General features: G+C 43.5%; 1 protein-coding gene and 2 non-coding genes across 3 annotated transcripts; 1 reads left to right on the top strand and 2 right to left on the bottom strand.

Moving 5' to 3' along the window:
• Positions 1-6,259: 6,259 nt before the first annotated feature.
• LOC124550680 (cytochrome P450 4C1-like) lies at positions 6,260-115,502 on the top strand. The gene is made up of 6 exons (XM_047125405.1): positions 6,260-6,459; positions 11,618-11,828; positions 24,143-24,373; positions 75,641-75,898; positions 86,406-86,615; positions 115,035-115,502. Exons 1-6 carry the CDS (start codon positions 6,260-6,262, stop codon positions 115,500-115,502), a joined length of 1,578 nt encoding a protein of 525 aa, XP_046981361.1.
• On the bottom strand, positions 67,607-67,681 carry Trnas-cga. Its single transcript has one exon. It is a non-coding gene; the product is annotated as a tRNA-Ser (tRNA).
• Positions 115,503-143,527: 28,025 nt separating the features above from the next.
• On the bottom strand, positions 143,528-143,668 carry LOC124551479. The gene has a single exon (XR_006967848.1). It is a non-coding gene; the product is annotated as a U4 spliceosomal RNA (small nuclear RNA).
• Positions 143,669-144,179: the final 511 nt, after the last annotated feature.

Consider the following 144,179-nt stretch of genomic DNA (forward strand, 5'->3'; position numbering starts at 1 on the left):
ATACATCTAAGTCATTAATATTAACTACAGCAATGCAAAAATAACCATACACCGAAGAAACATTTTAAGGAACATTTCAGAGCCATATTAACAGTATTAGTTACGAAAGTAAAAAAAAATCATCATACAGTAAAAGTATATTAATTACTCAAACATTTGACAAAAGTTGTTACAGTCTTAATAAAAGAGAAACGCACCAAAAAACTTTAACAATTAAATTTTGATTATTTGTTTTTGCAAGGCAAACTGTCGTGACATTTTGAGTTACAAAGGTTTCCTTTTTTCCTGCAAAACTACCTTTTTGATATACATGCCTTCTTACACACACAGTGAACAAATTCTTTTCCTGATCCTGAGTCTGCCATCTTGGCAGCAGTTCTTAATGATACCTTTGTCTCTGGCACGTCTTCCAGCTGCAAGAATTTCTCTTTGGACACGTCGAATTCGGATCTGGAAAAGAACTTTTGATAAGCTTGTTTGAAAGGCGATTAGGTACTTAATACATATTGTGAAAAATATTACCATGTAATTATTAAAACTTAAAATATTAATTAATTATTTGAATAGTTGGCAACATTTTCATAGCATTAAATCAATGAAGTAATAAATATGTCTGACATTTGCCCTTAATTATTGAAATCAGTTCAACAATATATACCTGCAATACAATTTGTCGAGTACTCCATATTTCGTTCCAATCTTGTGCAAGCCCTATTCATCTTTCTGAAGCCCAACTCCAATAATATTGGGGAGATCTGCTTTTGCTCTGTCGATAACAGGAATCGGTATAATTATATTGTCACTGATTTCTACAGTGGTGAGTATTAAATATGAAGCCATCTTCATTCTTTTGGCCTGTTTCGTCAGGTTCTCATAACCCTTTTCTCTAACGATTCGTATTTCAAAGCGTTCTTACTAGTTGGAACTAGTTAATACTGATAGCCTTAGTTACAACTACAATTTACTACTGGTCAAAAGCGAAAGTCAGTTAAAACTAGTTTTAACTAGTCAAAACCGTTTTGAAGAAGTGGCTCGGTAAAAACTAGTTTTAGCTAGTAAGAATGCTTTCTAACTAAAAACTTTTGACAAAGCAGGTAAGAAAGTCAGGAACCTACTTGTGGTGTTCAGCTAAAACTGTTCATAATCGAGTGTATATAAAACTATATGGTTGCATTGCTAGTTCTCTCAGTGCTGCAGATTTTGAGATTACTTTCACTTAATTTTCAGTGATTCAATTTTCATTAACATGTAACTAAAAATTTTGAAGAAGGTAGCCACCGAGCGACATAAGAAGCTCAAAGCTTGCGTCCACCTTGATTCCAAGTAGAAAGTTCAAAATTAAGTGTAATAAAGTTAATCTATTTCAGTAACGACTAAATAATTTCTGAAACAATACAGTTAAATTGCTCCTTCAGATCTGGCGATTATAAATCTTCACAGAATTAGCATCTTTTCCAGATGGTTTGTCGTATGGTAAGATTATACCAGTCTACAATCCGTTCGCTATTGTGGTGAAGATAAAATTACATTGTAGGCAGTGTAGTGTATTCAGTGGAATATACAGGGTGACGCAGAATAACGGGAATGTTTGAAATGAGTAGTTGCAGCCATGGGCAGGTGGCAGCACTGCGCGTTCGTTACAGTTAGCGAGTAAACAGTCCGCCATTTCAGTAATCATGGATCAGTGGAACGGACAACAGCTTGCATTAGCCACAAAAATGTTTTATAAAAACAATGATAGTTTGGTAGCGGCGCAGAGGGAGTTTCGACGTTTTTATAATTTAGGACGTCATGATGCCGTTCCGTCGAAACACTCGATAAAATGTTGGATTAATAACTTTGAAGAGACTGGACCTGCCCTCAAGAAGAAACCAACAGACGACCAAGAAGTCTGCGTTCCCCAGGGAACATTGATGTTGTATGAGAGTCGGTCTTATGGAGCCCATGACGTTCAATTCGTAAGCGAGCAGCAGTAGTTGGACTGTTCCGGGTGAGTATTCGCATTATTCTTCATCTCGATTTAAAATTTCATCCGTACAAACAACACATGGTGCAACAATTGAAGATCAACGATTACCAGTTACGATTAGGATTCTGTCAACAAATGATAACGAAAATAAACAATGACGATGAATTTGTAAACAAGTTGTGGGTGTCAGATGAGGCACGTTTTCATCTCACAGGTTATGTGAATAAACAGAACTACCATTACTGGACAAATACAAATTCTAATGACTTTCATGAGCGCCGTTTACACGATAGTAAAGTGACAATATGGTGTGGTGTTTCATCACATGGGATTTTTTCGCAAATGAACAGGGAAACACAATAAATGTCACTGCCGATCGTTACGTGGAGATGTTACGAACTTTCATTACAACTGCATTTTACAACTTCCCAAACGTTCAAGAAGCCTGGTTTCAACAGGACGGAGCGACATGACACACTGCACGGCAATCAATGGCATGTGTGCGAGAATTGTTTGGCAACCGTATGATCTCACGATTCGGTAACATTCCCTGGCCCCTAGATCGCCAGATTTATCCGTTTGTCATTTTTTTCTTGTGGGGCTATCTCGAGAGCAAAGTCTACACGACTCGACCAGGAACCCTTAATGAGTTATAACAGAGAATTTGGAATGCAATTCACAGTATCCCAGTGGAGATGTAGCGGTCAATGAGGAATCTCAACAGTAGATTTCACGAATGCATTCGTACAGAAGGACGTCATCTAAAGGACGATAAAGGATGATAAATGTCATCGATGTTTCGTAAATGGCAAAGTTGTAAGGTTTCAATTACTATGAACGCAACTTCTTTCCTTCATCACTTCTAGTTTTATTGGATTGTGGAAATGTTGCCGTTTTTCTGTGTCGCCCTGTACCTTATTGTGAGCCGAAATTATTTCCAAATCGAGTGGAGAGAGATTCAAGAGAAAATTGGTTGCCAAAAATTAACAATATGTCATTGTGTTATACATGGTCAAATTAGTAATTAAATACTGTTAAAATCAGTAAAAATAGCAACAGTTATACAGTGCAGATTAAATGCTCTTCTCAGTGAACACGAGGAATTAGTTTTATGGGAAAAGAGAAAGAGTATCCAGTGAGGCCGTTTTTTGCGACGAAACACGAGACAACAAAACATTAAAAGGTTCGACTGTTCCTATCAGTTACACGTGGAATCGGCAGGTTCGGTTATAAACACGGTGTTCCACATTGCACTACAGTACTTCTGGTATGAGGAGCTTGTGAATATGACATCTGGACTCAGTTGTTAATTGTTGAAGGTAGATTGAATAATCTTCATTACGTTATACGAATGGTTAAGCCAGTTGTCGTACCCTTCATGATGAAGGTGTCGGTGTTTTCCAATAAGATAATAAATGGTCCCTCACTGCTGTTCGCACCACAAGTGGCTTGAGGAATGCACAGGTCCTTCATTGGCCTGCCAGGTGACTTGATACGTTACCCATCTGTTACGTCAGGGATGTGATGGAGTGACATATACTTTTGTAACAACCTCCAGCTAGCCATTTTCTTGAACTGACCCAACAAACTTTTCAGGCGTGGCAAGAAATTTTACGGTGCGACATTCATAAGTTGTTTGTTCCCATGCTACAACGAATACAAGCGTATCATCGTGTCTATGTGAGTCACACCTCATAACGATATTGAAGATGGACATCAGTTTCCAATAGAGCGAAAGCTTAATCATTTAATACCCATTGTGATGAATGTCTCCACAAAGACTGATAAGTATCAGTTATCTTTTAAGTTATCTTATGGTAGTTTATCGAGAGTTAATTTAGCCTCTGACTACCATTGATATTTTAAGGCATTTTTATGATCCAGCCACATTAATGTGACCACCTGCGTAAATAACCACCTTTTACAGCAAAGTAAAAGAGTCGGTGAGGTTCTGGAAGGTACAGACAGGGATGTGGAGCAATCCAGACTCCAGTGCTGTGGCGAACTGCTCTAGGTTTCAAGGGTGAGGATATACGGCGCAAACTGTCCGATCCAGGTGGTCCCACATATTGTCGATTGGGTTTAAATCCAGGGAGTTTCATGGCCACAGGAGTAAGTTAAACTCATCTTTCTCCACTTCGAACCACTCACGTACACTACAAGCTGTGTAACAGACTGCATTGTCCTGCTGGTAGATGCCATCGTGCCGAGGAAAAACGAACTGCGTGTTTGGGTAGTACGATCCCAAAAAATACATAATTGCTTGTTTTGAACCATTTTGCCTTCCAGAATGATGAGATCACCCCGGGAATGCCACGAAAATATTCATCTGACCATAACACTCCCTTCTCGGGCCTGGACCCTTCCGACCATTGTTGTAGGACCGTACATGCCAACAGGCATCCGGCGATGTAGCATAAAGCGTCATTCATCTGAAAAGATCATCTGTCGTCACTTAGTGGACGTCCAGTTGCATTATTTCTGTGCGAATTCCAGCGCTGATGAACAGCAGTCAGCATGGGTGCATGAACCATGCATCAGATACGGTGGTCCATACGCACCAACATTTGCTGAACGCTTGTTGAGGAGACACCGTTGGATACAAATTCGCCTGTACACATCTCTGCAGCCACTGATCATCTATGGCGCGTGGTTAACCACTGTTGCCTCGGCACCAGTATTGGGTAGCACCATTTTACCATGCATGGTATACTTTAACCACAGTGTCATGTGAACAGTTAACATTTCAGAAATGCTTGCGCCCTTGACCTGAAACCAATGGTCATGCCCATTTGGACATCACATAAATCGCTCCACTTCTGCATTGCGACAACGACTGCACCGTTTTCCCGCGTCTCCCCGAAACGTTTTGTATAGCCACCACCGCCAGTGCTGCCACCTGTCGTCTGGGAGTGGTCACTGCACGTTGACATCGAACATAGATGGTGATCATATTGATGTGTCTTGACCATTTATAACAGTGATTTTATTAATTTCAGTGTTCACTCTGCCACGGAAAAAATTGTTTTTGCAATAGTGTGATATTTATTGCCCAAGCTCAAACACAACAACTGATCCCTTCCTGTGATAGTTTGGAAGCAATTTAGATGCATAATTTCTGCCTGAATTTGATCATGAACCACGTAAATTTACATTAGTCCTCCTAATACGTCCTCTCGTTCATCTAGTTCAAATATTCCACTGTTTTCCTTTACATCACATGATATATTCTCTCAGTAAAGCCACTACGAATTTCACTTCGGTCTAGTTGTCTACAGCAAGCCCACTGGGATGAAATAAGGTATAAAATGCAGGCTGCAGTTACAAAATTCGAATAACATAAAACGGAAGACATTTGGAAAGAGTGTGAGACAGAATTTTAGCCTATCCCCCACGTTATTCAATTTGTGCGTTGAGCATGCTGTAAAAGAATCCAAGGACAAATTTTGAAATGTGATTAAATGTCAGAGAGAAGCAGTAAAAACTCTTGAAGTTTGATGATGACGTGGTAATTGTGTTAGAAACTCCCGAAGGACTCGGCAAATCAGCTGATCAGAATTGATAGAACCCCAAAAACAGCTTATAAAACGAATATCAACAAAAGGAAAGTAGAGTAATGGAATGTAGGCGAATCAGATCAGGTGGTGAGGTGGGGATTACATTCAGAGATCAGAGTCCAGGTTTAAAAGACGACTATCTGGAGCAAAATAACTAAAGATAGAAACAATGGAGAATATAAAATGCAGACCGCCAACTGGAAAACTGTTTTCTTACAAATGAAACGATGAATATACTATCATCTAATTTAAAAGTAAGTGTTAGGAAGTAGTTTCCCAAAAGTATTTAGTCTGGAGTATAGTTTTATACGTAAGTGAAAGATGGATCATAGAAAATGCAGACAACAAGAGAACAGACGCTACTGAAAGGTGGTGAGACACCAGCAGCACTCCACAGTCTGGTTGGAGTAACGACTTAAGCCTCAGCACCTGAAGAACGGGGCCAGGGTCGGTAGTCAAAACATTGTGGATAAAAACGGAATCAACAGCTCGACTGAACACTTGATACCACACCGTTAAACAAACAAAAACGTTTCGTCGCCTGGCGTTACTGGCCCGGGCGATTCTGGAAGCCTTATCTCTTGTCTGATAGGGACGTGAGGTGATTTCAGGAAAGCAGAGAACAGGGGGACTCATAACAATGCCCTGAGAAGCCGTGGAGGTATCCTGCCAGCCGCCGTGTACATAAGCGGCGGAGAGCGCTCAGTGGGCAGGTGTGTGTTTCCCCGTGAGGATGGCGGTGCTGTGGTGGCTTCTGCAGCTGTTGGCAGCCCTGGTGGCCGGGCTGTGGTGGGCGTGGCTGCGGCGGCCGCGGTGCGACGCGCCGGGGGATCCCCCAGTCCCTCTGTTGGGGAACCTCATGCAGCTGGGGAACCCCAGGACCAGCTTCCGCACACTCTGTCGCATGCATGCCGTTCACGGGTCCACTTTCTGGTAAGCACATATGGGAACACAGTATCGAATCGAGAGTAAAATACTTTTACTCACGATTACTATCATAAGAAAAATATCACAAAAGTATCGAACAAACACTAAGGAGACCTAGAAATATCGATACTTACCTCTGACAAAAATGTTAGACTAGATGCTCTCTATTGGCTTCACGTTTTAAACAGAATAATGAAGCATTAAATCAAGCAATTTTTTGTTTTCATTTCAGGTTGCAGTTCTTAAAAGAAACTGGAACTTGAGACATTAAATTTCATAACAAATGATTAAAAAATGTGTTAATAGCCCCCTAAAGTTTCTAGCCTTTTTCTATGTACTTCAAAACTAACATTTTGTCCAGTTGTTTCGCAGATAATGTGTTAAATGACTTTGAGAATGTCGTACCTACAAGTAAAACGTTGGAGGGCACTGATATCGCTGGAATTGTCATGTACTTAATTGTGGATTATAGAACTGAGGAAAGAAAAACTTGGTGTCTTAAAAGATTAGCCCACATTGGTGACATACTGTTTATGTTTCCAAATAAAGGATCAATTCAGATTTTGGTCAGAAAGAGCAGATTCAAAATCAGCTAACATCCTATGATGACACTATTGAGAAAGCAGTAGTGACTTTCAATAAAAATATACTTGCACCACTGGCTCACCTACAAGCAAGGCACAGTGGCATATGCATGAGGTCATCATGCCCCGCATCCCCCCCCCCCAATTCCCTCCTCCCCCCACCTTCTTGGGAATAGTCCAGTCAGAGAATTTATATGCCAAGATAGAAATATTTAGAGTTCCCAATCGTAGTCCAGTATTTTACCACGATTAAAAATGAAACAGGCAATCAGTATGTACTCCACAGTTGCCATCTTGTTCTCTGTACCCCACTTACAAGGAACAATTTTGGTCTCAAACGGTCGGAACAGCACGAAACCATGCTTAGAATAACACTCGATCATAAAAACAACTGTGTCTGTGTCTTTTCGATGCAAAACCTTGCATTCTACGGTAAGTGCCATTTTAATAGAGAGAACAAAGTAACAACATACCAGTATCACGACGCCAGTGTATAATTACATTTTCAGTCAACAGTGCCAAAAACCCCTCTGCTTTAAGTATTTATAACATCGCCAAACATAAGTATCCCACACACATGATAGTGCTCATATTAGTTCTCATAGTGCAGATGGGGGCTTCATTGAAGTGGTTAAAAGAAAGTGGAACAAAACAATGTGCACACCTCCCTAAAGACAGGTTTTTATATTCAAAATCACTTTCGCATTCAAGCAGTCCAATATCAGAAACCACAGTAATTATATTTTCATACAATAATATGAGTGTGTTAATGTCATAACCCGACTTCCTCCAAACATATTGCAACATTGGCGAATATTTTGGTGCAGAAAATTGATTGTAAATCACAGGGTGAAGTTTGATGATAACGATCATGTATTTTCACTTGGGGTGTGGCACATTGTACTCATACAAAATCAGCACTCTTTCTGATACAGAGATTATATTTCCCTCCACAAAAAGAAATCCATAGTAGCCTGTAAACTTCTATAAAAACCATTATTCATCACGCAGCAGTTTGAAAATCGCGAGCGCCAAAGCATTCACGGACTCCTTAGGGAAAAACGTATCACCTGTGAGATTTCTGTCACATGTGAAAGTTTTTCTATCTCCTCAAAACACTTTTATATGTACTTAGCGTTACACTCTTTACATATTTCCCTATCTGTGGCACATATCGTCTGTAGAATGGTTCTGCATTAGTCTCTGCTTTGCTACTAAGGGTCGTTCCAGAAATGTTGCGACAGACTTCGAGGTGCTGTAGAGGATATATACACTCCTGGAAATTGAAATAAGAACACCGTGAATTCATTGTCCCAGGAAGGGGAAACTTTATTGACACATTCCTGGGGTCAGATACATCACATGATCACACTGACAGAACCACAGGCACATAGACACAGGCAACAGAGCATGCACAATGTCGGCACTAGTACGGTGTATATCCACCTTTCGCAGCAATGCAGGCTGCTATTCTCCCATGGAGACGATCGTAGAGATGCTGGATGTAGTCCTGTGGAACGGCTTGCCATGCCATTTCCACCTGGCGCCTCAGTTGGACCAGCGTTCGTGCTGGACGTGCAGACCGCGTGAGACGACGCTTCATCCAGTCCCAAACATGCTCAATGGGGGACAGATCCGGAGATCTTGCTGGCCAGGGTAGTTGACTTACACCTTCTAGAGCACGTTGGGTGGCACGGGATACATGCGGACGTGCATTGTCCTGTTGGAACAGCAAGTTCCCTTGCCGGTCTAGGAATGGTAGAACGATGGGTTCGATGAGGGTTTGGATGTACCGTGCACTATTCAGTGTCCCCTCGACGATCACCAGTGGTGTACGGCCAGTGTAGGAGATCGCTCCCCACACCATGATGCCGGGTGTTGGCCCTGTGTGCCTCGGTCGTATGCAGTCCTGATTGTGGTGCTCACCTGCACGGCGCCAAACACGTATACGACCATCATTGGCACCAAGGCAGAAGCGACTCTCATCAGGAACAACAGTGTCCCTAATTTGCTGGGAAGTGGCGGTGCGGTCCCCTACGGCACTGCGTAGGATCCTACGGTCTTGGCGTGCATCCGTGCGTCGCTGCGGTCCGGTCCCAGGTCGACGGGCACGTGCACCTTCCGCCGACCACTGGCGACAACATCGATGTACTGTGGAGACCTCACGCCCCACGTGTTGAGCAATTCGGCGGTACGTCCAGCCGGCCTCCCGCATGCCCACTATACGCCCTCGCTCAAAGTCCGTCAACTGCACATACGGTTCACGTCCACGCTGTCGCGGCATGCTACCAGTGTTAAAGACTGCGATGGAGCTCCGTATGCCACGGCAAACTGGCTGACACTGACGGCGGCGGTGCACAAATGCTGCGCAGCTAGCGCCATTCGACGGCCAACACCGCGGTTCCTGGTGTGTCCGCTGTGCCGTGCGTGTGATCATTGCTTGTACAGCCCTCTCGCAGTGTCCGGAGCAAGTATGGTGGGTCTGACACACCGGTGTCAATGTGTTCTTTTTTCCATTTCCAGGAGTGTATATCTTGAGTAACAAATCGAGGGTAGGAACCCGGAGACGTTATCCAACGACGCTGTGGAGCGTCGAAGCAATAGGCGCTAGCACCTGCAAGTAGGCCACACCATCGGCAGCAAACGTGATTGTGTACACTGACAGACCAAAGATGGAACGTCTCGCAACGCACGATCGACAGTGCAGCTTAGACAGACGTTGCTTCCTATGAAAGTGATGCTCTATTGTCTCGATGGACCCTTCTAAAATCTCAGGAGAAAAATAAACTGCAGATGGAAACCCATGTCCAAAATCGTCATCCACCGAGGCAACAGAGCATGGCATTCACAGGAGACGAGACATGTCTACACTGCACTAGCTCCATCTTCTCCACTGCGGATCGTGGCAATCAGTCACGATCACTGAATAACAAACGACACTGCAAGATGTTCCACCTACAGTCCGTCAGCGTACAGTCACGTTTGCTGCCGAAGGGGTGACCTAGAGCAGGCACCAGCGCCTATAACGTTGATGCTCCACAGTGTCGTTGGAGGGCGTTTCTGGACATGCTTCCTATCCTCCATTCGTTGTTCACGACACTCTATACAACCTCTCGAAGTTTGTCTTAACATTTCTGGGACACCCTGTAGACTTACTGCGTTACGTTGCCTGCAACACAACAAGGTGTCATTCAGTCTCCCTGTGGGGAATTGTCATATACGAGGTGGTTCTGAATGTTTGCATCATTTGATCACGTCATGGGGAATAAATTCCGCTAGGGGTAACATTTCTTAACGCTTTCCAGGAATTTAAATGGTGCTTAATAATTGAAACAGTTACTTGAGAGAAAGTGAATTTGTTAGCCAAGATCCCTAGTAAACAGCCTTCATCGTCGATTACGGTTTTGGTAAGCATGGTTACCATCTTCAGATCTCGATAAAAGGTTATTACATGTCTCCCATACCAGCTGTACAAGTACTCTTCCTGAAATATTGACAGGTATGTGAAGGACAAGATGAAAGATGCATCGGCAAGTCGAGGCTAAAACTACAGTACACAGTGTAATTCACCGAATGCTCGTGTGCCATAGCGCAGCCTACTATGTATTTCATTGCAGCCAGGGCACTCCTAGACTGACAGGTGGTGACCAATTCTGGCCAGTAGATTGGCAATAGCCCCCAACAGGTGTAGCTAGTGTATTCATGTGCTTCTTACTAAAATTGTTTATGTATTTCATTTACAGCATGTCTTCCAGTTATGTGTCGATAAAAGAATCCATAAGCACCTTTTGTAAAATTATTGCAAAATAGTTATTGAAACAGAAGCTAAAAATTATTCGTATTATGTTCACTTGCACTAGTGCGCCTATGTAGAACTTGCTTTAAACTCTGTCAATTTCCATAACCTGGTGCACGATAAATTTTGTAATTTACAAAACTCTGTGGACATAATTGTAAAATTACTAAAATTTAAAAAAAAATCTGGACATAAATTTACAGGGTTTGCTTCCACTGTGTCATTTGGATAGCAGTCCAATGCTGATGAGAACCTACGTAATTACTGAGTATGATTTTCAAGTCCGAAATGTAGAGAAGCAAAATCTTTCACAGTAGCACTTGCAAGTGGAACTGTGAAATAAATAATTTCTACTGTCAACGACTACATGACTGTGAACCCCGACCATGAGAAGTTAACCCTAAGAATGAGCGTCTCTAAGTGGAGAAAGATTTTTAGAAGGGAATCACAAACTTTTATTTTGATCGGCTCAGGTTCTTTGACGTAGGATTGTAGGCAACAAACATAGCATATAGGTGCAGCCGAATACCTACACCTTGGCACCTCCCAGGGGCGTAACCAATACAAATGGACACCTAACGTCGCTGCGAAGTGACAGCCAAAATTTTGTCTCTAACGTAAGTTGTTTCCAATGGCGTGACCAATCAGTTCTAGATGTTCCATGCAAAGACTTTGAAAAAGGATGATAAATCCACAACCGCAGTGCCCTCTTAAGGAAACTACACTAGACGAACTAACCGTGGGGAGCCCCCTCCAGTGCTGGTGATGTGTGTCTGGTGTGCAGCATCTACGTGGGCCCCATCCTGTACGTGGTCGTCGCAGAACCCCGCGATGCCGAGCTGCTGCTCGGCTCCACCAAGATAGTCGACCGCACCCGCGACTCCCCCTACCTGCACAACATGGTCAGCGTCTTCTTTGGCGACGGACTCTTCAGCAAGAGAGGCGACCAGTGGCGGGCTCACCGCAAGATAATTTCGCCCACATTCCACCTGCAGGTCAGCACACCTACAGTGTCTTCAAAACTACTTTAGCATTGACAACTATGAAGCATGTGGTGGAGAAAGGCTCAAAGGCATTCAGAAAATCCCGCAGGACTGGCTCAACAGTCACAGCAACCATCTGGGGTTCCCAAGTTTTTAAGGCTCCCACTTGCTTCATCCTCCAGTTTCTGGCTGCTTGCTGTCATCCAGTTGGATCATCCATTGTATGAGGGGCGTTCAGTAAATAATGCAGTACATTTTTTTCTGATAGCAGGTTGGTTTTATTCAGAATTCCAATACATCATATTACACTACTGGCCATTAAAATTGCTACACCACGAAGATGACGTGCTACAGACGTGAAATTTAACCGACAGGAAGAAGATGCTGCGATACGCAAATGATTAGCTTTTCAGAGCACTCACACAAGGTTGGCGCCGGTGGCGGCACCTACAACGTGCTGACATTGTCCAACCGATTTCTCATACACAAACAGCAGTTGACTGGCGTTGCCTGGTGAAACGTTGTTGTGATGCCTATCACGAGAGCGGTTTATCGTATCGCGACATTGCTGCTCGCGTTGGTCGAAAACCAATGACTGTTAGCAGAATATGGAATCGGTGGGTTCAGGAGGGTAATACGGAACGCCGTGCTGGATCCCAACGGCCTCGTATCACTGGCAGTCGAGATGACAGGCATCATATCCGCATGGCTGTAACGGATCGTGCAGCCACGTCTCGATCCCTGAGACAACAGATGCGAACGTTTGCAAGACAACAATCACCTGCACGAACAGTTCGACGACGTTTGCAGGAGCATGGACTATCAGCTCGGACACCAGGGCTGCGGTTACCCTTGACGCTGCATCACAGACAGGAGCGCCTGCGATGGTGTACTCAACGATGAACCTGGATGCACGAATGGCAAAACGTCATTTTTTCGGATGGATCCAAGTTCTGTTTACAGTATCATGATGGTCGCATCCGTGTTTGGCGACATCACGGTGAACGCACATTGAAAGCGTGTATTCGTCATCGCCATACTGGCGAATCACCCGGTGTGATGGGATGGCGTGCCATTGGCTACAAATCTCGGTCACCTCTTGTTCGCATAGACAGCACTTTGAACACTGGACGTTACATTTCAGATGTGTTACGACCCGTGGCTCTACCCTTCATTCGATCCCTGCGAAACCCTACATTTGAGCAGGATAATGTACGACCGCATGTGGCAGGTCCTGTACGGGTCTTTCTGGATACAGAAAGTGTTCGACTGCTGCCCTGGTCAGCACATTCTTTGGATATCTCACCAATTGAAAACGTCTGGTCAATGTTGGTCGCGCAACTGGCTCGTCACAACATGCCAGTCACTACTCTTGAACTGTGGTATCGTGTTGAAGCTGCATGGGCAGCTGTACCTGTACACGCCATCCAAGCTCTGTTTGACTCAATGCCCAGGCGTATCAAGGCCGTTATTTCGGCCAGAAGTGGTTATTCTGGGTACTGATATCTCAGGATCTATGCACCCAAATTACGTGAAAATGAATCACATGTAAGTTCTAGTATAAAATATTTGTCCAATGAATACCCGTTTATCATCTGCATATCTTTCTGGTGTAGCAATTTTAATGGCCAGTAGTGTATTCCCCACTCTTTTGGTTCCAATATGCTGTTTTCAAACATAGTCTCGGTTCAAAGCGATAGCCTTACGGCACCTTAGTGGGATGCACCGTACGCCCGAATTGTACCATTGTAGTGACCGACGCCGGAACCAACGTCTTACTGCTTCACTAACCTCCCCACCATTCACGTACTGCTTCCTGAGGCGTGCACTGGGCCAAACAGACGGAAATCGGTGGTGCTTCAGGCTGTATGGTGGATGAGGAAAAAGAGTCTGAAGAAGTTTGTGAGCTTTTCTCGGGTGTGCACACATGTGTGAAACCTCGCCTTGTCATGGAAAAGTTCGTTTGCATTTTTGTGGTGACGAACGCACTGAAGTCTTTTTTTTCGATCTCCTGAGGGTAGCACAATGCATTTCAGAGTTTATGGTTGCACCATGAGGGAGAACCCTTTCAGAGTCCCTGAAGACTGTCGCCATGGCTTTACCAGCTGTGGGTGCGGCTTTAGACTTTTTCTTCAGAGGAGAGGTAGTGTGGCGCCACTCCACAGATTGCCGTTTTGTTTCCGGCTCGAAGTGATAAACCCATTTTTCGTCGTCTCTGACGATGCTCGACAAAAGCTGTCACCATTAGCCCCACAACGCCCAAGTAGTTCCGCTCAGGTGGTCCTTCGTTTCTATTAATGGTGTTCTGTTAGGCACTGAGGAACCCAGTGGCCTCACACCTTTGAGTATCCCATCTGGTGGACGAGTGTGTCAGCATTACCTACAGAGACATCCCGCTGAGCTGCGAGGTATTTGATTCTAGGCCGCCGGTCACCTCACATGAGAGTGTCCGCACGTTCGACCATTGCAGGAATCACAAATGTGTGCGGCTGGCCAGCACGCGGGAGGTCGGATAGGTCTGCGCGACCAGGCGCCTCGCCCAACGACCCACCGTGCTTTTGTTCACTGCCAGGTATCTGTAGACATTCTGCAAGCGTTCATGTCTATCTGCGACGCTGTGGTCTTCCGCCAAAAGAAACACTCTACTTGGAACGCACCTGCGTCGAGGACGCCATTTTGAAGACCACATAGAGCGCCGCCACCTATGGGAAATCCATGAAAGTATAGGAGCTGAGGCGGGAATATCCACGATTTCCCACAACAAATTCCGTACTTATTCAACTGAAATTGGTTGAGAATTGCTTCAAAATGTTCAAATGTGTGTGGAATCTTATGGGACTTAACTGGTAAGGTCATCAGTCCCTAAGCTTACACACAGCCTAAATTATCCTAAGGACAAACACACACACCCATGCCCGAGATAGGACTCGAACCTCCGCCGGGACCAACCGCACAGTCCATGACTGCAGCGCCCTAGACCGCTCGGTTTGAGAATTGTTTGCTGAACGCCTCTCGTACGTTATAGTTTTCATTGTTTCTATTTCGTACTGTTTCAGGGTTAACATTATTCCTGTTATTATTATTCTCTGTTGTGTGAATGTGTCCAGTCTCTGCTGACCAGGGTATTACTGCACGATGTCAGCTTACAGAAACGACCTCCGCGCTACTCGCCCACACTGTCGACAACACATCTTGTTAATACTTCCAACCAACATCTTGTTGACAAGACGCCTACCGTGGCAAAATGAAGCGACATGATTACTTCGCCATCCAAACATCAGAGTCACTGGGAAATTTAAAGAGGTGCAGCCTCTTCATCTCAAAGCAGCCTTTGCAACTGATGTTCAAAATGGTTCAAAAAAATGGCTCTGAGTACTATGGGACTTAACATCTGAGGTCATCAGTCCCTAGAACTTAGAACTACTTAAATCTAGCTAACCTAAGGATATCACACACATCCATGCCCGAGGCAGGATTCGAACCTGCGACCGTAGCGGTCGCGCGGTTCCAGACGGAAGCGCCTAGAACCGCTCGGACACACCGGCCGGCCAAAATGGTTCAAATGGCTTTGAGCACTATGGGACTTAACATCTAAGGTCATCAGTCCCCTAGAACTACTTAAATCTAACTAACCTAAGGATATCACACACATCCATGCCAGAGGCAGGATTCGAACCTGCGACCGTAGCAGTCAAGCGGTTCCTGACTGAAGCGCCTAGAACCGCTCGGCCACAACGGCCGGCGCAACTGATGTCCTCAGTTATTTGGCAGATGTATTCCAGTCTCTGTCTTCCTCTAGAGATTTTTAGCCTCTACTGCCTCTGGTACCATGAAAGTTATTCCCTGAGGTCTTAACACATGTCTTATCATTCTGTCCCTTCTCCTTGTCAATGTTTTCCACATATTCCTTTCCTCTCCTATTCTGGGTTGATTCTTCTCATTCCTTGCCATATCACTCCACCTAATATTCAACATTCTTCTGTGGTATCACATTTCAGATTCTTCCATTCTGTTCCTGTTTTCCCACAGTCCATGTTCCACTACCATATAATACTGTGCTCCAAACGTAAATTCTCAGAAATGTATTCCTCATATTAATGCCTGTGTTTGATACTGGCAGATTTCTCTTGGCCACGAATTGCCTTCTTGCCAGTGCTAGTCTGCATTTGATGTCCTCCTTGCTACATTCATCATGTATTATTTTCCTGCCTAAGTACCAGAATTTGTTAACTTCGTCTACTCCATGGTTCTCAGTTCTGATGTTAAGTTCTACTTATTGTTACCTTCATTTTTCTTCGGCTTACTCTCGGTCCTTATGCTGTACTAATTAGAATGTTCATTCCATTCAACAGATCATGTAATTTTCTTCCCTTAAACTCAAGATAGCAGTGTCATCAGCGAATCTTATCACTGACATCCTTTCACTTTGAAATTTAATCCCCCTCTTGAACCTTTGTTTTAATTCCGTCATTGCTTCTTCCATATATAGACTGAACTGTAGGGATGAAAGGTTAAATTCCTGTCTTACAGTTTTTTTAATCCAAGCACTTCTTTCGTGGTATTCCAGTCTTGTTGTTCCCTCTTTGTTCTTGTATATATTGTATACCAGCCGCCTTTCCCTTTAGTTTACTCATATTTTTCTCAGAATTTTGAACATCTTGCACCATTTGACATTGATAAACGCTTTTTCCAGGTCGACAGATCCTAGTAACGTGTCTTGATTTTTCTTCAGTCTTGCTTCCATTGTCAACCGCAACGTCAGAACTGCCTCTCTGGCGCCTTTACCTTTCCTAAACCCAAAATGATCGTCATCTAACAAATCTAGAATTTTATTTTAGTTTCCGCTCTTCTGTATATTATTTTTGTCAGCAGCATACCCTATCGACTCCTGTTTCTTCGTCCATCACGTCATCAGAGATTTCCTCCCCCTCACAGAAGCCTCTTTCCACCACTCCGCTCTTTCCTCTGCGTTTAACAGCGGAATCTCATTGCATTCTTCCAGTTGCTAGCCTTGCTTTTAATTTCAATGAAGGTTGTTCTGACTTTTCTGTATGCTAAGTCAGTGCTTCGAACAATCATTTCTTTTTCGATTTCCTCACTTTTTTCACTTTCTGTTTGTTCCGTTCCTAAGTGACTTGTATTTATGTATTCCTGAATTTCCATAAACATTTTTGTACTTCCTTTGTCGATGAACCGAAGTGGTTTTTCTATTACCCATGGTTTCTTCGCAGTTACTTTCCTTTTACCTAAGTTCCTTTTTTCCAAGTTCTGTGGCTGCCCCTTTTAGAAAAGTTCATTCCTCTTCAATGAATTGCTTACTGAGCTATTCATTATCGCAGTATATTTTGCATCAGAGAACATCAGGCGTATTTCTCCTTTTCCTAATATTTTCGTGTCCTACTTCTTCGCGCATTGGCTGTTGCTGACTATTCTCTTCAACTTCTGCCTCCTCTTCGTTGTTGTGGTTTACAGTTCGAAGACTGGTCTGATGCAGCTCTCCATGCTACTCTACTCTGCGTGAGCCTCTTTATCTCCGAATAACCACTGCTAGTTACATCCTTCCGAATCTGCTTGCTGTATTCATCTCTTGGTCTCCCTCTGCGATTTTTACCCTCCACACTTCCCTCCTATACTAGACTGGTGATCCCTTGATGCTTCAGAACGTGTCCTACCAGCCGATCCCTTCTTCCGGTGAGGCTGTGCCATAAATTTCTCCCCCCCCTCCCCAATCCTGTTCACTACTTCATCGATAATTACCTGATCTACCAGCCTAATCTTCAACATTCCTCTGTAGAACCGCATTTTTAAGCTTCTAGTCTCTTCTTGTGTAAACTGTCTATCGTCCACGTATCACTTCTGTACATGGCTACAGTCCATGCAAATACTTTCAGAGGAGACGCCCTGGCACCTAAATCTATACACATCAAAAAAGTTTGCATCATCCCGGTTCCCAGAACTTCTGAAGATAGACGTAGACTGAGGATATTTTATCACAGACACAGTCCCTCTCACTATTCAGAGACGTCACTAAGCAGGCCCAAAGATGTAAACAACCATGCATAAGCAGCGCCTGTTAGACGGACGGGGTCTGGCAGCCTATCAGTTCCAGTCATTCCACCAGGAAGGAGGTACACACCTCGTGTTGTCTGTACATCAACCATGCCTAGACGGTCAATACCGCGGTTCGATCGCGTCCGCATTGTTACTCTCTGCCAGGAAGGGCTCTCAAAAAGGGTAGTGTCCAGACTTCTCGGAGTGAACCACAGCGATGTTGTTCGGACATGGAGGAGATACAGAGAGACAGGAACTGTCGATGACATGCCTCGCTCAGGCCACCCAAGTGCTACTACTGCAGTGGATGACCGCTACCTATGGATTATGGTTCGGATGAAACCTGACAGCAGCGTCACCATGTTGAATAATGCCTTTCGTGCAGCCACAGGACGACGTGTTACGACTCAAACTGTGCGCAGTAGGCTGCATGATGCGCAACTCCACCTCCGACGTCCATGGTGAGGTCTATCTTTGCAACCACGTCACCATGCAGCGCGGTACAGATGGGCCCAACAACATGCCGAATGGACCGCTCAGGACTGGCATCAAGTTCTCTTCACCGATGAGTGTCGCATATGCCTCCAACCAGACAATCCTCAGAAACGTGTCTAGAGGCTACCCGGTCAGGCTGAACGCCTTAGACAGACCGTCCAGCGAGTGCAGCAAGGTGGAGGTTCCCTGCTGTTTTGGGGTGGCATTATGTGGGGCCGACGTACGCCGCTGATGGTCATGGAAGGCGCCGTAATGGCTGTACGATACGTGAATGCCATCCTCCGACCCACAGTGCAACCATACCGGCAGCATACTGGCGAGGCATTCGTCTTCATGGACGACAGTTCGCGCCTACATCGTGCACATCTTGTGAATGAGTTCCTTTAAGATAGCGACATCGCTCGACTAGAGTGGCCAGCATGTTCTACATACATGAACCCTATAGACAATGCCTGGGATTAAAGAGGTTTTTTTACGGACGAAGTGACCCACCAACCACTCTGAGGGATCTACGCCTAATCGCCGTTGAGGAGTGGTACAATCTGCACCAACAGTGCCTTGATGAACTTGTGCCTAGTGTGCCACAACGAATACAGGCATGCATCAATGCAAGAGGACGTGCTACAGGGTATTAGAGGTACCGGTGTGTACAGCACTCTGGACCAACATCTCTGAAGGTCTCGCTGTATGGTGGTGCAACATGAAATGTGTGGTTTTCATGAGCAATAAAAAGCGCAGAAATAGTATTTATGTTGATCGCTATTCCAATTTTCTGTACAGGTTCCGGAGCTCTCGGATCTGAGGTGGTGCAGAACTTTTTTTGATGTGTGTATATTCAATGTTAACAACTGTCTGTTCTTCAGAAACGCTTTTCTTGCCATTGCCAGTCTACACTTTATATCCTCTCTACTTCGGCGAGCATTAGTTATTTTGATGCTCACATAACAACTTGAGGTGTTTCATTTCTTAATCTAATGCCCTCAGCAGCATCTGATTTGATTCGACTACATTCCATTATGCCTGTTTTGCTTGTGAAATGTTCATCTTTTATATGCCTTTCTAGATATTTTCCATTCCGCTCAACTGCTCTTCCAAGCCTACTCTTCATCATTACTAAATTGGAATCTAAGTCTATATCTGCTCCTGGGTACGCATTACAATCCAACATCTGATTTCGGAATCTCTGCCTGACCATTTTTCCAAGTGTACCTACTCCTCCTGCGAATCTTGAACTACGAGCTGAAATTTATTGCACAACTCAAGTAGTCTTTCTCCTCTCCCATTCCTTCTACTCAGCCCATATTCTCCCGTAACCGCTTGTCCTACTCCTTCTTCTACAATCACATTCCAGTCCTAAATGACTATTAGGTTCTCATCTCCCTGTACATACTGAAACACCCGTTCAGTATCCTCACATACTTTCTCTTGTGGTTGCGAAGTTGTCATGTACACCTGAACTACTGTTGTCTGTGTTGGTTTGCTTCCGATTTTGCTTAAAGGGATGCCTCTAAGATAGATGTGAGTGAACACCACACGTAATTTTAATTATTGTACAATTTATATATTTTGCCCAGTGAGGAGTTACTTCATATTATTACCACATAATATACAGGGTGGTCCATTGACCGTGATCGGGCCAAATATCTCACGAAATAAGCATCAAACGAAAAAACTACAAAGAACGAAACTCGTCTAGCTTGAAGGGGGAAACCAGATGGCTCTATGGTTGGCCCGCTAGATGGCGCTGCCATAGGTCAAACGGATATCAACTGCGTTTTTTTAAATAGGAACCCCCATTTTTATTAGATATTCGTGTAGTACCTAAAGAAATATGAATGTTTTAGTTGGACCACTTTTTTAGCTTTGTGATAGATGGCGCTGTAACAGACACGAACATATGGCTCACAATTTTAGGCGAACAGTTGGTACCAGGTAGGTTTTTTAAATTAAAATACAGAACTTAGGTACGTATGAACATTTTATTTCGGTTGTTCCAATGTGATACGTGTACCTTTGCGAACTTATCATTTCTGAGAACGCATACTGTTACAGCGTGATTACCTGTAAATACCACATTAATGCAATAATGATGTCCGTCAACCCCAATGCATTTGGGAATACGCGTAACGACATTCCTCTCAACGGCGAGTAGTTCGCCTTCCTTAATGTTCGCACACGCACTTAAAATGCGCTGACGCATGTTGTCAGGCGTTGTCGGTGGATCACGATAGCAAATATCCTTCAACTTTCCCCACCGAAAGGAATCCGGGGATGTCAGATCCGGTGAACGTGTGGGCCACGGTATGGTGCTTCAACGACCAATCCACCTGTCATGAAATACGCTATTCAATACCGCTTCAACCGCACGCGAGCTATCTGCCGGACATCCACCATGTTGGAAGTACATCGCCATTCTGTCATGCGGTGAAACATCTTCTACTAACATCGGTAGAACATTACATAGGAAATCAGCATACATTGCACCATTTAGACTGCCATCGATAAAATGGGAGCCAATTATCCTTCTTCTCATAATGCCGCACCATACATTAACCCGCCAAGGTCGCTGATGTTCCACTTGTCGCAGGCATCGTGGATTTTCCGATGCCCCATAGTGCATATTATGCCGGTTTGCGTTGCCGCTGTTGGTAAATGACGCTTCGTCGCTAAATAGAACGCGTGCAAAAAAAATCTGTCATCGTCCCGTAATTTCTCTTGTGCCCAGTGGCACAACTGTACACGACGTTCAAAGTCGTCGCCATGCAATGCCTGGTGCATAGAAATGTGGTACGGGTGCAACCGATGTTGATGTAGCATTCTCAGCACCGACATTTTTGAGATTCCCGATTCTCGCGCAATTTGTCTGCTGCTGATGTGCGGATTAGCCGCGACAGCAGCTAAAACACCTATTTGGTCATCATAATTTGTTGCAGGTCGTGGTTGACATTTCACATGTGGCTGAACACTTCCTGTTTCCTTAAATAACGTAACTATCCGGCGAACGGTCCGGACACTTGGATGATGTCGTCCAGGATACCGAGCAGCATACATAGCACACGCCCGTTGGGCATTTTGATCACAATAGCCATACATGAACACGGTTACGTGATACCACGCACTTATACGATTGTCACTATTACAGCGCCATCTATCACAAAGTGAAAAAAGTGGTCTATTTAAAACATTCATATTTCTTTACGTACTACACGAATATGTAATAAAAATGTGGGTTCGTATTTAAGAAAGCGCAGTTAATATCCGTTTGACCTATGGCAGCACCATCTAGCTGGCCAACCATAGCGCCATCTGTGGTGTCACCGCCAGACACCATACTTGCTAGGTGGTAGCCTTTAAATCGGCCGCGGTCAGTTAGTATACATCGGTCCCGCGTGTCGCCACTATCAGTGATTGCAGACCGAGCGCCGCCACACGGCAGGTCTAGTCTAGAGAGACTCCCTAGCTCTCGCTCCAGTTGTATAGCCGACTTTGCTAGCGATGGTTCACTGTTTACAGACGCTCTCATTTGCCGTGGCGAAAGTTTAGCATAGCCTTCAGCTACGTCATTCGCTACGACCTAGCAAGGCGCCATATTCAGTTACTATATGTCTTCTGAACAGATAATATAGTGAATCATGTACCGTCAAGAGCGACGTTCCTCATTAATGGATTAAAGTTGAGTATCAAACAAAATATGTCCGATTTCTGAACTCTCATTCCTTGTCATGTTCCAGACCTCACGTCAGTATAGTTCTTCCCTCCTCACTCCATCCTGCGTGAGCTAAAACGCGTGCATTTCGGCCTCCTCTACTAACACGGTGTTGGCTCTTCAGCCAACCCCAACACCATCTGGTTTCCTTCTTCAGGCTAGACGAGTTTCGTTCTTTGTAGTTTTTTCGTTTGATGCTTATTTCGTGAGATATTTGGAGATCTTTGGAGAAAAGAGAACCACTTGTATGAATATCAAGAGCTCAGATGGAAACCCAGTTCTAAGCAAAGAAGGGAAAGCAGAAAGGTGGAAGGAGCATATAGAGGGTCTATACAAGGGCGATGTACTTGAGGACAATGTTATGGAAATGGAAGAGGATGTAGATGAATATGAAATTGGAGATACGATACTGCGTGAAGAGTTTGACATAGCACTGAAAGACCTGAGTCGAAACAAGACCCCGGGAGTAGACAACATTCCATTAGAACTACTGATGGCCTCGGGAGAGCCAGTCCTGACAAAACTCTACCATCTGGTGAGCAAGATGTATGAGACAGGCGAAATACCCTCAGACTTCAAGAAGAATATAATAATTCCAACCCATCGAGAGCGCAGGTGTTGACAGATGTGAAAATTACCGAACTATCAGTTTAATAAGTCACAGCTGCAAAATACTAACGCGAATTCTTTACAGACGAATGGAGAAACTGGTAGAAGCTGACGTCGGGGAAGATCAGTTTGGATTCCGTAAAAATGTTGGAACACGTGAGGCAATACTGACCCTACGACTTATCTTAGAAGAAAGATTAAGAAAAGGCAAACCTACGTTTCTAGCATTTGTAGACTTAGAGAAAGCTTTTGACAATGTTGACTGGAATGCTCTCTTTCAAATTCTGAAGGTGGCAGGGGTAAAATACAGGGAGCGAAAGGCTATTCACAATTTGTACAGAAAGCAGATGTCAGTTATAAGAGTCGAGGGGTTTGAAAGGGAAGCAGTGGTTGGGAAGGGAGTGAGACAGGGTTGTAGCCTATCCCCGATGTTATTCAATCTGTGTATTGAGCAAGCAGTAAAGGAAACAAAAGAAAAATTCGGAGTAGGTATTAAAACTCATGGAGAAGAAATAAAAACTTTCAGGTTTGCCGATGACATTGTAATTCTATCAGAGACAGCAAAGGACTTGGAGGAGCAGTTGAACGGAATGGACAGTGTCTTGAAAGGAGGATATAAGATGAAAATCAACAAAAGCAAAACGAGGATAATGGAATGTAGTCGAATTAAGTCGGGTGATGCTGAGGGAATTAGATTAGGAAATGAGACACTTAAAGTAGTAAAGGAGTTTTGCTATTTGGGGAGCAAAATAACTGATGATGGTCGAAGTAGAGAGGATATAAAATGTAGACTGGCAATGGCAATGAAAGCGTTTCTGAAGAAGAGAAATTTGTTAACATCAAGTATTGATTTAAGTGTCAGGAAGTCGTTTCTGAAAGTATTTGTATGGAGTGTAGCCATGTATGGAAGTGAAACACGGACGATAAATAATTGGGACAAGAAGAGAATAGAAGCTATCGAAATGTGGTGCTGCAGAAGAATGCTGAAGATTAGATGGGTAGATCACATAGCTAATGATGGAGTATTGAATAGAATTGGGGAGAATAGGAGTATGTGGCACAACTTGACAAAAAGAAGGGACCGTTTAGTAGGACATGTTCTGAGGCATCAAGGGATCACAAATTTAGCATTGGCAGGCAGGGTGGAGGGTAAAAATCGTAGTGGGAGACCAAGAGATGAATACACTAAGCAGATTTAGAAGGATGTGAGTTGCAGTAGGTACTGGGAGATGAAGAAGCTTGCAGGATAGGGTAGCATGGAAGCTGCATCAAACCAGTCTCAGGACTGAAGACTATAACAACAACAACACTATCAATGGACCACCCTGTATAAGTGAATAAAAAAATATGAAATCGCTGACTTCTGTACCCACGATGATGACAATTCTTATGGCAAGAGTAGCAAAAGCGAAACGATTTAACGTATTATAGGGTTTAAAGTTTTATCAATATGCACCTGCTGCAGATTCTGGAGCAGTTCTTGGAGGTTTTTAACGCGGGCGCTGAGGTTCTGACGAAACGCCTGGCCGCGACGTGTGGGCAGGAGGTGGACCTGTTCCCCATGGTGTCCCTAACCACGCTGGAGATGATCGTGGAGACCGCCATGGGCAGCACGAGTGCTGACGACGGGGCAGACGGGGGCCCGACCAACAGGGACTTCGTGGCGGCCTTGTCTGAAGCTGTCCGCCTTATGCAGGTACGTTTATTTACCTAGTCGTTAACTTTACAGTGTGATCCATCACCTTGGTAACTATGGTGGGCCGTTAGCTAGTGAAAACTAGTAACAACCCGCAGAAACAGAGTTTACATCTACTTCTACATCTACAGGGTGTTACAAAAAGGTATGGCCAAACTTTCAGGAAACATTCCTCACATACAAAGAAAGAAAATATGTTATGTGGACGCGTGTCCGGAAACGCTTACTTTCCATGTTAGAGCTCATTTTATTACTTCTCTTCAAATCACATTAATCATGGAATGGAAACACACAGCAACAGAACGTACCAGCGTGACTTCAAACACTTTGTTACGGGAAATGTTCAAAATGTTCTCCGTTAGCGAAGATACGTGCATCCACCCTCCGTCGCATGGAATCCCTGATGCGCTGATGCAGCCCTGGAGAATGACGTATTGTATCACAGCCGTCCACAATACGAGCACGAAGAGTCTCTACATTTGGTACCGGGTTTGCGTAGACGAGAGCTTTCAAATGCCCCCGTAAATGAAAGTCAAGAGGGTTGAGGTCAGGAGAGCGTGGAGGCCACGGGATTGGTCCGCCTCTACCAATCCATCGGTCACCGAATCTGTTGTAGAGAAGCGTACGAACACTTCGACTGAAATGTGCAGGAGCTCCATCGCGCACGAACCACATGTTGTGTCGTACTTGTAAAGGCACATGTTCTAGCAGCACAGGTAGAGTATCCCGTATGAAATCATGATAACGTGCTCCATTGAGCGTAGGTGGAAGAACATGGCGCCAAATCAAGAAATCACCAACAATGCCTGCCCAAACGTTCACAGAAAATCTATGTTGATGACGTGACTGCACAATTGCGTGCGGATTCTCGTCAGCCCACACACGTTGGTTGTGAAAATTTACAATTTGATCATGTTGGAATGAAGCCTCATCCGTAAAGAGAACATTTGTACTGAAACGAGGATTGACACGTTGTTCGATGAACCATTCGCAGAAGTGTACCCGTGGAGGCCAATCAGCTGCTGATAGTGCCTGCACCGCTTTACATGGTACGGAAACAACTGGTTCTCCCGTAGCACTCTCCATACAGTGACGTGGTCAACGTTACCTTGTACAGCAGCAACTTCTTTGACGCTGACATTAGGGTTATCGTCAACTGCACGAAGAACTGCCTCGTCCATTGCAGGTGTCCTCGTCGTTCTAGGTCTTCCCCAGTCGTGAGTCATAGGCTGGAATGTTCCGTGCTCCCTAAGACGCCGATCAATTGCTTCGAACGTCTTCCTGTCGGAACACCTTCGTTCTGGAAATCTGTCTCGATACAAACGTACCGCGCCACGGCTATTGCCCCGTGCTAATCCATACATCAAATGGGCATCTGCCAACTTCGCATTTGTAAACATTGCACTGACTGCAAAACCACGTTCGTGATGAACACTAACCTGTTGATGCTACGTTCTGACGTGCTTGATGCTAGTACTGTAGAGCAATGAGTCGCATGTCAACACAAGGACCGAAGTCAACATTACCTTCCTTCAACTGGGCCAACTGGCGGTGAATCGAGGAAGTACAGTAGATACTGTCGAAACTAAAATGAGCTCTAACATGGAAATTAAGCGTTTCCGGACACATGTCCACATAACATCTTTTTTTATTTGTGTGTGAGGAATGTTTCCTGAAAGTTTGGCCGTACCTTTTTGTAACACCCTGTATATGCAGATAGATAGTTAGATATTCAGCGATCACAGGCCCTGCAGACCACGCGCTGCTTCCACAAACTGCCTCCATTCCTTCCTGTTTTGTGCCCGGTTCCTCCAGGTGTCTTCAATTCTCAGGACTGCTAGGTCCTTCGCCAGGCCGTCCATCCATCGCTGCCTTGATTGTCCAGTGGGGCGTTTGGTGTTTGGTTTCCCCTCTAGTGCGCCACCTTTGCCTGCCTTCCATCCGGCATACAGGTTACATGGCCTACCCATTGTATTCTTTTGCTCTTTATCTTCTCTAGCATAGTTGGTTGTCGCATCAGAAGGTAGATTTCCTCGTTTTTCCTCTTCCTCCAGTCTCCGTTATCTAAAACTGGTCCCCATATCTTCTTCATTACTCTTCTTTCAAATATTAATAGTTTTTCCTTTCCTAGCTTAGTTTTGCTCATGTATTACTGCTGGTCATATCACTGTGTTGTAGATTTTCATCTTAGTGATCTCTGAGATCGATTTAGAACGGAGCGTCGCTCTGATTGATTCCGTTCATTTCATTCCCACTGATATTCTTTCCTTGATGTCCATTTTTATGTTGCTGTCCGTGGTAAACCAAGATTCCAAGTATTGGAACTGGTGTACTCTCTTGAACCTTTTGCCATCTATCTCAAGAAATTCTTCCTGCTCTTGTCTTCTTCCTAATTGCATGAAGTCTATTTTGCCTCGATTCGCCTTGAGCCAAACCTTCTGTGTATAATTGTCGATTTTCTGGTACATACCTTTCAACTCGTGCTTTGATTCACTTAGTAGTACTATGTCATCTGCATATGCGAGACAATTGAAGTTACCGTCCATCTCTACACCGCCTCGGGTCAGTTGCCTTACAAGAGCCACTGCCGATCCCAAGTCCGGATAAAGGAGGAGGGTTGGGCTTTGGGCTAACAACCCAATCGTGTAAAAAACTCTTTGTTACGAAACACAAACTTGCCTCGGATGTGGATGGATACATCTTCATACAGGGTGACAGTTATTAGACTACATGAAAAAAACGCAAATTAGTTACATACTACGGCGTGCACACACTTTATTCAACATGTAAACATCACTACAGACATTCGGATTTAGGCTGTGACATGCTAGATATGCTTGCCGTCATTGGCGATGATGTGGCGCAGACGAACAGCGAAATTCTGCATGACCCGCTGCAGTGTCGGAACATCGATGCTGACCATGACCTCTTGAATGGCTGGTAATTTTTTCATAATCCGGGGCCAAAGGCATAATATATTTCTTTAAAGTCAGTACCTCCATTAAACTGTTGTTTATTTACAGTGTTACATTTGCACTTACACAATCATGTTTTCGGCTTCAAAGTGCTATTATCAAGTGCTTTCTGAAAGCAGGTCAGACAACAACAGTGAAATACATAACAAGTGAAATAATGGTATAACAATCCATATTTGTAATGCTTACTTACAAGTGTTATAAATTGCTGGGATGGCATACCATCGTATTAAAATACACTATTAGACACACTGTCTAAGAGTCGATGTTCCTGGCAGAGCCTACTGCTTTGTTTCATTACTGTGTACACCGTCTTGACTGAATGACAATTGGCTAAGTGTCAAATTGTCTTGGTCAAAGAAATTCCTGTTACAAGCAGGTGACCTTTTTTAGTCTTTGGACTCAGTGTCCGGTAGGATAGGAAAGGTTAGGAGCAATTTATGTTCTTTGGTACTTGTTACGTCTTTGCAGTACCTGTTTATCTTAGTATATAATGAAGTTGCCTGCTCATAAACATAAACAGCAACAAACCTCTCGATAATATTCGCTGCATCCATAGATATAGAGGTTCAGCTAGTCATTTATTTTGTTTAAAGTACATTTTAGTAGGTAAATGTACAGATTTGTAAGTGAAATTAACACATGCCCAACTCTAAGTTGAGTAATTTTGCCTCAATTCAGAATTAATACAATACAGTGAAATTAATTATTCATTCACTCATTAATTATCCAGTGTGGTTTGAAGCGATATTTATGATATCATGATTGTCTAAGTGTAAGTGTAACACTGTAAATAAACAACAGTGTAATGGCGGTACTGACTTTAAAGAAAGTCGTGAATGGTTGTTTTCAGATCAGCAGTGGCTTTGGGTTATCGCTTACACTTTGTCCTTAATATAGCCCCACAGAGAGGACTCGCATGTGTTCAGATCCGGAGAATATGGTGGACAATCGAGGCCCATGGCTCTGTGCACCCCAGAACCAAAATGCGGTCCCCAAAATGCTCCTGCTGGACATCAAACACTCTCCTGCTTCGATGGGGTGGAACTCCGTCTTGCGTGAACCACATCAGGGGCACTTTGGGTAATGGGCACGAAAGCACCTTCCAAAACCTTGAACTAGTCACCGGTAGTCACCGTGCCATCAAGGAATATCGCACCAATTATTCCGTGACTGGACATTACACACCATACAGTCACCTGTTAAGGGTGAAGAGGTTTCTCGATCGCGAAATGCGGATTCTCGGCCCTCCAAATGCGCCAATTTTGCTTATCGACGAACTCATCCAAATGAAAGTGGGCTTCGTCGCTCAACCAAACCATACATGCGCATACTAATTCCCATCATGCCCCGCGGCCAACCGCGCAGTTTAAACGTCCTAATGCAGATCGTTCACAAGTTATGACGATTTTATTTTGTTCATAGTTCAATAATTGCCCTCTGTAGATGCTCTGCAAGCCACTGTACGGTGCGTCGCGAAGGGCACCCTGTACCACTACTGGTGATTTCCTTTCCTGTTCCGCGCACAAATCCAGAGAGGGGAAAATGGTTGTCTATATGCGTCCGCATGAGCCTGCGTCTTACCTTCGCGGTCCTTACCCACAATCTATGTTGGCGGCAGTAGGAATGTTTGACAGACGGCTTCAAAAGCCGGTTCTCTAAATTTTCTCAGTAGTGTTTCTTGAAAAGAACGTTGCCTTCCTTCCATGGATTCCATTGAGTTTCCGAAGCATCTCTTTATCACTTACGTGCTGTCCGAACCTACGGGTAACAAGTCTAGCAGCCCACCTCTGAATTGCTTGGATGTTTTCCTGGTACGGATCCCAAACACTCGAGCCGTACTCAAGAACAGGTCGCACCAGCGTCCTATATGCGGTCTCCTTTACAGGTGAACCACACTTTCCTAAAATTCTCCCAATAAACCGAAGTCGGCCATTCACCTTTCCTACCACAGTTCTCACACGCTCGTTCCATTTCACATCGCTCTGCAACGTTACGCCCAGATATTTAAACGACTTGATTGTGTCATGTAGGACACTAACAATACTGTATCAGAACATTACAGGTTTGATATTCCTACCAACGCACGTTAATTTACATTATTCCACATTCAAAGCTAGTTGCCGTTCATCAAACTAGAAATTTTGTCTGTAACAGTGGTTCCCAACAGGTGGTCCGCGGACCCCTAGCCGTCCGCGAGCTATACCAGAGGCGTCCGCAAGATGCTGCGTACTCAGAAGAAGTCTAGGGTTCGGTCCCGGGCTGTACATACATTTTTACTGACTCAGTTACAATCTGTATACTAAGTTTTATGTATACTGTTTGCACTGCATCGCTAGGTATATTTTCAGGGTCTTGCCAAAGAACTTGATCTTCACACCTATCCCAGTATAACACACACATTTAATTCCTAATAAATTTCAATGAGCGATGAAAGTTTACAGATATTTGATGTTGCGAACGTAATTCATCAACGGTCAATGTTAAGGCCAAGCGTTTCAGTTACTCTAAATCAGTGGTTCCCAACAGGTGGTCCGAGGAACCCCAGAGGTCCGCGAGCTATATCAGAATGCTATTAGAATAAAAAATGTATTAAATATATTTCGTATGATAACAGATTTTTTTGGCCGCTTCCTGCATGAGCAGAGCTTTAGCGAACGCTAACTTCTGCGTCTAGCGTCTTCCTAGAGCCAACGGTGATAAAATTACAGACTTCTGGGCATCAGCACCCAAGTGCTACAAGAAACTTGAAGATAAGGCAATGAAAAAGATCCTTCCATTTGCAACCACATATCGGTGTGAGCAAACATTTTCTCCCACGTGTTTCGTGAAAAACAAATATAGGAATCGTCTCGACATGAGGTCGGATTTCAGAGCGAAAGTTTCAAGTTTGGAACCTAATATTTCAGTAATAATGGATTCAAAGGTCAGATTGAACTCATCTCATTAAGAACTGAAAATTAAAACTAACTGTATACTGATGGAGTACTCTGTTGTAACTGTATTTTTTCACGTAAATAATACCTTGTATGAAATTTATGTTTTCTTATTTTTCACACATGTCTTCTCAATGCAATCTCAAGTGTAGTACACATAAAAGACCAATACACTCAGTTTTAATTTTTTCCTGTCATTTTCAGCTCATACTCAATTTTTATTTTTTAGGGAGTTTGTTATGCTAATAATAATCAAAAATTTAACAATAACAATGACGGTTAAATTGAAAAAGTTTTAAGCTCAATATTTTTTCAATAATGTATATGTCAATGTTTTTTTTCTAAATACCAAAAACTGAAAACGTATAAAAAGACTCTTAATTTGGCTTTTTTAGGTACTTGATACTGTGATATGACAAGGTACCAATCATGCTCGATTGGGGGGGGGGGGGGGGTGGGGGGTCCTCGAGAAAATTTTGTTGGGAACCCCTGGTCTAAGTAAAGCGGAAATTTGTGATAAGTTCTATGGTGTGTGTGCGTGTGTGTGTGTTGGGGCTCGCGCTCAACATTGATGTCATCAGCGCCCTGACACACATTGTTGTTGTTGTGGTCTTCAGTCCTGAGACTGGTTTGATGCAGCTCTCCATGCTACTCTATCCTGTGCAAGCTTCTTCATCTCCCAGTACCTACTGCAACCTACATCCTTCTGAATCTGCTTAGAGTATTGATCTCTTGGTCTCCCTCTACGATTTTTACCCTCCACGCTGCCCTCCAATGCTAAATTTGTGATCCCTTGATGCCTCAAAACATGTCCTACCAACCAATCCCTTCTTCTAGTCAAGTTGTGCCACAAACTTCTCTTCTCCCCAATCCTATTCAATACCTCCTCATTAGTTACGTGATCTACCCACCTTATCTTCAGCATTCTTCTGTAGCACCACATTTGGGAAGCTTCTATTCTCTTCTTGTCCAAACTGGTTATCGTCCATGTTTCACTTCCATACATGGCTACACTCCATACAAATACTTTCAGAAACGACTTCCTGACACTTAAATCTATACTCGATGTTAACAAATTTCTCTTCTTCAGAAACGATTTCCTTGCCATTGCCAGTCTACATTTTATATCCTCTCTACTTCGACCATCATCAGTTATTTTACTCCCTAAATAGCAAAACTCCTTTACTACTTTAAGTGTCTCATTTCCTAATCTAATCCCCTCAGCATCACCCGATTTAATTTGACTACATTCCATTATCTTCGTTTTGCTTTTGTTGATGTTCATCTTATATCCCCCTTTCAAGACACTGTCCATTCCGTTCAACTGCTCTTCCAAGTCCTTTGCTGTCTCTGACAGAATTACAATGTCATCGGCGAACCTCAAAGAACCAAGACACACATTAAAGAAAACGAATGTGAACAAATTCAGTAAAATGGAAGCATACACGCAAAGAAAGCGGGGGAAGATGAGAAATTCTGTATAAGAAAATGAAACGTAAGGGGAACGAGAAAGGAGCGTCATGGATGCCACAGGAAATTGCCACTGGCTGGCCACTTACGTAAAATATGGGGAAGCCAGTCACCCAGTGAACAAACTAAGACCCTAAAATCTTCGTAAAAGCGTTGGACAAGTCACAGAACTTTAAAACTTTAACCACATTCGTTTGAGTATGTCCTAAAAGAGATGACAGACCCGCCGGCAAGTCAGCAGCGGCCCGCTGGTCAGAAAATAAAACGCAATCCAATAAAACGGGGCGCACAGTGACCTGGACGCCACAAGTACCACACGTTGGGGGGTCCTCTCGCCGGAGGAGGAGACCAAACTGCTGAGGTCATCGGTCCCTAAGCTTACACACTACTTAATCTAACTTCAACTAACTTACTCTAAGGACAGCACACACACCCATGCCCGAGGGAGGACTCGAACCTCCGACGGGAGGAGGAGCCGCGCATACCGTGGCAAGACGCCTGAGACCGCGCGGCTACCCCGCGCGGCCCTAAGTCATCTTGTATCTTGCTACACTCAACTTCGACACCTTACCCTACACCACAGCATGATCATCAAACAACCACAGATTGCTGCCCACACTGTCCGCCAAATCATTTACGTACATAGAGAACAACGACGGTCTTGTCACGCTACCCTGGGGCGCTCCTGATGTTACCCCTGTCTCCGATGAACACTCGCCGTCGTGGACAACATACTGGCTTCTATTACTTAAGAAGTCTTCGAGGCACTGACATATCAGTGGACTTATTCCACATGCTTGTACCTTTACTAACAGCCTGCAATGGGGCACTGTGTCAAACGCTTTCCGGAAATCTAAAAATATGCCCTTCATTCATTGTTCGCAGTATATCGTGTGAGAGAAGCGCAAGTTGAAAGCGATGCTTTCTAAAACCATGCTGATTCGTGGACATAAGCTTCTCAGTCCCAAGAAAATTTATTATATTCAAACTGAATATGTCCAAGGATTCTCCAGCAAATCGATGTTAGGTATATTTGTCTGTAATTTTGGGGATTCGTTCTTTTGCCCTTCTTGTACACACGAGTCAACTGCGCGTTTTTCCAGTCGCTTAGGGCTTTGCGCTGAGCGAGAGATTCAAGATAAATGCAGGCTGTGTAAAGCCGTCGGCACACGGACCGTACTGTCGAACGTTAACGTTGAGCGTGCCAAGTTCAACGTGCTGCTGAACGTTCAGGAACGATGCGACTTGCGCATACGGTACGTGGGCCACAACGTGGTACACGCGATCGCAACGCACTCCAGCGGCTGTTGAGGGATGTTTCTAGTTCCTAAATCACACTGTTTACTTGAAGGGAGCGAGTAATATTCCCATGTTAGCTCTATTAAAACGCACATTTCCTCCATTGTCCACGAAAAGGAAAGTATCATCTCGAATCAATAAGGACAGAGGCTTGTAAAAGTTCCATTACAAACAGTGCATTACAAATTTGGAATACTTCTCCGCATAAGATAAACATTATTTCATCATTCCCACATTTTAGTTAAACCCCAAGGTCAGTCTTACTTGATCACTGTTCCTGCTAAGTAGCAGAATCGTTGCAACATGTGAATTACGAAGCGTAAAAGAGAAAGGACCAAAATATCTTTATACAAGTAGCGCAAGCTGTCCTGTAGATTAAGCCAATCGAACAAAGTCACCCCTCAAAGAAAGGTGAACTTATATTTACATAACATCAAATATTATAGTGTATACTTATATTAAACTAATAATAAAGTATCAGAACCAAATAAAAACGCGAATGTTAGGGAAAAAAAATAGAACTGTTGCGACGCGAAACACAGCTCCAGCACTTAACTCACTAGAGAATAGTGACGTTCCCCATTACGCTAAACCAACAACACAACATATATAACTAATCATAGCATGTTACGCCTTGCTGAAAACCTTAATGGTAGATATGTTATGAATTGAAATTTAATTATAACAAATTGTACCAAGAACAATGCGTTTTGGGTGGATCTTCAGTGTGTCGCTGCATTCAAATAGCCTACTCTCATAACACGCAAGTTACAATAGTTCTTTTGCCACGAATATGATGTGTCTCATTATTTTATTGGAACGAATCCACAGTTAACAACGGGTTTTCCAGTGATTCTCAATTTTCTGGTGCTCAGAAACGGCATATATACATATAGGCTTGAAATGAATGCCAATATGGCGCCTCACAACTCTGTGCAGGGAGAGGGCGTGCGTGTGACGTAGGCGGCGTTGTGCCATCTCATTGGTCAACGCTCAGACGCACTCTCAGAATATCTGACATGTCAGATACTGCTCTGCACGTTCGGAAAGACTCCCGACGTCAGAAACTCGGCACACTCAACACTCAACTTTCGGATGCAAGGTCCGTGTGCCGACGGCTTAAGGGGCCAATGCGGAGATTAGTATTTGAAAAACCGAATTTGCATTCCATCTGAAACTGGCGACTCATTTGCTTTCAGATCTTTCAATTGTTTCTCTATGCCTGGGATACTTATTACTACATCGTCCATACGCGAGTCTGTCCGATGGTCCTATGACGCTATGTCTGCACGATTCTCCTGCGTGAACGATTTCTTGAACGTGAAAATAAAACTTCGGCTTTCGTTTCGCTAACTTCAATTGGCACGCCAGACTAGACAATGTGTAACTTGATGGACCAAATTTTTCTCGTGTTCTCAGCCACATCTCTTGTAAAGGTATCACGATGGGAGTTTTCGTATGCTTTGCACATAGATCTTTTCATACACAGGAGAATCTCTACTGACTTTTGCCTGTCGTAATTTGCGCGTTCTCTTCTGAACCGAGAGTGCAACAGATTTTGCTTCCTCAGCATTTCCAAACATCATTGCTAAACCACAGCCGGTCTTTCCATTCTTAATGCAGTTATCAGGCACATACTTGTCCATAGTACGACTTACAATTTGTTTAAACTTTGTCCATAATTCCTCTATGTCCATCACAGAGGAACTAATTATTGCAATTCATTGTCTAAGTGAGATAAATGGAAATGTCGTGTGGCTAGGGCCTCCCGTCGGGTAGACCGTTCGCCTGGTGCAGGTCTTTCGATTTGACGCCACTTCGGCGACCTGCGCGTCGATGGGGATGAAATGATGATGATTAGGACAACGCAACACCCAGTCCCTGAGCGGAGAAAATCTCCGACCCAGCCGGGAATCGAACCCGGGCCCTTAAGATTGACAGTCTGTCACGCTGACCACTCAGCTACCGGGGCGGACTCTAAGTGAGATGATAACAACGGGTTGTCTACTTTTTCTAGCAGAAACACTCTCCTAGCCTTCTTGTGTGATTAGTTAACTTTAGTAGCCATAATCGTTATCATGACATGATGATCACTAATCCCCGTCCCTATATTGATGCCATCGATAAGGTCCAGCCTAACTGTAGCTACCAGGTCTAATACATTACCATTGAATTGGGCTGCTAAACGAGCTGCTCAAGACAATTTTAGGAAAACATGTTTAGAAGTAATGCACACTATGCAATGAATCCATAGATGTCCCGGCCTACATATGCTCCGGAGGTTAAACTCGTCTCCAGCTACACTCATGCTCATAAATCCAGGATAATTGCAGAATGTGGTGCCACACAACGTGGCACTACGCAAAACTGGCGCTAATAGCATAGGCACATATGGAACACACACGACACAGATAGGTAAGTCCACGGTACTGGTGATAAGTTGAGAAAACCGTCCCGAAACACAGGTACTACAAAACGCCACTGTTTCCTGCGCATGGACCCCGACATCAATATGGGATATGATCACCATGCACACTCGCACAGGCCGCACAACGGGTTGGCATACTCTGAATCACGTGGTCGAGCAGCTGCTGGGGTATAGCCTCCCATTCTTGCACCAGTGCCTGTCGGAGCTCCTGAAGTGTCGTAGGGTTTTGAAGACGTGCAGCGATACGTCGACCGAGAGCATCCCAGACGTGTTCGATGGGGTATAGGTCTGGAGAACAGGCAGGCCACTCCATTCGCCTGATATCTTCAAGGTACTCCTCCACTATGGCAGCTCGGTGGGGCCGTGCGTTATCATCTGTCAGGAGGAAGGTCCACTGCACCCCTGAAAAGGCGGACATACTGGTGCCAAATGACGTCCCGATGCACCTGACCTGTTAAAGTTCCAAAGGCATGCAGGGGTGTACGTGCACCAATCATAATCCCGTCTCACAACATCAAACCACGACCTCCATACAGGTCCCTTTCAAGGACATTAAGGGGTTCGTATCTGGTTCCTAGTTCACGCCAGATGAAAACCCTGCGAGAATCACTGTTCAGACTATACCTGGACTCGTCCGTGAACATAACCTGGGACCACTGTTCCAATGACCATGTACGGTGTTCTTGACACCAGGCTTTACGGGCTCTCCTGTGACCAAGGGTCAGTGGAATGCACCTTGCATGTCTCCGAGCGAATAAACCATGTCTGCTCAGTCGTCTGTAGACTGTGTGTCTGGAGACAACTGTTCCAGTGGCTGTGGTAAGGTCTCGAGCAAGGCTACCTACAGTACTCCGTGGCCGTCTGCGGGCACTGGCGGTGAGATATCGGTCTTCTTGTGGTGTTGTATACTGTGCACGTCCCGTACTGTAGCGCCCGGCCACAGTCTGGAACCACGCGACCGCTTCGGTCGCATGTTCGGATTCTGCCTCGGGCATGGATGTGTGTGATGTCCTTAGGTTAGTTAAGTAGTTCTAAGTTCTAGGGGGCTGATGACCTCAGAAGTTAAGTCCCATAATGCTCAGAGCCATTTGAACCATTTTTTGTAGCGCCTGGACACGTTTCCTGTCTCCTGGAATCGTTGCCATAATCTTGAGACCACACTTTATGGCACACGGAGGGCCCATGCTACCCCCTGCTGTGATTGACCAGCCTCCAGTCGCCCTAGTTTCTACGCCTCATAACGTGATCAATATGTGTTATTTGAGTCATTTTCAACTCACAGTCACCGGTAGCAATTCTGTAAACGTCTGCACACATACCCGCTGCACCGTACTCTGACATGCACCGACACACCCCTACGTATGTGGACTGCTGCCAGCGCCACCGTGCGACGACCGCAGGTCAAATGCAGCGCATGGTCATACCCCGAGGTGATTTAAACCCGCAAACCGCCCACCAGAGCGTTGTTTCCCCATGTATCAGCAGTATCCTTAATTTATGGGCGTGAGTGTAGATATGACACTGACAGGTGACAAGTACGTAAGCATAATGTCTGATCACCTGCATGCATTCATGTCCATTGTGCATTTCGACGGACTTTGGCATTTCCAGCAGGACAATGGGGCACCCCACAAGTCCAGAATTTCTACAGAGTGGCTCCAGGAACACTGTTCCGAGCTTAAACACTTGCACTAGCCACCAAACGCCCCACACATGAACGTTATTTAGCACGTCTAGGATGCCGTGCAACGTGGCGTTCCGAAGAGACCTCCACCCCCTCGTGCTCTTGCGGATTTATGGACAGCCCTGCAGGACTCATGGTGTCAATTCCCTCCAGCACTGCTCCAGACATTAGTCGAGTCCATGCCACGTCGTGTAGCGGCACTTCTGCGTGCTTGTGGTGGTCCTACACGATATTAGGCAAGCGTACCAGCTTCTTTGGCTCTTCAGTGTAATTGTGAGGGTACTATCCGTCACCACGCGCGCTACGTTTGAAACTCCCGCTGCCGAAGAGCGCGTCTTCAGAGCAAACAGCCCGTAGCGATTAGTGGCGCTGACGCGCCAACTGGAATAGGTTGACGGAGTTGGGATAATTATGGTTTCGTTAATGTGGGGGTGACAAGACATCTACTGGAACGTTGCTAAATACCTCCTCCGACAACTGTCTACACCCCACTGATCATAAAAATATGTTAGATCTAATGGCAACAAGCAGACCTGATCTCTTTGAGGAAGTCCACATCGAAATTAGTGTCAGTAACAATGAAGTATCTGTAGCAACAATAAATATCAAGATACACGGGCGACTGAAACAAGTAGAAAGATTTACACATGGTGTTTCCGCAATAGCGTGCAAAAATGTAACAGGACATATACACTACCGGCCATTACAATTGCTACACCTAGAAGAAATGCAGATGATAAACGGGTATTCACGGGACAAATATATTATACTAGAACTGACATGTGATTACATTTTCACGCAATGTGGGTGCATAAATCCTGCGAAATCAGTACACAGAACAACCACCTCTGGCGTAATAACGGCCTTGATGTGCCTGGGCATTGAGTCAAAAAGAGCTTGAATGACGTGTACAGGTACAGCTGCCCATGCAGCTTCAACACGATACCACAGTTCATCAAGAGTAGTGACTGGCGTATCGTGACGAGCCAGTTGCTCGACCACGATTGAGCAGACGTTTTCAATTGGTGAGAGATCTGGAGAATGTGCTGGCCAGGACAGCAGTCGAACGTTTTCTGTATCCAGAAAGGCCCGTACAGGACCTGCAACATGCGGTCGTGGATTATCCTGCTGAAATGTAGGGTTTCGCAGGCATCGAATGAAGGATAGAACCACGGCTCGTAACACGTCTGAAATGTAACGTCCACTGTTCAAAGTGCCGTCAATGCGAACAATAGATGACCGAGACGTGTAACCAATGGCACCCCTTACCATCACGCTGGGTGATACGCCGGTATGGCGATGACGAATACACGCTTCCAATGTGCATTCACCGCGATGTCACTAAACACGGACGCGACCGTCATGATGCTGTAAACAGAACCTGGATTCATCCGAAAGAATGACGTTTTGCCATTCGTGAACCACGTTCGTTGTTGAGTACAGCATCGCAGCGCTTCTGTCTGTGATGCAGCGTCAAGGGTAACTGCAGCCATGGTCTCCGAGCTGATAGTCCATGCTGCTGCAAACGTCGTCGAACTGTTCGTGCAGGTGGTTGTTGTCTTGAAACCGTCCCCATCTCGTAACTCAGGGATCGAGACGTGGCTGCACGATCCGTTACGGCCATGCTGATAAGATGTCTGTCATCTCGACTGCTAGTGATACGAGGCCGTTGGGATCCAGCACGGCGTTCCGTATTACCCTCCTGAACCCACCGATTCCATATTCTGCTAACCGTTGGGATCCAGCACGGCGTTCCGTATTACCCTCCTCAACTCACCGATTCCATATTCTGCTAACAGTCATTGGATCTCGACCAATGCGAGTAGCAATGTCGCTATACGATTAACCGCAATCGTGATAGGCTACAATCCGACCTCTATCAAAGTCAGAAACGTGATGGTACGCATTTCTGCTCCTTACACGAGGCATCACAACAACGTTTCAGCAGGAAATGCCGGTCAACTGCTATTTGTGTATGAGAAATCGGTTGGAAACTTTCCTCATGTCAGCACATTGTAGGTGTCGCCACCGGCGCCAACCTTGTGTGAATGAAAAGCTAATCATTTGCACATCACAGCATCTTCTTCCTCTCGGTTAAATTTCGCGTCTGTAGCACGTCACCTTCGTTGTGTAGCAATTTTAATGGCCAGCAGTGTATGTTAGATCTAATGCCAACAAACAGACCTGATCACTTTGAGAACGTTCACATTGAAATTGGTGTCAGCGACAATGAGGTAGATACAGCAACAATAAACACCAAGATACAAAGGGCAACTGGAACAAGTAGAAAGATTTACACAGGGTGTTTCCGTAAGAGCGTGCAAAATTGTGACGGGACATTGAGAACGCTCCACTGAATAATTCAGGTAGGGAACCTGGGGTCGGATAAAGCAGCTTAAAATATGGAAGCAAACTTGTCTACCGCTTTGTCTGGCACTGCTGTTTTCCAGCTTATTTACAACTAACATGCCTACTATTATCACGTAATGTGCTGTTTATTTACATGTACATCCTTTATTTCGTGCAAGGAAACAAGGTGGACGAGCCTGATTACTAGGTAGCATGAGGCGGGTTTTGTTTGTTTTACTCGTCCATAAGGTGGCTCTGTTGTATCGTATTTACATTGTCCGATGAAAGAATGTGCTATGAATCAACGACAGACCCATTCATTACTCGGCGCTGTTCAGAGACGTACAGTACGATACAATGGAGCAGTACCAGTACAGTTTCGCTGGACTGACATGCACCTTATGTACTGGGAAGTACGTGGCAATGTTCTCGCTGCTGAAATGATGCGCACGGAACGATTCCTAACAGGCATCATGCGACACGACGATTTTTTATTATTCTCTAATACGGGAGACTGGTTCATTGGAGAGAAGAAACGAGGGACCTGGCAACATGAGGACCACAGCAGCGATCCTTGTCAGGGTGCGTCAAAATCTTCTTCGCCTGTGTCCTGTTTGCATTGAGGCTGATGGCCGTCAGTTTCAGCACATTTGGTAAGATACGGTTGAAATGGTACGTTCGTTGTATTAGTGATAGTATTTGCAGTTGACTGTAACTAATGTCAATAAAAAGTACATAGTAATGTGATTTTCTACATATATTCCGCTAGCCACCAAGCGGTGTGTGGCGGAGGGCACAATTCGCGTCAAAGTCATAACCCCCTCCTGTTCCACTCGCGGATCGCGCGAGGGAAAAACGACTGTCTGAACGCCTCAGTACGACCCCTAATTTCACTTATCTTTGAATGGTGATCGTTGCGTGATTTGAAAGTTGGTGGTAATAATATATGCTCTACATCCCCGGCGAAGATCGGATTTCGGAATTTAGTGAGCAGTCTCTTCCGTTTAGCGCGTCGTCTATCTGCAAGTGTGTCCCACTTCAAACTTTCTATGAGATTTGTAACGCTCTCGCGATGGCTAAATGTACCAGTCACGAATCTTGTCGCTCTTCTTTGGACCTTCTCAGTTTCTTGAATCAGACCCAACTGGTAAGTGTCCCGTACAGACGAACAATACTGTAAGACTGGACGAACTAACGTATTGTACGCAATTTCCTTTGTTGAAGGACTGCATCGCTTCAGGATTTACCACTAAAGCGCTTGCCCGTTATTTGTGTGATCTGATCATTCCATTTGAGATCATTTCGTATAGTCACACCCAGCTACTTGACGTATGTTACCGCTTCCAAAGACTGGGCATTTATTTTGTACTCGTACATTAATGGTGATTTTATTCCTATCTCCTTAAGCTGGCTTCTGCGATCCCAGATTCCCTACCTTAAATTGTTCAGTGGAGCATCCTCTATGTCCTGTTAAATTTTTGCACGCTCTTAAGAAAACGTGCTGTATATTCTGCAAATTATACAGAGAAACAGTAGGGTCATACCTCAATGAGGAACTTGAAACATTCAGCTCAGGACAGGAGCATGGAGAGAAACTATAGCTCAAGTTTAAAAGTATAGTTGACCATGCACTGGAAAGACACAGAGTCATTTCGAAAACACTTTGCCACCCTATCTCCCCCTCCGCACCCTTTAGCTTTTCCTCCTTGCACTTTCACTCTGTAACGTCTCTAAAAATGTTATTGTTAATGACAAAATGATTGAAATGCCTCTGAGCACTATGGGACTTAACATCTTTGGTCATCAGTCTCCTAAACTTAGAACTACTTAAACCTAACTAACCTAAGGACATCACACACATCCATGTCCGAGGCAGGATTCGAACCTGCGACCGTAGCAGCCGCGTGATACCGGACTGAAGCTCCTATAACCGCTCGACCACAGCGGTCGGCTGTTACAATGTTTTATTTATTATTACTATTGGTTATTATTTAGCTTTTTAGGTTTACCGTAGTTAAAGTTCGTTAATAGAAATTGCGGATGATGTATTTTCGTTAGGTTCGAGCCTATACAGGGTGATTTTTTCCACCGTGAACAAGCTCCAGGGATTGATTGATGAGAGGATACGGAACAAAAAAAGGTCTAATGACTTATGTCCGAAAATGCATGGTTTCTATGCTAGAGATCATTCACTCAATCATACAGTGTTACAGAGACTGCTGTCCAATACTCACTGTGCCATGCAGTCACGGTTACAGTATGTGCTGAAAATGGTTTCCATTTGGCTCAACACATCCGTGTACGCTCTGTAGCATGCTCTATGTCACACGTTCACATCGGCCAGGCTGCATCCGAGCTGTGTCAAAGGCAGCACGAACACGCTGCTCCAGCGTCTCCATATCTGGGATGGGCTCTGCATACACGATACTTTTGAGATGGCCCCATAACCATAAATCGCACGGATTGAGATCCGTGAACGAGCAGGCCACGCTATTGGACCCCCTTGTCCGATCTATCGACCAGGGAAGACACGATTGAGATGCGTCGGACGTTAACAGTGAAGTGGGCTAGAGCAACATCACGTAGTAGCCACATAACCGTTCGAATCATCAATGGAACTTCATCCAGCAGTTCAAAGTCACCCCCAAGGAACGCCGAATAATTCTGGCCTGTTAGGCGACGTGGAAGGAAGACTGGTCCAAATTATCCAGGCTCACACATTCCGGCCGGCCGCGGTGGTCTAGCGGTTCTGGCGCTGCAGTCAGGAACCGCGGGACTGCTACGGTCCCAGGTTCGAATCCTGCCTCGGGCATGGGTGTGTGTGATATCCTTAGGTTAGTTAGGTTTAAGTAGTTCTAAGTTCTAGGGGACTTATGACCTAAGATGTTGAGTCCCATTGTGCTCAGAGCCATTTGAACCAACCACACATTCCGACTGCACCGATGCTGATGATCCGCTGTTACCGTACCATGGGGGTCCTGCGTACTATTCCACAGATAACTTTTATGAAAGCTGAAGATGCCACTGCACGTAAAGGTTGCCGCATCTGTGAGTAGGATTGATAACACAGATCCCGGGATCGTGACTGCCTGGTAAAGAAACCAGTGACAAAACTGCTCCCGATGTGGAAAGCCTGTCGCTGCTAAGCCCTTCAGGCGCTGTAAGTGATAAGGCTAGTAACAACTGTCATGGAGAATGTTAGAGACGGTGGTCTGACTTACCCTGTACTGGAGGGCCAACTGCCTGGTACTGACACAGCGGTCGCCTTCCACAGTCCCCAAGCCTGGTGTCCAAACATTTCGGGTTCGTCCTTCATGAGTTCCCGCTCCTGAAACGACCTTGTCTCAGACGAACGGCGAAACACTGTTGCAGACATACACTCCTGGAAATTGAAATAAGAGCACCGTGAATTCATTGTCCCAGGAAGGGGAAACTTTATTGACACATTCCTGGGGTCAGATACATCACATGATCACACTGACAGAACCACAGGCACATAGACACAGGCAACAGAGCATGCACAATGTCGGCACTAGTACAGTGTATATCCACCTTTCGCAGCAATGCAGGCTGCTATTCTCCCATGGAGACGATCGTAGAGATGCTGGATGTAGTCCTGTGGAACGGCTTGCCATACCATTTCCACCTGGCGCCTCAGTTGGACCGGCGTTCGTGCTGGACGTGCAGACCGCGTGGGACGACGCTTCATCCAGTCCCAAACATGCTCAATGGGGGACAGATCCGGAGATCTTGCTGGCCAGGGTAGTTGACTTACACCTTCTAGAGCACGTTGGGTGGCACGGGATACATGCGGACGTGCATTGTCCTGTTGGAACAGCAAGTTCCCTTGCCGGTCTAGGAATGGTAGAACGATGGGTTCGATGACGGTTTGGATGTACCGTGCACTATTCAGTGTCCCCTCGACGATCACCAGTGGTGTACGGCCAGTGTAGGAGATCGCTCCCCACACCATGATGCCGGGTGTTGGCCCTGTGTGCCTCGGTCGTATGCAGTCCTGATTGTGGTGCTCACCTGCACGGCGCCAATCACGCATACGACCATCATTGGCACCAAGGCAGAAGCGACTCTCATCGCTGAAGACGACACGTCTCCATTCGTCCCTCCATTCACGCCTGTCGCGACACCACTGGAGGCGGGCTGCGCGATGTTGGGGCGTGAGCGGAAGACGGCCTAAGGGTGTGCGGGACCGTAGCCCAGCTTCATGGAGACGGTTGCGAATGGTCCTCGCCGATACCCCAGGAGCAACAGTGTCCCTAATTTGCTGGGAAGTGGCGGTGCGGTCCCCTACGGCACTGCGTAGGATCCTACGGTTTTGGCGTGCATCCGTGCGTCGCTGCGGTCTGGTCCCAGGTCGACGGGCACGTGCACCTTCCGCCGACCACTGGCGACAACATCGATGTACTGTGGAGACCTCACGCCCCACGTGTTGAGCAATTCGGCGGTACGTCCACCCGGCCTCCCGCATGCCCACTATACGCCCTCACTCAAAGTCCGTCAACTGCACATACGGTTCACGTCCACGCTGTCGCGGCATGCTACCAGTGTTAAAGACTGCGATGGAGCTCCGTATGCCACGGCAAACTGGCTGACACTGACGGCGGCGGTGCACAAATGCTGCGCAGCTAGCGCCATTCGACGGCCAACACCGCGGTTCCTGGTGTGTCCGCTGTGCCGTGCGTGTGATCATTGCTTGTACAGCCCTCTCGCAGTGTCCGGAGCAAGTATGGTGGGTCTGACGCACCGGTGTCAGTGTGTTCTTTTTTCCATTTCCAGGAGTGTAGAATGCTGTGGTTGTTGTCGGCGGGGATAGGTATCCCGATACAACCTTGCTGACCGCCACACATTGCCATTTGCCTTTCCGTTAGTAAACACCATGTCGGCAAGCTCTTGGTGCGAATACGGAACCATTGTTTACGATGCTGTATCGCATCCACTACGAGGTGAGACAGCAAGAGAAGTGAATCGGACACAACATTACCAATGACAATGGCAGGAGAGGGCGCTAGGGCATGATGTATGAGGAACAGTACCACCCTCTGGGAGGAAACCATCTGTACTATAACTGTCGCACTATGGTTCAGCACTTGTTAGAATGCAGTCTCTGTAACACAGTACGAAAAAATGGTTCAAATGGCTCTGAGCACTATGGGACTCAACTGCTGAGGTCATTAGTCCCCTAGAACTTAGAACTAGTTAAACCTAACTAACCTAAGGACATCACAAACATCCATGCCCGAGGCAGGATTCGAACCTGCGACCGTAGCGGTCTTGCGGTTCCAGACTGTAGCGCCTTTAACCGCACGTCCACTTCGGCCGGCAACACAGTACGATTGAATGATGGTCTCTAGCAGGGAAACCATGCATTTCCGGACATGAGTTCATTAGACCTATTTTGTTCGATATCATCTCATTGCTCAATCCCTACAGTTCTTACACGTGCAAAAAAATAACCATGCATACTTATCGTGTCGTCAACTAACTTCCCACAGGATTATTTCAGTGAGTCTTGCAATGAAGTACCGCAATTAGTAGCACTTCCTGCCTTAGCTAGCATGAGAGCATGATTTTCAATTCAAAGTGTAACACACATCTGTGGTTTGCCCTAACACATTACGATGTGAACAGACATTATAACACAAAATTGTGTGTGAAGTCTCTCACTGAAATAAAATAGCAAACTGTTTGAATTAACTTCAGTTCAGATTTAGTTGATCTCATGCTATTGAACTGAGAAAATAATAGATATGGTTCTTCCTTACACGTAGCCGCACCAGTAACACAAAGAACATTTAAAGTCCACTTACTTGGAAAAAAAAACACAGTACATTGGTAGCGCCAGTTCGCTTAATCCTGTGAAAGGAAGTATTAGGATTTGTTGCGCTGATATGAGCGCTGCTGGAAAGGAAAGATTTAAATTCAATTTTTACTCTTAATGGTGGCGGTCTGGTCGATCAATTGTTTTGCCTCGGCTTGCTAAGAATGCTGAAATAATGCAGATATTTGACACACGGCACACAGAACTATGGAATAAAGGCATGAAACAACCGGTTTTAAACAGTGATCTATTTTAACAGTTAACCCATTATATACACTCCTGGAAATGGAAAAAAGAACACATTGACACCGGTGTGTCAGACCCACCATACTTGCTCCGGACACTGCGAGAGGGCTGTACAAGCAATGATCACACGCACGGCACAGCGGACACACCAGGAACCGTGGTGTTGGCCGTCGAATGGCGCTAGCTGCGCAGCATTTGTGCACCGCCGCCGTCAGTGTCAGCCAGTTTGCCGTGGCATACGGAGCTCCATCACAGTCTTTAACACTGGTAGCATGCCGCGACAGCGTGGACGTGAACCGTATGTGCAGTTGACGGACTTTGAGCGAGGGCGTATAGTGGGCATGCAGGAGGCCGGGTGGATGTACCGCCGAATTGCTCAACACGTGGGGCGTGAGGTCTCCACAGTACATCGATGTTGTCGCCAGTGGTCGGCGGAAGGTGCACGTGCCCGTCGACCTGGGACCGGACCGCAGCGACGCACGGAGCACGCCAAGACCGTAGGATCCTACGCAGTGCCGTAGCGGACCGCACCGCCACTTCCCAGCAAATTAGACACTGTTGCTCCTGGGGTATCGGCGAGGACCATTCGCAACCGTCTCCATGAAGCTGGGCTACGGTCCCGCACACCGTTAGGCCGTCTTCCGCTCACGCCCCAACATCGTGCAGCCCGCCTCCAGTGGTGTCGCGACAGGCGTGAATGGAGGGACGAATGGAGACGTGTCGTCTTCAGCGATGAGAGTCGCTTCTGCCTTGGTGCCAATGATGGTCGTATGCGTGTTTGGCGACGTGCAGGTGAGCACCACAATCAGGACTGCATACGACCGAGGCACACAGGGCCAACACCCGGCATTATGGTGTGGGGAGCGATCTCCTACACTGGCCGTACACCACTGGTGATCGTCGAGGGGACACTGAATAGTGCACGGTACATCCAAACCATCATCGAACCCATCGTTCTACCATTCCTAGACCGGCAAGGGAACTTGCTGTTCCAACAGGACAATGCACGTCCGCATGTATCCCGTGCCACCCAACGTGCTCTAGAAGGTGTAAGTCAACTACCCTGGCCAGCAAGATCTCCGGATCTGTCCCCCATTGAGCATGTTTGGGACTGGATGAAGCGTCGTCCCACGCGGTCTGCACGTCCAGCACGAACGCTGGTCCAACTGAGGCACCAGGTGGAAATGGTATGGCAAGCCGTTCCACAGGACTACATCCAGCATCTCTACGATCGTCTCCATGGGAGAATAGCAGCCTGCATTGCTGCGAAAGGTGGATATACACTGTACTAGTGCCGACATTGTGCATGCTCTGTTGCCTGTGTCTATGTGCCTGTGGTTCTGTCAGTGTGATCATGTGATGTATCTGACCCCAGGAATGTGTCAATAAAGTTTCCCCTTCCTGGGACAATGAATTCACGGTGTTCTTATTTCAATTTCCAGGAGTGTATAGGGTTATAGGCCTGATATGGCTAGGTGAGCTGTTATCACATCTACGAGAACAATAGAGGCGATGAACAAGGGAAGGGGAGCGAACGTTGTCTCCTCTATGTACAGAAAAGTCACAGAGAATGATTTTCATTAACACAATTACCATAACACGTCTATAAGACGCATATAACCTGTGATTCAGTATATCAATAAGTTTTACAAAATTAATTATTATTGGTAATAAGTTTGCCAATATGTACACATGACGTGTTCTGCTAATTTGATACAGTCTCATACATATTTCATCGAAATGTATTTTATGATAACATATTGCAGAGTTAATACACTGTCAGAATGGAACAGTTATGCACTTTTTAATAAAGCTATCATACACTAAATTCCTAATCTTGACTGTTCATCTATAGTAGAAAGAGTTTCTACCAAAAAGTTTTTCAAACTCTGTTTAAACTGTGCTTTATCTGAAACCAAGTTCTTAATGGTTGCTGGCTGTTTGTTGAAAATGTGGTTCGTGAGTACAGGATCCCTTTTTGGACCAAGGTAAATGATTGTAGGTGTTTATACAGATTGTTATTATTCCTGGTATTGATACTGTGCATTGAGCTATTGGCCAGAAATAGAGACATATTATTTGCAATATATATATATATATATATATATATATATATATATATATATATATATATATATATATATATATATATATTGAGAGAGAGAGAGAGAGAAGCAGTGATCAGAATACCCAGTTCCTTCAATAGGTTTCTACATGATATTCTTGAATTTACACCACAAATTAGTCTTGTTATCTGCTTTTGCACTCTAAAACTTTTGCTCAGTTTGACTAGTTAGCCCAAAATGTGATACCATATGATATAACAGAATGGAAGTAAACAAAGTATGCAAGTTTTTATATTTATATCTCATCCATCTGACATTATTCACATTGCAAATACAAACTTGTTTAGGCACTTCAGCAATTCCATGGTATGCCCTTCCCAACTGAATTTGTTGTCAAGGTGTAATCCCAGAAATTTAGCACTGTCAACTTTTTCTATCTCCTTGCCTTGATATGTTATACACATGCTACAAGGAAATTTCTTACATGTTCTGAACTCCAAATAGTGGGTGTTTCCAATATTTAACAACAGTGAATTAGCTTTAAACCACTTATTAATGTCAGCAAAAATTTGATTAGCATCCATTTATAAATCTTTACTTGACTTGCTGTTTATTGCAATGTTTGTATCATCTGCAAACAGAACAAACTTAGCATCTGGCAATGTAACAGGCAACTGATTATTAATGTATACAAGAAAAAGCAATGGACCCAGGATGGAACCTTGAGGAACACTACATGTAATTAATTCCCAATCAGATGAAGAGTCATTTCTTACTTCATAAATGTTTTGCAACGACTGTTTTTTCCTGTTAGTTAGATAATACTCGAACTGCAGCACTGCCACTGACACCACAGTATTCTAATTTACTTAAGAGAGTGCTGTCATTCACACAGTCAAAAGCATTTGATAGGTCACAGAAAATGCCAGTAGCCTCTAATTTGGTATCTAATGAGTTCAGTACATTCTCACCATATGTGTAAATAGCCTTCTCTATACTGGAACCCTTAAGTAATCCACACTGTGAGCTGGGCAATACATTATTTGCAGTCAGATTTTTAAGAAGACACCTGCACATAACCTTTTCAAAGATTTTTGAAAAAGCCAGCAAAAGTGAAATTGTTCAGTAGTTTTATGCTATTTCTTTAACCCCCTTCTTGTAAAGAGGCTTAATTTCAACATGTTTTAGCCAGTCTGGAAATATTCTGATGATAAGAGATTGATTACACAAGTAACTTAAGATAGAACTCAACTCACATAAACATTCTTCTATTAACTTCGTTGTTATGTTATTGTAACTACTATAATACTTCGATTTTAAGCATTTTGTTTCGGTTGCTACTTCTTTGGGAGAAGTGAGTGCCATTTCCATTTTACTGAAGTTAGTTTTAGAGGCTGGTCCCAGACATTCCATTGCACTTTTTACTGAACCTGATAACTTCAAGCTGACAGTAACAGAACCAAAGTACTTATTTAAGAGGTTTTTACCACTAAATACACCGTTATTAATGCACCATTTATTATTAAAGCTATCTTTTCCACTTCCTTTCTGGCCCCACCTATCTCTGTCTTCACTATATCCCATATAGCTTTTATTCTGTTGGCTGATGTAATTTTCTTTTCTGATAATAAAGCTGCTTAGATTGCTGAATTACTTGCTTCAGTTATTTTGCAGTATTTTTGTAACAAATTATGAGCTGCTTCTAGATCGGAGATATAGTTTCTGTTTTGTCCCACATGATGTCTTTATTTCTTGTGTTTGCTTTGAAATATCTTTATGGGAAAACAGTTTTCAAATGTGGAAGCAACTTTGTTAATGAAGGCTTTGTAGTTTCCATTTGATCAGAAATATTGTAAACATCTATCCAGCTCATGTCTTTGAGCAATCTCCTAAAATTCTCAATTTTTGAGTGATTTCTTCTTCTTCTTCGTTTCACCCAACTTTGGGGTACGTTGAATCAATCACTTCTGTGTGTTCTGTGCCTTTCTTTTCGCCCAGTACTGCTTCATTCTTTCTGATCTTGCTTTTCTTTCCTCATCAGAGATGACAATCGTTCTTTTCTTTCTATTTTGGAGCTGGAATCCCTCTTTTCTGTCTTTGCTTATCATTTTTGCGGTCCTGTCTGTGAGCATTTTTTCTGTGATGTGTAGTTCTCTTAAGTCTTTCTCTGTTTGGATAAACCAATTTGGTTTGGATTTTTTATTCCTGAATTAGTCAAACATTCTTTTTGTAAGTCTATTTGGGTTCATTCTGAGAATGTGCCCATAAAACTCAATTCTTGTTTTCCTCATTGTATCCGAAAGTTTTTCTGTGGTTTTGTAGAGTGTTTCATTTTTGGTATGAATTAGTTTGTCGTTATGAAATTTGGGGCCTAAAATTTTTCTCAATATTTTTCTTTCTTTGATCTCTAGCCTTTCAATTGGGCCATGGTTAGTGATAGATAATGTCTCAGCTGCATATAGTGCTTCTGGTTTAATGACAGTGTTGTAATGTTTTATTTTTGAATTCCATGAGAGGGACTTTTTATTATAAGTATTTTTAGTAAGCTGAAAGGCTAGTTCAACTTTGTTTCTTCTTAATTCTATTGCTTTTTTCTCAAGGGCGTTCCAGCTAATCCATTCACCAAGATATTTGAATTCTTTAACAATTTCGATCTTTTGGTCTCTTACTTTAAGATATTTCATTGGCTTTTTTATATTTGTGATTATTTTGGTTTTTTCAAAAGAAATTTTAAGGCCTATTTTCTCTGCTTGTTTCTGTAATTTGAGGATCTGTTCTTTGGCTTCTTCCCATGTTTCAGCTAGTAGGGCCATATCATCTGCAAATGCTAGGCAATTAACCTTGATGCCTTTGTTTTTTGTTCCTAGTCGGATTCCACTATTGATTTTCTTGTTCCATTCTCTTACTATTTTTTCTAGGGCACAGTTAAATAACAATGGAGAGAGTCCATCACCTTGTCGTTCTCCAGATTTTATCTCAAATAGGTCTGAGAGTTCTCCCATAAATTTAATTTTGGAGTATATGTTGGTGATGGTTTCTCTAATTAGGTTTGTAGTTTTATTGTCTAGGTTCAATTCTTTTAATATGGAGATTAGAGATTCCCTGTCTATGGAGTCGTACGCCTTTTGAAAGTCAATGAATGTGATGACATACGCTTTTGCTCTCGATTTTTGGTAGGCCATAAGATTTTTGAGGTTTAGAATTTGTTCTGGGCAGGATCTTCCCTTCCTGAAGCCTGCCTGGTATTCTCCAAGTTGACAATCTAGCTGGGGTTCTGCTCTGTTCAAAAGGACTTTAGACAGTATTTTGTATGTTACGTCAAGGAGTGAAATCCCTCTGTAATTGTTGGGGTCTGTTCTGGATCCCCTCTTATTAATTGGGTGAATGAGGGCCATCTTCCATTCATCCGGAATTCTTTCTGTTTTCCATATTTCTTCAAATATGTTTTGCAGAGATTCTATTGCATTTCTATTGACATTTTTCCACAGTTCAGCTGTAATTTGGTTCTCTCCCGAAGCCTTATAGTTTTTGAGATTCAAAATGATTGATTGTAGTTCCTCGACGGTGGGTGGTTCTGAGTTAGGACTTGTTGAAGTTGAGTTGCTGAAATCCATTTTTTCAATTGGTTCTTTACAGTTGAGAAGGTTTCTGAAATATTCCCTCAAAATTTTGCAATTATCCCTGTTGTTGTGTGCAATATTACCATTTTTATCTTATAATTGGAGTGTCGGTGGGCTGTACTTGGTTATTTTTTGTTTAAAAGTTCTGTAAAAGCTCCTAGTCTTGTTTTTGTTGAAGTCTTCGTTGATCTGCAAAAGGAGTTGATTTTCTTGTGCTTTTTTAATTCTTTTGAGGTTTTTACTCACTAGTTTTCTTACACTCAGGAAATTTTGCCTATTATATTAATTTTTCTGAGATTGCATCTGTTGCCATGCTTTCTTTTTTTGCTCAATAAGTTTGTCACATTCCTCTGTCCACCATGCGTGTTTTTTGATTTTGGTTATAGGTGCTATTTGTTCAGCTTTGGTTAGTAGGCTTTCCTTCATTTGATCCCAATTTTGGTTCCTTATATCTTGAGTCGCGAGGGGAAACTCTTTCGAATTCATTATCTTTTCTGGATCGTATCTTCTGCTTTTGGGTTTACTGTTTCTATCTTTCCTTTTGGGGATAATTTTGAGTTTTATTTTAGAAAGATAGTGATCAGAATCCAAGTTTGCTCCTCTGAGTACTTTGACATTTTGTATTTCTGTATGGTGTTTCCATTTTATCGCCACATGATCAAGTTGAAATTCACCCAAGTGTGGGTTTGGTGAGGTCCATGTCTTCTGTTTTCTGGGCAGTCTCTTAAAGGCTGTGGATTTCAGGATCAAGCCATGTGCTTGGCAGAGTTCTACTAATCTGACTCCATTTTGGTTAGTTCTATTGTGCGCTGGGTAGTTTCCAACAATATTTTTGTATTTCTTCTCTTTTCCTACTTGAGCATTGAAGTCCCCCGTAAGTATGATGTTGTGTTTGTCTGGGATCTTTTGCACCACGTCATCTAGTTGTTCCCAAAAACGTTCCACCTTTTCCTTATTTTTCCTATTGTCTTCATTTATGGGGGCATTTGCATTCACAATTGTGTATACTCTATTAGCAGATTTAAAAGTGAGTGTGGAGAGTCTTTCCGATTGTGATTGAAAGCTGATAATGGAGTCTAAAATACTTTTATCTATTATAAAGCCCGTTCCGAGGTGGGGTGTGTTTCTCATTATTCTTTTGCCTACCTTTCCTTTGTATATTCTGAAACCTCCGGAATCAAAATTGTTTTCATCTATGTATCGAGTTTCTTGTAGTGATGTTATGAGTATTCTATGATGTTTGAGGGTATCTGTAAGATGTTTTAATTTTCCTGTTTTTAAAAGAGAGTTTACATTGAAAGTAGCTATGTAACTTGTTTTTTTACATTTCAATTTGCTTGATGTCTTATCATGTCCCGATTCATCTCTGTGCAATGCTGCAGACTCCCCAGAATCCGATAGTCTGCTTGCGCACCTTGGTGCGGTGGATTGTCCACCTGGGGTAATTTGTTTCACATTACACTCTTCCATGATTGATAGTATTATGTAAGGGGTGACTCTTCGAGCCACAAATTTACAACCACGGTTGTTAGCCCTGGAGGTTTTTCCCAGCCGCCCCTAACCTGGGGAACAGACGCTGACCAAAGACCGCCCAATGTGAGACAGTCGCCTTTGGATTTCTGGTCCTGTGTTGGTCCACGGGTGGTATTTTGTTTCCCACCTACCCTACATATCTGTAGAGCTTTCCCCTATCCGCCACCTGGGGACGCGCCCGGTAGGGGAACAGGTTCCCCCTCGGGTTTGAGTGATTTATTACACATTTAACATAATATGCTGCACATAGCCCATTTACAGTTGGTTTTGTGATACAATTTTTCTTCTTTACTTGTCAACAAAAGTATTATCAATAGCAGTCTCAGTGCATTTACATACCCTAGTGGTGAAATTCACAGTAGAAATTAAGCATAATAACTGTGTTACTGACTGCAATGTTGTTCACTGACAGAACTTTTCAATATATCTACGTTAAAATCACTGTCAACCATTTATTCCTTGTTTTTTTACTGTGGGATGGGAGAAAAGAGCTTCTACATTTTTATGAAAAGGCTAAAGTTTCCTGAAGGAGCTCTGCATTACTTTCTATTGTAAAGGGCTTATTAAGAAATACTACTTCTACTGCACAAGCTTCTAAGTGCTTCTCTGAGCAAAATTTATTCATATCAGTATTCCTGAAATTAAAGCAGTTACTGAAAAATGTAGCAATTCCCCCTTTCTCCATATTTTCTCTACAGAAGTAAGAAGCTAACTTAAATCCTGAAACACTTAACATACCTAAACCAGTGGTCACTGATGTTCAGAGAGGCAGATTATATCAACTGGTTTGATTATTCAGCGCTAATAAGCAACTCATTAAGCTTACCTCTCAGTCCTCAGATATTCTGATGCAATAAGGATAACTGATTTGGTGCACTGGCTGAACTAAAATTGGATGAAAATCATTTTTCTGTCAATTTCTGAACATCTACAGTTTCAGTTAGTGGCTGTTTGTATGAATAGTGTATATTAAAATTTGCTTTCTGGCTACCTGTTTTATCAATGTGAATGACATTTCAACCTGTCTCTGAACGTTTTTTATTTCTGCCCTCCCTACCTTGAAAAACTGCTGTTTTGTCACTTTTAACCTCTGGTACGGTACCAAATGTGATAGTGCCCTCGCCATTATTTGTTATTAGCCCAGAAAGTTTCCCTTCTCTTTCCTGTTGAGTTTAAGGCTATACCTAGCATAGTCAACTGACTGATAGGGTCAACAGGAACCACACCAATATGAGATTCCATACCTGATCCAAGCAGCTGTTCCGACTCTAAATTAACTCTCCTAACAGAACAGTTTAAATAAAGCCGATCATGGCGCCTCAGAAAAGATACAAGCCCAACACCAGTACGTCTCGTTGCTGTAGCTCTTCTTACTGGGTCACACTCAACAGAATAATTAGGGTTCCTGTATATGCTGTTGCCTGCCCCACCCACTATTACCACAGTGTATTCCTTTGGGAAGTGAAGTGAACCTACATCCTCTATCATCTGACCCAGACTTACACTAGGTCCAAGAAAAATTGTGACCTTGTCGCCTGATCCTAGTTCATCCTGCAACAATTGGCCACATCTACCTTGTGAACTACCTAACAACAGAACTTCCTTTATCTTCACAACTTTTTCTGACTTCTTACTTCTCAAACACTTTTTGAAAGTTTGTTGTGTCCTGTCCACTTCTACATCTACTGGTGGTTCATCAGTTTTCAACTGTGACAGCATATCAAATCCGTTTTCCACATTAACAACAAAACTGTCTGAGAAAGTCTTATTCCTATTTCTGCTATAACCTACTGTTAGTTCCCAACTCTTCTTTACATTCTCCCCCCTTAACCCTTTCAGATCTTGTTTTGCCTTATCTAGTTCCATCTCAAGGGCAGCAGTCTTTTCCTCTTGTTCCTCTACCTTCCTATCTCTACAGAAATTCATAGAAAGCCTTGCATAGTATGACCAAAAATTCGCCCTTTTTGTAAGTGATACAAATGCAAGACTAAAACGAAACACCAGTCCTTTATTCAAGAGGCAGCCAATAAAATATTTGAAAACATTAAGAGGTGGTACTAGTCAAATGGATTATCACTAAACTTTGGCAACATTGATTATGTAGAACCCAGTAATTCTTATACAGCCCAGCTAGCTACACTGAAAATAAAACACAAAAAGTAGAAAGCTTGGAGTTTCTGGGTCTGCAGATAGATTACATCTGTATGTGGTAAACACATGCTTCAGACTTAACCAAGTACTTTACTTCAGTTACATTTGCAGGGCGTATGATTATTGCTATGGGTAATTTAAAAGTAAAGAAATTAGTTCATCTAGCATATTTACCTTCACTGATGAATTACTTATTATTTAGGGAATATCAACTAACAGGAATAGTATATCCAGAATATAGGAATGCCTTACCGGAACTATAACTAGTGTTGGTTCTAGAACATCATACAGAGAGCTTTTCTTAAAACTCGCTTCTTTCACTTTTTTTTACATTAACATACTTTCTTATTATCAATATTTCTCTTTCCTAAAAACATATTGCAAAGCACTGATGTAACACAATCTCTAGACAGCATGGAAGGCGTTTAATATTAGCACTGAAAGGGATCAGATACATGAGGACACTTATTCAATAACTGGCCATTATATTAAATGTCTTGTGGGTTACATATTATTGATTGAATTAAAGATCTTCTAGTTGCACAACTCCATCTACACCATTGAAGAGTATCTTGACAAAAAAAAAAAAAAATCAGTATCAATGTTTTAGTGAAATTACAATGAAATGAACATCCTTAGCTGCTTACAGGCGTTGACATACGTCAACGGGAACAGATGAAAATGTGTGCCCCGACCGGGACTAGAACCCGGGAGCTCCTACTTACATGGCAGACACTCTATCCATCTCAGCCACCGAGGACACAGAGGATAGCGCGACTGCAGGGATTTATCTCTGGCACGCCTCCCGCGAAACCCACAGATGGATAGAGAGTCTGTCATGTAAGCAGGAGATCCTGGGTTCGCGTCCCGGTCGGGGCACACATTTTCACCTGCCCCGTTGACGTATGTCAACGCCTGTAAGCAGCTAAGGGTGTTCATTTCATTGTAATTTCATTCTAACGAGCTGCATGGTCACCGATGGTATCTGTTCTTTCGGACATGTTTTAGGTTATAATCTGTAATAATCAATGTAATAAAATGTTAGATCAGTCTGCAGTATTGGTGAGGATCCTACATGCTCTCATATCGTATCCAGCCTGTTAATAAATTAGTTATTCAAAAGCAACCTTTAACTGTGAAAAAGGTAACTAGCTTACAGTAACGTTTGATACAGCTCTGAATGCAGAATATCTTCGTGTTTCAATTACAAATGATCAATGTGGTTACCTCTGTAACACGACAAATGTAGTATCTGTAATCAGTTTCCTGTCATATTCTATGAAGCAAGTCTTGGTGTATCGTGGAAACTGCGTGTGTTATCTGTTGTTGCAGCTTGTTGCCATTTTCCAGAAGCAGAGGGACAAACACTTACATCTTTAATGTAACCCATAGACAGAAGTCCATTGGGGTTAAATCAGTTGATCGTGTTGGCCAGAATATTGTTTCATAATATCCAGCTTGTTGCCATTTTCCAGAAGCGGAGGGACAAACACTTACATCTTTAATGTAACCCATAGACAGAAGTCCATTGGGGTTAAATCAGTTGATCGTGTTGGCCAGAATATTGTTTCATAATATCCAGTCCAAGTCGGCACATTCCTATGGAGATGGGAACAACCTCACGACGATAATATGGTGTGTCCATTCTGCTGGAAAATAAATTCTGTGCCCATATCCTGTTGTACCTGAGGCATTAGACAATGTTCAAGCAAGTCCGGTTATGATAGACCTGTTACGGTTGACTCGGCAAAAATTAAATAATCGTATATCTTGTTGCAGCTTTCACCACAAAAATAAATATCATAGGCGAGTCCTATACTGTTCAACTACATCATGTGGTTTCCACTCACTCTATATTCGGACGATATACTGGTTCACTTTACTGGACGTATGGAAAGTGGCTTTGTCACCGAACATCATTGTATTCAGAAAATAATATTTAGTCTGCATTTTCGTATACATTTCTACACAAAACTCATCTTTTATTTTTTTCTGACTTTCTCTTAAAACTTGCAACAGTTTCAGTTTGTAGGATTTAAATGACAGGCAATTCCGTTATACCTTCCGCACTCTAACACAAACGAATTTCAGTTCTAAACTGGCATGCACATGCACATGCACATGAAAAACGGATATTCATTGGACAAATATATTATACTAGAACTGACATGTGATTACATTTTCATAGTTCCTGAGAAATCAGTACCGAGAACAACCACCTCTAGCCGTAATAACGGCCTTGATACGCCTGGGCATTGAGTCAAACAGAGCTTGGATGCCGTGTACAGGTACAGCTGCCCATGCAGCTTCAACAAGATACCACTGTTCATCAAGAGTAGTGAGTGACGTATTGTGACGAGCCAGTTGTTCGGCCACAATTGACCAGACGTCTTCAATTGGTGAGAGATCTGGAGAATGTGCTGGCCATGGCAGCAGTCGAATATTTTCTGTATCCAGAAAGGCCCGTACAGGACCTGCAACATGTGGTCGTGCATTATCCTGCTGAAATGTAGGGTTCCGCAGGATCGAATGAAGGGTAGAGCCACGGATCGTAACACATCTGAAATGTAACGTCCACTGTTCAAAGTTCCGTCAATGCGAACACGAGGTGACCGAGACGTGTAACCAATGGCACCCCATACCATCACACCGGGTGATACGCCAGTATGGCGATGACGAATACACGCTTCCAACGTGCGTTCACCGCGATGTCGCCAAAAACGGATGCGACCATAATGATGCTGTAAGCAGAACCTAGATTCATCCGAAAAAATGACATTTTGCCATTCGTGCTCCCAGGTTCGTCGTTGAGTACACCATCGCAGGCGCTCCTGTCTGTGATGCAGCGTCAAGGGTACCCGCAGCCATGGTATCCGAGCTGATATTCCATGCTGCTGCAAACGTCATCGAACTGTTCGTGCAGATTGTTGTTGTCTTACAAACGTCCCCATGTGTTGGCTCAGGGATCGAGTCGTGGCTGCACGATCCATTACAGCCATGTGGATAAGATGCCTGTCAGCTCGACTACTAGTGATACGAGGCCGTTGGGATCCAGCACGGCGTTCCGTATATTACCCTCCTAAACCCACCAATTCCATATTCTGCTAACAGTCATTGGATCCCGACCAACGCGAGCAGCAATGTCGCGATACGATATACAGCAATCGCGATAGGCTAGAGTCCGACCTTTATCGAAGTCGGAAACGTGATGGTACGAATTTCTCCTCCTTACACGAGGCATCACAACAACGTTTCACCAGGCAACGCCGGTCAACTGCTGTTTGTGTATGAGAAATCGGTTGGAAGCTTTCATCATGTCAACACGTTGTAGGTGTCGCCACCAGCGCCAACCTTGTGTGAATGCTCTGAGAAGCTAATCATTTGCACATCACAGCATCTTCTTCCTGTCGGTTAAATTTCGCGTCTGTAGCACGCCATCTTCGTGGTGTAGCAATTTTAATGGCCAGTAGTGTATATTACATCACTGCAGCCACCCCTGGGCTAGCTGCACCCAGCTTTTTGGAGTAGACGTTACCCACTGACAATGCTTTTCTGGAATGGCGATTGTTGCCTTGTGAGAGCGCTTGGCGTGGCAACACTATAGCGAACGGACAACTAAGGTATTGAGTGGGCATTGTGCGATGGCGCTCACTAATATGTTTTGGGGCCAATTATCCATGGCGCGTTCTGACTGTTATGGTTTCTGTGTGACGTGATTAATGTCCTATTGAGGCATGTGGGATCTTACTACAACTGAGAGCACTTAAACTGGTTTTGGAATAAGTTATCTCTTTGGTAATAAGTCGTATTCTGTGTGATCTACTATTAATCTCCTTACTCTGGAGGCAGAAAAAAAGAAAACAAACGCAGGAAATCTTTATTTCCATATTTTCCAGCAAACTAACACACAAGCATGACACATGCGCAAATAAAGTTTTTTGATGATTTACTAAGTCATTAATGGCGGTCCTCAATTGTAGACCTCAGGTCTCACTTATCGTGAAAATGTATTAGTATCTACTTCGTACTTTCTTTCTCTTTCCTTAAAAGAATCATTTTATTCAGAGGTATATATTATATTTCAAAACAGTTAAATTTATATGCTAATATGCACAGGAAATAAGATTTTTAATGTCAATATTTTTAAAATACGTAATTTGCAGTACAGGTTTATGTTGATGCTCTAAAACAACTTCATAGATGCAAGAAAATAATAATCATACAATAATTTTTGGCAAGTAATGATTTGCTACTCTAAGTAATTAAATTTTTACAGTACGTTTAATGATAAGCTCTAGAGCTAATATTTTTCTCAATTCATAAGTACATTTCACATTTGACGCCAATATGTCTCACCTTGGAATTACACCACTTTTCCTGCATTTCGAGGCTTTCATTGCTTCAACAAGTTTTTTTTAGTGGGCCAACACTGTGAACCTAACTTCTGAAACTGATTGCAGCTCAGCTCTTCAAGGGTTTTTATTCATATTTTGTACATCATCCACGTCTTCAATGTCGGAGGAATTCACTGTATAAGAACTTTCTCTTCTCTTTGTTACTGGCATGACATCTTAACGATCTTATTGTTTACCAGTCAGTTTCATCAAGCTATGCAGGACAGTCTTCATCAAAAATGAGAATTTGTCATCTTCCCACTCAGATAATTACGTACTGCTGTCATTAAGAAGAGCTTCTAATTACTCATAGGTTAACATTTCATGCATTGCGGTAGAGTGTAGAAATACCGATTATTTCGGTATTCCATTATTGAAGACCAAATTGAAACCTGAGGTTCACGAACGACGACCTCCAGAAAATGGACTATTTCATAATAACGAACAAAATTTATATAAATCTGAACTAATACTGGACGTCTAGAATAGTTAACGATCGTTATGCAAAATATTTAGGTACAATAATTATGTATATAGTTTCCAGTTTGTAGAAGTAACCACTTCCAGCGTACGACCAGCTGTAAACTAATACACGAATCGTTTCTTGCGAAATGCTCCGCCGTGGTTTTAAAACTAAGAACAAGAAAGTCCACACTCGCAGACCATTGGTCTATAAACGAAGAAAAAAATATTGAACGAAGGTCCACATGTGTGAAACAAGGGAACGAAGAGGCTGACTGTTATCAATCAAGCCTTTCACTGTCCGCTTCCTAAAAGTTAACAGCAAAAGAAAACATATAATTACATTATTAAGACAAAGAGGAGAGAGGCAGCATCGTCTAATATAGCATACGAACCAGTCGTTTTATACATTGTACTAAATAAAATGTAGTCTCTTGTCTACTCTCCACAACCCAGAGACCATTCTCTGAGGGAACAATGGAACAGAATTGAAGCTCGGATGAAACGAATTCATGACTGACAGATTGCAGGGGCAGGAGACAGTGTTGCCAACGTGCCACCACATCCACTTGACAAGGATCTTCATCTACCTACATGACAGGTAACACAGTGTGAGAACTACGGTTACCCGGCGATTGTCCACTACCACTGGAGCCACTGAAAAATCAGTTACAAACTTTGCACAACCAAAGGACAGCACCACAAAAAATTAGTACACACTTTTAGTGGTTTAAAATTCACTCAACATTTATTGTTGCAACACTGCGTATGGAGTACATGAAACGATTGCATTTACAGATCAATAGCACAGGCAGTTTTGAAGTATCGACCCATGTTGAAACACCCATATTACGAGGATAAGTCAATTATGATCCGCAATTTAGTTACATTTTTGCTTTTTTGGTAGTACTGTCGTTTTACGTTGATGACTCATGATTTGTTTATTTGTTGTTATTTCTTTGCAATTTTCAAGCTGCTAGATTAGTTTCGTTATCGCTGCCGTGCTGTGAATCACGGCTGCTCCGCTGTCTATTTGCACCAAAGAAGAGCAACGTTCCGTGATCCGTTTTTTGTGGTCGGAAGGCGTATCAGGGGCCGAAATTCATCGAAGACTTTCGGTACAGTGCGGGAACAGTGTTTGACACTACCGAGTGTCTACGAATGGACTGAAAAATTCCGAAACAGTCGCACAAGTGTTACGCACGATGTAGGAGCCGGACGACCGTTTACCGCCACAAATGAAGAAACCATTGAGCGTTCACGTGAAATGATTCTCCTTAGACAGACGATTAAGTATTGACGAATTTCAAATTGGCTCTGAGCACTCTGGGACTTAACTTCTGAGGTCATCAGTCCCCTAGAACTGAAAACTACTTAAACCTAACTAAACTAAGGACATCACACACATCCATGCTCGAGGCGGGATACGAACCTGCAACCGTAGCGGTCGCGCGGTTCCAGACTGAAGCGCCTAGAACAGCATGGCCACACCGGCCGGCATTGACGAAGTGGCACACCGTCTGCAAATTAGTCACGGTTCTGCCTACGAAACCATCCACAACAGCCTTGTCTTCCATAAAGTTTGTGCAAGATGAGTCCCAAAACAACTCACACAGATGCATAAACAAACGCGCTTGGACATCTGCAAAAAACATTTGGATCGCTATGGTAACGAGTGGGACAACTTCTCAGACGGGATCATTACTGGTGAAGAAACATGGATCCATCATTACGAGCCGGAGAGTAAACGGCAGAGTATGGGATCAAAAAATCCAAATTCGCCGTGCAAGATAAAGTTCAAGACCCTACCGTCCGCAGGAAAACTGACGCTTGCGGGTTTTTGGGACGCACAAGGTCCAATACTGGAACATTATGGGGAAAGGGGCACAACAACAAACAGTGTACGTTACAGTGAGACCCTTACTGCCAGGCTAAAGCCTGCAATTCGAAGCGGACGCCGAGGATTGCTGTCAATAGGTGTTGTGTTGTTGCACGACAATGCCCGTCCGCATACTGCTGCCCACAATGCTGAAAGGCTCCAGAAACTCAGATTAGAAGTACTGGATCATCCTTCATATAGTCGCGAATTTGCCTCTTCTGACAATCCTTGTTTGGTCGATTCAGAAAGGCATTAAGGGGCCCGTCGGTTTGCTTCGGACGAAGCAATGAAAGAAGCGGTGCATTCCCGGCTCGCAGCTCAACCGAGAACCCTCTTTTATGAGGGCATCAGGAAACTTGTACAACGATGGACCAAGTGCTTTGTAACGCAAGGAGACTATGTCGAAAAGCGATGTTCTTGTAAGTTTCGTATTTGATTACAATAAGATTTTATAACTGTATATTGAGCAAACAGTAAAGGAAACAAAAGAAAAGTTCGGAGTAGGAATTAAAATCCATGGAGAAGAAATAAAACCTTTGAGGTTCGCCGATGACATTGTAATTCTGACACAGACAGCAAAGGACTTGGAAGAGCAGTTGAACGGAATGGACAGTGTCTTGAAAGGAGGGTATAAGACGAACATCAACAAAAGCAAAACGAGGATAATGGAATGTAGTCAAATTAAGTCGGGTGATGCTGAGGGAACTAGATTAGGAAATGAAACACTTAAAGTAGTAAAGGAGTTTCGCTATTTGGGGAGGAAAATAACATTTATACTCCGCAAGCCATCCAACGGTGTGTAGAGGAGGGCACTTTACGTGCCACTGTCATTACCTCCCTTTTCTGTTCCAGTCGCGTATGGTTCGCGGGAAGAACGACTGCCGGAAAGCCTCAGTGCGCGCTCGAATCTCTCTAATTTTACATTCGTGATCTCCTCGGGAGGTATAAGTAGGGGGAAGCAATATATTCGATACCTCATCCAGAAACGCACCCTCTGGAAACCTGGACAGCAAGCTACACCGCGATGCAGAGGGCCTCTCTTGCAGAGTCTGCCACTTGAGTTTGCTGAACATCTCCGTAACGCTATCATGCTTACCAAATAATCCTGTGACAAAACGCGCCGCTCTTCTTTGGATCTTCTCTATCTCTTCTGTCAACCCGACCTGGTACGGATCCCACACTGATTAGCAATACTCAAGTATAGGCCGAACTAGTGTTTTGTAAGCCACCTACTTTGTTGATGGACTACATTTTCTAAGGACTCTCCCAATGACTCTCAACCTGGCACCCGCCTTACCACCAATTAATTTTATATGATCATTCCACTTGAAATCGTTTCGTACACATACTCCCAGATATTTTACAGAAGTAACTACTACCAGTGTTTGTTCCACTATGATCATACAATCCGCTATGATCATACAATAAAGGATCCTTTCTTCTCTGTATTCGCAATACTTTACATTTGTCTATGTTGGGGGTCAGTTGCCACTCCCTGCACCAAGTGCCTATCCGCTGCATATCTTCCTACATTTCGCTACAATTTTCTAATGCTGCAACTTCTCTGTATTCTACAGCATCATCCGCGAAAAGCAGCATGGAACTTCCGACACTATCTACTAGGTCATTTATACATATTGTGAAAAGCAGCGGTTCCATAACACTCCCCTGTGGCACGCCAGAGGTTACCTTAACGTCTGTAGACGTCTCTCCATTGCGAACAACATGCTGTGTTCTGTTTGCTAAAAACTCTTCAGTCCAGCCACGCAGCTGGTCTGATATTTCGTAGGCTCTTACTTTGTTTATCAGGCGACAGTGCAGAACTGTATCGAACGCCTTCCGGAATACAAGGAAAACGGCATCTACCTGGGAGCCGGTATCTAATACTTTCTGGGTCTCATGAACAAATAAAGCGAGTTGGGTCTCACATGACCGCTGTTTCCGGAATCCACGTTGATTCCTGCTGAGTAGATTCTGGGTTTCCAGAAATGACATGATACGCGAGCAAAAAACGTGTTCTGAAATTCTACAACAGATCGATGTCAGAGATATAGGTCTGTAGTTTTGCGCATCTGCTCGACGACCCTTCTTGAAAACTGGAACTACGTTGTACGCGTAAACGACGAACACTTGTGTGCAGGCAGAATCTGCTTTCATCACTGAAGACCATGCGGAGGTTCGAGTCCTCCCTCGGGCATGGGTGTGTGTGTTTGTCCTTAGGATAATTTAGGTTAAGTAGTGTGTAAGCTTAGGGACTGATGACCTTAGCGGTTAAGTCCCATAAGATTTCACACGCACACTGAAGACCACAGCGCGTCATTCCATCTTCCACTTCAATGATGTTGCATGAGTGGAAGATGGGTTAGAGGTTTGGGTGACCGGTTTGCACCAGTTCGCGTTGAGACTTCTGTGCTCACAAGCCCTCTTATCTGTGCTTTGGTAGCTATACGATCTGCCACTGCTGCCCTTATAATACGACGATCCTGGCTGCATGGGCGTCCAATCTTGTCTACATGTGTGAGAAGGTTTTAATGACCAGTGATACCAGCATCGCTGTAGAACTGACACAACACATTATACTTTGGTGGCAATTCTCTGAAAGTACCAGCCCACCTCTCGGAAGGCCACGATTTGACCGCTTCCATACCCACTCGTATGGTTGTCGGAAGCACAAGTGTGTGTCCGTCACATGGGTGCGCTACAGTGAGCCTCCTGGCTGGGTGCATTCCCTATTAAAGTGTACACACAGATGGCGCTCTGATAGCTATGCCACTACGCTGTCTGTTGGCGGACGACGTTGAAACTACTATTAGTACATCTACTATACCCTAGGTGGCATATTACATCACCGAGTCAAAATTTGCAACGTCCATACAGGTGTTCTAATTTCTATATTCCTAGTCTATAATGCTGTCGATTAAAATTACATCACCAAGACAAAAAACCAAAACTTTACCTAATGAGCAGACACAGACTGCAATGATCATCGAGGTAATTTAACACCACGTCCCCCGTTAATGAATGGAAACATCAACCTTCTCCGTTGCAGTCAATTAACAGACAAGCTGAAGTGGAACCTTAGAGATGGCCGCCCCATCACGCTTACCCTGCGCAGCGGTTGTAAGGCGGCCGTGAGGCACCTTTAAATACTTGCTAATCACTTAAAGAAAAAGCCCCACCCTCTGCCGCGCCTTCACTGTTGTGTCCGCCCTACCCTCCATCTCTAGACCCTCCATCTCCTTTCCCAAGGTGGCTTCCGCCGACTCCCCCTCCCGGATGATGCCCTCTCTCCCTCCATTTATCCCTCCTATCAACTCTGATCCTCACCTCCCCCTCCCTCCCCCCTTTCCATCCTGTTTTTTCCCTTCCTACCCTCTCTCTGCCTCCCTTCTCTCCCCCGAGTCCTTTTGCATTTCCCTCCTCTGCCTTTCCCCATTCCCTCTTGCGTCTACCCTGCCGTCCTTATGAGTCCTCTCCCTGCGTCGGTTCCCGGCCCCCCCCTTCGTTTTTCCTCTCCTCCCCCCTTTTTTCCCCCCATCTGTCCAGGTCCCCGCCCCCCCATCTGCCCTTGGCTGTGGTGTGTCATTTTCTTGCCGACTTTTTAGTGTGTGTTTCCAGTGAGTATTAAGTGTTGTGCGTCTTTTCCGAAGTGTTGTGAAGGGACACCATACTGTCGCTGCGTGTGATTTTTATATCTCTTGCAAACAGAAACCAGACTGTCGCCGTGTTTTTTAATTGTCTGTCTACTATTTTACCTGTCCGTCTTATGTATTTTATTAGCATCGCCTACTCCTTTGATTTATGTTTCAACTTTCCACAATTTTCCGCCGTTTTACAATTTAAGTCACCGTTTCATCGCCTGCTTTTATTGTTTATTATCTTCTTATGTTTTAAAAATTCTGTAGGCTGAAGAACAGTGTACTAAGCTACTGCCAGCCTGCCCCCTTTGGGGGGAATCGAAATTCAATAAAGGAAAAAGAAAATTAAAGAAAAAGCGGATGGGTCAAAAAGGCGACGAACAGGCAATGGAAAAGTGAGTCGAGATGAAATAAGGGACACCCTTGAGTTAATACCATGGAACATAAAAGGTGAACTGGCTTTTATGGTGACAAAAGTCATCCAAGAAAGGTACCATTCACGATTTTTATAATAAAATAGGCTGTTACTCATATATTATTGAGAGGTAACGATAGCTCGTTTTAAGACTGATGGCGGACGTCTGTGTGTGGTAGGCATTTACACTCGAAAACAGGCTTGAGATGAAGAAACGGATATCTTCCATGAATAATTACAAGAACTCGCCCAGCACAATGAATGAGACCATCTTTTAATTCTCATAGACGACGTTAAAACTGGCGAAACACCATTACAACGCTAGTGGGAATATAAGGAAAAACACATCAACAAAAACGGCCAAAAGCTTATATACTTCTCCGCTTTTAACTCCTTGACGATAACCAACACGTTCCTTCTAAAGACAGAAACTGATAAATATTCAGGCAGGGCAAGAGGAACTGGATCCCTTGCTGATTATGAAATTGTTAACACCAGAATAGCACCACGACAGATTGAAACATATGTTTTGGTGCATACTGCATTCCCTTAGATAACTGTATGGTATGTTATAAGTTTCAAATCTCGGCCAGATGGAGAAAAATTGAGACAGGAAAACAGTCCTAGATATTTAGAAAAATATGAGACACACCTCTGCCAAGGGGGAGTATTTCATATCTCTATCCGACGAAACTAGCTGATAAATTAACTACTGAAAATGCAACGGATACGACTGAAGAAGAACAGCATATCATTAAAAATGAGTCTTCGAAAACAGTGACGAGGTTCTTGGCTAAAAAGTAAATAAATAAGTAAATAACGCACAGAAGAAAGAGACACTTAAAACTTCAGGATGAAGAGATAGACCAAGCAGAGAAAGGAAAACAACAAGCATATAATATTTACCTGCAATCGCATGCTCAAAAACATCTAATTGCAGGAAAAGAAAGAAAAGCAGCAGAAATCGTGGGAGCTATTCAGTAATGAAAATGAAAATGACATCAATGGTCGATAGTCAACAGCGTACTTTTTGATGTAAAATTTGAAATTTTCCCAGCGAATGAAGTTTACAACGACCGGCTGCAAGACTGAAATCTTTTTGAACAGCGTAGATTTTAATGAGACACGTCAACTAAAAAGAGAAAGATGCAGGCAATATAAATGTAAAAACTTCATAACGCCACAGATACGACCCAAAAGTATATTCAGGAATTAGCCTCAATGCAGGGTATAAAATCTATAGCATTATCTCAAATAATAGATTGCACCCTATCTCTGAGACAGTTTTATTAGAATAACAAATAGGTTTTAGAAAAGGAAGATCCTGCAGTGATGGTACTTTTAGTACAAAAGATCTGGTAGAGAAACGGAAAGAATTAACTAACATACGCAAATAGCATTTTTGGATTATGTAAAAAGCTTTTGATAAAGTGAAAAGAGTTCTACTGTGGCAGAGTAAGGAAAAAAAGTGGCTTCCCAAAGCGTTTAATTAAATCTGTAGAAGCTATGTGCAAGTAGACGAAAACAACAATCGAAGATGAACATAGTTTGACTAAACAGGGAACAACAACACAGGGAGTCAGACAAGGATATGGCCTGCCTCCAACTTTATTCAACGTCTGCGTCCATGATCTAGTCAGGGCTTGGCAACAAAATATCACCTACGGCATAAATACCAAAATACAGAAGTGGTTTAATAATCTATTATAGGCAGATGATCAAATAATAACTTAAGAAAATGAGGATAATCTTCAAGGAGCCGTTTATCGTGTTAATTTGTTTGGTCCTAAATATAACATGAAAATCTCCACTAATAAAACAAAGGTTGAAACTTCCTGGCAGATTAAAAGTGTGTGCAGGACCGAGACTCGAACTCGGGACCTTTGCCTTTCGCGGGCAAGTGCTCTACCGACTGAGCTACCCTGGCACGACCACGCCCCGCCCTCACAGCTTTACTTCTGCCAGTACCTCGTCTCCTACTTTCCAAACTTTACAGAAGCTCTCCTGCGAACCTTGCAGAACCTTGCAGAACCTTGTAGAGCACTTGCCCGCGAAAGGCAAAGGTTCTGAGTTCGAGTCTCGGTCCGGCACACAGTTTTAATCTGCCAGGAAGTTTCATATCAGCGCACACTCCCGCTGTAGAGTGAAAATTTCATTCTAGAAACATCCCCCAGGCTGTGGCTAAGCCATGTCTCCGCAATATCCTTTCTTTCAGGAGTGCTAGTTCTGCAAGGTTCGCAGGAGAGCTTCTGTAAAGTTTGGAAGGTAGGAGACGAGGTACTGGCAGAAGTAAAGCTGCGAGTACCGGGCGTGAGTCGTGCTTGGGTAGCTCAGTTGGCCGAGCACTTTCCCGCGAAAGGCAAAGGTCCCGAGTTCGAGTCTCGGTCCGGCACACAGTTTTAATCTGCCAGGAAGTTTCATATCAGCGCACACTCCGCTGTAGAGTGAAAATTTCATTCTTTAAAGCAAAGGTTATGGTTTTCGAGTGAAATTTCGACAATGAAACAGATAACAGGATCATAAAACTTAATACCGTCTATGAAACAGTTAGAAGTACGCAAAAAGGTTTTACAAATTCATGGAAGTGCAGACCGTGCTCTGTGGATCTGAAATCTGGGTTAACACTCAAAAACTACAAGATGCCAGTGCACTTGGTAATGAGGGAGTTACCTGAGATTAATTTTTAGGTCAATGGGAAGTGTCCTATAGATTTTTATGAAAGAGTTTTCAAGTATCAGAATATGTGACATAAAGAGCAGTATCTTTTGATTGTCTTGACATAGAAGCTTAAATTTTTTTACACCGCCATGGGACCTTAGACCTTAATATGTGACAAATTTGAACCTGTTCCAGAGGAAAAAGTTGTTACCAGACAGAGAGGGACAGACGAATAATATACATATATATATATATATATATATATATATATATATATATATATATATATATATATATATGAACAATTGTCCTTTACTTGTACCGTGAACCCTTGCTTCAGCACGGATTTCATGATTTTACGTGTACAGGAAGTACCCAGAGGTTTCGATGAGGGAGCTTTCGACTATCAAAATATGTTACGTAAATGGCCGTATATTTTGACTGCATTCGCTTAGAAGCTTAAAATTCTTAAATCGCCAAGGATCCATGGACCTTAATATGTTACATAAATTTGAACTTGATACACCAAAATGAATCAGAGGGAAAGGGTCTTAACACAGGGGCAGGTAAACTGACAGACGAATAAAATGACAAACAAATATGTTCATGTTATATAGTTTCAAATTAACAATTACCGGATTGTTTTCGTTACTTGGACTGGGAAATCTTGCTTCTTGCCAAATTTCATGATTCTAGGTCAACGGGAAGCATCCCATAGGTATTGATGAGAGTTTTTGAGTTTCAAAATATGTGGCATAAATGACCATATCTTTCCACTACATTGACTTAGAAGCTTAGAATGTGTACACAGCCAAGGGACCTAGATCTTAATAAGTGACAAAAACTGGAACTTGATACGTTCCGGAGATGAAGGGTTCTTAACAGTCGGACAGACAGACAGAGAGACAGATTGTCAGACGGACACACGGACAACAAAGCTGTTCTACAACGGTACTGTTTTTACATACTGAGGCGTGGTACCGCAAAAATATCTGAACATAAACAGACGGTGGGAACACGTAGATGGAATGCATGAAAATAGACTTTCGAAACAAATTATTGACTAGAAACCAAGAGGTGCAAGACAGAGGGAAGACCAAGGAAGAGGTGGCTGAATCTTGTTGACTGCAAGAGGTGAAGGGAGAAGAATAAGAATAAAAAGTGTATAAAATATGGAAGGAAGAATGGATAATTAATTTGTAGGTGATTCGGGTGTATATAGAATTTGAAATTCCTTACACAAACCTATCACGTCTGGCAACAACACTAACTGTAAGCTGGCTGGGCATTGAGTGAAACTGGCCTTTGATCACAAGATACAGATACATGATTCCATACCACTCCAACTCTACACTATAGTTCATCAGTCAGAGTGTCTGGTGAGTGTTGGTGTGCCAGTCTCTCACAATACAAAATCGGATATTTTCAATGGGTGATAGATCTAGAGAAATGGCCACACCCTATGTAACTGGGTGAATCAGGACAGCAAGAGCTACGTGTGGTCTTGTATTACACTGTTGGAAAATAAGATCACAGAGATATCGAAGATAGGCTACATCAGTAATACAGGGTGATTCAAAAGAATACCACAACTTTAGGAATTTAAAACTCTGCAACGACAAAAGGCAGAGCTAAGCACTATCTGTCGGCGAATTAAGGGAGCTATAAAGTTTCATTTAGTTGTACATTTGTTCGCTTGAGGCGCTGTTGACTAGGCGTCAGCGTCAGTTGATGCTAAGATGGCGACCGCTCAACAGAAAGATTTTTGTGTTATTGAGTACGGCAGAAATGAATCGACGACAGTTGTTCAGCGTGCATTTCGAACGAAATATGGTGTCAAACCTCCTGATAGGTGGTGTATTAAACGTTGGTATAAACAGTTTACAGAGAATGGGTGTTTGTGCAAAGGGAAAAGTTCTGGACGGCCGAGAACGAGTGATGAAAATGTAGCACGCATCCAGCAAGCGTTTGTTCGCAGCCCAGGAAAATCGACTCGCAGAGCTAGCAGAGAGCTGCAAATTCCACAATCAACTGTATGGAGAGTCCTACGAAAAAGGTTAGTTATGAAACCTGAACGTCAACTACCCGAGGCGATGGATCGGCCCCCAGGCAGCCCGTGACAGAGCACTTCATCACTGGCCTCCAAGAAGCCCTGATCTTACCCCCTGCGATTTTTTCTTATGGGGGTATGTTAAGGATATGGTGTTTCGGCCACCTCCCCCAGCCACCATTGATGATTTGAAAAGAGAAATAACAGCAGCTATCCGAACTGTTACGCCTGATATGCTACAGAGAGTGTGGAACAAGTTGGAGTATCGGGTTGATATTGCTCGTGTGTCTGGAGGGGGCCATATTGAACATCTCTGAACTTGTTTTTGAGTGAACAAAAACCTTTTAAATACTCTTTGTAATGATGTATAACAGAAGGTTATATTATGTTTCTTTCATTAAATACACATTTTTAAAGTTGTGGTATTATTTTTGAATCACCCTGTATAATGGCTACTTTTCAAACTGGTGGCTATGCGAACTGTGGTGGTCCTGTTGTATGCCCAGTGGTACACCACATCGTCTCAAGTGCTGGGTCCGTACAATATTGACAAATGCTACGTGGAAACGTTTGTCCTTATCAAAGCCTCCACACACACAGATGAGACAGATATGTCCATCGTGATGCTTTATGCGGGAACAAGACTCGTCCGAAATGATGACACTGTGCCACTCCTGTATCCAGTATTGTTGAAGGGTGCACTGGTGAAGGTATGACCCTCTCCACTGTCACGTCTAAGGAAGCAGTAACTCTACTGGCTGTACTGACAGTATGTGAGGTCTCAGAGAAGACAGATTTTTGTCTTGCTGTGAACAAACTTATTTCCTAACTCAAGATAGAAGGTGTATCAGTAGGATCCAGCACATACAAGTGAACAATATGTCTGTCCTATTGGTCTCTATTCACGTGGATACATTGACATCCTGCACGCTGTTAAGTGTGGCCCTGCTGAATACATCTTCTCTCCATTGTCTGGTCACATGAAAGGGACCACTGGTTATGTTTCACGTCGATGTACAATAACCTCTCACAGATGGCTGGTGTCAGCACTAGCCATGGAGGGTATATGAAGTGTGTTGGGTGACATGCAAAACAGTGCAGTTGTTGTCATAATGCAGAAAAGGAGTGCTTCATCTGACATCCAAAGGGCATGATCATTGACTTTTGGATCAAGGATGGAGCATTTTCGAAACAGCTAAGTGTGTGAACTGTTCACCTGCCACTGTGGTTCAGGTATGCTGTGCATGGCAAAACGGCGCTATCCAAAACTGGCACTGAGGCAACTGCGGTGCACCACAGGCCACAGATGACAGTGGTGAATGAGGGCTGCAGAGATGTATAGATGTATACAAGTAAAACCTGCAGCTTTCAAATAACTTCCGGGAATTCAGCCAGGTAACACCTTCAGCGACCTGGCATGTGTTGACATCCACTTACTTTTTATTTAATGACCAGTATTACGAGCAGACAGATGGAGTTGCGATGGGTAGTCCGTTTTCTTCTGTGATCGCAAATTTGTTTATGGAAGACTTCGAGGAACGTGCATTGGATACGGCGCCTTTGAAACCCGACTGTTTCTTTAGATGCGTTGACGATACCTTCGTTGTTTGGCCACATGGTAGGGAGAATTTGAATGTCTTTCTAGAACATCTGAACTCGATCCACCTGAACATTCGTTTTACGATGGAGGTGGAAGAGGATGGTTGCCTTCCCTTTCCTGACGTGTTGGTTAGGAGGAAGGATGATGGATCATTGGGACATGCAGTCTACAGGAAACGTACTCACACCGACTTGTACTTACAGGCTAATAGTCGTCACCATCCGGCCAAGCGTGAAGGGGTACTTCGTACCTTGGTACACAGGGCACATGTCGTTTCTGACGCTGAGACTTTGCCAGCTGAACTGTCCCATCTTGAAGTTACATTTCGTCAAAATGGTTATAGTGATAGACAGATTGAACGTGCGTTGCGCTATCGACCAACTGTACATCGGGTGATTGACGATAATTCTGAGTCAACACTTAAAGTCTACTGCCTTTTTGCCTTACGTAGGAAACACGTCCAACAAGATCGGCCGTATTTTACGGAAATACGATGTGAAATGTGTTTTCCGACCTCCATCTAAAATTAGAGCACTTTTGAGTTCCGTTAAGGATGATCTTGACTGCGTAAGGCGGGTGTATATCGTATTCCTTGTAGCCGCGGCATGGCATATATTGGTCAAACTATCAGCACCGTGGAGGACCGATGTACTGAGCATAAAAGGCACACACGATTACAGTAGCCAAATAGATCTGCTATTGCCGAACATTGCTTGGATACTGGTCACCCCATGTTATATAATAACACCGAGGTATTGGCATGCACGTCTACCTGTCGGAACAGTTATTAAGGAGGCAGTTGAGATTAAATTAGCGAGCGACCTCGTTAACAGGGATGGAGGTTTTTGTTTAAACTCTGTTTGGAATCCGGCTCTCTCCCTTGTCAAAAAACAGAGGGACAAAGTCAATGCTACCTCACCTGCGAATTCATAGTCTCATTATCGATAGCTCTGACTTTGGTCATCTTTGGTGCCACTAGTGTTCAGTGCGTGTGTTATCTTTCCTGCTTCAGTCCGAGAACCGAGGTTTTAAATTTGCTTGTACGCCGCCTGTCCGTTGCAGTTTGCCTTGAAAATGGCGGGGTGTTCTCCCGCCGAAATATCGGCTGTCGCTGAAAGTGTTACCTGGCTGAATTCCCGGAAGTTATTTGAAAGTTGCATACGCCAGGAGAAACTCAGGTCTCACAGTTGAGCAACTGACTGCCCAGATGAACCAAGGGGCTATCAACAGTGTCTCCTCAATGACAGCCCGCGAACATTGCTGCATGTGGGGCTCCTCAGCAGTCACCTGGTTCATGCACTCATGCTGAATACTGTTCATCCGCGATGAAGGCTGGAATTAGCGTGACACTACCACGAATGTACGTTCCGTTTGTGGAGACAGGTAGCCTTTTCTTATGCATCACATAGTATGTGCTATGAGACAGCTTGCCGTCGGCGTGTACACAGTGAAATGTCTCAAAGCAAACATCCTGTGAAAATCTACATAGCATTGTAGTCTGAGGACTGTTTTCATGGCATTGGTTCAAATGGCTCTGAGCGCTATGGGACTTAACATCTGTGGTCATCAGTCCCCTACAACTTAGAACTACTTAAACCTAACTAACCTAAGGACACCACACACATGCATGCCCGAGGCAGGATTCGAACCTGCGACCGTAGCAGTCACGCGGTTCCGGACTGAGCGCCTAGAACCGCTAGACTACCGCGGCCGGCTTTTCATGGCATTCCCAGGTGATCTCGTCATTCAGGAAGACACAGCGGATCAACACAAGTATGCATATGTCCACCCTCACATACAGTTTATTTTTCCTCTGCACGATGGCATCTACTAGCAGGATAAGGTAACATGCCACACAGCTTGCAGTGTATGTACATGGTTCGTAAGTTTACCATACTCCCCAGGCCATCATACCCTCTGGATGTAACCCAATCGAGAATCTGTGAAACCTCTTCTACCCATCTGTTCGTGCTGTGGATCCTCAACTGAGAGACTTAGTACAGCTGTCCACGTCACTGGAGTCAGCATGGCTCTGCTCCCTGTCAGTACCTTCCACAATCTCACTGATCTCAAACTGCATGTCTCGCAGTGGTCCACTGTGCAAAAAGTGGTTATGCATGTGTTTGACTGGTGGTCTGCTCAAGGCCAAAGTTAAAGGCAGGCAGGTACATGCAGTGTTTCTCAATTTCCAAAAAGCATTTGACTCAGTGGTAGGAAGTACGCAGCAAGTTGTCTCGAATGTAGAGTCATCGGCAGACGTAGAAGAAAAGTCAGGTGTGCTTCATGGAAGTGTGTTGCGGCCCTTGCTATTCGTGTTGCATTTTAATTAGCATGTAAATGAAATAAATCGTTTCAAAGATGATGCAGTTATCGACAATGAAGTACAGTCTGAAAGAAGTTGCACAAATGATCAGTTAGATCTTGAAAAGATTTGTAAGTGGCGCAAAGACTGGTAGCCTTAAATAGTCAGAAACGTAAAATTGTGCACTTCACAAAAAGAAAAAATAAGTTTCTCATGAGTAGAATGTCATTGTATCACAACTGGAAACGATCAATTCATGCAAATATCTGGGTGTAACACTGTAAGGATATGAAATGGAAGAATCACATAGACTCATTTGTAGATAAATCAGGTGCCAGAAATCATTTTGTTAGTAGAATACTAGGTAAACTGCAAACAGTGTGCAAAGGAGATACGTGATACCTGTTCTCTTTGACATGTGCAGTAGAGCAGATACCACATATCAATTCATGTATGAGCGAGGATGACTCTCGATACTTTCAGTGCAGATGCATCATGTCTTACGAACCCCTGGAGAACTTATGAATGCTACGATCAGTGGGGCTAATGGATGGGGAGCTACTTGTGCATGACAGGTTGAGAATATGGGATGCACAGTAAGTGTGTCTGGATGGCAACCATCCTAGAGAAATGTAGCATCCAGTTTTGAGTCCAAATTTAAACCTTCACCACTGATATTGCAATTCCTGTAAGTGGATGTCGTCCTGTTTCCTGTAATACTGTATTCTGAGAACTTCTTCTAACAAAGTCTTAAGAACAAGCTTTGAATGAAAACTCTAGGAAGATACCACAACCCCCTACATACCGCTCCTGTAGGGATCATAAGGACAAGATTAGATCAGTTACAGCATACCCAGTGGAATTTCAACAACAGACGTTCTTTCCCACACTCCATAGGTGAAAGGAATGGGAAGAAGCATTAATAACAGATACAATTAGACTTTCCTTCTGGCATGCACTTCATAGTGATTTGCAGAGTCAGATATAGATGCAAACGTAGAAACATTCAAATGCAATTTTTGAATGAGGTATACATTGCGTTATATTTCCTTGTGTACACAATGAAGAGGGCATTACTACTATCTACTTTTTGCTCTTGCACTGAAATGCTAAACATTTGCATATTCAAGTGTGTAGTACACTTCATGCCAGTTTTGATCTTGGTTGCCATTTTAATTGCTAGTAGTGCATAATGTAGTGGAGTCTAACTACATGAGTGAGTGAATGAGTGAGGAAGTTAGAGCAGCAATGATGACATTATGATGGTATCTGTCAGGAACTGACAGTGCGGCCCTGGTTGCGGGTGAAATGGCTGACACACCTAACGCGCACCGGCAGGGAGACATGGCGTGTGGTGGCAACACTGCGGCAGTATGGCGACCGTCTGGTGGCTCTCAAGAGGCGCCAACTGCGCAGCGGCGTCGCAGCCGACCAGAGTCAGTCGATGCCTAACAAGAAGCACCGGCTAGCTTTCCTGGACATGGTCCTCTCCTCGGGTGGCGGACTACTCACCAGCAAGGAGATCTACAATGAGGTGAACTGTCTTGCAACATGTCGTTCTCAGCCTCAGAGGGCTGTGATCGGTGGAGCCTTTATCTGATTTCTATTCTTATTGGGTAGTAATTATCAGTACTATTAGGAGTAAACTAAGAGGCCAAAAAGCAGGAAAGGTGTAAGAAACTTCCTGGCAGATTAAAACTGTGTGCCGGACTGAGACTCGAACTCAGGACATGGCAGAAGTAAAGCTGTGAGGAGGGGGCGTGAGTCGTGCTTGGGTAGCTCAGATGGTAGAGCACTTGCCAGCGAAAGGCAAAGGTCCCGAGTTCGAGTCTCGGTCCGGTACACAGTTTTAATCTGCCAGGAAGTTTCATATCAGCGCACACACCACAGCACAGTGAAAATCTCATTCAGGAAAGGTGTAAGCCAGGGTTTCACATCCTCACAACTGATGTTTCAATTTGTATGTGAGGATTTGACACACAAGGACGAAGATATCCAGTAAATGCAGTTTCTTACAATCAACATAATACTTATTTCATGTATACCTATGAATGAAAATAATATATTTCAATGCAAACGCCTACTTTTGTACCAAAGGATAGGTCATATATGTAAATCAAATCAACAATGAAAGTATTTCATTAGAAAGTTCATGCAAATATGGACATGCTCTCATTTCCACAAACCATTTGGACATGTTTGGCTTTGAATGATTAACTTACATTTTATTGTATAATTTTAATTTTAAGAACTAACAGCCTCAGTTGAAAAGTTTACCTAGGTTTCAATCAGGATAACCCAACCTTCTTCAGAATAAAACTAACTACTTTTCGTCCATAGTGGACATTGTCAAGCTAAAAGTACAAATCCATAAATCATCGTCAGACTGTAAAAACTTACCTGAAACTGGCTCGGCCCCACTTCGCGACCACGATGCGGCAGACACGAGTGCTGTACTGGAACTGACTGTAACGTCATGAGGCCCGCCTAGGCGGACACAGTACCTTGCGCCTGCTCATAAACTGTGTGATGGGTACTTGTTGGTACAAGATGCAAACCTAACTCCTGACCTTGAATTTACTAGTAAAGTGAAATAAAAGAAAGGTACAGCTAAGGAGGAGGGTGTATTGTTATCCTGTGCAGAACGTACTTAGATTGACTGTCTTAACATTTATGAAGTATTTGTTGATCATGATATGAGGAAGACATCACGTGCTTACAACGTATGGCCTGTCTAGCAAACTTTTGTGCTTAAGCACGATGTTTAATCACCTAAAAAGAACTTAGGAGTGGGAAGGATAATATAAAGCCAACATCGTCATTATTATGACTAGGTCTAAAAAAATTTTTGGGATGTAAATGTTAAACATTCGCTTAGCTACGGTTACAACGCACGAACATCCTATTGACTTAGCACACAAATGGTCATGAATGAACTTATGAACAAGTCTACATCTAATCTGTAACATGCGGCAATACGGGCTATATAAAATAGGTGGTTATTATTCACGATTAGTATATTTGACCTGAAATGGTCTAGAATCAAGTCAAAATAAACTAATGCACGTGCCTGATTGAGCTTCATGAGGAAGTTATGGTTATGAGTTACAGAAAACACTAAAGTAGGGGATAATGTGGCGGCAATTGAGTACTAAATTTGTCTTCATGTAGGTGATCCACAACCAAGCTGTAAATCTTGAATAATAACCATCTATTTTATATGACTCATATTGCCAGATGTCACAGATTAGATGTAGACTTGTTCATAAGTTCATTCATGACCATTTGTGTGCTAAGTCAATAGGATGTTCGTGCGTTGTAACCATAGCTAAGCGAATATTTAACATTTACATCCCAAAAAATGTTTTAGACCTAGTCACAATAATGACGATGTTTGCTTTATATCATCCTTCCCACTCCTAAGTTCTTTTTAGGTGATTAAACATCGTGCGTAAGCACAAAATTTCGCTAGACAGACCATACGTTGTAAGCACGTGATGTCTTCTTCATATCATGATCGACGAATACTTCATAAATGTTAAGACAGTCAATCTAAGTACGTTCTGCACAGGATAACAATACACCCTCCTCCTTAGCTGTACCTTTCTTTTATTTCACTTTACTAGTAAATTCAAGGTCAGGAGTTAGGTTTGCATCTTGTCCCAACAAGTACCCATCACACAGTTTATGAGCAGGCGCAAGGTACTGTGTCCGCCTAGGCGGGCCTCATGACGTTACAGTCAGTTCCAGTACAGCACTCGTGTCTGCCGCATCGTGGTCGCGAAGTGGGGCCGAGCCAGTTTCAGGTAAGTTTTTACAGTCTGACGATGATTTATGGATTTGTACTTTTAGCTTGACAATGTCCACTATGGACGAACGGTAGTTAGTTTTATTCTGAAGAAGGTTGGGTTATCCTGACTGAAACCTAGGTAAATCTAAGTAAACTTTGCAACTGAGGCTGTTAGTTTTTAAATCTAATATTAATAATTATATAGTTGCTCACAGGGCCGCGAAATGTTGAAAATATTATTGTATAATGCTTGTTGTATTACAACATATTACGTGTTTGGTACAATATACACTCTTGGAAATGGAAAAAAGAACACATTGACACCGGTGTGTCAGACCCACCATACTTGCTCCGGACACTGCGAGAGGGCTGTACAAGCAATGATCACACGCACGGCACAGCGGACACACCAGGAACCGCGGTGTTGGCCGTCGAATGGCGCTAGCTGCGCAGCATTTGTGCACCGCCGCCGTCAGTGTCAGCCAGTTTGCCGTGGCATACGGAGCTCCATCGCAGTCTTTAACACTGGTAGCATGCCGCGACAGCGTGGACGTGAACCGTATGTGCAGTTGACGGACTTTGAGCGAGGGCGTATAGTGGGCATGCGGGAGGCCGGGTGGACGTACCGCCGAATTGCTCAACACGTGGGGCGTGAGGTCTCCACAGTACATCGATGTTGTCGCCAGTGGTCGGCGGAAGGTGCACGTGCCCGTCGACCTGGGACCGGACCGCAGCGACGCACGGATGCACGCCAAGACCGTAGGATCCTACGCAGTGCCGTAGGGGACCGCACCGCCACTTCCCAGGGGACACTGTTGCTCCTGGGGTATCGGCGAGGACCATTCGCAACCGTCTCCATGAAGCTGGGCTACGGTCCCGCACACCGTTAGGCCGTCTTCCGCTCACGCCCCAACATCGTGCAGCCCACCTCCAGTGGTGTCGCGACAGGCGTGAATGGAGGGACGAATGGAGACGTGTCGTCTTCAGCGATGAGAGTCGCTTCTGCCTTGGTGCCAATGATGGTCGTATGCGTGTTTGGCGCCGTACAGGTGAGCGCCACAATCAGGACTGCATACGACCGAGGCACACAGGGCCAACACCCGGCATCATGGTGTGGGGAGCGATCTCCTACACTGGCCGTACACCACTGGTGATCGTCGAGGGGACACTGAATAGTGCACGGTACATCCAAACCGTCATCGAACCCATCGTTCTACCATTCCTAGACCGGCAAGGGAACTTGCTGTTCCAACAGGACAATGCACGTCCGCATGTATCCCGTGCCACCCAACGTGCTCTAGAAGGTGTAAGTCAACTACCCTGGCCAGCAAGATCTCCGGATCTGTCCCCCATTGAGCATGTTTGGGACTGGATGAAGCGTCGTCTCACGCGGTCTGCACGTCCAGCACGAACGCTGGTCCAACTGAGGCGCCAGGTGGAAATGGCATGGCAAGCCGTTCCACAGGACTACATCCAGCATCTCTACGATCGTCTCCATGGGAGAATAGCAGCCTGCATTGCTGCGAAAGGTGGATATACACTGTACTAGTGCCGACATTGTGCATGCTCTGTTGCCTGTGTCTATGTGCCTGTGGTTCTGTCAGTGTGATCATGTGATGTATTTGACCCCAGGAATGTGTCAATAAAGTTTCCCCTTCCTGGGACAATGAATTCACGGTGTTCTTATTTCAATTTCCAGGAGTGTAGTATGTAATATTATCGAAAAATTGGCAACTGGAACATTGAGATTCAGTATCTTACAAAATTTTGGTTTCGCTGTTGCTCCACACTTGTTTAAAATATTTCATATCACCACAACAGAATACGGCGGTGTAATGATGACATTACCTATTACTGGAATGATTCTTTGAGATAACTATTCCACTTAAAAATATAAACCAGAAGCATCTGCTAAAAAATCACAAGCAGTTTCTTCTGTCTTTGCGTGTGAACAACTTGGATATATCGTCAATAATGGATCCATATCAACTTAGTCCTCTCCCGATTTTACCAGTAATCTCCGAAAATAGTTTACAGTAAACTATGAACACCTTTTTCTTGTCATCTGAGACTGGATGGCTGAACAGTACTTACGATTGTGTTTAGAAAAAGAGTTTCGTAATAGTCGATCGACATTTCTAGGGAGACTTCCGCTCTTGTATATCTTGCTGGGACCTCCAGAATTCGGTTGCCTCCATCTCAACACGAGTGTATCCCTTAGCTTCGTTTTTCTATATAAAAATTCACTTCATTTCACTTATATGGCTGAGTGACGTCAATATATTCGTCTTTTGTTACAATTGTTGGCCTTTCTCGTAGAATTTGATTGTTGTTTCGGAACATCAAGTCCGTGACTGGCTCAAAATGGTCTCCAAGGAGCTGAACATAACCATTTCCAGTCAATGATCGGTTCAGTTGGACCAAGGGACCCAGTTGATTCCTTGTAAACACAGCCCACATACTTACGCAGCCATCACCAGCTTGCACAGTGCCTTGTTGACAACTTGGGTCCGTGGCTCCGTGGGGTCTGCGCCACTCTCGAAACCCACCATCAGCTCTCACTAACGGAAATCGGAACTCATCTGACCAGGCTATAGTTCCCAGTTGTCTAGGGTGCAACCGATAAGTCCAGGAAGGACGGTATATGTGATGTGGTCATAACAATAGCACTCGCGCCGGTCGTTTGGTGCCATATCCCATTAACGCCAAATTCAGTGGCATTGTCCTAACGGATACGTTCGTCATAAGTGCCACGCTGATTTACGTGCTGCTCTCGGTCGGTAAGTGAAAGCCGTCGTCCACTGCATTCTCCATGGTGAGAGGTAATAAATGAAATCTGGTGTTCTCTGGTGAATTCCCTAACGATTTCCGAAATGAAGTGTCCCTTGCGTCTAGCTCCAAATATCATTTTGCGTTCAAAGTCTGTAAATTCCTGATGTGCAGCAATAATCATGTCGGAAACCTTTTCACATGAATCAACCGAATCAAATAACATTTCCGCCGATGCATTGTCCTTTTATGCTTTGTGTACTTGTGCATATCGTTTGCCACCTCACTGTATGTGCAGTTAAGCCATATTTCGTCAGTCGCGCAGCATCTTGTATCTTGGAACATGGAGCCCGTGATTCTTGAGTTTCTCTAATGCCTTAACAATTTTATCTGTTTAGAAAATAGAAATTCGTCTTAGTTGCCAATAGTTACTATTTTAAAATGTGTTTAATTTGTAAATGGTTGTTGATTATTGTTCTGCTTAATATGACTGATTATTGGTGTGTAACAGAGTAATAATGTGACAGATAGGCTATTAAATACAGTACTGGTAAAATTTTTCCGATTGCAACGCTTTTAAACTTAAGTCGAATATTTGTTCCTAGGTACATGACCATGTTATACCTTGAAACACGTTTTCACATTTGGGAAAACCTTAATTTTTCGGAGTAATTTTTGTGATTTCAGAGAAAGGCTGCAGTACATAAAAAGTGAATGCCGTCTTTTCAAAATGGAATAAGAAAACGTATTAAACGTCTATACAGGACTGGCTAGAGGCGAAAGTCTGAAAAGTGTACTCTCCACTTCATGACGAAGAAACTAGGTGAAACATTCAATATTGCCAGACAAACAATAATTTTTCTGAGACAAAATTGTGTGTAAGAAGTAAAGAACATGACACTATCATAGATAGAAAATCAATTGAGGCATGCCAAAAGTATAAATATCTTTGAGTCATAATCTGAGACCAGGCTTCTAGTAAACAAGAAATAAGGCAGAGGACAACTCGAGCCAAACCGGCCTTCAATAAGCTTTGGTAGGATCAAATTAAGAGAAACGCAAGAAAAGGCTTTATGAATCAGTAACACACAGCATTCGATTGTAGTAGCAAAATCCTGGGAAACAACAAAAAGAGACTGAAGAAGACCGGTCACCATGCAAATGGATTTTTCTAGAAGTTGTAGTCTTAAAGCAACAGAAGATCCCAAATGAAGCAGTCAGGAAGCAATGCAAACTCCTACATATATTACAGAAGAAGAGGAAAAACAGCTTTTGAAATGCTATGGACATATAATGAAATAAGGGGGTGAACGGTAGCTATAAAAAGGTCTATGTCAGCAACTTCCATGCAAGAAAGATGGAGGAATAAGATGTTCAGAATGGAAAAATCAATAGGAGGAGGATATGTAGCGAAGAAATTTGGGAGATGATTCATCCCAGGATCAAGAGGCTTGGATACGAGGTTGTGGGGATGGCATAAAGATCTGTAAACAACATAGGTGAAAAAGATCAGTGTAATGTGGTTCGCAGGTGACAAACCAATATTCTATGCAAATGAACGTGAACTGAGTACTTAATGAACCCAAGCCTGTCTCCGTAGCTCCGTGGTCAGCATGTGTGAGTGCAATGTAGAGAATCCCAGTTCTATTTGCTGTACTCGAAAGGATTATTCCTTGATGGGAAGGCTGAAATGTGGTGCAACCAGCCTCGTGATACCAACTAAGGAGCGACTTGAATGGTAAATAGTGGCTCCAAGGTCTAAATAGCCGCCAGCAGACGGGACAACAGTGTGCTGACCCCACACGCCTCCATACCACATCCAGTGAGACCATACGCATAGGATGACATGACGGTCGATCGGTCCCAATTAGCCCATCTGGATCAGGACCCAGAACATTGGTTTGCTTACTTTAAAGAACTGAATTGTTTTCTAACTGATGGTTATTATGAGAGCATCAGTAAAAATACACTCTAAGACAAAAAACGACATACCACAAAGGAGTTATCCAAACAGGATGGAAATTGGTAGACGTAATGTACATGTCAAGGCAAACGATTGATTACGAATTTATAAAAACTGCATGATTTATTCAAGAGAAAGGGCTGCGCAAGTTCAGCATGTCAGTAAATCGTTGGTCCACTTCTGGTTCTTATGCAAGCAGTTATTCAGTTTGCCATTGATTAAGAGCGTTGTCTGATGTCATCCTGAGGAATATCATGCCAGATTCTGTCCAACAGGAAAGTCCGCAAAATCTCGAGGCTGTTGGAGGGCCCTACCCATAATACTACAAATGTTCTCAGTTTGGAAGAGATCTGCCAACCTTACTGGCCAAGGTAGGGTTTGTAAAACATAAATACAAGCAGTAGAAACTCTCACCGTGTGCGGGCAGGCATTATCTTGCTTTGATGTACGTCCAGGATGGTCTACCATGAAGGGCAAGAAAAGGGGGCCTATAATATCGTCGCTGTACCTCTGTGCTGTAAGGGTATCACTGATGACAACCAACGAGGCCCTGCAAGGAAATGAAACGGCACCCCAGATGGTCGCTCCTGGTTGTTGGACCGTGTGGCGGACAACAGTTATGCTGGTATCCCATCTCTGTCTAAGATGATTCCAGAGATGTCTTCGTTGGTCATCGAGGCTCAGTTCGAAGTGCGAATCATCACTGAAGACAATTCTACTCTGTCCAATGAGATTACAGGCCGAATGTGCCCAATGCCACTGTAAATGGGCTTGTTGATGTAGTGGTCAATGGTAGTAGGCATAAGGGGATCTGTGAGCTAAGCCCCCTTTCTGCGAGCTACCTGTTAATGCCCCTTGTAGTCAATGAACCACCAGTTGCATGTCGGATCGATGATAATGATGAATCTGGGGCTCTGAATGCCTCTCTGGCCATTGCTCAATTCTCACATTGTATCGTCTCTCTAGGTCGACTACTTCCTTTTTGATGCGGTGTTCAGCCATGGGTCACACATTACGGCAAACATCATTGAACAGTGATAACTCTGTCATTCAAATACTGAGCGATTCACCAAATACTTCAACTGGCTTCTTCAATTACCAACTACACATTCTCTCTCAAATGCTGAGATTTGTGTAGGTTGCCCATGCACCTGTCTGTGAGACATAGTTAATGTCCAGCTCAGTGCATGGACTGAAATTCACAAACAATTTATGCCCTGATATCGACACGTCCGCTGTTTACTGCCCTTACCAGCTGCATGGTGCTATTACACTGCAGCATCACAAACTTATCCATCAGCCATTTTGCATTTTCTGTTGAAACCAGAATGAATATAAGCTTGCGACCAATTTGCATACCTCCTTCGTGGAGAACTTTTCTCCTGTTTTAGAATGTATTTTTTCCCAGTTTCTATCACAGCTGCATTAAAAAAATAATTTATTTGTGGTAATTAGTTTTGGAGAACATTGTCCACTCTCAAACCATAGCCTTCATTGTTGATGTTAACATACATTTCCTCCAGTGCACTTATATGCATTAGCCCTGACAGGTATTCTTATACACGATCGTCAGAAAGAATCTGAAATGCTTTTAAGGATGTTGCAGGAGAGGTTGTGTTGAGAAATAACCGTTCAGAAAAAAGTTTGATAAGTTGATCTGTTTCTGAGTTATTTGGCAATGAAGTTAGCCAGTCACTCATCACACATGCAAATTCAAGCAGTATGCCAGAGGCAGTCCCGCCAAATATATTCTTCGTTTGGTTTCCTCAAACCAAAGAAATGTAGCTTTTGCTCACCTGGCTTAAATTTATCACTTCTGAAAAAGGAATATTTTAACTGGTAGTAAGCATTTCATCAAGTGGTAACGGATGGTCTCACAGATGTCTGTCCATTACCACATTTTAGCACATTTAAGTGTTTGAATTTGCATGTGCGTCGACCTGATTGACTAACTTATGCTAAATAACTCGGAAACAGCGCAATGTGTCGATCTTTCTTGTTAATAATTACTGCTCAGCACAATCTTCCCTCTGATGCATGCAAAAGCTTTTCAGATTGCTTCTGACCTCCATGATATGTACAAAATAGTAATGCCTGTGCAAGATCTAAAAACTTCACGAAGATCAGAAAGGAAAGCTCCCTCCAACTGTTTGCAGTAGGAGTGAGCTGTCTTTCTGGTCTTTCTAAAGTTTTTGAACCTTGTGCAAGTATTACTGTTTTATACATATATAACAATGCCAGTAATGGCTATTGCATATGTGTGCAATGGTAGGAATGCATGTTGACGTACACAATGAAGGCTTTAGTCTGAGAACGGAAAATGTAATCTGAAACTAGTCTCTAGAAATAAAAAAAGGTTTCTGAATGTAACTGCAACAGAAATTGAGAAAAAATAAAATTTAGTAATAATAGTTGCTGGTATTGTTTCCTACATTATGTTGGAATTTTGTAATCAAGTACTTGATCACACTTAGACTGTTCTGCTGAGTCATCAGCCATCTGACTGGTTTGATGCGGCATAAGGCAAATTCCTCTCATGTTCCAGCCTCTTCATCTCACAGCAGCATTTTCACCCAATATCCTTAATTATTTCTTGGATATATTCCAATCCCCGCCTTCCCCTACGCGTTTTACCCTCTACAGCTTCCTCCAGTACCACGTATCTTATTCCCTATTGTCTTAAAAATTATAGTATCATCCTGTTCCCCTAATCAATGTTGTCCACGTATTTCTATCCTCACCAGCTCCACATAAAAGCACCTCCTTTCTTATTTTCTTTGCAATCTAATTTTCAATTCACTTCTATAGCATCTCATTTCAAGTGCTTAATTTTCTTTCTGGGTTTCCTCCACAGTCCCTGATTTACTTCCTTGCAGTCCTTTGCTCCAGACGTACATATTTAGAAATTTCTTTGTCACACTAAGGCCAATTTTTGGCACTAGAAAATCTTATTTTGGCCTGGAATGCCCTCTTTGCCTGTGCTACTGGTGCTCAAGTTATCTTTGCTTTGCTTGTCATACACTCTAAGGAAAAAACAAAAGAAAAAAATATTCGCCATGAAGGAATTATCTGAATGGGACAAAATCGATAGATGTGATGTACATGTAGAGAAAATCATATCATTAAAATCTCAGAAAAATTGGATGATTCATTCAAGAGCTTCGCAAAGTGAGCAAGTTGATAAAATGTTGGTTCATGTCCGGCCTTTATGCAAGCAGTTATTCGACTTGGAATTGATTCATGGAGTTGTTTGATGTTTGGTAACTTCAACAATAGTAGCAAAAGGGAGAACACTGCCCAATGTAAGCCAACTGTCATAAAACAAACTATCATGGAACCACCAGTCGTCAAATAAACAATAACTCCAGAAGACTTTGTTTTAATGTGTATCAACCCGCCATATGCTACTGCCGACGTCCCTTATCCTGCCAGGAGAAATGTAAATAATAAATTAAAATTTTTGTGATTTTTCCTTGATGTTTGGAAAGCAGTATCTCTAACAGTGGTCCCCTTGCACAGGTGTACACACTAATCTCAGCTGGCAACGAGACGACAGCAAGTACCATCAGCTTCACCCTGGCGCTCCTGGCTCTGCACCCCGAGTGGCAGCAGGCGGTGCACGCCGAACTCGACGCCGTGTTCGGCGTGGGGTGCGAGGGCGAGAACTGCCACAGGCCAGCTACTCCACAGGACCTTGCGAAGCTGCAGGTGCTCGACCGGGTCATCAAGGTGAGGAAGCACCACTGCTGGCGTGTCAGAATTATTTCACACTTGCCCTCTATACAGTGTGGTCCTCATGGAAAATCGCCACAGCGATTTCACATGTTGAGATCGATTCACACTAGATATCGCAGGAATATCACAAAACAACACCATACAATGGTCCTGTGTTCACACCAGATCAGTGAGCTCAGTAATGAACTGGGGACAGCAGGTGTTTGTCTAGATTTCTTTTTTATGGTGGGGCTGGAACATAATTTTACACACACTCTTCCCCATCCCTCCCCAACCACGAACAAATATAAATTGCTGTCACCGCCACTTTTAACATGCCATGGGTGCCTAGGATTTTATAAACAATAACATTATTTTATGAATAATGACTTTGATAGCAATGAAGTGTAACACCATGAAACAGCAACGCCATATATATCAAACTCTGTAGCGACGTTTATCACATAATTTTCACCAGCGGAAAAATTCTCCTATTGGAGCACAAAAAATGCGACTATGTTCCCATTTATTTAAAAGATTCTGACTCAAAAGTAGGGTACCAGCTGCCTTATTCACCTTTCTCAGCACCTATAAAAAATTTTCCAAAAATTTTATCATGTGAATATATTCGTACTGTTTTGAACTGCAGCTCCCCTCAGACTCCCACACGCTCTCCTAACTGTAACACACACACACACTAGTCCTTCGCTGTAAGCCGCTCATACCCATCCTCTTCCACTTATCTGTTCTCCTTGACTCATTCAGCTCAACTTATTATCTCTTTGTATCTCTTTGTCATTGTCTCCCCTTTTCATAGCCACTGTCCTGTTCATTTTGTGCTAGTACAACAGTCTCTTCTCACTTTTGCTATCTCCCTCTTGCTCTCTCTTTCTGCTAATATCTCATTCCTTGCTGTCTCTCCTCACTGTCACTATCCTCTCTTCCTCATTGCCATTGTCATATACTCTGTTTCTCATCATCACTGGCTCTCACCCACTTCCACTCTGTCTTTCTCTTTATTCCCCCCCCCCCCTGATTCTGCCCCTCTGACATTCACTCTTTTCCTAGCACTGTTTTGTCCCTGTCAACCACAGTCCACTGCCACTTTGCCCCTCTCTTTCCCTCACAGTGCCATTGTCTCCTTCGCTCTTTCTGCATCTCAACTGCTGTCTACCGTCATCCAGTGTTTATTACTTTTCTGTCTCTTTCCCACTGGCACTGTCATCTACTCTCTCTGCATAAAGCAGCGCGAATATGTTCACGCGACAAAGTTTTTGGCGAAATTTGTAAGGATACTGGGGAAGTCCGAATGAGGCAGCCGGTGCCCCGCTTTTCATTCAGAGCCTTTTAAATAAACAGAATCATATTCGCATTATTTGTGCTCCAGAAGGAGCATTTTTCTCGTGGTTACCTGATTTTTCCTGCTGCAGCAGGCATATAACTCACATGAAAAGAAATGTATTGGTCAGTAAAATATAGATAGTTTACTTATGCGAAACTGAAATAACGCAAAACTAATTTTACACTGAGACCGGATTTTAGGTGTTAAAATTTTTGGATATGTTTCAGTACTACAACGTGGTGTTGTCAGGTGATAATAGAGACACTTTACAGCATATATCTCTGTGCTACGTTACTTTATAAGCTACGTTTTTGCCTCACACCGGGTTTTACGCACGTAAAACGTTGAATCTCTTTATATCAGAAACGGGTAAAAATACGAAGAAAATTTTCAAGTTCGATTGAGATCGGTGTCTTTGGAACACATCGTAAAAATTACAGGCATTTGCTGTGCTTAGCCGTTGTGGAATCTGCGGGTGGGTTTTGGTAACCCAAAAAACAAGTTTTTGGAGTGTTTCTCGATAATGCATAAAGAGTTTTGAAGAGAGGGTTATGGCGTTCCTAGATAAATGTCCAGAAATTTGAGAAATTTGCTGTGGTTATTTATCATCTAGATTTCGCAACTTACTGGCTGTTACTCGTAGAAGTAGGGTAACTTTGAACATCTCTGTCTTGAAAATGGGTGAAGACATCAAGAAAATTTTCATGGTTGATTGACATCGGGATCTTAGGAATGTGTCGTAAATATTTCAGTCATTTGCTGTGAATAGTCGTCTTGGAATCATTGTATGGGTTTTGGTCCGCTAGTAACGGCGAAAATTTAGTAAAGAAAAAAATTTCTGTTGGGTTTCCGAGGACCCAGCAATGAACTAATGATGCCTCCATAAGTCCCATCAAACCGATCGTAGACCACATCAAACGTTAACAGAACCAAATGACTTGTTCGATTTGCCTAAGCAGGAGAAAATGTGTAATATTCACACCCTTCTGTTTCTTATAAAAATGATCCCCGTTCCTTGGATTATCCAAAACAGCCGGCCGGTGTGGCCGTGCGATTCTAGGTGCTTCAGTCTGGAACAGCGTGACCGCTACGGTCGCAGGTTCGAATCCGGCCTGGGGCATGGATGTGTGTGATGTCCTTAGGTTAGTTAAACCTAAGTAGTTCTAAGTTCTAGGGCACTGATGACCTCAGATGTTAAGTCCCATAGTGCTCAGGGCCATTTGAACCATTTGTCCAAAGCAGCTGCTCCTACTTTTTAACACCAATAGAAGCCGAGGTATGAGAACCAAAAAAACTCGTTTTTATGCGCGGTGTTTTGAAAGATAGTTATGTATGTTGTCGCATGCTTACCGATTCTATTCCGAACTGATGTCCATTATCACATCAGTCTGATGTTTGACCGCCAGGTACGGAGACACTTTTGTATTCATTGTGGTATAGAAGCAAACAGCCCCGAACTGCATCTTGAGAAATGTCTTACACTGCATAAAACAGATTCTGATGTCAGTACGTGACGATTGCTGGTGAAGACTTGTATCCATGTGAACGTCCTCCCAGAGCTTGCCAGACATTACCTATGGGTCTCAAATCGGCGGATAAGTCCGGCCGGTCAAGAACCTGTACATTCCTCAAACCTTTTGTGATGTGTGAGGTCTTCCATTATCTTGCTGGAATATGCCATTATGTACCTGGGCCATGAAGGATGTGACACCTGGGCTTACCATTCTTACGACACGCTGGTGAGCATTCAGCCTATTTTCAACAGTTACCAAATACATCCTTTGTCATAACCAATGGTCACACACATCATGGTTCCTACGTTAGACAGATGTGTGTCTCAAGAACTGCTGCTTCCTGATACCTTCCACCAGGCCGTCAATAGACATATTGGCATCTATCTGACCGCTACAAACTGAAGCGAAACGGATCATTGATCATCCCAAAATTCCGTTCAGGCTCCCAGTTGACTTTGCCCCTGCATCATGCAAGACTGTTGCTTGTCATGTACTGACATCATAGCGCCTCGAGACTTGAACACAGCTTCCAATAATATGTACCCGACACTTCGTGCTGAAACTCTTGCCTATAATCTCACCGCGAATTTCAAATGTTGCCATTCATCTATCCGTCAAAACCAGTGGAACAACCCTACGATACTCTTCCAAGATATCCTTTCAGGTGGCGCCCGTGGCTATTCTTGTTGCCACAGTATTGTCCTGCCTGCATCCCGTCATCACTCTATCTGTGTTCGTTGCACCACAGACAGGTGTTTGTGTGCTCTGTCGGTATGATGCTCCCATGTCCCTCATCTCAATGACTCGATCGTTTGTTTTCGATGTGCGAAAGGTGCACTGCACCGTTCCTTGCCTTAAGTGTACTATATAAATCAAGTCAATTGCTCTCGACAACTTTTAATACCAACTCTGCCAACACCGTTAACTTTCAATTATTTTGGGTCGCCAGCCTTACTGTCAAAGGTTCAGCCAGTGAGACAAGGGGAATTATTCTAACAAGGGGAGGCCGCCAATTATGAAATTCAGATTCGATTCATACTGCGCATAATAAAAGCTCATGGCCGGAGGCGTAATGTGGCAAAGCACCAAGATGCACTTCATCTATATCTACTACATCTACATTGATACTCCGCAAGCCACCCAACGGTGTGTGGCGGAGGGCACTTTACGTGCCACTGTCATTACCTCCCTTTCCTGTTCCAGTCGCGTATGGTTCGCGGGAAGAACGACTGTCTGAAAGCCTCCGTGCGCGCTCTAATCTCTCTAATTTTACATTCGTGATCTCCTCGGGAAGTATAAGTAGGGGGAAGCAATATATTCGATACCTCATCCAGAAACGCACCCTCTCGAAACCTGGCGAGCAAGCTACACCGCGATGCAGAGCGCCTCTCTTGCAGAGTCTGCCACTTGAGTTTATTAAACATCTCCGTAACGCTATCACGGTTACCAAATAACCCAGTGACGAAACGCGCCGCTCTTCTTTGGATCTTCTCTATCTCCTCCGTCAACCCGACCTGGTACGGATCCCACACTGATGAGCAATACTCAAGTATAGGTCGAACGAGTGTTTTGTAAGCCACCTCCTTTGTTGATGGACTACATTTTCTAAGCACTCTCCCAATGAATCTCAACCTGGTACCCGCCTTACCAACAATTAGTTTTATATGATCATTCCACTTCAAATCGTTCCGTACGCATACTCCCAGATATTTTACAGAAGTAACTGCTACCAGTGTTTGTTCCGCTATCACATAATCATACAATAAAGGATCCTTCTTTCTATGTATTCGCACTTCTCAGCCGTTGTCGAGAAAATCGACAGTTAAAAGAAACCGTTGCGGTGAAATACTCTCTACGGCTAATAATGTTCTACAGCGTCGTGGCGCAGCGGTAAGCGCGCGGGTTCGTAATCCGAAGGTCGCCGGATCGAATCCCGCAGCATGCAACGGCATGCAACTAATAATAAATAAAAAGTTGCATGCCGCGGGATTCGATCCGGCGACCTTCGGATTACGAACCCATTGCTTATGCATGTTGGTGAAGGCGAATCGCTCTCCAATTGTACCGCCTCCATTTTTCCGTTTGTTTAACAGGGTGTACCAAAGCTCTCACGCCCGCACTGATTTTCGACGATGTTATAAGTTGCGCTAGGGACCGCATCTACCTTCTTTCGAAGTTAGCATGCAACTACGCTGTTATGCGGCGGGCCGGCCGAAGTGGCCGTGCGGTTAAAGGCGCTGCAGTCTGGAACCGCCAGACCGCTACGGTCGCAGGTTCGAATCCTGCCTCGGGCATGGATGTTTGTGATGTCCTTAGGTTAGTTAGGTTTAACTGGTTATAAGTTCTAGGGGACTAATGACTTCAGCAGTTGAGTCCAATAGTGCTCAGAGTCATTTGAACCATTTTTGTTATGCGGCGGCTCGTTTCGGCCCATTCAACATCTGTCCATCAAGTGTAACGAGCGAGTAACGGAGTTTATATTTCATACCTGCCACAGCAAATTTGTGTTCGTGGAGCCTCTATTCTAATTCGAACGTTTGACTTACGCTATACGTACGTATTCGTTTCGGAATATCGTTTCTACGTCTTACGTTAACTATACGTGGTAAACATTATGAAGACAATTAATAACATTTGTGAAATACAACTTTGTTTGCGGAAAACATGATGTTCAAAGTTTTTCCACGACAAACGACTTTCAATAACTTATTATATGCATAATTGTTGCAACTGATTGCCGGGAATTATATATATATATATATATATATATATATATATATATATATATACACATTTGAATTACAAAAAACAAATACATAAAAAAATAGTTGCATGGCGCGAGATTCGATCCGGCGACTTTCCGATTACGAACCCGAGCGCTTACCGCTGCGCCACAATGCTGTAGAAAAATATTAATCGTAGAGAGTATTTCACCGCAACGGTTTCTTTTTAACTGTCGGTTTTCTCGACAACGGCTGAGAAGTGCGTCTTGGTGCTTTGCCACATTACACCTCTGGCCATGAGCTTTTATTATGCGCAGTGTGAATCGAATCCGAATTTCAGAATTGGCGGCCTCCCCTTGTAAGCAGAAAGCAGTGATCCATCTGACAGCCAAAAGACCCAGCGTCCGTTCATAACGATCGTCGAACTGTAGGGAAACCAATGTAGAAATACAGACACTACGCAGTAGCCTTTCCTATCGTCACACAAAGATTACGGAACATAGGACACTTAATAATTACAGGTGGAGAGAATAGCTGTTAAAACTGTTAAAAGGATAAGGCAATAGAAAATAAAAATGAGAGGGGTTTCTATTCACATCTTTTAATATCTGTTTCCATCCTTTTACACTTTCACATGTAAGGTCTCCTCTAGTTTCTGTATCTATATGGTCTAATAAACGCTTCTTCTTTACGCTACGACAAATGTGATTTAAGCAAGCCTCTTTTACACCCTTAGACACTTCCATTCCTTCCTGACAGTTCGTAAAACCCACAAAATTCCAGCCCTCCATTCTTCGACCGATCAGAAATACTTGCTCCCACCCATAAGTGAAACCACAGAAAGTTTACTGCGGCGCTTTAACTTTGACAGTGATCGCAGCAGTGATCGCTCTAATTATGATCAGTCTTAATCCTCAAACAGATCCTTTGCATGTCTTTTAACTGTCTCATAAAAAATTTTCAAACTTTGCCTATTTTTTGCTCATTTAAATGAGAACCTGACCTTAAGGGGAAGCTTCAGGGGAAAAATCAAAATTTTTGACAGTTTATAAAACATGTCAAAAAATGGTTCAAATGGCTCTGAGCACTATGGGACTAAACATATCAGGTCATCAGTCCCCTAGACTTAGAACTACTTAAACCTAACTAACCTAAGGACATCACACACATCCATGCCTGAGGCAGGATTCGAACCTGCGACCGTAGCGGTCGAGCGGTTCCAGACTGAAGCGCCTAGAACCGCTCGGCCACTTCGGCCGGCAGTAAGGGAAAAAAAGGAGCACGAACACCCTGTTTTATTTCATCAACATTGTGTGTGCCTTGCTTAATAGCCATTCTATAATACTTCTGTATTTTGTCAATTACACTGTCAGTTAACCTTCACTTCCCATCCAACCCTTTACCATCACTGAGTTTTTGTTTTTTGTACTAAGATTTCAGCCGCCGAAGTCTTGATCCCATTCGTTTCTCTGTGTCCAGTACATTCAAATTTCTGTGCTACAGCGTCATCGCCATAGGGATTCAGTTCTTGAATATGCATTCAACTTTTAGAATCACCGTCACGAAGCTAATTCACTTATCGCACCCTATCACATGCAACAGGACGTTGAAATATTCTAGCAACACCAGCCACATCCATTCCTCCACTACTGCCACTTTGTTTACCTGTGCAATTATTTTCATGTATACCTTAATTTTTTGTGGACACCTAAATTATTTAGATATTACTGCTACATCCAAAACTTTTCCTTTATGCAAACTGTTAGCAGACACTACACCATGAAGAGATGTGTGTGCCGGCCGGGGTGGCCGAGTGGTTCTAGGCGCTACAGTCTGGAACCGCGCGACCGCTACGGTCGCAGGTTCGAATCCTGCTTCGGGCATGGTAGTGTGTGATGTCCTTAGGTTAATTAGGTTTATGTAGTTCTAAGTTCTAGGGGACTGATGACCTTAGAAGTTAAGTCCCATAGTGCTCAGAGCCATTTCAACCATTTTTGAAGAGATGTGTGTCCCTGTTTATGCCGTGTATCATAGAATGCTGCAGTCAAGTCTCTATTACCACTGTCTTCTATTACAGTCTCATCCACTGCTTTCTTCATAGACTGTATACAGACATCTTCTACTTTAGACCCTATAAGTCTGTTATAGTTCGTAAACTTGTTTGGGAGATTTGGAAGATTCATCATGCCACAGAAAACTGCACCTGCAATAGCACCGTCGACCAATGATGTGCAAGACAATAACAAATCTAACGCTGCGTTCATAGATTTTGCTACCATTTTCTTCATTTGGAGTTACTGCAACACTGTTCCAAAATATGGTCATGTATGAACACTTACCACACTTCAGTTCCATTTCACTGGCAACTCCTACGTAATTTTGTATAGAGAGTTGTAGATCGACTTCACTACACTGAATAAATCTTACACAGTTTGCAAAAATTCCGTTGAGAACTGACATATCAAATATTTCATTCACATCTTGTTGGCCCATAAAACATTCATACTGTAAGTGGGTTTTTTTTTTTTTTTTTTTTACTTTATTGTTATTTTAAAACCTGTAATTCAGGTAGGCTGGCAGCGGCACACTACGCCGCTCTTCAGCCATAGCGTTTTACAAGAGTATAAAACATGGTGAATGACAATGAACAAAGTGACGGGCAAAAGAGAGAGGTCACAGAGACATAAAAAACACGGAGTCGTTCACATGTGACGATAACAACACTGAAAACACGTCGGCACGGCGCACAAAACACTGATGAGTCCGACGGCACAAGTGAACGTAGGAGTGGGACGGCGGACACCAAAAACACTATACGACGTCACACACACGAAGCACAAAAGGCGACGATCTCCGGCGCGCGAATGTTCACTATACGTGTGCGAGTCCGGGGACCTGCCAAGAGAGGAGGAGGAGGAAGGGGAGTGGGAGAGCGAGAGGGGAGAGCAGAGATGCCACGGGCAGGGGAGATAGGGGGAGGGAGGAAGGGGGAGAGGAAGCCCGGGGGAAGAGGGGGAAGGGAGGGGACAGGGAGACGGAAAAAGAAGGGAAGATAAGAGAAAGGAGGGAGGGTGCCGAAAGGAAAGGACACGGGAAGTGGGGGGCGGGGCAGGGTCAAAGTTGATAGGAGGGGTAGATGGAGGGGACGAGGACATCATCAGGGAGAGGGAGCTGGCGGAAGCCACCTTGGGAGAGGGTATGGAGGGTGGAGAGATGGAGACCGGGTGGGACGTGGGAATACAGGCGCGGCAGCGGGCGGGGGTGGGAGAGGATCGGGGAAATGAGCGGGTGAGGAGGATCAAGTTTACGTGAGGTGTACAGGATACGTATCCTTTCAAGGAAAAGGAGGAGGTGGGGGAAGGGGATGAGATCATACAGGATCCGCGTGGGGGAGGGGAGACGGATGCGATAGGCAAGGCGGAGAGCATGGCGTTCAAGGATTTGGAGGGATTTATAGAAGGTAGGGGGGGCGGAGATCCAGGCTGGATGGGCGTAACAAAGGATAGGGCGGATGAGGGATTGATAGGTGTGGAGGATTGTGGAGGGGTCCAGACCCCACGTGCGGCCGGAAAGGAGCTTGAGGAGACGGAGTCGGGAACGTGCCTTGGCTTGGATTGTCTGGAGATGGGGAGTCCAGGAGAGGCGACGGTCGAGGGTGACGCCAAGGTACTTAAGGGTGGGAGTGAGGGCGATAGGACGGCCATAGACGGTGAGATAGAAATCAAGGAGGCGGAAGGAAGGGGTGGTTTTGCCTACAATGATCGCCTGGGTTTTGGAGGGATTGACCTTGAGCAACCACTGGTTGCACCAAGCGGTGAACCGGTCAAGATGGGATTGGAGAAGGCGTTGGGAGCGTTGCAGGGTGGGGGCAAGGGCGAGGAAGGCGGTGTCATCGGCAAACTGGAGGAGGTGGACGGGGGGCGACGGCGGCGGCATGTCCGCCGTGTACAAAAGGTACAGAAGGGGGGAGAGGACGGAGCCTTGGGGCACACCGGCGGAGGGGAAAAAGGTGTAGGAATCGGTGTTATGGATGGTGACATAGGAAGGACGGCGGGAGAGAAAGGAACCGATCAGACGGACGTAGTTAATGGGAAGGGCAAAGGTTTGGAGCTTGAAGAGGAGACCGGAATGCCAGACGCGGTCATAAGCGCGTTCGAGGTCAAGTGAGAGGAAGATGGCGGAGCGACGGGAATTAAGCTGTTCGGAAAGGAGATGAGTGAGGTGAAGGAGAAGATCGTCGGAAGAGAAGGATGGCCGAAAGCCACACTGGGTGACGGGAAGGAGGCGGTGCTGGCGGAGATGCTGGTGGATGCGGCGGGTGAGGATAGATTCTAGGACCTTGCTGAAGACCGAGGTAAGGCTGATGGGACGGTAGGAGGAGACGGCGGACGGCGGTTTGCCAGGTTTAAGGAACATGAGGATACGGGAGGTTTTCCACAGGTCGGGGTAGTAACCGGTGGACAGGACTACATTGTAGAGCCTGGCCAGGGTGGAGAGGAAAGAGACAGGAGCTTCACGAAGGTGACGGTAGGTGGCACGATCGTGACCAGGAGCGGTGTTGCGTTTTGTGCGGAGGGTAGCAATGAGATCCTGTGTAGTGATAGGGGCATTGAGTTCCGTGTGTGTAATGTTGTCCAAGTACTGGAAGCCAGGAGCGAGGGGAGGGGAAGAGGTGTCAGTTCGATCGCGGATATCCGGGAAGAGGGAGTAATCGAACTGGGGATCATCGGGGACGGAAAATACATCGGAGAGGTAGGAGGCAAAGTGATTGGCCTTACTAAGGGAGTCAGGGAAAGGGTGATCATCATGGAGAAGAGGATAATAGGGGGAGGGTTTAGTTCCAGTAAGGCGACGGAAGGCCGACCAGAACTTGGACGAGTTGATTGGTAGGGTTTGTAAGTGGGCTGTTTAGGTTTTCTTATTGGTAACGCCACGTAGCGCTCTGTGTGAGAATCACTGGCTGTGCTGTGTGCAGTAGAGTTGTGGCGATTCGTGAATGAGTCGTTCATTTGAACGACTCTAAATAAAGAATCGTAAGAATCGAATCGTGATACGGACGAATCGTCGTTCAAAAGAATCGTAAGAACGATTGCGTGTTTCCGAGTCGTGACGATTCCAAGTTCCAACGATTCATCGATTCTTAGTACGCTATGCTTCGAAGGCAACTTCCGAATCATGCCGAGTCGTACCGAATGGTTACGACCGCCAGATGGCAGTCAAGTGGAGGATGCGTGTGAATAAAGGAAGCAATTTTGCACTACATTTCGCACAAATCGACTCCTCTTTCCTGACATACTGAAATAAAACAATAGATGCAATCAAATCAAATGTGACCTTTCATCAATTAAGGCATTACACGTATAAATCGAGAATCACACTTGTAACGTTATATGCATGTTTTCTCATAAATAAACTATTTCTGGCGTTTCTTATCATGACACAGTTCGATTCTAACCCCATTGGCAATTTCAGACATGTCCTGCCACCTGTGAGCAAGATGTAGAACTTTTTTCATTCCGTAAGAATCGTGCCATCGCAGACTAGAATGAATCGTGAAAGAATCGTGAACGAATCGTAAGAATCGATTCTCAATGTGAGATTGAATCGTAGGAATCGAATCGGGAAAAAGAATCATGTTGCTCAACTCTAGTGTGCAGTCTGTGGCTGGTTTGCATTGTTGTCTGCCATTGTAGTGTTGGGCAGCTGGGCTGTTAACAGCGCGTAGCGTTGCGCAGTTGGAGGTGAGCCGCCAGCAGTGGTGGATGTGGGGAGAGAGATGGCGGAGTTTTGTAATTTGTCATGAACTGCTATGTATATTATGACTATTAAGGTAAATACATTGTTTGTTCTCTATTAAAATCTTTCATTTGCTAACAATGCCTATCAGTAGTTAGTCCCTTCCGTAGTTTGAATCTTTTATTTAGCTGGCAGTAGTGGTGCTCGCTTTATTGCAGTAGTTCGAGTAACCAAGATTTTTGTGAGATAAGTGATTTGTGAAACGTATTGGTTAATGTTAGTCAGGGCCATTCTTTTGTAGAGATTTTTTGAAAGTCAGATTGCGTTGCGCTAAAAAATATTGTGTATCAGTTTAAGGACAGTCGTGTATAATTGTTCAAAGGGGACGTTTCATAATACTTTTCGCTAACTGAACCAAGCTTCCTTTGCAAAGTACTCTCTTTCTCAGTTTCATTGCAATGTGCAGGTGTACCAGCATGGTTAGGTTAACACACTTAGTTCTCGTCTTTATTGTTAACGGTAATAACACCTACCTCTGCCTTTCCAACATTTCTCTCTTTCTTAAAAGCCTTCAGAGGATTTTTAGTCGCTTTACGTTTACCCATGATTATCCTTCAATAAAACAGAGACTTCAATGAACAGAATTCACTAGGAATATTTTCAGGACTACAAACAAGTAAATAAAACACGAAACACACGACAACCGAGCAAGCGATATATATCGAACTACACTCATGCTCATAAATTAAGGATAATGCTGATACATAGTGAAAAAACGTTATTGTGGGCGGTTTGCGGGTTTAAATCACCTCAGGGTATGACCATGCGGTGCATTTGACCTGCGGTCGTCGCAGGGTGGCGCTGGCAGCAGCCCACATACGCAGAGGTGCGTTGGTGTATGTCAGAGTACGGTGCAGCGAATAAGTGTGCAGACGTTTGCAGACGTGCTAATGGTGGCTGTGTGTTGAAAATGCCTCAAAGAACACACATTGATGACGTTAGGAGGGGTAGAATATTAGGGTGACTGGAGGCTGGTCAAACACAGCAGGTCGTAGCACGGGCCCTCCGTGTGCCACAAAGTGTGAGCTCAAGATTATGGCAACAATTCCAACAGACAGGAAACGTGTCCAAGCGCCACAGTACGGGACGTCCACAGTGTACAACATCACAGGAAGACCGATATCTCACCATCAGTGCCCGCAGACGGTCGCGGAGTACTGCAGGTATCCTTGCTCGGGACCTTATCGCAGCCACTGGAACAGTTGTCTCCAGACACACAGTCCACAGATGAGTGAACAGACATGGTTTATTCGCACGGAGACCTTCAAGGTGCATTCCAGTATTCCTCTGACCCCTGGTCACAGGAGAGCCTGTAAAGCCTGGTGTCAAGAACACAGTACATGGCCATTGGGACAGTGGTCGCAGGTTATGTTCATGGACGAGTCCAGTTATAGTCTGAACAGTGATTCTCGTCGGGTTTTCATCTGCCGTGAACCAGGAACTAGATACTAACCCCTTAATTTCCTTGAAAGGGACCTGTCTGGAGGTCATGGTTTGATGGTGTGGGTGGGATTATGATATGATTGGTGCACGTACAGCCCTGCATGTCTTTGACAGAGGAACTGTAACAGGTCAGGTGTACCGGGACTTCGTTTTACACTTTTCAAGGGTGGAGTGGGTCCCACCTTCCTCCTGATGGATGATAATGCACGGCCCCACCGAGCTGCCATCGTGGAGGAGTACCTATAAACAGAAGATATCAGGCGATGGAGTGGCCTACCTGTTCTCCAGACCTGAACCCCATCGAATACGTCTGAGATGCTCTCGGTCGATGTATCGCTGCACGTCTTCAAACTCCTAGGACACTTCAGGAGCTCCGACAGGCACTGGTGCAAGAATTGGAGACTATACCCCAGCAGCTGCTCGACCACCTGATCCATAGTATGCCAACGCGTTGTGCGGCCTGTGTACGTGTGCATGGTGATCATATCCCATATTAATGTCGGGTTACATGCGCAGGAAACAGTGGCGTTTGGTAGCACCTGTGTTTCGGGACGGTTTTCTCAACTTATCACCAATACCGTGGACTTACAGATATGTGTCGAGTGTGTTCCCTATGTGCCTATGTTATTAGCGCCAGTTTTGTGTAGTGCCACGTTGTGTGGCACCACATTCTGCAATTATCCTGAATTTATGAGCATGAGTCTATCACAGGTTGGCCACATATTTATTTTGTAACACTTATTTTCTCTCACATCATTAAAATGTACATGATAAACGTGTAGATTCATGAGCACAACATTTGACAGCACTTAAAGAGCGCCACAATGGGTCACACCAATGCAGAACATATTTCAAAAATATTTTAAAAATATTTGTTGTCTTCTGACCTCAACAAAAAAAAATTGAAAGAGGAAAGTGTGTAGATTTTTAAAAAGCAAGAAAGTAAAAATTGAACATTTCATGATTTTGAACCGTTCCAGAGCCCCTTAAGCAAGACAATGCCCGCCTGCAGATGGCAGGAGTTTCTACTGCTTGTCTTTGTGCTTTCCAAAACCTACCTTGGGCCAGCAAGATCTCTGGATTTCTGTTCAATTAAGAACTTCTAGAGCATTGTGGGTAGGGCCTTCCAGCCAGCTCGAGATTCTGACTACCCAAGGCACCAGTTGGACAGAATTTGGCGCAATGGCCCTCAGGAGCACGTCCAACAAGTCAGTGAATGCCAACCCGAATAACTGCTTGCATAAGAGCCAGAGGCAGAACCAAGGCGTTGTTGCTGAATCTGTGAAGCTCTTGCTTGAATAAATCAACCAGTGTTTCTAAAATTGTAGTTTTGTTTGTCTATAGGTGTATATGCCATCTACCAACATCCATCCCACTCGGATAGTTTCTTCATGGTGCTTCTTTCTTTTCTTTTTTTCGAGTGTATCTGGATTTCACATTTGATTGAGGTTTTCTATATATCTGAAGTGTCATTCAAATAGACATGGGGCAAAATAATGCTCTTCAAATAAAAGCAAGTGTAGCTAAAAGGGAGCTGCTACAAAGTTAACATGATTTTTTCTTTTTGATGCCAATAATTGACAGCAGAATTCTTGACAAAGTTTCAGGACTCATCTTGCAAGGAACAGCTGTCAGCTCAGAGAATACATGATTCTATTACTTGAAAACTTCCTACCACACGTAGAAGATCCTTCTGCTGACGTCAAGTCTCCATGATGAGCACGCAACAAACTGAAAAGCTCAACAAACATTTTTTGGTCTTTTCTAGGTAACAATTAATAAAACAAAATTCGTTAACGTATGTACTTCATCATACATCATGGAGATGGCAAATTCATGGTGATAGAGTGTCAGATGTTGTAACACTATAGAACCGTCTCCATAGCCTCATGATATATGGTTTCAAAAATTTCTGATAGGCTGTGCACCATTGACATAATTTGTTTTTGTACGACGAGCGTGAGTCAAAAAGTAATGATCCTGTTCTTTTCTCCTTAAATGAAGTTTGTTATGTGAACAATTTGAATTTTGCTCCATCCAACGAAGTTTCTTCTCCAATCCACTGCAGGAGCAACTTTCTGCGTCAACAGATGCCAGTACTGCAGTCACTTGCAAAATGACTGCTTTCGGTATATTATATCGTGTTCTGTGATGGGGTTCTTGAATGCGAAAGGTGAACGCCCATTCACATTCATGAAGGAACAAGAAATGTGTATGGTGATACAACAGCAGATGTCAGCACTGCTGTGACAAAGCTGACGGGAAAATCCCGTTGGCTGACGAAACGCAGAGCAGCAAGCCGTTGCCTGCAGTGACTCCCCACAACATTTAGCGAGTCGACGATATCATTTGTGGCGACCACCAGGTGTTTGCAGATCATTTACGTCGCACTGCCTCTCTGAGCTAAAGCAGAATGATGACTATTATTCAACGGAGGCAAGACAAACAATTGCCTCTCAACCCTTGCAACGCTTCCGTTTGGAGACTGGGGAGTTTCTGGAAGCTGTTGTGACCATAGACATAAGCATGAGTTCACTTTCTTAAACCAGAATTGAGGCTGTCAGTAGAACGGCATCAGAGAAACTCACCGAAGAAGAAAAAGTTTAAAGCTGTCCAATTGGCAGGCAAAGTTATGGCTACAGTATTCTGGACTGCAGAGCGCGTGATTATGTTTGAGGTTTTGGAGCAGAGCTGCACAAGAAAATCTCTCCAATAGGTCAGAACCCTCAAAAAACTTGAACCCAGTCTTCAGCGAGTTCGCCCAACAAAAACTATGGTGAATGTTCTTTTTTTTGCATGACAATGCAGAACCGCACACTAATCGTCAGACCACTGAAGATATTGTGAAAATTGCATGGGAAGTCTTGTTTTATCCCCCCACACATACCTGACGTGGCACCATCAGACTTCCATCTGTTCAGGCTGCTAAAAGAAGCTCATCTTGGGATTCACTACGAAGATAAGGGGTCCATGAAAACACCTGTGTGCCAATTGTTTCTGAAGCACGACCAAACATTTTACCATATTTCAATACATGTCCTAATTAAAAGATGGACCAAAACCGTGGAAATGGGCGGAGATTATATTGAAAAGTCATAAAGTAATCAGCAGTGTTGTGGTTTTCAACCTTTTGTCAAACATAATTGAGCCGTGGTAAAATTTGCTGTTTTGAAGAGCGCGCCACAGTGCGTAGTGTAAAGCAGTCGCCTTCCGGTTCTGGCGGTGGCGCCGTTGTGGCAGTCGTAGTTTTGGTGTCTCCCTCTGGTGGAAAAGGGGAAAAGTTGCCTGTTCACGTGCATTTAAGGGGCGCCATGAGCTCGGCGGTTGGTCTGACGGAGTCAGGCTAGGTCAGTCTCGCGTCACCAGTTGCTGGTCTGTCTCTCATTTTTATTTGTGCGGCAGTTAGTGTCTGTTTGTCGTCGGAGTGCTAGTATGTCTGTCGTTTGGATCAACTTTAAAGCCAGAAAGTCTTGCCACTCCGCCAGTAACAGAACTCAGCCAGTGGTCGCCCGGTCGGGGCTTAGTTCCTGCATCTGAGTCTGCGTGTTAGGCCGCCAGTCTGCTCGAGTTGCACGGGCAACGGTCATTGGCGGTTGGATTGTCGGTTGGTCGGTCTCGCTCTGAGACACTGGATGACTTGTCCGCCTTGAGCGTCGGCGCATGTGAGGTCCCCACGTGAGTCCAGTGGGCAGCACCGTATAGAAAAGGGTAGCGGCTTCGCGGTTCACAAGAGAGCAACAGGAGCGGGACCACGACATCGGGCTGGCCGGGGCGAGCTGTGACGCCGTGAGACGGGAGATCGGCGCGCCTTCCTGCGTCCGTTGAAGCGGCTGGCAGCGGACGGTTCGGGAGAATGTTGGGGGTGCTGCGCCAGGTCTTCGCCAGAAATCGCAGTTTATTAGAAGTTAAGTGAATGGTGATATGTTGTTTCATTTACTCGTTAAAGTCTACTTGTTTTCTTGGTGAGATCACCAGCCGCTTTGTTTTGGGGTCGTCCCACCATTCTTCTCCGTTTGCCCACCCGCGGAAAGGTGGTTATTTGTGAATTGGGTGGTCTGTTTTTCCCTTGTGGAATTGGGAAGGTTTAGAGCAATCTGCGGTCCGGGTTGTTTAGCAACCCCCCCCCCCCCCCCTGTCAATCTGCCATACGTTAATGGCTGCCTCTGTCATGTTTGCCGAATTCTTGAAATATGTTTTTATCTTGCCTACCATCTTGCGAGATGGTATATGTGTAATGTAGAACATGTTGTACATTTTATGTAAGTCTGCATTTTATGGGTTTTATTTAAACAGTCATTTTGGGTTATAAGGTTGCCACCCGTCCACCGTGAGAGTCCTTCAAAAAAAAAAAAAAGTGCACTTTCGGTGGCAAATAATTTGAGTGTTGTACCATTTCCATCCCTCTTACGGGGTGCATGGTTTACGTGTTTGTGAGAGTTGTTAAAAATTTTTTTGTTTAAAGTAATCTGGTGTGTTGCATATTTGCACCAGTGTACTCTTTCAGAGATTGTTGTGAGCGGTTATGACTACGGCCGTGTTGAAAGGGAGCGGCAAGCTTCTCAGCCCGAAGGCTCATACTGTTATATTGTTCTTTCGGCCTCTAAATAAAATTGTAACTTGATATTTCCAGGGTGTTTTTCTGCTTATAATTTTAAATCTGTTTTTGAAAAAGCTTTCAGGAATAAAATTCATATTTGTTAAAAGTAATTTCATTTTCCATCAGTTAATTCCTGACAACTACTTCCACACTCACCTAGTGTGATTGAATGTGTTAATGTTCTTGATGAATCGGTAGTAAATAAAGTAAATTCTTTAAGAAAAGATTTTGAGAGTAAATTTACGGTTCAATAATAAAAATAGGAGGCATTACTTCTTGACTGACCCTTGTATGTAACTTTAATAACAAAAAGCAAATATAATTATTGAAAATCCTTCTTTTAATTGGTTTAGAAGGCCAAAGTTCATTTACCACTGATTGTTATAGCATTAAACATCATTGAAAGTGAAAATCATGTTCATAATTTACTTCAAAAGGAAATCTTTCTACAAGGTTATTATAAATATTGAAGTGATTCCATAGATTTTCTGCAGCTATATTATTTTACATACTGTCACAAGGTTTTGCGCACATACATTAAAACTCAGGAAGTTTTTTTTGACATATTGCAATCCATGCGTGCCTCACTACTGATTCTGCAGATTTCACGTCGACAATCAGGTTCTTACTGCATTCAGTGCACCATGTCGCTATCAGTCTATTCAAAAGCACTACTGATGCAAGCTCGTTTGCAGTTCTGGTAGTTTATTGGTAGAGGAGGTGTAAACACAGCATTTTTCACACAATTTCACACAAAAGTCGCATGGGATTACATTGGAAGAGCATGGAGCCCATGACATGAATGATCATCATCCCTATCACGACCATCAATCAGTATCTCAATTTTCTGTTTAAGAGTTCACGAACATTGTGATGGAAGTGGGATGGAGCATCATCCTATTGGTAGATGCAGTCCACACTATTGGTCTCAATTGTGGCATGAGCCAATTTCCCAGAATATCCAGATACATGTATCCTGTAACGGTTTTTTGCAGAAAAAAGGACTGTGAACTTTACACAGTGAGACTACACGGAACACACTAACTTTTAGTGAATCTCGAATGTGCTACATGATAGCATCCCGATTCTATGTCCCCCAAACTCGTTCATTGTGCCTGTTTACTGTGCCATTCACAAAAATGTTGCTTCATCACTGAAGATGAGTTCCTTAAGAAACCCATTCCCTCCCATGATCTGTTGCATCTGTGCCGGAAATTCAAAGCATCATCGATAGTTAGGTTTGTAGAAATTGCAGGAGATAAGGTTTCAGCTTCAGTCGTTTCTTTAAGACCTTTCAAATGACCGGTTGTGGTATGTTCAGCTCTCTGCTTGCTCTGTTCGTCGACTTCTGTGGACTACATGCGAAACTCGCCCTTACACAGTCAACCGTTTCTTCACTCATTGCAGGCCCGCCCGTTGATGTCTCCTTGCAGAGACATCTTCAAGATTTAAACTAAGCATACGATCACCGAATGGAGTTGGCAGTTCCAAGATCTTTGCTGCACTTCGTTCTGAAGTGTCGTTGTACTGTCACAGTAGACTGACGCGAATGTATTTCAAGCACAACACACACTTTCTCGGCGCCTGTCGCCATCTTGGCTAATTGCCCACTGCTGCGCTCTTGTGGCAGAAATATAAAGTGTGACTGCAGCAATAAAAAAGTTTTTGAGTGTTTCTTTATGAACGTGACAATATGTCAGTTGATATAGCACAGTGAATTTAAGAAATCGCTTCAGGCATTTGTAGTAACCTTGAACTTTTATTTGACTTATGTGGACGAAGTTCATTCATCATTAAATATCACTATCTTATTATTATTGTGTTAAACCTCTTCTAACACCGTCGTCGTTTTACAATATTGCAGTACACTGAATATTAATTATTACGCAGATTCTCCTACCTTCAGTTCTAAATTCTTTTTCTCTGCTATAAAGAATCACATGAAGCATCTGTTTTTTAACAGTAAGATCATAAATAGTGTCATAAAGCCATTTGACTTTTCCTTGCCGTATCACATTGAATACAGACTGTACTTTCACTTCATACAAGAATGTTCTTTCGATTCGGTACTAAACAAAAAACTCTTAATGGTAGATCATCTGCAAGTCGTCACTATTGTATTTCACGCTAACTGACACCCTTAGTATCACTACATTTATTATAGTAAGGCAAGTTATTCAATTTAATTACACCGATGACCCAAACCATAAATTATTCAGAAATTTTTCTCGGCCACAACTTGTAACATTTATTTAAATCACGACACTGGCAAAAATAAATTTGCTTTACCACTGTCTTTCTGCTTATTATCGGCTAATGACACATAATCTAACTGAATATCAATTAATTGATTAATTATGGACTGCTAATGATTAGCTTGTAATCCCTCAGATGTAGTTTACCATAGCACTACAATACTGCATATAAACCATAAGCTACATAAACATTGACATCAGTCTGGAAAGCCTGTCTAATAGGTTGGACCAACTCTATACCCACTCATATATTCCATGTATCTACAGTACTGTGAATCTCATGGAGGAATAGAGTGAGCTGCATGTCGCAAATTCTCTTTCTGTGGAATCCATGTTAATATTTGTAGAGGATATTCTGGTTCTCTAAAAATTCACAGTATGTTAGCGTACAACATGTTCAGTAACTCTACAACAGATTGACGTAAGTGATACGGCCTAGCGGTCGGAAAACCGCAGCTTGCGATACACATTTGGCTCTTCGCTCCCTTGGTTGTGGCTCTTGCACAAAATACCACTTAGGGACGCACATGTACAGTATGACTGAAACTTCATGGCCCATGTGCAGAAATCGGTTGATGGACTGGGAGAATCCATTTTGAGGACATGGCAGTTGAAAGGGGTATATGTGAAATCACCAGAGGGCGTGTGCTCACTGTCCTCTAAGCTGTCGTTTGCTAATTATGACTATATCTTCGAAAGTGGATGGTTGTATAAAGCAGGCACTTGATATAATTTTTATCACGTTGAAATTCATGCAAAATGAAGCAGCGGAAGTAATATCTATTCCATTGCCGGACTGCTTCTCATGAAGTGTGGAAAAAGTGCACAATTTGACGGAAGAAGAATAATATAATGCCAGTAATGAAATGATAAGAGATAATTTGTAAAGTGATATAACAATAACTGTGTCGGGAATAAGTGATACTAGCAATGATTGAGACAAAGAAATATAAGCTAGTGAAATAACATAAAAATACTTGTAAATATGATCTGTATTCTTATTTTATTTTTACGTACTTAATTGGTATTTCTGCGTCTCATTTAGGGAAAACATTTCCAGAAAGATAAAATCTCTACATGTATCATCAAGTCGTACTTTTGTACGCTGTTCTACAACTTATTCCTTCGACTGTGTGCCTCCACAGGAAGCACTAGAGTTGTAGTCAAAATCCATATCCCTGGAGTTGGCAATTACACTTTATCAAGAGTCAGTTGAGAGACCGTCGTACTGATGCGAAGACAGAATCGTGTCTAAAATTAAAAACAGCAAAGAAACTTGACTTACCTGATCTTCGAAGAAGATGTAGGGCAATAGCTCGCATCACTGGTTGTCAGTCATTGTCATGATTTAATTTCATCAGTAGCTTATGATTTAACTTTATAAATAACTAACATCGTTACTATGTATGATATCGAGTTTTTTCCCAGTGTACTTATAGTGTAACCAAGACTTAAAATTCTTATTAGAGTTTATTAAGCTTCTTTTTACGGGTATTGTGGAGTGAAAGAAGATATAGTGTCGAGTACTGAGAAAGATATATTGATATTCTGGATATACAGAGTGGATGAACGAAAAGAGACAGACAAAACAAGTATACAAGATGACAGTGTATGGGAGATTTAGAAGGCATGAACCTCCATGAACCACCATGAACCCCAATCAGACTGAGTCCGCTTCTAGTGACGAGCAGCTTAGGAGCACCCTAATTAAGTGAATAACATGAACCTACAGGGTGTTTCAAAAATGACCGGTATATTTGAAACGGCAATAAAAACTAAACGAGCAGCAATAGAAATACACCGTTTGTTGCAATATGCTTGGGACAACAGTACATTTTCAGGCGAACAAACTTTCGAAATTACAGTAGTTACAATTTTCAACAACAGATGGCGCTGCAAGTGATGTGAAAGATATAGAAGACAACGCAGTCTGTGGGTGCGCCATTCTGTACGTCGTCTTTCTGCTGTAAGCGTGTGCTGTTCACAACGTGCAAGTGTGCTGTGGACAACATGGTTTATTCCTTAGAACAGAGGATTTTTCTGGTGTTGGAATTCCACCGCCTAGAACACAGTGTTGTTGCAACAAGACGAAGTTTTCAACGGAGGTTTAATGTAACCAAAGGACCGAAAAGCGATACAATAAAGGATCTGTTTGAAAAATTTCAACGGACTGGGAACGTGACGGATGAATGTGCTGGAAAGGTAGGGCGACCGCGTACGGCAACCACAGAGGGCAACGCGCAGCTAGTGCAGCAGGTGATCCAACAGCGGCCTCGGGTTTCCGTTCGCCGTGTTGCAGCTGCGGTCCAAATGACGCCAACGTCCACGTATCGTCTCGTGCGCCAGAGTTTACACCTCTATCCATACAAAATTCAAACGCGGCAACCCCTCAGCGCCGCTACCATTGCTGCACGAGAGACATTCGCTAACCATATAGTGCACAGGATTGATGACGGCGATATGCATGTGGGCAGCATTTGGTTTACTGATGAAGCTTATTTTTACCTGGACGGCTTCATCAATAAACAGAACTGGCGCATACGGGGAACCGAAAAGCCCCATGTTGCAGTCCCATCGTCCCTGCATCCTCAAAAAGTACCGGTCTGGGCCGCCATTTCTTCCAAAGGAATCATTGGCCCATTTTTCAGATCCGAAACGATTACTGCATCGCGCTATCTGGACATTCTTTGTGAATTTGTGGCGGTACAAACTGCCTTAGACGACACTGCGAACACCTCGTGGTTTATGCAAGATGGTGCCCGGCCACATCGCACGGCCGACGTCTTTAATTTCCTGAATGAATATTTCGATGATCGTATGATTGCTTTGGGCTATCCGAAATATACAGGAGGCGGCGTGGATTGGCCTCTCTATTCGCCAGACATGAACCCCTGTGACTTCTTTCTGTGGGGACACTTGAAAGACCAGGTGTACCGCCAGAATCCAGAAACAATTGAACAGCTGAAGCAGTACATCTCATCTGCATGTGAAGCCATTCCGCCAGACACGTTGTCAAAGGTTTCGGGTAATTTCATTCAGAGACTACGCCATATTATTGCTACGCATGGTGGATATGTGGAAAATATCGTACTATAGAGTTTCCCAGACCGCAGCGCCATCTGTTGTTGACAATTGTAACTGCTGTAATTTCGAAAGTTTGTCTGCCTGAAAATGTACTGTTGTCCCAAGCATATTGCAACAAACGGTGTATTTCTATCGCTGCTCGTTTAGTTTGTATTGCCGTTTCAAATATATCGGTCATTTTTGAAACACCCTGTAGCTACACACATCAAAATAAGTATCGCATCACCTTGGTTCCAAGCGTTCCGGAACACTGTACAGAAAATTGGAATAGAGATCAACATAAACGTTATTTCTGCCCTTTTTATTGCTCATGAAAACCACACATTGCATGTTACACCACCATACAGCGAGACCTTCAGAGGTGGTGGTCCAGATTGCTGTACACACCGGTACCTCTAATACCCAGTAGCACGCCCTCTTGCATTGATGCATACCTGCATTCATCGTGGCATACTATCCACAAGTTCATCAAGGAAATGTTGGTCCACATTATCCCACTCCTCAACGGCAATTCAGAGTAGATCCCTCAGAGTGGTTGGTGGATCACGCCGTCCATAAACAGCCCTTTTCAGTCTATCAGAGGCATGTTCATGTCTCGAGAACATGCTGGGCACTCTAGTCGAGCACTGTTGTTACCCTGAAGGAAGTCATTCACAAGATGTGCATGATGGGGGCGTGAATTATCGTCCATGAAGACGATGCCTCACCAATATGCTGCTGAATGGCTCCACTATGGGTCAGAGGATGGCATTCACGTATCGTACAGCCGTTACGGCGCCTTCCATGACCACCAGCGGCGTACGTCGGCCCCACATAATGCCACCCCAAAACAGCAAGGAACCTCCACCTTCCTGCACTCACTGGACAGTGTGTCTAACGCGTTCAGCCTGACCCAGTTGCCTCCAAACACGATCCGACGATTGTTTGGTTGAAGGCATATGCGACACTCATCGGTGAAGAGAACGTGATGCCAATCCTGAGCGGTCCATTCGGATGTTGTTGGGCCCATCTGTACCGCGCTGCATGGTATCATGGTTGTAAAGATGGACCTCGCTATGGACGTCGTGAGTGCAGTTGCGCATCATGCAGCCTATTGCGCACAGTTTGAGTCGTAACACGACGTCCTGTGGCTGCACGAAAAGCATTATTCAACATGGTGGCGTTGCTGTCAGGGTTCCTCCGAGCCATAATCCGTAGGTGGTAGCCCTTGGACGGCCTGAGCGAGGCATATCACCGACAGTTCCTGTCTCTCTGTATCTCCTCCATGTCCGAACAACATCGCTTTTTCACTCCGAGACACCTGGACACATCTCTTGTTGAGAGCACTTCCTGGCACAAAGTAATTACAGTACTGGCCATTAAAATTGCTACACCACGAAGATGACGTGCTACAGACGCGAAATTTAGCCGACAGGAAGAAGATTCTGTGATATGCAAATGATTAACTTTTCAGAGCATTCACACAAGGTTGGCGCCGGTGGCGACACCTACAACGTGCTAACACGAGGAAAGTTTCCAACCGATTTCTCATACACAAACAGCAGTTGACCGGCGTTGCCTGGTGAAACGTTGTTGTGGTGCCTCGTGTAAGGGGGAGAAATGCGTACCATCACATTTCCGACTTTGATAAAGGTCGAATTGTAGCCTATCACGATTGCAGTTTATCGCATCGCGACATTGCTGCCAGTGTTGGTTGAGATCCAATGACTGTTAGCGGAATATGGAATCAGTGCATTCAGGAGGGTAATACGGAACGCCGTGCTGGATCCCAACGGCGTCGTATCACTAGCTGTCGAGATGACAGGCATCTTATCCGCACGACTGTAACGGAGTCAACAGATGGGGACGTTTGCAAGACAACAACCATCTGCACGAACAGTTCGACGACGTTTGCAGCAGCATGGACTGTCAGCTCGGAGACCATGGCTGCGGTTACCCTTGACGCTGCATCACGGACAGGAGCGCCTGCGATGGTGTACTCAGCGACGAACCTGGGTGCACGAATGGCAAAACGTCATTCTTTCGGATGAATCCAGGTTCTGCTTACAGCATCATGATGGCGGCATCCGTGTTTGGCGACATCGCGGTGAACGCACATTAGAAGCGTGTATTCGTCGTCGCCATACTGGCGTATCACCCGGCGTGATGGTATGGGGTGTCATTCGTTACACGTCTCGGTCACCTCTTGTTCGCATTGACGGCACTTTGAACAGTGGTCGTTACATTTCAGATGTGTTACGATCCGTGGCTCTACTCTTCATTAGAGTCTTAGATCCCTGCGAAACCCTACATTTTAGCAGGATAATGCACGACCGCATGTTGCAGGTCCTGTACGGGCCTTTCTGGATACAGAAAATGTTCGACTGCTGCCCTGTCCAGCACATTCTCCAGATCCCTTACCAATTGAAAACGTCTGGTCAATGGTGGCCGAGCAACTGGCTCGTCACAATACGCCAGTCACTACTCGTGATGAACTGTGGTATCGTGTTGAAGTTGCATGGGCAGTTGTACACGCCATCCAAGCTGTGTTTGACTCAATGCTCAGGTGTATCAAGGCTGTTATTACAGCCAGAGGTGGTTGTTCTGGGTACTGGTTTCTCAGGATCTATGCACCCAAACTGCGTGAAAATGTAATCACATGTCAGTTCTAGTATAATATATTTGTCCAATGAATACCCGTTTATCATCTGCATTTCTTCTTGGTGTAGCAATTTTAATGGCCAGTAGTGTATGTGGACGCGATCGAACCGCGGTATTTACCGTGTAGGCATGGTTCATGCATGGTTGTTTACATCTTTGGGTGGGATTTAGAGACATCTCTAAACAGTCAACGTCTGTGATGCAATATCCACAGTCAACGTCTGTCTTCAGGTGATCTCGGAACTGGGGCTACGTAAAAGTTTTTTTGATGTGTATGTATATGCAAAATTAAAAATTGTGGTACTGCCGATATTTGGCTCTGTTGAGTAATGAGTTGGCGAGCACTGTATAGCCCGATAATTATGTGCATCTGTTCAATGACCCTTTTAGAAAAAGGGAACTCGCTTCTTTACAGTGACAAGGTACCCTTCGTTTCTATAGCAACCTATGATAAACTGTTGCTAGAAGGGAAGCAGTTTCAGTCATATACTATGTGTAGAATCTTACAGATATCTCATCTGCTCCACATGCCATGATTTACTATTATGTTGTTGTTGTTGTGGTCCTCAGTCCTTAGACTGGTTTGATGCAGCTCTCCATGCTACTCTATCCTGTGCAAGCTTCTTCATCTTCCAGTACCTACTGAAGCCTACATCCTTCTGAATCTGCTTAGTGTATTCATCTCTTGGTCTCCCTCTACGATTTTTACCCTCCACGCTGCCCTCCAATACTAAATTGGTGATTCCTTGATGCCTCAGAACATGTCCTACCAATCGATCCCTTCTTCTAGTCATGTTGTGCCACAAACTCCTGTTCTCCCCAATTCTATTCAATACCTCCTCATTAGTTATGTGATCTACCCATCTAATCTTCAACATTCTTCGGTAGCACCACATTTCGAAAGCTTCTATTCTCTTCTTGTCTAAACCATTTATCGTTCAAGTTTCGCTTCCATACATGGCTACACTCCATACAAATACTTTCAGAAACGACTTCCTGACACTTAAATCAATAATCGATGTTAACAAATTTCTCTTCTTCAGAAACGCTTTCCTTGCCATTGCCAGTCTACATTTTATATCCTCTCTACTTCGACCATCATCAGTTATTTTGCTCCCCAAATAGCAAAACTCCATTAATACTTTAAGTGTCTCATTTCCTAATCTAATTCCCTCACCATCGCCCGACTTAATTCGACTACATTCCATTATCCTCGTTTTGCTTTTGTTGATGTTCATCCTATACCCTCCTTTCAAGACACTGTCCATCCCGTTCAACTGCTCTTCCTTGTCCTTTGCTGTCTCTGACAGAATTACAATGTCATCGGCGAACCACAAAGTTTTTATTTCTTCTCCATGGATTTTAATACCTACTCCGAATTTTTCTTTTGTTTCCTTTACTGCTTGCTCAATATACAGATTGAATAGCATCGGGGAGAGGCTACAACCCTGTCTCACTCCCTTCCCAACCACTGCCCCCCTTTGTTGTCCCTCGACTCTTATAACTGCCTCCTGGTTTCTGTACAAATTTAAAATAGCCTTTCGCTCCCTGTATTTTACCCCTGCCACCTTCAGAATTTGAAATGGAGTATTCCAGTCAACATTGTCAAAAGCTTTCTCTAAGTCTATTATACCATCACCTATATCTGCCATTAGACAGAATAATGTTCATGTCGACAGGAGAGCCGCGCGGGATTAGCCGAGCGGTCTCAGGCGCTGCAGTCATGGACTGTACGGCTGGTCCCGGCGGAGGTTCGAGTCCTCCCTTGGGCATAGGTGTGTGTGTTTGTCCTTACAAGGGAACCTCCCCGTCGCACCCCCCTCAGATTTAGTTATATGTTGGCACAGTGGATAGGCCTTGAAAAACTGAACACAGATCAATCGAGAAAACAGAAAGACGTTGTGTGGAACTATGACAAAATTAATAAAATATACAAACTGAGTAGTCGATGCGAACATAGGAAATCAAGGAGTATGTGAGCTCAGGAGCGTCGTGGTCCCGTGGTTAGCGTGAGTAGCTGCGGAACGAGAGGTCCTTGGTTCAAGTCCTCCCTCAACTGAAAATTTTACTTTCTTTAGTTTCGCAAAGTTATGATCTGTCCGTTCGTTCATTGACGTCTGTGTTCACTGTAATAAGTTAAGTGTCTGTGTTTGCGACCGCACCGCAAAACCGTGCGATTAGTAGACGAAAGGACGTGCCTCTCCAATGGGAACCGAAAACATTTGATCGCAAGGTCATAGGTCAACCGATTCCTCCACAGGAAAACACGTCTGATATATTCTACACGACACTGGTGACGGCATGTGCGTCACGCGACAGGAATATATTGTCGGCCCACCTAACTTGTACACTTAGCGAATGGGTAAAAAGATTCTCCTACCTTGCCCGATTTAGGTTTTCTTGTGGATGTGATAATCACTCCCAAAAAAGTGATGAAAACATAAGAGTTTGTCACATAAACTGAAAATAAAAAATTAAACTTTTCACTCGAGGGAAGATTTGAACCTAGGACCTCTCGTCCCGTAGCTCCTCTCGCTATCCACGGGACCACGGCGCTCGTGGACTCCCACCGTCCTTGATGTTGCCTATCTTCTCATGGACTACTCAGTTTGCATATTTTACTAATTTTTTTCATAGCTCCACACAACTTCTTCCTGTTTTCTCGATTGATCTGTGTTCAGTTTTTCAAGGCCTATCCACTGTGCCAACTTACAACTAAATCTGAGGGGGGTGCGATGGAGAGGTTCCCTTGTTAGGATAATTTAGGTTAAGTAGTGTGTAAGCTTAGAGTTGGTTCAAATGGCTCTGAGCACTATGGGACTCAACTGCTGAGTTCATTAGTCCCCTAGAGCTTAGAACTAGTTAAACCTAAATAACCTAAGGACATCACAAACATCCATGACCGAGGCAGGATTCGAACCTGCGACCTTAGCGGTCTTGCGGTTCCAGACTGCAGCGCCTTTAACCGCACGGCCTAAGCTTAGGGACTGATGACCTTAGCAGTTAAGTCCCATAAGATTTGACACACATTTTTCGGCAGGAGACACTGCGGATGTTCCCAGTGGCCCCGCTGCTGCCACGCCATGTGCCACATGACCTGGTGCTGCCGTCCACTGGGTACAGGCTCCCCGAGGATAGCATGGCCGTCGTGTTCAGCTACTTCATGCCCAGGAACGCCAGCTACTTCCCGGAGCCGGACAGGTTCGACCCGGACCGCTTCCTGCCGGAGAACTGTGTGGGTCGCCATCCCTACTGTTATGTGCCATTTGGTGCTGGACTGCGCAACTGTGTGGGCAAGCGTTATGCAGCGATGCAGGTGAAGACCTTGCTGACAGCTGTGCTGAGGAAGTTCTTTGTGCTGCCGGTGTCCACGATGGAGGATCTGCACGACCTCGCCCTCTCCATCGTCATCCACCCTATCAGTGGCATGCGAGTTGTCTTACAGGAAAGGCATCACCACGATCACAACCCATCACCACCGCTTGAGAGAGCTACTGGGCTCATGTGATGGTCACACCCCCAGTATCTCACAAGTTGTGGTGTGAATCGTGTGGTTAAGCTATACCATCTTCCTAATACACATTCAGCACTGTGCTCTGATCAAAATTGCTTTAGGGTTAACTGCCACATAAGTGGTGGAGTGAAGCTCATAGGAAGGCACAGCATGCATTCAGAAGAAGGTAGTTTTACTGGGAAGTGACACCGAAAGGACATCTTCTTGTCTAGCACACCTTGTAACATTATGTGATTGCCTTTTCATTTTGATTCATTCACTAATCGAGCAGTCGCTCGGCAACAGCTACAGTTAGCAAATAATGTTGTGAGAATGTAAAAGGTGAACGACCTGTGACGTAATGTGTTTATTGCCGAAGCGCCGTCAGAGATGCACTGAGTTACTGACTTTGAGAACCGCGGCGCGAAAAACGGACAGAAGAAGAACGCTTTTACACATTCTTTTGATGTACGAGATATTCTCGATGAACAGTTACTCATTTTCTCTTGTCTCTTGTAACTTGTGTCGGACGCGGATGTCTTGCCGCCGTATTATTATTGTAAAAAATAATATTACTTTAGTGTAAAGTAAAAGTGCAATACTGCATAGCAGTAGATTTATCGTGCGACGTGTCTGCGTAAGCGTCAAAGGAATTATTTTCATTACGAGAAGAGAAGTGCCAGTCAAAACGGCATCCATGTTAAATGTACATTGCAGTGTAAGTTCATCTATTAATTGCCATAAATTCAGAGTTAAATGGAACTGGTGTATGGACTATTTATTTAGTGTAGAATCTATGTCTCACTCCTTCATGAAGTTATTTAATTTTCTTTATGTTTCTGCCAAATAGACAGATCACAGTCACGAATTCTTTCGTCGAGATCGGACGGAAGTTGCATGCGGCGAAATATTTTCTCCGCGCCATATTCTACTGGTAAATGCATGATAAACTACGGTCCCTTAGGAAATTCATGTTGAGCTATCCAAAAATAATTATATTTTGAATAGGCATTTACTCTCCTCTGCAATGCAACTTCCGACTGATCAGACGATCCAACGAGAGACAGCCGCACACGGTCGGCGTTCGCAAATATATTTCCACCGCTGGTTACAGCTATATGTTACAGCACAAAAGTAAACATATTGTTATAATTAGCGACTACGAACGGGGACTTTTATAACTGTATGTTTATGTATACACATTACGTAAACATATCGTTATAACCAGTTGACTGTTATTTGTTTCATGTTTTGCATCAGGTTTTATGGAAGTATGTAAGGCATGTGAAGCATGAAGTAAGATTGATTGAGGGGCAGTGGGGCATGACTCAAAGCTGACTCAGTTGTGATGAGGTATTCCTTCTAATGATCAGGTTATTGTGATCATATTGGTTCAGTGCTAGCACTTAGGAAACGCTTTTGTATGAGAAAAGCCAGTGTCATTCAAAGCCTACAACGAAGTATCAGTTGATGACATAATTTGTGGTAAAAGCCTACAGTTGGTCATACGATAAAAGACAACTGTCAGAATTTGCGCGAGTTCATGTGTTTCATTTCAGTGTCAGTTCCAAAGAAAAGACTTTTAGTTAATACAAGAATAAATCATAAAGTAGATGGATGAATTGTAAAGTGTTCTGTTGTCGTATACGAATTTATTATACTGTGTCTGTTGATGCGTTAATGGTACAAACCCCATTCTATTCCAGGTATATTTACCCTCCATACCTGAGTACGTTCAAGTACCCCAGAAACAGTTCATGTAGATTAAAAAATGTATGTATTTAAAATAAATGATAATTAATTGAAACACTCAGTTGCCGACAGGTGTTGTTGATATACTTCTATTGGGACAGCTGGAAATGTGTGCCCCGACCGGGACTCGAACATGGCAGACGCTTTATCCATTTATTTATTTATTGCATTTTGTTCGTTGTGTTTGGTCGTTGCGGACGTCACATGACATCCGTTAAAGTTCGTTGTTGAGCCTTTCACTCAGTTTTTTTGTTACAGAGGCCAACCAGCTCTCTGACCGAACATACTGAGCTACCGTGCCGGCCATCCATCTGAGCCACCGAGGACACAGATGAATAACGCGACTGCATGGACTTATCCCTTGCATGCTTCCCATGAGACCCACATTCCCAACTGTCCACAATCTACATACGTAGATAACAGAGCCGGACTGGCATTGGTGCTACCAACCTTCTTCGTCAGCGTGCGACAGTTATGATGAAACAAGATGACGAGGCAGTATCAACACACGACAGAGGCTAGAAAGCGCAAATCTGCCGTTGCTTGGATTCCGGATCAAATGGCGTGTGGTCATTAAACAATACTTCCACTTACTACACGCGATCATGACCAGTATCTATAGGGACTTGTGTTGTTCACGGATTTTATATTGGCATTAGTATTCATGTTTGCTGTCCTCACAAACTGCTTATTTTGCTCCTACAGGAGTCCATGGTTTAGTGTTCTCTTATAGACTGACTTCAACAGAAACAAGCGTAACTTCAGGTGTGCCCCATGGCAGCGTAATAGGTTCGCTGCTTTTTAAGGTTTGCATAAACGATCTGGTTGATGGTATTGACAGCGGAATTAGACTGCCGATGATGCTGTAGTCTACAGGAAAGTAGTATCACAAGAAAGTTGTGAACAAATCAGTGAGGATTTGCAGAAAGTAAATGCGTGGTGTAATGACTGGCAGTTATCTCTCAATATTAGTAAGTGTAACCTACTGCGTGTAAGAAGGCGAAAATCCCCATTAATGTACGAGTACAAAATAAATGCTCAGTCTTTGGAAGCGGTAACATCCGTCAAGTATCTGGGTGGGACTGTTCGAAATGATTTCAAATGGAATGATCAGATTACACAAGTAACGGGCAAGGCGAACTCTAGAGTGCGGTTTATTGGTAGAATCCTGAAGCGACGCAGTCCTACAACAAAGGAAATTGTTTACAATACGTTAGTTCGTCCTGTCTTAGGGTATTGTTCATCTGTTTGGGACCCTTACCAGTTGGGTCTGATTCAAGACATTGAGAAGGACCAAAGAAGAGCGGCAAGATTCGTGACAGGTACATTTAGCCATCGCGAGAGCGTTACAAATCTCATAAAAAGTTTGAGATAGATAGACGACACGTTAAACGGAAGGGGCTGCTCACTAAATTTCGAAAGCCGATCTTCGCCGAGGATGTAGAGCATACACACCAACTTTGAAATCGCGCAGTGATCACCATTCAAAGATAAGGGAAATTAGAGCTCGTACTGAGGCGTTCAGATAGTCGTTTTTCCCTCGCGCGATCCGCGAGTGAACAAAGGGTGGGGGGGAGGGGGGAAATGACTTTTGGCGCGAATTGTGCCCTCCGCCACACACCGCTTGGTGGCTAGCTGAGTATATATGTAGATGTAGATATCTACTCTAAATACTTCGCTACCCGCAGTTTAATAGTGTCCTTTCTTGGCAGATGGGCATAACTCAATGGGAACTTTAAACTTGTCCACACTCTGAACACAACGCAGCAACAGTGTCCACACTCTGAGCACAACGCAGCAACAATTAAGTCCGTAGCAGATTCCAGTATTGTCGGCTGCCATTTTTCACAACCAACTTTTCGTGGGAGTACTACACAGAGTCGTAGCACGTTTATTTTTCAAAAGTGCCTGCGTTACTACTCTCCTACAGATTCACAGGATTTTGATTCCGACGAAGTCACACTCGTCTCCACCCTGCTTGCTGAAGTACCTCTTCAATGTGCTCATTCATATTTTTCACCGGAATCTTTTCATCACATCGGTGAGACACTGCATTTGAGCACTCGTTATATTCCTCACCAAAACAAGCATTCATTTCTTCTGGTCCCTGCATCGTAATAACTGCGTACAAAGCACTTTCACGTTATAACTACTTTTCTTTTACGAAGTGTAATGATAGGGTTCGCGTGAGTTCTTCAAAGCCTAAAAGAAATTCCCTAATTACTTCGCATGCTCAAACTTTTACAAAAACAATCATTGGCTCAGTTTGCTTTTTGATACCATGTCAACTCCAAGAAGATGACAAGTCGTTACTTAAAACTGGAGCGGATTAGTAAAACGATAATATAATCATCTAAAATCTAATTAATCATTTCCTGTGGTTTGCTACTTAAATTAAACAGTTTACGTAATTTTTCAGAGGTCGTTTCAGCGTATAAACAATACTCTGCTATTGGCAGATTTTCGGTTCTAGGTAATGCTTATTACTATATCTTTGTATAATCAATAGATTGTGATACATGACATCATAATGGTTTTAAATTTTCCTCCTATGTTCAGGCTTTTGATGATCAAATATTTTCACTGTTAGGTAAAAAAAAAAAAAAAAAACCTAAAATGTAAACTGATATTTACAACATAGAGAAATTTACAAAAACATCATTAGATGGCCTGCTAACTATGATTGTTTCCCATTATGCAACTAAATTACGCCATGACTTGGACTATACTATAGTAGTTATGATCACTCAGTCTTATAGAGTAGCCTGTAAATCTTCATATTAACATATATTATTGTTAAAACATGGGTTTAAATCATGGTTTCATCTTAAGAGTTGATCCACATGACACATTAGTCTGCATATTAGAGTTTCATGGAGTTCATGGGCCGTCACATCAGGAAGTATCCCTTCATGTATCATTAAAAAAAATAACACATCATAAGACAATATACACATACGAGGTGCATTCAAGTTCTAAGGCCTCCGATTTTTTTTTAATTAACTACTCACCCGAAATCGATGAAACTGGCGTTACTTCTCGATGTAATCGCCCTGCAGACGTACACATTTTTCACAAAGCTGACGCCATGATTCTATGGCAGCGGCGAAGGCTTCTTTAGGAGTCTGTTTTGACCACTGGAAAATCGCTGAGGCAATAGCAGCAAGGCTGGTGAATGTGCGGCCACGGAGAGTGTCTTTCATTGTTGGAAAAAGCCAAAAGTCACTAGGAGCCAGGTCAGGTGAGTAGGGAGCATGAGGAATCACTTCAAAGTTGTTATCACGAAGAAACTGTTGCGTAACGTTAGCTCGATGTGCGGGTGCATCGTCTTGGTGAAACAGCACACACGCAGCCCTTCCCGGACGTTTTTGTTGCAGTGCAGGAAGGAATTTGTTCTTCAAAACATTTTCGTAGGATGTACCTGTTACCGTAGTGCCCTTTGGAGCGCAATGGGTAAGGATTACACCCTCGCTGTCCCAGAACATGGATACCATCATTTTTTCAGCACTGGCGGTTACACGAAATTTTTTTGGTGGCGGTGAATCTGTGTGCTTCCATTGAGCTGACTGGCGCTTTGTTTCTGGATTGAAAAATGGCATCCACGTCTCATCCATTGTCACAACCGACGAAAAGAAAGTCCCATTCATGCTGTCGTTGTGCGTCAACATCGCTTGGCAACATGCCACACGAGCAGCCGTGTGGTCGTCCATCAGCATTCGTGGCACCCACCTGGATGACACTTTTCTCATTTTCCGGTCGTCATGCAGGATTGTGTGCACAGAACCCACAGAAATGCCAACTCTGGAGGCGATCTGTTCAACAGTCATTCGGCGATCCCCCAAAACAATTCTCTCCACTTTCTTGATCGTGTCGTCAGACCGGCTTGTACGAGCCCGAGGTTGTTTCGGTTTGTTGTCACACGACGTTCTGCCTTCATTAAACTGTCGCACCCACGAACGCACTTTCGACACATCCATAACTCCATCACCACATGTCTCCTTCAACTGTTGATGAATTTCAATTGGTTTCACACCACGCAAATTCAGAAAACGAATGATTGCACGCTGTTCAAGTAAGGAAAACGTCGCCATTTTAAGTATTTAAAACAGTTCTCATTCTCGCCGCTGGCGGTAAAATTCCATCTGGCGTACGGTGCTGCCATCTCTGGAACGTATTGACAATGAACACGGCCTCATTTTAAAACAATGCGCATGTTTCTATCTCTTTCCAGTCCTGAGAAAAAAAAATCGGAGGCCTTAGAACTTGAATGCACCTCGTATATACAGTCGTACAGTAAAACCTGCAAAATGTCATCCTAAGTATCTCCTGCTTCACGCTTCCTTTTTTTGTGTTTTAGTGCTTCTCTTTAAGCCCATGGAATGGAATGGGTTTGGTGTGAAAAACTAGGCTACCATGGGGAACGACATTCGTGTGATGTTTGCTGGAGAAAACTTTAACAAGTGACACTAATAACTCCGCCAGCTCAGCCTTTAGATGTTCGGTGAGGCACCCACATTCTTGTGCCTTGGTTTAGATCGTATTGGTATCAGGCAAATTTATTTCTAAATTCACTGACACAGGCTCGTTACGCGTAGTCAACAAGGTCACCTTCTGTCCACAGCACCTCACTGGCTAATGTTTTTAACTTAACGTTCTGGCAGAATCTGCCTCGAAGTGCCCGCGTACGAATTAAATTTAGTACTATTTTTGCAAGGAAGTATAAAATACAGACTAACATGTCACGTGAATGAATTATTAGAAGAAACAGGAGTCAATTTTGTAGAGATACGGGATCCGGTATTAGAATCAGAAGACAGCTTTGCAGGACTTAAGATCAAATAAGGCAGAAGGGATACATAACATTCCATCAGAATTTCTCACATCATTAGGGGAAGTGGGAACAATGCCACTATTCACGTTGGTGTGTAGAATCTATGAGTCTGGCGACATACCCTCTGACTTCCGGAAAAATCTCATCCACACACTTCCAAAGACTGCAAGAGCTGACAAGTGCGAGAATTACCGCACAATCAGCTTAACAGCTCATGCAAAGTGGCTGGCAAGGATAATATACAGAATAAAGGAAAAGAAAATTGACGATGTGTTAACTGACGATCAGTTAGGCTTTAGGAAAGGTTAAGCCACAAGTGAGGCAATTCTGACGTCGCAATACTAAAGAAAGATCAAGACACGTTCATAGCATTTGTTGGCCTGCAACAAGCGTTCGACAATGTAAAATGGTGCAAGATGTTCGAAATTCTGGGAAAAATAGGGTTAAGTTATAGGGAGAAACGGGTAATGTGCATATACAAAGCCAAGATGGAATAATATGAGTGGACGACCAAGAAAGATGTGCTCGGATTAAAAAGGGTGTAAAACAGAGATGTAGTCTTTCTCCCCTATTGTTCAATCTGTACATCGAAGAAGCTATTATGGAAATAAAAGAAAGGTTCAGCAGTGGAACTGGAATTCAAGATGAAAGGATATCAGTGATACGATTGCTGTCCTGAGTGAAAGTGAAGAAGTATTACACGATCTGCTGAATGAAATGGTCTATTGAGTACAGAATACGGATTGAGAGTAAATCGAAGGACGAAAGTAATGAGAAGAAAGAGAAATGAGAACAGCGAGAAACTTAACATCAGGACTGACGGTCACGAAGTAGATGAAGTTAAGGAATTCTGCTGCCTAGTCAGCAAAATAAACAACGACGGACGGAGCAAGGAGGACAACAAAAGCAGACTGCCACTGCAAAAAGGGAATTGCTGGCCAAGAGAAGTCTGCTAGTATCAAACATAGGTATTAATTTGAGGGAGAAATCTCTGCGAATGTACCGTTGGAGCACAGCATTGTACGGTAGTGAAACATGGAGTGTGCGAAAACTGGAACAGAAGAGAATCTAAGCATTTGAGATGTGGTGTTAAAGAAGAACGTTGAAAGTTAGGTGGACTGATAAGGTAAGGAATGAGGAGGTTCTGCGCAGAATTGGAGAGGAAAGGAGTATATGGACGCTGACAAGAAGAAGGGATGATAGGACATCTGTTAAAACATCAGGGAATGACTTCCATGGCACTAGAGGGAGCTGTAGATGGCAAAATCGGTAGAGGAAGACAGAGATTGGAATACATACAGCAAATAGTTGAGGACGTAGGTTGCAAGTGCTGCTCTGAGATGAAGAGGTTGGCACAGGACAGGTTCAAATGGTTCAAATGGCTCTGAGCACTATGCGACTTAACTTCGGAGGTCATCAGTCGCCTAGAACTTAGAACTGATTAAACCTAACTAACCTAAAGACATCACACACATCCATGTCCGAGGCAGGATTCGAACCTGCGACCGTAGCGGTCGCGCGGTTACAGACTGTAGCGCCTAGAACCGCATGGCCACTGCGGCCGGCTGGCACAGGACAGGAATTCGAGGCGAGTAGCATCAAATCCGTAATTTCCTGTCAGAAAGGTCACAGTTCGTAGTAACAGACGGAAAGTCATCGAGTAAAACAAAAGTAATATCCAGCGTTCCCCAATTAAGTGTTATAGGCACTCTATTGCTCCTGATCTATATTAACGACATATGAGACAGTCTGAGTAGCCGTCTTAGATTGCTTGCAGATGATGCTGTCATTTACCGTCTTGTAGTCATCAGATGATCAAAACGACTTGGAAAATGATTTATATACAATATCTGTATGCTGCGAAATGTGGCAATTGACCCTGAATAAAGAAAAGTGTGAAGATATTCACATGAGCACTAAAAGAAATCAGCTAAATTTCGATTACGCGATAAGTCACACAAATCTGAAGGCTGTAGATTCAGCTAAATACTTAGGGATTACTGTTACAAATAACCTATATTGGAACGATCACGTAGATAATATTGTTGGTAGAGCAAACCAAAGACTGCGATTCACTGGCAGAACACTTAGAATGTGCAACAGGTCTACTAAAGAGACTGCTTACACCACGCTTGTCCGTCCTATTCTGGAGTACTGCTGTGCGGTGTGGGATCCGCATCAGGTGGGACTGGCCATAGAATAAATATCTCTGGAGTGAGCATTGCGTTCTGCGCATGTTGTCAACAGTAAACCAGGATTGTCACGTGTTTTCGGGACTTCGCTGTGCGTGTGTGCTTTCTGCAGCGTTTGAAGTTTATAATATGAAGAGTTTTTTCGTGTTTCACCGTTTGTTGATAGTGTAATAGCGGTGGTGAATTACTGTTGTTGCTACGGATGCAAAGAAAAATATGTGAACGGAGAGATAGTAACTTTTCATGGGTACTGTTGTGGACTGGCAAGACAGCCAATCCACAGTGACGGGTAGCCGAAAGGCAAGCGTTTAAGCTCACGCAAACTGGCGTGAGGTCTGGAACAGTTAAGGGAATTAATAGTAGCAAATAAAGTACGTAGATGACGTAATACTTAACTTAAATCCATACTTGGAGAACATCGCTCTTGTTGATACGTGAATGATAATCTCAATATAAACTGGTAATGGCTCCTTGCTAGGTCGTAGCAAATGACGTAGCTGAAGGCTAAGCTAACTATTGTCTCGGCAAATGAGAGCGTATTTGTGAGTGTAGCATCGCTAGCAAAGTCGGCTGTACAACTGGGGCGAGTGCTAGTAAGTCTCTCTAGACCTGCCGTGTGGCGGCGCTCGGTCTGCAATCACTGACAGTGGCGACACGCAGGTCCGACGTATACTAATGGACCGCGGCCGATTTAAAGGCTACCACCTAGCAAGTGTGGTGTCTGGCGGTGACACCACAGATACATACCATGTAGCTCTAATTACAGTTATCATATTAGTAAGAGACACTGTATATGTTTAAATATTTCGAGACGCATTATAATTAAGGCTTCATTCTGTAGACCTATTTTTCTACGCTTTTATGACTGTATAATAGATATTACGGCTCGTACTAAAGCTTACAAACAATCGCTTCCTCTCGTAAATTTGCTAGTGGTACAGGAAAGGGAATGGTTAGTTATTTCAGCAAATACTATCCTCCATGCATTTATCAGTGACTTGTCGATTACGTATATAGATTACTCAGTCTACTATTTATTTGATAAACTGGGAGCAAGTACGTAAAAAGCGTTAAATAAATACTTCAAAGTGTCACCAGTAAGAAAAATTGTGCTTTAGGTCGCAAAAACGAGAAAATAAATACGCAGAAATAGCAGAAAAAAGAACGAATTAGCAGGGATATAATCGCTAATGTGTGGCAAATTCGGTGTTTTTCGGACACTTGCAAAAGTACTAGCGTACTGTCAAGTCGTTTTGCAAGACTATCAGTGCAAAAATGTACGTCAGGCTCTGTAGTACTATAAAGTGCCGTATCATACCGAAAACTATCAAAAATCGAGTGCATCTGAACTGTGACACCTATCGCAAAGAAGCAGAATGCAATATCACTTCCCTTAAAAGCTACGTAGCTGGTTTATTCCCGGTATCAAATGGATACTGTTAAAATGTCTGCGCAACATATATAAAAAAATCCACGACACGTACGAAAAGAATCCGTCTGTACTAGGGATGTAGTGACATTCTAAATATACAGGGCGCTATACGGACAAACACACGACGTCCCGAGAACACGTGACCAGGCCGGCAAAGTATGTTGACAACACAAAATCTGTTCTGCGCATGTGAATGCTCACTCCAGGGATATTTACTCTATGGGACTGACAGATGACATCGAAAAAGTACAAAGAAGAACAGCTCGTTTTGTATTATAGCGAAATAGTGGAGATAGTTTCACAGACGTGATACGTGAATTGGAGTGGCAATCATTAAAACAATGGGGTTTTTCGTTGCGACGGGATCTTCTCATGAAATTTCAATCACCGGTTTTATCCTCCGATTGCGAAAACATTCAGTTGGCACCCACCTACATAGGGAGAAATGATCATCACGATAAAATAAGAGAAATCAAGGGTCGCACAGAAAAATTTAAGTGCTCGTTTTTCCCACGTGCCGTTCGAGAGTCGAACGGTAGAGAGACAGCTTGAAGGTGGTTCATTGAACCCTCTGCCATGCACTTTATTGTGATTAGGAGAATAATCACGTAGATGTAGATGTAGAAACCAGTCAGAAGACTGATGAAAAAAAAAAAGAACTATTTCTTTCCTCTCAATATTCAATAGGCAGTTTCTACTGAGGAAGTTGACTTTTGTACCAATCCCCGTAGTAATTCCATGTCCAGTCAGCAAGGCGCATACCCGTTCAAAATGACAAATGTGCACTCAACAGTTCAGTTCTCAAATTTTAACTGCACCTATCGCTGCTTTTCTTTTCCCTGCGTATGGGCGCCAATAGCTCCCGACATATCACGTAATACAGTTTTCCACGACAGCATTGGTATCTTGCAGTCCCAGAGATAAAAAAAAAAAAAAAAAAAAAAGACTCGCCAAGGCATTAATTTTTGCTCATGTGTCTGAAACTACCACAGCTGGTTGAAATTCAAATGGCTCTAAGCACTATAGGACAACATCTGAGCTCATCAGTCCCCTGGACTCAGAACTACTTAAACCTAACTAACCTAAGGACATCACACACATCCATGCCCGAGGCAGGATTCGAACCTAGCAGCAGTGCGGTTCCGGACTGATGGACCTAGAACCGCTCGGCCACAGCTAGCTCGGTTGGTATTCCACCAACAATAGCATGAAGTGCGTGCTGAACATGGTCTTTAACTGTTCTGTACATGACAAGAGAGCACCACATAACTCGTTGCGTATATCCCGTTGCTACAACGAAACACATGTGTTGCTGCGTTATAACAATTCCCCCGTACCATTCTTCACAGTCGATACCAGGTAACAGAATAAGACCACCTCTCGTTTACTGACTGATTAGAGGTGTGGGGCCGTTTCTCCGGGACCTCAACCCCTCTTATAGGTTCAGAATATTGCTGTAGACAACCAAAAGATGGTTCAGAAAAATTAACTGGCATATTACGGTAGCCATTCGCATGCTGGACAGGTAATGGTCCGCGAAAATTCGGTTACCAGTTGTTTCCGTTGTTTGAAGAAGCCTAGTACCCCTGATTTGGCATATTCCTAACCGCCTGGTATCCAGCATGGTATCTATGTTGATTATTTTTATCCCTCCTCGCAAGCCCTAAGCCGTTTTGCATCGGATCATGTGGGTTTTCATTTCTAGGGCCAGGTGGAGGTGAGTCGCCGTTGCTGCGACTGACGGATTCCAGCCGTTGTTAACTGTAGTTCTCGAAATTCTACAGTATGTCGCTGCGCCTGCGTTGGGTTAATGCTTGGTGTCCTGCTGAATCAGATCGAGCGAATCTACTACAGACCACAGTTTTCCACGGTGTCTTCCAGGCCATGAATCAATTTTTCACGAATGCTGATCGGCAGTTTGCACTTCAGTATTCCTATGTCTTTGATCCATTATAAATGGTTTTGAAAGCCTGCGACTGTGGAAACAATAGGTTTGTTTGTAAATAAATCTTCTGATATCCGTCACGATTTTCTTTATTTACTTTTTACGCAACGCGTTTCAGGAAATGACTCCCATTTTCAACTGCGTTTTCTGTGTGGTGCTGTCGATGTGTGAGAGACTGCATCATTTCGTTGACTTTACTGCAGTATATAAGAAACACGCGATTTTTTAGTTGGTTATCGATCTCTTTGTGAAGTAAAAATTGGAAATGAGCGTTTGGCGTCATTGGCCGGGAGGCCCCTTACGGGGCAGGTCCGGCCGCCCTGCTGCAGGTCTTTAATACATTCGACGCCACACTGGGCGACCTGCGCGCCGAATGGGGATGAAGACAACACAACACTCAGTCCCTGAGCGGAGAAAATCCCCGACCCAAGTGGGAATCGAACCCGGGCCCCTTAGGACAGCAGTCCATCACGCTGACCATTTAGTCTAGTAAAATAGCAGATACACCTTGCAAAAGGTGGGGTAGAAGAGTTTATTTTTTCAACTCGTTCATATGGTTGGAAAGATTAGAAAACCGAGCTTTGCCAACAAAATTTCGCTTGGGAAAACTTTCTGCAGTCAAAAAACATGGAAAATTTCGGACTTTTTTCAGTTTTTTCAAAATATCTCAGTTTCATTTGCTCCTATCGCTTTGACGTCTATTCTATTTTTTAAAGAGCACAAAATTCTCTACAAAATTGATTCTTACCATTTTTTTCTACTCCCAGAATCTAAGGCGCCACAGTGCGTCAAAAAATACCAATTTTTGAATAGTGTTATTTCAGTTTCTATTTGTGTAGTATAAACATATTACTCGCCATGTTGTTCATTGGAATTTACCATCTGACTCTGCTGCAGGGCCAGGACAAACAGCATCATATTCAGTAACTACGAACGCATTCACGTCGGATTGCGTGAAGTTTATTTGTGTTACAATATGTAATACGATTGCATGCAGGTGCCGTACATTTTCTACAGTTGATTGACGTTAATGATCAGTTATAAGAAAAAGTATGTAGGAATTGTTCTTTAGCGAACAAAAGCGTATTTACTCTTTGGCGGGCGGAAGGCGATTGTCTCTGGTAATGGTTCACAGCGCGCTGACTGCTATTAGCACACAACAATAAGGGTCCTACAGTTTGGAGTCACTTCCATTCAGTATAGGTTGTGGTGCTGAAAATGAATATGTCTGACATGAATTTGTGGTGAGTGGTGGACGCAATGTGAAAAGGAAAGGACTGACCACACTTATCGATTGTAGTGCTAAACGTAGGGAGTCTGCTCACACCCGTTTTTTGAAAACGCTCAGTGAAGTGATGGTGCATGAAGCATGGTACAAGAAGTGCATTAATAAGAGAATGTAGCAGCTAGCCTTCGACATCCTCAGGAACCAACAGGAGTGCTACGTCGGTCGCAGGAAAAAGGTCAGTTCAATTTCTAAGAGAAATGCTTCTTATGTGCAAAAGGGAATTCAGATGACTTTTTAACGAAGCAGTTAAGATTGCCAATCCCAAACGAAATTTTGTTTGCAAAGTAATGATATTGGAAGTGCAGTCGACAGTATTAGAACAGGCTAAACGACGTGGTGATGAATTTGGTCAACAAGTGATAGAGCGGATTCAAAATGTAAATGATTTGGTTGCTGCAGATGGGTGGTACCACAGATTTTGCTACAGAAAGTTCTTTCACCGTGTTTCAGCTACAGGACAAAACGAGGTTACCGACCTGCAATACAAGTAGATGAAGGCATGGAGGCTATATTTGCCTACCTGGAAACCAATGCGGAAGAATGTCAGTTTTCTATGGACGATCTGTTAGAGCAAATACCCACATCACCTCGTCCTGATATTAGAACTGTCAAGGCTCGCCCTTTCCAGAAATATGGTGACAATGTGGTGATAGCTGAAACAGCTTCAAAACCAGCAGTCGTATGTTTCAAGAATGTTGGGCACCAGCTACTCAGTGAAAATTGGTACACCAAAAGAAATTCAGATCCTCAGCAAGGAAGACTACGAATCGTCAAAGCAGCTGCAATTATTATATTAGACGATATAAGATCAGTAGTGTACGATGTGAAACAGTACCCTCCCTCTGATAATTGTGAATGTGTTCGTAGTTACTGAATATGATGCAGTTTGTCCTGGCCCTGCAGCAGAGTCAGATGGTAAATTCCAATGAATAACATGATGGACAAAGAAATTTGATAGTGTAATACCGGCCTAAGCTGATAGTGCGATAATTCTCGCACTTGTCAGCTCTTGCCGTCTTCGGAATTGTGGGGATGATGCTTTTCCGAAAGTCGGATGGTATATTGCCAGACTCATATATTCTACACACCAACGTGAATAGTCGTTTTGTTGCCACTTCCCCCAATGATTTTAGAAATTCTGATGGAATGTTATCTATCCCTTCTGCCTTATTTGACCGTAAGTCGTCCAAAGCTCTTTTAAATTCCGATTCTAATACTGGATCCCCTATCTCTTCTAAATCAACTCCTGTTTCTTCCTCTATCACATCAGAGAAATCTTCACCCTCATAAAGGCTTTCAATGTATTCTTTCCACCTATCTGCTCTCTCCTCTGCATTTAACAGTGGAATTCCTGTTGCACTCTTAATGTTACCACCGTTGCTTTTAATGTCACCAAAGGTTGTTTTGACTTTCCTATATGCTGAGTCTGTCCTTCCGACAATCATATCTTTTTCGATGTCTTCACATTTTTCCTGCAGCCATTTCGTCTTAGCTTCCCTGCACTTCCTATTTATTTCATTCCTCAGCGACTTGTATTTCTGTATTCCTGATTTTCCCGGAACATGTTTGTACTTCCTCCTTTCATCAATCAACTGAAGTATTTCTTCTGTTGCCCATGGTTTCTTCGCAGCTACCTTCTTTGTACCTATGTTTTCCTTCCCAACGTCTGTGATGGCCCTTTTTAGAGATGTCCATTCCTCTTCAACTGTACTGCCTACTGCGCTATTCCTTATTGCTGTATCTATAGCGTTAGAGAACTTCAAACGTATCTCGTCATTCCTTAGTACTTCCGTATCCCACGTCTTTGCGTATTGATTCTTCGTGACTAATGTCTTGAACTTCAGTCTACTCTTCATCACTACTATATTGTGATCTGAGTCTATGTCTGCTCCTGGGTACGCCTTACAATCCAGTATCTGATTTCGGAATCTCTGTCTGACCACGATGTAATCTAATTGAAACCTTCCCGTATCTCCCGGCCTTTTCCAAGTATACCTCCTCCTCTTGTGATTCTTGAACAGCGTATTCGCTATTACTAGCTGAAACTTGTTGCAGAACTCAATTAGTCTTTCTCCTCTTTCATTCCTAGTCCCAAGCCCATATTCTCCTGTAACCTTTTCTTCTACTCCTTCCCCTACAACTGCATTCCAGTCGCCCATGACTATCAGATTTTCGTCCCCCTTTACATACTGCATTACCCTTTCAATATCCTCATACACTTTCTCTATCTGTTCATCTTCAGCTTGCGACGTCGGCATGTATACCTGAACTATCGTTGTCGGTGTTGGTCTGCTGTTGATTCTGATTAGAACAACCCAGTCACTGAACTGTTCGCAGTAACACACCCTCTGCCCTACCTTCCTATTCATAACGAATCCTACACCTGTTATACCATTTTCTGCTGCTGTTGATATTACCCGATACTCATCTGACCAGAAATCCTTGTCTTCCTTCCACTTCACTTCACTGACCCCTACTATATCTAGATTGAGCCTTTGCATTTCCCTTTTCAGATTTTCTAGTTTCCCTACCACGTTCAAGCTTCTGACATTCCACGCTCCGACTCGTAGAACGTTATCCTTTCGTTGATTATTCAATCTTTTTCTCATGGTAACCTCCCCCTTGGCAGTCCCCTCCCGGAGATCCGAATGGGGGACTATTCCGGAATCTTTTGCCAATGGAGAGATCATCATGACACTTCTTCAGTTACAGGCCACATGTCCTGTGGATACACGTTACGTGTCTTTAATGCAGTGGTTTCCATTGCCTTATGCATCCTCATGTCGTTGATCATTGCTGATTCTTCCGCCTTTAGGGCAATTTCCCACCACTAGGACAAGAGAGTGCCCTGAACCTCTATCCGCTCCTCCGCTCTCTTTGACAAGGCCGTTGGCAGAATAAGGATTACTTCTTATGCCGGAAGTCTTCGGCCGCCAATGCTGATAATCGAACCCGGGACCGAAGACGTTTTGATTATGAATCAAAGACGCTACCCCTTCCTTTTTTTTTTTTTTTTTTTTACTAACGAACCGCTGATAAATAAAGAAAATCGTGATTGGTAGCAGAAGATTTATTTATAAACAACCCTATTATGAAATAAATATTTTCTGAGACTGCACTGTTTCGGGTTGAAATCTCTGGATTGTACACTTCTCGTTGTAAGCGAGCTTGGATGTGCTCTGACCTATACTTCGCAAGCAAAGCCTGTTCAATTTGTCCACAACATGGGTTTCCCTTGTGTTTATGATACAGCAAACTGTATTTTTTATCTCTCTCTTCACGTATTAGGTATTGTATTGTATGTTAACAGGGGACCTAAAAACGACGGAGAGGCTCCGTCCCCGCCGCAGCCGCAGTGGTCCACAACCCCACGACGACTACCGCAGTCCACTTCACCCCACCGCCGCCCCACACCGAACCCAGGGTTATTGGGTTATTGTGCGGTTCGGCCCCCGGTGGAACACCCCCCCCCCCCCCCCCACCCCAGGGAACGTCTCACACCAGACAAGTGTAACCCTTTATGTCTGCGTGGTAGAGCAATGGTTGTGTACGCGTACGTGGAGAACTTGTTTGACGTATTAGGTAAGGTCCCCTTAAACTACGATTGGAAATGTGAGGATACTTTTTCTCATGCGTATAAAGCAGGAATTGTCGGTGCTTGAGCAAACTTTCCTGTAAAAGCACGGCTATTAATGTTGTGTGCTGGGGCGATAGAATCACACGAACATTCCGGTCACCGCCTACTAGGCCCTTGACGATGTGGAATAGACACACTATTCTGATTTGTGTTACCATACATTGCATTCACACGTGCCGGGGTCGGCTTTGCCTCACGTGGTGAGGCAACAGAAATTCCTGTTTCAGGTCAGAGACGAGCATATTAACAGTGTCGCTCCAGTCAGGTAAATCAGCCGGCCGGAGTGACCGAGCGTTTCTAGGCGCTACAGTCTGAAACAGTGCGACCGCTACGGTCACAGGTTCGAATCCTGCCTCGGGCATGGATGTGTGTGATGTCCTTAGGTTAGTTAGGTTTAAGTAGTTCTAAGTTCTAGGGGACTGATGACCTCAGAAGTTAAGTCCCATAGTGCTCAGAGCCATTTTTGATCAGGTAAATCATGGATCTAACCGAGCTTCTATCGTATCGTCTCGCCAGAGGTCCCTGGTTCATATACACTGAAGCACCAAAGAAACTAGTATAGACATGCGTTTTCAAATACAGAGATATGTAAACAGGCAGAATGCGGCGCTGCGATCGGCACAACAAGTGCTTGGTGCAGTTGTTAGATCGGTTGCTGCTGCTATAATGGCATATTAGAGTGAGTCAGAAAATGGTGTTATTGTCAGCGATGAAGTGGGGATATTCCGTTACGATCATTTCACGAGTGTACCGTGTGTTTGCGCGCGCATTGTTGATATGAGGTGCAAAACTTGTGGAGACAATGGATCGTGAACTTCAAAGGGACTACTGTCGCAGCGCGAAATGACAGTTGAAGTGCACTGTAGACAACTCAGCAGACTAACCAAGAAGAGAGTTTACCAACATACTTCGTCGCGAAAAATGGACAAATCGAGTTTCTGTAATAACTTCATTGCAAAATCACAAGCCGCTCCCGTCAACTCAACACGCCATCTCGCCTCCAACAACGAACATGTAAGCTGCATTGCTGTGCGATCTTTACCACTTCATATAGCTCATTATTTGTTTCATTATAAAACTATTTTCTTCCGTTTTGTTTTGTTGACTATAGCCACATGGATAAAATTGGTTGAAATGAACTGTTAAAACTTAATGCATGTAGCTTTGTTGACCCACCATCAGCTATAGTATTTTCCGTTTACTTAAAATACCTCTTCCTTTTCAATTAGTGCTGCTACAGTTGCGCGTTTTTGTGTGGCGTTTGAGGGGATGTATTACAAATGTGTATGTAATGTTATTTTCAAAGCAAGTTTGCATACCTCAATGTTGAATACGGTCGCGCATGCAAATGGCGACGTCCGCCATTACTCTGTGGGCACCAACCAATACAACTAAAGCTGCTTGTTAGCTATTGGTTTAAGCTTCGTGGTGTGGGCAAATTGAATGTGACAGCTGTCAATCATTGAGGTTATGTTTACATCGTACTTACAGTCATGTTACCATACTTTAACGATAAAAAACTTTGTTGTCGATGATTACAGGGGTAAGTGAACGGATGTATAGTCGAATTCTACAGTGTTTACGGTATTAGTAACAGAATTGTGTGTGATTTACATTTATAGTGCCTAGGTGGGATCACGTTCTCCACGTCCACACAATTCATTAGTAAAACGTGTTCTGAAGGGAAACAATCAGATATGAGCTCAGTTAGGTTGTTTCTAACAAAACTTCGTATAAATACAGGATCTGTGATCTCGCGAAGTTTACCCCTGGGAACCCTTTTCTCCAGAAATTGGATAGCGATCACGCACTCTGCTCTCCGAAGTAGACCGCTAAGGCTCAATACTATTGACATCTGATGAATGTGGTGGCCATGGAAGATGCGAAAATTCATTCTCGTGCTCACAAAACCAGTTCTGGACTGTGCGAGCTTTGTGAACTGTTTTCCTATCATCTTTCAACACAGCGTCACCATTGAGGAGCAAATATACCTTATCAATCAGCACGGTCACATAATCATTCTACATCTACATCTACATTTATACTCCGCAAGCCACCCAACGGTGTGTGGCGGAGGACACTTTACGAGCCACTGTCATTACCTCCCTTTCCAGTTCCAGTCGCGTACGCTTCACGGGAAGAACGACTGCCGGAAAGCCTCCGTGCGCCCTCGAATCTCTCTACTTTTACACTTGTGATCTCATTGTGAGGTATAAGTAGGCGGAAGCAATATATTCGATACTTCAACCAGAAACGCACCCTCTCGAAACCTGGACAGCAAGCTACACCGCGATGCAGAGCGCCTCTCTTGCAGAGTCTGCCACTTGAGTTCGCTAAACATCTCCGTAACGCTACCATGCTTACCAAATAACCCTGTGACGAAACGCGCCGCTCTTCTTTGGATCTTCTCTATCTCGTCTGTCAACCCGACCTGGTACGGATCCCACACTGAAGAGCAATACTCAAGTATAGGTCGAACGAGTGTTTTGTAAGCCACCTCATTTGTTGATGGACTACATTTTCTAAGGACTCTCCTAATGAATCTCAACCTGGCACCCGCCTTACCAACAATTAATTTTATATGATCATTCCACTTCAAATCGTTCCGTACGCATACTCCCAGATATTTTGCAGAAGTAACTGCTACCAGTGTTTGTTCCGCTATCATATAATCATACAATAAAGGATCCTTCTTTCTATGTATTCGGAATACGTTGCATTTGTCTATGTTAAGTGTCAGTTGCCACTGCCTGCACCAAGTGCCTATCCGCTGCAAATCTTCCTGCGTTTCCTAAAATCAATCATGGCGGTAATGCGATTTCGCAGAGTAATCTTGAGGTCCTTGGAATACCACGACATGGCTCCCCGAGTCATCATCGAACCCCCACCATGTTTCACTCTTGGTAGCAAGCAGCCTGCACCATAGGCCAGGGAAAGTGTAAACTCGGCCATAAGTTGGAAACAGTGAGAAACAAGACTCATCCGACGAAATGACTTCCTTCCATCACGTGTTCCTGTTTTGCATTCCTGAGGTGTTGTTTTGTATTTCCAGCTCGTCATGCAGTCCCCAGATTGTGGAGCTTCTTTCGTGTTGTTTTGGTGCAGATGGGTTCGCGAGTGCGACAGTCAGTCGGGCCCGGATATACGGTGGTGAGAGCAGACCGGGGTATCTTCCCCACCAAGTTAAAATTCTTGAAGAAAAAACATTGCTCCACAAAGCGCCTTAGCATTCATCGCACGTTGGTCTATTAATTATTCGTATGATTCTGACACGCGTCCAAGATGGTTTTTGAGCATTTTTCAACACATTCTAAATCGATTTGTGAACGGATCATAAGTTGATTTTTAAAAGTGTACAAAGTGTACATAGTCTTAACAAGGGCAATCCCCATTGCGTCTAGAAATTAAAAACTTTCCCGCAGACAAAAGGTGGCTGGGACTATACAAGCAGAACTGAATAAACCCGAACTGGTGTGATGCCAAGCACTGTTTCTTTACGTGGTTGATTAGGTGTGCGAATGATCAATGTTGTTTTATTAACGAAATACATAGATTCAGACTACCAGAGTGGAAGTAAACGACTAATAGGAACAAGAGGTAAGATAGATTACGTGTTATCTTATCGGTGTATACAAGGAAATGAAATTTTGAGCGAAAATAATTTTTGCCAGATCGTTACACTGCCAGTTGTACAGTCCCCGATTAGTAGACGCTTTAAGTTCTATGCTCGGAAATGCGCGGAAAATGCGTTTACGAACACGACCATCTAACCGGAGAATAAACGCGGGATAACTGAACCTATAACTCGGGTAGGGTTAGTGAAGTTAACCGGAGAATAAGTGTTCACAATGGCAGGAATACTTATAGAATTAGAGATGACAATATTGTTTGTTAGAACGAGTAAGGAGAAGAAATGGCGTCTGTACAAATTATATGGGAGAATAAGACGATTCCAAATTTATATAAAAATTTCGTACGACTACTTTTCGATCTCATGCTTGAACGAAATGTGAAACTATTCCCTAACAAAAAACTTTTTGCTAGTAATTGGCCTAATACGCATTTGATGTTGGTGCTTCATGAATTGGTTCTGTCGTGATTTTTATGTAAATGAAAGGCATAAAAATGACCATTTGTGCTACAACAGTCTCGCCTATTTGGCCTGTGTTGCAATTGCTGAAATATTAAAGTGGCAGTGACAAAATAGACGAAATCAAATCGAGAAACGACACCAGTTTTGGGTACTATTCGCATTCACAGCTTTTGCAGTATTAGACAAAGACATTTTGATTTTTCATGAAGCCAAACGTATGACGAACTTTGGTGAGGTAATAGATTCTTGCCGGGCGGAGTGGCCGAGCGGTTCTAGGCGCTACAGTCTGGAACAGCGCGACCGCTGCGGTCGCAGGTTCGAATCTTGCCTCGGGAATGGATGTGTGTGATGTCCTTAGGTAAGTTAGGTTTAAGTAGTTCCAAGTTCTAGGGGACTGATGACCTCAGAAGTTAAGTCCCATAGTGCTCAGAGCCATTTGAAGCAATAGATTCTTCCGCAGAAAGGAAACCACGCCGTGTAAAGCTGTAGCGATATTAGAGAGAGAAAAATGGTGTGACTTATAGAGATTGAAGAAATGTGTACTGTCTTGCTTGTCTCTTGTCTTTACTGGTTTTATGTTTCCTATATTTAATTTTATGTCACACAAAAGAGAAAGTTATCAGCTAATAGGTAATGAAGCATGCAAATTCTCTGGCGTGTTCGTAGTCTACCGGTTACAAATAATCCCACCCAGTATTAATTGGGACCGTTTTTAAGGGGTTGGGGGGGTAGGATGTCAAACCGGCCGACTGGGAGCAGGAGAGGCACCATTGGATATTCCCAGTGTCAAATGGTTCAAATGGCTCTGAGCACTATGGGACTCAACTGCTGCGGTCATTAGTCCCCTAGAACTTAGAACTACTTAAACCTAACTAACCTAAGGACATCACAAACATCCATGCCCGAAGCAGGATTCGAACCTGCGACCGTAGCGGTCTTGCGGTTTCAGACTGCAGTGCCTTTAACCGCACGGCCACTTCGGCCGGCCCAGTGTCCTGAATATAGGTTTGACTGCTTGCATTACAAAGTATACACGTTTGAATTCCACAGAGCGAAATACAGTGACGTGCGATGGAATAATATGGTGTGAAGGGGCGTGGCTCTGCACTTTGGTACACTCAAGATCGAATAACATATCTTACATTTCCTCGGACATATATGTTTTGTATATAAAACTTTTCAGACAGATGTGCTCTACAAAATAACATGCTGTTGGAAAAGCGATTTTCTTAAAATTTTAGACGTGCTATTTCAAACGCTCGATGGACCGGGGGGGGGGGGCGGATGGGAGGGGGGGGGGGAGACGCCACTATCAAGTTTTTTTTTCCTCGTGGGGATGCATTCACTTCTACAGTGGATCTTGCGTCCTATTTTTCCATCAGTCCTCTTCAGCGACCGTGTGTCACGGTTCAAATCCATTCAGCTCCGACATAATGTACTTAACAACTACACAGAACTCTATTCTGACCGCGACTGACAATTGCAACGTATTGAGAGCATTGCACAGGTGCCGTACGTGGTCAAATAAAACACCATCTGCGGACTTGATTAGCATCTACATATTTTGTGTTCAAGCAAGCATTTCTCACCGTGCATGAAATGTTCAAACTACGGAGGTCATCGATCCCTAGACATACACACTACTTAAGTTAACTAACTTATGCTAAGAACAAAACACACACACACACACACCAATGTCCGAGGGAGGACTCGAACCTCCGGCGGGAGGGGCCGCGCAATCCGTGACATGGCGCCTTAAACCATGCGGCCACTCAACGCGGCACTGTGTTTCCATGGCTTTGTCCAACCTCTGTACGTAAATACAGTAGAACCCCTCTAATCCCCCACCTTCGGGACCGGTACCATGGTCGGAACGAAAAAAAGGTCGGATTATCCGAAAAATCTAATATTTATTGCAAAAAACTAATATAACAGTAATATAAAAAAATGTTTTTGCACATTGTTAATATATTAACTAAGAAACGTCTACACACACTATAGTATGTATTTGTTTTAAAAGGAAAAACGACAAACAAATTACAGTACTGTACTGTACTTAATAACGTATAAACGATATATACTGTAAACTAAAAATGTTTATAGCACTGTATATAAAAAGAAATTTTTTGCAATGAAATAAACTACTGTATGTATAAACTAAGAAATGATTATACTCTATGCATTGTTTTTACAGTAAAAACGAAAACAAATCACTTGGAGAAAAAGTAGAGATACATTTTTGTTTAGCAGATGTTATTCTAGATTTAGCTGCAGTGTCCCTCCATTTTTTTATCCACAAAACGTCCATTGGAGTTGAAGTTGGATTCTGATCGACGTATTGAAGGGCGATGTCAAAAGCGTTTTTTTGCATCATTGTGTGAAATCCGGGTGGGAGGTTCGTCTTCGCCGTCAGAGTCATTCACAGTTTCCTGGCTAACAGCGGCAACAATCTGGTCGTCATTGAGCTCTTCAAAAGTGTCAAGTCTTTGTCACATTCGTTGATCTACTCTTCAACTTCATTGGCAGGGACGTTCGGCTCCAGAGTTTGTAAATCTTTAACGATTTCCAGTACGTCGTTGTTTTGCTCATCTTCGGTCTGCTCATTTTCAGTCATGAACTTGTGGCCAAAGCTTACGCCACGATTTCCGCAGTGTGTCAGGTTTCAGGTTATCTCATGCTGCAGCGATTATGTAGATAGCATCTTTGATGTACAGGGATTTCATTGCCTTAAATAAGTTATGACCTCCTTCAGATTTTTCCAAGAGTGAGCTGATATACTTTCTGCGATACCGCCTTTTTGTTAAAAAAAAAAAAAAGCCCTGATCCATTGGTTGGATGAATGAGGTCACATTAGCAGGCAGAAAGAGAGCTTTTATGTCCCCTTTCACCAAATCTTCCTCAGGTGGATCGGATGGTGCGTTATCCAACAGCAGTAGAGCACGAACAGGTAGATTTTTTTGCTTCAAGTCTTTTTCGATCGATGGCACAAACTCGTCGAAAAATCGGGATTTAAAGAGGTTGCAGTCCATCCAAGCAGATTTTTGATTGCGGTAATAAACAGCCAAGGAAGATAAGTTTATATTTTTGAATGCCCTTGACTTCTTAAATTTGCCAATGACGAACAAGGGGAACTTGTGTGTACCAGCTACGTTGCTACAAGGAATGACTGTTATTCTATCTTTTATAGGTTTCGTTTCTACCACGGATTCATTTGAAGCTGCGAGCGTTGGCAACATTTTAAAGTTCAGCCCTGTCTCGTCGATGTTATACACTTCCCAGGGTAACAGTTCATTTTCTTCTACAATTTCTTGAAACTTAACAAAACTCCTTAGGAGCTGCGGCATCGGCAGATAGTTTTTCACCGGAAATGGAAACAAATCGGACACCATGAAGAGTTTTCCAACGATAAATCCAGCCTTCACTGGCAGCAAATTTACTTTCGGCATCCAGTTTTTTGTGCAAGACTATCGCTTTTTCTTTGAGAATTGGCCCGGATATTGGAGTTCCTTTCCTTCTTTCTTGACAAAACCACATCTACAATGCGTTATCAAGCAGTTCAAGTTTAGGCTTTTTTAATATTTTGCGAGTGTTTTCACCATCAATCGTAACTGTATAGGATTCAATGTCTTTCCGATTCTTCCTCCAGCCCTTAATTGTCGTAACACCTACATTCAGTTCCTTTGCAATTTTTTGGAGCGATTCTCCTTCGTCCAGTCTTTGTAGCTAGCACTGCTAGTTTTTCATTTAGTGAAAGAGTTACGTGTTTACGTTTGAATCCAGACATGTTGAAAAACAGACAACTGTTCACACAATGAATCTACAGTAATAAGTACTGTAGAGAACACGGAATAAAGCAAACAACGATGTTTTTAATCCCAACAAAGGGTAAAACTGCACAATAACGTAAGTATAACAATATGCACAGCGATAGACACCGCAACAATGGCCCGACAGGCGTCCAGTCAGTGACAAGTCGGCACAGGCTCGCGAGCCTCAGCGTGGTCGGACTAACCGGAATGACGGACCTTCCAAGGTCGGATTAGAGGGGTTCTCCTGTAGCGATACATTTGCTGCAACAGAGAAATCGAACTGAGTGGCAAGAACAATACATTCTTCGGCCGGCCGAAGTGGCCGTGCGGTTCTAGGCGCTGCAGTCTGGAACCGCTACGGTCGCAGGTTCGAATCCTGCCTCGGGCATGGATGTGTGTGATGTCCTTAGGTTAGTTAGGTTTAACTAGTTCTAAGTTCTAGGGGACTAATGACCTCAGAAGTTGAGTCCCATAGTGCTCGAGCCAATACATTCTTCATAGTTGGCTAATTTGTAATCTTCTGTTCCCTCCTCTCTCTCTCTCTCTATTAGTGGCAAAGGTTCTGGTAAGCAGTCAACGTCTAATGACAAAAAATGACTAATTCTTTGTTAAGGAACGAAAATATGCCTTAACTCATTCGGAAGCTTTCTATTCATTCCATGTCTCCACCATGTTGGAGTAGAATAATCTTGCACTTCGCACTTTTTTTTCACAACACGCGAAATTTTAGTAGGTTAGTGAAACAGTTGAGAGCGCGTCAATTGGCGTGGATAAGATTGTGGGAAAACCGGAAAAATGACGCTTGAACTTTTGAGGTGTGATGCTGTAGAAGGCTGTCGAAAATTTAATGGACTGATGAAATAAGAAATGAATGGGGGTCTTTGCAGTAACAGCAAGGGGAGGGAGGAACATGTGGAAAACATTGAAAAGAAAAATCGACAGAATGACAGGATGTTTGTTAAGACATGGAATGACTTCAGCTGTAGAGGGTGAAAACTGTAGTTAAGACAGAGTCTAGACTATATCCAACAAATAATTGCCTATCCAGGATGCAAGTGTTATTCTGAGATGGAAGAGGTTGACAGAGGGGAGGAATTTTAGTGGCAGACCGCATCAAAGCAATCAAGAGATTGATTCATAATTCTACTGTTCATTGTGTGACGAATTAGCCACGTAGCAAAAGTAAGCAATGCTACGGACGGACTCCGCGCATTAGGAGACCTGGCTGTAAAAGAAAAAAAAAAGTGTCAAAGTTAGATACGAATTGTATTCTATGTACCTTCTAACGGAAAGGCGGTGGTGTCCAAATCCACAACGAGCAGTAGCATGTTTACCCCATATCCAAAAGTGAGCGCCCGCCGGACCACACATTATGTGTGTAAGTTGACAACACCGCATGGCTTACAGGGATATTCCCTATGTCTGAGCTAGTCGTAACCACCTAATCAATTAAAATAGGGTTTTATTGATAACCATAAGAAAGTAATTCATGGATATCGTATTTATTTTTGTAATTCTAGTATTAGAATCGTTCATACGTTCTACAGTGTATTTACTTTTCTTACAGTACTTTTAATACGAGCCGGCTAGAGTGAATGCTGCTTTCTCCTTGGTAGACTTGCTGAATTACGTATAGTTTCACGGTTCCTGTGTGTCATCTGCGTCGTTTAACTGTCACTTTGGAATAATAGGACACGACACTATTATTTACCAACAACATAAGGTATTAAGAGGAAGAGGAGTGTATTGTTTAATGTCCCGTCGACAACGATGTCGTTAGAGACGGAGCACACGCTCAGATTAGGGAAGGATGGGAAAGGAAATCGGCCGTGCCCTTTCAAAGGAACCATCCTGGAATTTGCCTGAAAAGATTTAGGAAAATCACAGAAAATCTAAATCAGGATCTCCGGAGACGGGTTTGAACCGTCATCCTCCCGAATGCGAGTCCAGTGTGCTAACCACTGCGCCACCTCCCTCGGTGAGACGGTATTAAGAGAGTGAAATATAATTTTATCTAGTGACTTTGAAATTTGCCGACAGGAAAATGTGAAGCACTGAAGAATAAGGGAAGAGTTTTTTTGTTTTGTTTATAGGCTATACTAAGTTAAAACCAAGTAGGTGTCATGTGGAACGTCCACAAGAATTTAAGAATCGGTTCTCTGTGTTCAATCCGATAATAAAATGTTATCGCTGTAATTTAATTAGGAATACAATAAAGATTTATTTGCCGCTGAAACACCAGGCGCAAGACTGACTTTCAGAAGCCACTCATACAGTGGTGTAGGATTGGGTGCCACGTTTCACATTGTGCAGTCATCCACCATTGCGGAGCCTTGTTTGTGAAAAAGTGACAGAAATAGTTTCGCTTGAGACACTAAATCATAAAAAATACTATTAAAATGAGTTCACCCAACAGCTTCGTAGCATAAGGCTCTAAGCTCACAAGCTAAAGGTCGCGTGTTCATCAGTCACAGAACAGTATTTTTTTTTAAATCCTTATCAGAATGGTCGTGAGTTTCATTTTTATTCGATTTTAAATATAATTCTTTTCTTAATATTAATTTTTGATCTTGGAATGCTTCATCTCAGTCACTGTTTTAACTTCATTATTTTGCACATATTTAATGAGCTGAAGATGTACATTGATTTCTGATTCTTGAATGCGTCATTTCAATCACTTTATTAACTTCATTACTTTGCACATATTTAATGAACTGAATATGTATAAAATGTGATAGCAGCAAGGTAGCATAATTTCTCATGGTGTGAAAAGAATTTACGTTTTAAATGTTTACGTGTAAATAGCCATCCTAGAAAGTCTACGTGACGTATTGGGTCCAAGATGGTACGAATGGCCTCTTCTTGGCTACGGATCTTATTGCTCTTAATATGCCTATAAAATGCGGTAAGTAACTATCTGATACCTTATAACAGAAATTAGAAAACGATGTTGAGCTAGTTTACTAATGCAATACCCAAATCCATCAAATGCATTGAAGAAACACCCACTAGTACAAAATTGATTAATAGTAGATTTACCATGTTTACATTCAATGCATGACTCCCGGAGGAGTTCGCAAAAATTGCCGTAGCGGACGGTATTTCACGTCCACTAGGCGGGGTATTGGTAAAAGTTTTCAACTAGCAATAATCGCACCTCGGATAAACCTCATTGGTTACGATATTGCCACTGCGCAAAGGTAACATGAAAGTGGAGAGGGATATATTTATAAGTAAGTAGAAATCCAACTGCTTATGAGTACCTTCATAATTTTGCAATGAATGGAAACTGAAACACTGTCTGTAATCGGAAGACGACCAAAGATATTTCTTCCGTGCAGCGATTTTACAGTTGATGGCGCATAAGTAAATAATGTATTACGCAGACAACAATATATTATTCATTGTAGTCAGAAATCAGAGCTTCTAAACGTAGTTTTGTAGCCTACCAACAGAGGGCAGTAGTATGCATAGTATCCACAAGGTCGGTCAAGATCAGTGTCTACACGAAGTTTCTTTGCGCCGCGACAGAGGGCAGCAGCATTAGTTGGAACAGTTAAACGGTAGCTGAAATGCGTTGCTCAGCTTAGACTGAAGTCCCTACCACTCCAATCTCCATGCTCACTTGTCTGTAACCGAGATGAGATCACAATGCGTGCTGAATTTAAGTTAACTAATAACTATTGTGTCTTGCAGAGTTAGTGAATTTTCCA

Source organism: Schistocerca americana, chromosome 9, assembly GCF_021461395.2.
Source record: "Schistocerca americana isolate TAMUIC-IGC-003095 chromosome 9, iqSchAmer2.1, whole genome shotgun sequence".
In the NCBI taxonomy this organism is placed as follows: Eukaryota; Metazoa; Arthropoda; class Insecta; order Orthoptera; family Acrididae; genus Schistocerca; species Schistocerca americana.

What these genes read in the sequence shown, in the direction of transcription:
- LOC124550680 (XM_047125405.1), top strand. Translation starts at nt 6,260, where the DNA reads ATGGCGGTGCTGTGGTGGCTTCTGCAGCTGTTGGCAGCCCTGGTGGCC. An exon ending in CGCCCACATTCCACCTGCAG is followed by an intron (nt 11,829 to 24,142) that starts GTCAGCACACCT and finishes CACCTGCTGCAG; the next exon opens with ATTCTGGAGCAGTTCTTGGA. An exon ending in AAGCTGTCCGCCTTATGCAG is followed by an intron (nt 24,374 to 75,640) that starts GTACGTTTATTT and finishes GGTATCTGTCAG; the next exon opens with GAACTGACAGTGCGGCCCTG.